General features: G+C 41.0%; 1 protein-coding gene across 3 annotated transcripts; it reads left to right on the forward strand.

The window, feature by feature from the left end:
* The first annotated feature begins 2,769 nt into the window (after positions 1-2,769).
* On the forward strand, positions 2,770-80,196 carry MIB1 (MIB E3 ubiquitin protein ligase 1). 3 transcript variants are annotated; one of them, XM_064705963.1, is made up of 21 exons: positions 2,770-3,236; positions 12,110-12,281; positions 14,747-14,876; positions 16,663-16,767; positions 24,511-24,577; positions 25,379-25,583; positions 27,024-27,207; positions 27,537-27,681; positions 28,810-28,943; positions 29,946-30,053; positions 33,725-33,922; positions 36,306-36,457; positions 54,473-54,605; positions 54,985-55,071; positions 57,783-57,944; positions 62,374-62,555; positions 63,767-63,959; positions 66,174-66,252; positions 67,859-67,972; positions 69,081-69,181; positions 73,826-80,196. In XM_064705963.1, the coding sequence occupies exons 1-21, from the start codon at positions 3,008-3,010 to the stop codon at positions 73,964-73,966; spliced, it is 3,021 nt and encodes a 1,006-aa protein (XP_064562033.1). In that variant the 5' UTR covers positions 2,770-3,007; the 3' UTR covers positions 73,967-80,196. The 3 variants fall into 3 exon arrangements, with proteins under 3 accessions (XP_064562033.1, XP_064562034.1, XP_064562035.1); XM_064705964.1 differs by having other exon boundaries at positions 67,859-67,945; XM_064705965.1 differs by having other exon boundaries at positions 57,783-57,911.
* Positions 80,197-144,179: the final 63,983 nt, after the last annotated feature.

Here is a 144,179-nt window from a genome sequence, read left to right on the forward strand (position 1 = left end):
TACTTTTGCTTGTTTTATTTCTTATCTTAGTTCAGCTTCTTTTCAAAACTCAAAGCTCTCTTCTTCCTCTTGCTATTACATTCTGATTCTTCTGTTTACACCTTTCTGTGAGTCTCCAATAGTCTTCTGGTCCTTACTCAGAATTAACTTCTCTTGCTTATTATTCTAGCACTAATGCTGTTGTATATTCTTGCGACTGATACCAGAAAAATATCAAGATAGAACCACAAACTGTCCAACTTAACTTGAAAATCTTTCCCCAAAGCTATATTCTTTTTCTGTGCCCTGATGTAACTTTTTAAATCTCCATCTGAAAACAGTATTTACTTCTTATTTTGAAGGCTAATTAAAATAAAATAAGAGCTAAATATCTTTTCTTTTCTTTACTAGTTGGTGAAACAGATGCACAGAATATGGAATATAAAGTATGATTCAAAGAGATAGTACAATAAAATATTTGGGATTCTGGAAAACCAATTCATGTAGCCAATGACAATTTTGCACCTTTCACAACTTTGTAGCCATATAGGAGTAGAAATGGCAGGGGATTAGAGTGCAAAAATTAGTCATGTACTTATTGGCATGTGTGAATGCATCAACCCAGTCTATCCAGCCTTTATTTTCTACCACTGAAATAAAAGTAGTACAAGGCTCTGTATTTTGAGCTGGTAAAGAAGTCCCTGTCAGCTATTGAGGGAGCAGTCTCATTCAGTCCAATAGATACTGGGTTACATGTGTGTGTTCCATGATGGAGCATGAGTTGTCAGAAGGATGATTGGGAGAGAAGAAGCTCCAGGATAATATCTACCCACATGCATTGCTGCTGAACTGCAGCAGCAGCAGATCCTCTTAAGGTCTGTAATTTAGGATACAGCCTTTGTGGAAAAATTAATGTAAGGGATGAACTTCTCAGATTCTCTCCAGGAGAACTAATTCTGATCTCAGACTTTATTAGTTATTTCTGGCATACCTTTCCTGATTACAAAAAGCCTTTTTATCTAACTGTACCAGAGAGTAATAGAAAAACATGCTCTGGGTTATCCTTAGGCATGTGTGAAATTTTTACTTGTCCATAACTATCAAAGCATGAAAAAGTAGAATGAAGCAGATGGGCAAATTTTCCCCACAAGAGCCCAGCTAGATCCTTTAAAACATCAAGAAACATCCAGAATTTCTGGAAAATTCTGCCATGTACCAATGTAATAAGCTAGTACAAGCTGTGGGTAGCTTTTGTACAAGTAGAAGCATCTGCCATAAAACCCACACTGCCTGGCAACTGTGTGGTATCTGTTTGGCTTCAAGGTTTCCACTGCACGAGCAGAAATCAGACACTGCTTGGGATTACCTGTTGTCAGGACACAGCATCATGTTTGAGGTAACATTCTTCAGCCTTAGCAGAGTTTAAGAAGGAATAAATTATGCGAGGAATGTGGTGGCCTGGTGGTTACATGTTCATATTATTCCGCTGTGTTATAACTTTTGTAAAATAATGCACAAAAGAAGTCAGGAGCTGATCTCGTAGACTCTTCTAGCTGTGTTAATAACCACAGAGGTGGAAGAAAGCACAGAAACAGTAAAAATACCCTGAACACCAGGTAGCTGGGCTGCCTTTTTTCAGCCATGTCCCTGTTGACTAAGAAACAGTTTTCTTTTGTCTGTTTCAGACTCGTCTGTCCTTTAGGTTAGATGCTTTTAAAAAGGTGACATAATAAAAAAGGAGAGACAAAAGTAATCAAGGACCATTTTTGAAGAGAAGAATTATATTCTATAAAAGATTAGCAAGGTTGTGTGGCATTAAAGGAAATCCTTGAGTGTCATGAGAGTGCTAAAAAAGAGGGTAATTAATAAAGAATTGCATTGCAGGTATAGGCTCAAAGTTTGAGCAGATACATTCCCTGTGAAGGATCCTCCGAGGTGGGAAGGGCAGGTGGAGGTACTGATTCCTCCCTTGGCAGACTGGAGCACCTGAACACCAGCTTAAAATGCTCCTAGGTACCTAAGTATGGCCCCCCCAACCTCACCTCGGTAGCACACAAGCCTCGCATCCACAGTTTGGGATGTGAGGAGACAAAAGTGAATCGAAAATGAGAAAACCAGTACACAAGGTTTAGAATCATAGAATTGTAGATGCATAAAATGTCCCATCATTGGAAATGTTCAAGGTTGCATTGGATGGGGATTTGAGTAACCAGCTCTATTGGAAGGTGTCCCTTCCCATGGCAGGAGTGTTGGAACCAGCTGACCATCAAAGACCTTTTCAATCCAAAGCCATTCAATAATTCTATGGTTTACCCAAGGTAGATGGCTCATGACTTAGTTGATACAATTGAATTGATAATCCCTCTGCCACGGAAGCATAGGCGATAGGAGCACCTTGTGCATGGAGCAGGAGGCGGCCGATTCAGCCACCGCACCATCACCTCAGGGCCGGGCGGGGCGGCGCCACAGCCCTCGGCGGCAGGACGCCGCGATTCCAGAAGGAGTGGCCGGGCTGGGGACCGGGTGAAGCCTCCGGCAGCCCTCCCGGCAGGGATGAGCAGCCCCGGTTGGCTCCTCGGCTCCCGGCCCTTCCCTCGGGCACAGCCCCGGGGCCGGGCCGGGGCAGGGCCAGCGCGGCAGTGCCCGCCGCGGCTCCGCAGGGGGCGCCCGAGCGACGCGCCCGCCGCCGCCGCCCCCTCGCATGCGCAGCACAGCGGGGCGGGGGCGGGCGCGCCGGTCTCCCTGGAGCCGGCGCCGTCGCGGCCGCAGGTCCCGGATGTAGCGGCGGGAGCGGGGCCGGCGGTGGGAGCGGGCGGGGGACGCCGCTGGGGCCGGGGAATGGGCGCGTAGGGAGCGAGGAAGGAAGGGAGGAGGGGATCGAGCGAGCAAGAAGCGAGCAAGCAAGCAAGGAGAAGAGCCGGACGGAGATTCCCGCCCGGCGCCCGAGGTAGCCGCCCCCATCGGGGTCCCCCTCCGCCGCCTGCGGGCTGCGCGCCCCTTCCATCCGCCCCAGGGCTCCGCCGCCGGGATGAGCAGCTCGCGGAACAACCGGGTGATGGTGGAAGGAGTCGGGGCCCGGGTGGTCCGCGGCCCGGACTGGAAGTGGGGGAAGCAGGATGGCGGCGAGGGCCATGTGGGCACCGTGCGCAGCTTCGAGAGCCCCGAGGAGGTGGTCGTGGTGTGGGACAACGGCACCGCCGCCAACTACCGCTGCTCCGGGGCCTACGACCTCCGCATCCTGGACAGCGCGCCCACCGGTGAGCGGCGGGGAATGGAGGCACCTCCGCCCCCAGGGCGCTTGGTCGGGGGGCAGCACCCGGGGTGCTCGGGGTCCCGTCCTGGGGAGCGGATTGCGCCCTGCCTTCTTCCCCTTTTAGAGGTTCGCCTTTGCCTTGGGTTTGGGCGGGGGGGAGTCTGCACCCTCCCCTTCCCCGGGCGTGGGTGTCTGTGTGTGCGCGTCCGTGTGTCTGTGTGTGCGCGTCCGTGTGTCTCTGTGTGTGTGTGTGTACACGGAAACTTGGGACAATCTACAGCGCGGGGCCGCGGGGACAGAAGTTGTCCCGGGACTGCTAAATTGGAAACAAAGCAAAAGTGATCTGCCACAGACAGCAGGCTCCTGTTGGGCTGGGGAGGAGGCGGAGAGAGGGTGATACATCAAGGTTTGGGTTTGCTTTCACGCCCCGATCCCCACTTCTTGAATTTCTATTTCGGAGCAGTTTTGTAAAATACTGGCCAAGTATAGGGATAATTGCAGAAGAGATGTGTACTGCCTTTTTTGTAAAGGTTACACTAAGTGGTTGAAGTACTGTGGATTTGTGCCTGTAATCTGCACGTTGCCTTTTATCTGTATTGCCAGAGCTGCTGTAAAATAGTAAAGGTACTGGGAGGAAAAGAAGTGCATGAGTTGATTCTTTTAATGACTTAGCCGCTTGATATTTATGCTTTAAATCCTGTCATTTTGGACAATGGAATTTGATCTGCACTGACATTATGCGGCAGTGTTAGTGTTGCAAACACTGCAGGGAAATGTTCATTTTAGCACCTGTTTTTACAGTGAAAGCTCACGCAGAAAGATGTAGATATTGTTAAGTTTTATCAGAAATATTGTGAGGTGACTTTTGGGCCGGTCAGGGCCTCAGTAATGAGGTGTTTGCACTGATTTATTGAGGCACTTGAGCTGTACTCTTTTGTAATGTGTCTTTCATTTAGGACGTGATGGAGAGACCATCTTTGTGCCAGCTACGTGTAGTGTTACAGCAAGGAGAATTACAGCAGTACTTAAAGCTAAAATACTTTTGAGGAGACAGAATCATGGAATTCATTCTAACTGATTACAAAAAACCTTGCTAAGGAAAGACCCCAAAGATTGCATGGTTACCCTTTGAGATGGATTTAATTTTTCAGTGACTGGGTATCTTCCTCTCTGCTGGCATGATGATGATGGTTTTTTTGAAAATCCTTTTGCAATGGACTTTAAAACAAGAAAGAGGAGTCTTTCAAGTTGGCAGTCCTTGTCTTGCAGATGTTTATGCTTAGAAACTTTTACCTGTGTTTGATGTCCTGTAGAAACCAGTGGGACAGCTTCTGCTTAGAACTGAAGCATAAGCATAAATGTTGCATATGAGCCTCGAATGCTCATTGTTCTAGCCCTGCCTGACATATTTGCAAGCAGATGGTGTCCTCTTAACTATCTGGAAGCCTAGATTTAATATTCAGTTTTAAAACTGTCATGTTTTTATTTCCGTTTTTTGCTTTATTCCTTCTGATTTTAATTTCTGTTTATATTTTGTATTAGAATTCTAAGTTCTGTTTCAGATAAAACTGTGTATATTGTGTCACACTCATTGCTGTTGTCAGGCTTAGCAAAATGGTATTTCTCTTCCTGAGCTTTCTGGTGAACTTCATCCTCATCCTCATGGAACTGTTGTGTGTGGGTACCCAGGGTTGCTTTTTGCAAGAGGGAGTTACTTTTGAGGGCTTTATTCCCTGGAGATAGGAAGAGTAGAATTCTGTAAAGTAGTTGTAACAAAAGGGCCAAGTTAATAGCGTTAAGGTGCTGTCAGTTTGGACTGAAGTCCTCTGTTTACTGCTGATTCACTTTGTAGTCTTGTCTAAGTCACTTTCCTTCTTCACCTTTTGGTAATGATTTTATTTTTCTCCGTGGTGGTGAATGTCCATTGTTTAGAGTAAGTGACTGACTTTGGATGATATAGTTTGATACTTCTCTAGGGACATTAATGTAAGTGGGATTAGGTAACAGGAATTTCTTGTGGTAGTATTAATGATGATGTTGGGCAAGGAAATGTTATAAAGCACGGGGTGGCTTTTTGTTTGGTGATACTTAGTGGAGGGTGTGTCATGGCTCTTATAGTTTAAAATGAAAAAAAATTCTCTGGTTCATGAATTTACAATTACAATGTAAGTTTATAGGGAAAATAAATATAAAAGTAAAATAGTAAAAATAAAAATCGGTTATTGCTGGGAGTTCTTTCTATTATGTATTCAAAACTAGTCTTGATGGTAAGTTCTTAGAAGTGGTGCTTGCTGCTGGAATTGCTACTTTAAGTTTGAGGCCTGTGCAGCCAAGAACAGTAGGGGTGCATCAGGAACTTAGAGTGTTATAAAAGTAATGTTTGAAGGTCATTCTGTTAAAAAAAAAAAAAGGCAAGTTGAGTTTGATTAATGTTTGTGCATGTATATGCCAGAACTATACTTCACAGACTTAAAAGATAAACTGTTCTTGTCTTTCAGTGGTTGTAGGTTAGAAAACATCTTAGAAAACTTTAATAGCCTTAGTGCTATTAAGATTCTAGGATGGTCTTCTTAAAATAAAAACTCATTTACATGAAGAATGGCTTATAAACTCTTTGCTCCAGATGTAGTCATCTGGGTCATGAGGGACTTGTGATAGAAAGTTCGGGGTTGTTTTGGTTGTGTCTACCAGGCTTGCTGTGTTAGCTGCCCTTTGGTGTGGTCATATTTACATTGCCCACATTGCTTTAAGTGCGACAGAGCACTTGAGAGAGATTGGTAAACCAAGGATTTGAAAAGAATCAAAATTTCACATGGAAGTAACACTTCAGGTAGATCCTGCATAGCTGGCTCCTCAATGGAGAAAGTGGTCAGATGTGATACATCAGCAGTGCAGTGTGCTTGTTCAATTACTTGCAGATAATTCCTGTTTTTTCTATGAAGTAGACTTTTGCCAGGATCTATGAGTCTTGAGTGTCCCCTTTTTTTGACAGTGTTCTGGAAAAGAAACAGGAGTTATTTTCTGAGTTGCTGAAGAGAAGCAAGAAAGTTAAAAATCCAAACTTTTTATTTAGAGAGGAAGGCAGCCTTTTGCCTGAGCTAAAGGCCAGACAAGTACCACGTTTGTAGAGAGCACATTTGGCTATGTTCACATAATAGCCATGAGCAATACAGAAACTTTTTCTGTTTATTCTCCTTCTGAAGATTTGCTTTCTATAGAGCAGAATTCATTTGTCATTCATTTCCTTTTTTTATACAGTTGGTTCAAAGTAACAATATTATTTTCCTGCTGAAAGAATTTACTAAGTTGTGTTTGAATAAGGGGAGGTGGCCGAGGGGCTGGAGTCAGGAAATGGAAACCTTGATACAGAATTATCCCCCAGCTGGAGTGTGCATCAGTGCAATGTGGAAAGCATAATGTGCTGTATTCTGGTAATACTGAAAATCTGGGTGTTATCTGCAGGAGATGAGTGGCTTTCTGTGTTGTATTAATAGGTTTGTATACCTGAAAAGGGGCATAATTGATCATTAAGTCAAAAATGTCAAAGCATTTTAAAAGACAGAGCACCCATGATTTATCCTGTGTGTTTGTTTATTTGTTCTTGCTTTTAGAACATCTAATGTAATTTACAGCAAGTTGTCTTAGTCAAGATTTTTTTAGTGGCTACTTGTAAATATCTACAGGATATTTGTGAAGAAATATCTTCACAAATTAAAAAAATTAATAGCTTCCTGAGTAGTGGTACTTGGGAGACCTGTTTTTTTTTAATAAACGTGTTCTTTGTTCTCCCTGCCCTTCCCCCATGTCTCCTACACGATAATCCTCTCCCTTCCTGTGTATCTTGTGATTCCCTTACCGGATAGGACACATGCTTTAGCAAGTCTGGCATTTTGTATCTGTAATAATAATTGGTCAGCTGGCTACTTCCAGATGGTGTATTTAGTAGAGGAGTTATTTTTGTGGGAACACTCATTGGAGTTTTCATGCAGTTTATCAGAATCTAACTGGTTATCTCTTAAGAATTTTTTGTTTTCAATTTACCTGAAGTCTGGCCCTAATGTAAAACTGGTCTGGGGTGAAGGAATAGGAAGGACAAAACATTGTTGCTGCTTTTTAAATTGGGGTGTATATAAATAATTTTAAAGTTGTTTATGGTATCCCTTACCTGATAGTGGTATTGTTATTATGGTATGAAGGGACTTTAGTTCATTACAGTTCTGTGGAGAGTAATGACTTCATTGGAGACCAGATTTTGTTTCGTCTGAGAAGTGAAATCTCTACTGGTGTCTTCTGTTTAACAGTGAGTGAATGTGGATACCCCTTGTACATCTAACTTTACTGTTAAAATCCTTTTATTGGGCAGCTGTATATTGCCATCTAATTATCTTCAGTACAAAAAACCTATTTGTAACAAACTCAAATAGCAATTTGAGCAAGACTGCTTTTATTTCCTTTCACATCTGTAAGAGTGAGTATGGGCTTCAAAAACTTGTGAAGGGCTGTGAAATTGATGTGTAAATGAGTGGTGACAGAGGAATGGTGGACTAGGTAATCCAGGGAGGATTTGGGAAGAGATGAGAAAAGTGAAATTAAGGTAGGGCATTAAGGTAGAAAACTAACCTGAAATTCAAATAGTAGAAAGCATTGATGACAAGTGGGCATCAGGAATATTGGATTTTATGGTGTACTAAAGGTGAAGGGACATAAGGAAACAGCAGTTATTTGAAAGTAATTAGGCATGGTGAAAGTACCATTCTCATTACCTGGTTTGTTTTGGTTTTTAAAGTGTGTATGACGCAAAACCTGTTTCATTTTGAAATAGAAAATCTTGAAGAATATTTAGAAGGTTAATTGTTTTCATGATCTCAGTTTAGAGAGCTAAAGTGCTCTTGGTGTACAGCTGGTCAGCTGTAGGCTGCTGTTTGAACTTTGAAGTTTTTATGGTGCTTCAATTCATTCTAGTAATGTAATGAAGGCTTTCTTTCCTAATATAAACTTTGTAACATTTGTGTTTCTCAAGCTTTCTTAAACAGCCTTGAAGAGGGGAAGAGTTTATGTGGCAGATTTTGCTTTTGGGTCAGGACTTTAGTTTGGCTCCAGAGCCTACACTTGGTGCAGTCTCCTGGTTGTTCTTATGACTTATGTACTATGCTTTGATTTACGTCATGGATGGTTTGGGAGTGCATAAACTGCTTTGCTTTTTGGTAAAAGTAAATTGAAATTATGTCAGTGCTGATGAGCCTTCAGTCCCCTGGGGTAGAACCAAGCTAGTGTGAAACTGTGGACATAATGTGTCCTTCCTTCCCCCTGAGTATCTGTAGTGGCACTGTCAGATCCTCAGTGCTGAGTTTTGGTGTGTGGATGGTTAGCCAGCCGATGGACACCTCAGGGATGCAGGTTGTCCTCGTGCCGCCCAGGGAGGGCCACAGTGGAGCAGGGACCCTCACTGCAGTACGTGTGGGAGCCCATGCTCAAAGAGTTTTCCTGAAGGAATAAAGCTTGTGGAGGGAACCCGTGATGGGGCAGGGGAAAAGTGTGAGGAGCTGCTATGGACTGACCTCTGTTCCCCATCTGCACCAAAAGGGTTGTGAGGCACTGGAGCAGGCTGCCCAGAGGAGTGGTTGAATAATCATCCCTGCAAGTATTTAGAAGATGTGTAGCTATGGTGCTTAGGGATGTGGTTTGTGGTGATCATGGTGGTGTTAAGTTAATGGCTGGACTTTGTGGTCTTCAGGGCCTTTTCCAACCAAAAGATTATGTAGTTTTAATATACTGGGAAGAAGCAGGGAGATAGAGGCATTTGGAACAAAGGAATGCTGTTGTTTCTGCAAAGACGGTGAAGTATTGGCAGAAGGTGTTTTAGTTTTTGTTTTCCTCACCATCCTCTTTTTTTTTTAATTAGCTATAAATTTTCTCCAAGTGAAATCTCTTTTGCCTGTGTTGGTGATTGGTAAATAGTTTCACTTTTAGCTTGACCTAAGCTGTTTCATTTTGTTTTCACTCTTTGTCCTGTTGAGAAGGGAGAGTGAGAGTGAGAGTGACTGGGGGGACACCTGACAGCCGGGCAAGGTCAGCCTACTACTCTTGTGTACCTATAATATCTAGTTGAACTTAAATACGTGTTAAAGAAGATTGGAAGAATTTTTGATCTAAATAATTTTGTTTGTATTATGACCATGAATAAGAGTTTAGTATCACACTATGTGATCAGTGGTAGCACCTTGTTTTACCCTTTTTTTTAGCAGATGAAGTTCAAGGTCTCTTGAACTTCACACTGTCACCAGAAGCACACAAATCTGCATCTTCCTCCAGATCTTTGGTGCAGTGGTTAGACATTCTGTAGCAGGATTACTTGCCTGCTCCTGCCCTGCAATTCTTTGTTTCTCATGGCAATAGTGTTGTGTAGCACCTCAAAGAATGGGATTGGGAAACCAGTTCAGCTGAATATTTTAACTCCTGGCTGTTTTCCAGCCTGGTGTGTTTCTTGGTGCAGTTTGCATCCCAGCTCTGCAAAAACCTTTTGCTCACATAATGGAAAGAATGGAGCAGCGTGCTCAGGTGAGGCATGTGCTGAAGTGGGTGTTGCTGCTGGAATCATGTGTCAGGGAATGGATGAAGAAAGGCCATATCTATCAGGATGGTGGTTAGGGATCTGTGAGATACAGAAACATCCCTTTGGATCAGATACTTCAAGTACAGACTTGCACTGTTCTTTTTTTAAGTCCCAGACACTGTGGTCAGTAAAATGACTTGAGTCAAATATCTTTGTACGTTTTTTTTTTTTTTATCTTTCCTAAGCAAATTTTGCTGAGTTTTGCATAGCTGCTTTTGCCTCACTGTCAAGAATTGTTTAGTTTTTATTTAAGTTTACAGTGAAATGACCTATTCTATATCACATGATTCCTGATTATACTGCTCTTTTGCTGTTTCTTCCTGCTGTTTGGTCAAGTGGAAGAATCCTACAGCACCCAATTCCTTAGTTCCTTCACATCCAGAAGAAATGTATTTCTTGGCCAAATGCCTTCCCAAAAGTTCAGCAGACATTAAAAAAGAATATAATCAAGAGATGTGTAACTTCTGTTTCTATGTGAAATACAAATTCAGCAATCAGTTAGAAATAACACCAAAACAAATACTACCTCTCAACCCCAAGCACTGTCACTAGTTAGTCTTTTTAAACAAGGTGACAAAAACACGAACAAGATATCTCAGTGCTTTTAGTGCATCCACTCTTGAGGACTTCAGCTTGGAAACCAGAAGAATAGTAAAATGCTTCAGTACAATCTCCAGAGCAAGAGGGACGTGGTCATACTGAGATTCAAGTGAGGCGCTGCAAGTGTGTCGCAAAGAATCTTAAGGGTGTCTGGTACAGGATGAGAATGAGGGATCTGGTGGTGCTTAGTCTGGAGAAGAGGAGGCTCAGGGAGATCTTAAGAGTGTATATAAATGCCTGATGAATGTTGTAAAGAGGATGGAGCCAGGCTCTTTGCAGTGGTGCCACATGACAAGGCAAGAGACAATGGGCACAAATTGCAATACAGGAATTTCCACTGAAACAGAAGAAACAGTTGTTTTCTAGGGATGGTTGCATATGCTGTGTTGTGGAGTATGTTCTTAGTGGTGCTCAAAACCTTGAATGGATATGGTCCTGGGCAGCCAGCTCTAGTTTACCCTGCTTTGAGCAGTATTTATTGGAAAAGACAATTTCCAAATGTTGCTTCCAGCCTCAGCTATTACGTTTTTCTGTGAAATGATCAAATAAGAAGGCATTTCCTTCAGTTTTGCCTTTCCAACTGTTGACTTTTCTTTGCTACAGATGGCTCAGCTGTTGGGCATAAGTGACTAATAGCTTTATAGTGAATTTGGCATTCATTTCTGAAAGCATCCCTCCTGGAGGAGGCAAAATCCATTCTTTTTCCTCACTTAGTTTCAAATTGATCTCGGATTTTTTTAAGGGGAAGTGATTGGGAAAATTCTGTGTTACTCTAGCTTCTTAGTGCTCATTTCTGTCTAGTGCTACAGACTGAATGCTAGTGCTTCTCTCTTCTATTGCTCAATTTTTTCCAAACAGCAGAATTTGATTTTTTTTTTTAATAAACTTGTGGCTGTTCCCTGTATTTAGAATGGGTGGATGGAAATTCTGTGACTGATCATTTTCACTCTGCTGCAGCTTGGCAGAGTTGTAAGGCTAAAGACTTGGGATCAGTTTTTGTGGAAGGCTTGGCAGAGCTCATGCTAGTGGGTTACATCTGGTCTGTCTCTGGCACATTCGTTTTAGAAACAAAACCAGAATAACAGTAAAATGCTTCAAAAATGGTAACAGATTTTCATGAAGCTAATGGCATCTATCCAAGAGAGCTTAATTTTTTTCCTGTATAAAAAAGAATAGAGACAAGCACTTTAATTTTCCAGTGTACAAATGTGTAAGTCAAAGCAGTAATTTTTAGGCTGCCACACACAGTTGAGCACAGTGGCCTTTGTGATATAACGTGTGTTGATAGCTGTACTCCAGAGATAAAATTCTAGATTTCCCTGTGTGCTTTGATAAACCCGTTTCTGACCCTTTGACTTGTAGTTAAAAGATTTCTCATTTTCTTTCTCTCCTTTGTATAGATGGAAGGAAGCAGACATAGCCTTCCCAGCTTTTTAAGCTGAGAGAAGATAGAATATTTCAGGAACAGACTGCTAACTGGAGATACGAGGCAAAGTCTGCTATCTTTTCCCCTCAGTGGTTCAGGCTGATAGAGTATAAGCAGCAGCCTTTCTTTATTGTTAAATTTCTACTATATAGTGTCAGATTATAACGATGTGCAACAGAAGTCTGTAGTGATGCAGCAAAGTTTTTAGGTTTTTTTCTTTTTTCTTTTCCTTCCACAGGTATCAAACATGATGGGACTATGTGTGATACTTGTCGGCAGCAGCCCATCATTGGCATCCGATGGAAATGTGCTGAATGCACAAATTATGACTTGTGCACAGTTTGCTATCATGGGGACAAGCATCACTTGAGGCATCGTTTTTACAGAATTACCACACCGGGAAGTGAAAGGTAAAACCTAACTTTTTCCTCGTGAAATCAAGTAGAAACAGGTATTTGTGGTTAACTTTGAAACTGAACATTTGGTTACTGAAATTTGGATTAGGTATGAGAGTAAGAGGCTTGAGGTTAGATTCTGTTTCTGGGAGACGGATAGCTAGGATAAGTCTTTGGATCTTGGAAAACATGGAAATTTTAGGAAGAACAGAGTACAGAAAAATGTTAGGATGTGATTATTCAGTTTTGCTTGAGGCTTTCCTATTTTTTGTGTTCTCATATAGCAGCTTTAAAACAAAGGCAATTACCTTGATGCTATGCGTAATCACAAAAAGATTTGTCAATGAATTCTGAATGTGAAGGTTTAATTAGGTTCAGTAATGGTGTGGACAGACTGAGGGGAAATACCCTTCTTGAAGGTTATGGGAAACAGGATGATCTGGACTTGGAATTGAACTGCTTAAACTGCTCACTACAGGAAGCAGAGAAAAGATGCTATGAAGGGTTGTTCTGCTCTTGCCTTGGTTTTCATGTTCTTAAGCATCTATTATCATCTCTCAGTGGAGAACTCAGAACAAAATTGCATTTAGTGTGTCCTTTTATAGGTGTTCTTGACTTTCATTAAATCATCAAAATATTTATTTATTTTTTTAGATATGGTACTCATTTGAATGTGACATGTGTAATACAACATTTATATCTTCTTGGAGAAGTTAGATTTACAATTATGCTGTAAACTAGTGGTGTGCTTTAATCAGTTCTTTTACCGTTAAGGGAAGTGGCTGGAGCACACAGCCTGAGGTCTCAAATTATGTCTTACAGGGTTTGTGTTTACATTCTCAAGTGCTTGCTTAAAGGTTTTAACCGTGGCTCAGATGCCCAAGTCAGTGGCTTAATCAAAACAGAACTTTTTGTTGGTTGTTTTTTGGAGGCTCACACCAGTAGCTTTAGGCACCAAATGAATGGGTATCATAAACTTACTCTCAATTGCAATGTTGAATGCAGAACAAGACTTACAAATTGGACTTTGAGATGCTGTCTTAATTTAGTTAAAGGAGAATAGGTGACAAAATACATATGTTTTCTATTTATTTGGTTTTTTTTAAGTCTTCTTGCTTTTGAGAAAGCTTGCCAGACTTTTTTTCTTTCTTAAGCTGAGGTTTCCTTTGTAGTTTTAAGAGGCTGGTTATGGTGAATACAGTACAAGTTTTAGTTTTGAAGATTGTACACTGTGTAAAATATTGCTAGAAATTTTTTGCATCTTGTCACTTTCTTCCTTTCTTTGTTTACTCTCACTGAGCTCTTATCTAGAAAGCAGCTTCTTCTGCCAAGGAGCTGTTTCTATTGGATCAAGCTTAGCTGAGAACAAATGATGGAAGCTAACTATTTTGGGGAGAAGAAAAGGGCAAAACAGTGCTGTTGAATTTGAGGGATGTCTCACAGGAAAAATGGCAAGAGACATGTAAGAATGTTTTGATGAAGGGAGGCATAAGCTCTTACGTTTTATTTTTGGGTCTGGGATATTGTATGGGTGGCATAATGAAGTAATGGATGTAGGTTTTTCTCTCAGTTTTGTAGGTTAAGAAACTTCTCTAAATGAGATTACTTTGTGGTTTTGGTAACTTTTATTTTTCTTAGGAAAAAATGGCCAATATTTTCATGTGCTCTTTGCATTGATTGTAACAGTTGAACTCTTTCCTTGTGTGCCATCTGCTGGATGTTAAAAGTTAGCAGGATGCTGAGAAATTTCCTCAAGTGGTCAGGAAACATTCCCAATGTCAGCTGAAAAATTCTCTTGTCTGGCGACATGTTCCTGGTATAAAGCAAGAAGCCTTGTTACGTGAAAATTGGTGGCTTTTGAGATTATTATTTCTAGTTAAATAATCATGAACCATTCTGTTTAGGCTTGTCTACTTCAGTTCTGCTGAAGTCAGAAGGAATAGAAGAGATTTGCTTTGAAAAAAACACATTATAAGACTGAAGAAATGGATGCTACTATATTGACTTAAATTTGCTAAAAGATGCTATAAAAAACATGTAGAAAAACTGAGAGGAGGGAAAAGACATGCTCTTAGTAGCATAATTCTGAATAAAAGTGACAGAGCAGTTGTGGGACAGAAGTATTGGCTTAGAGTACATCTAAGAGAAAGAGATGTGTTTATATGGCTTTGCACATACTTTAATGATTTCAGTAATGTAAGTACAAATCTATATGCAAGCATTTACAAGATGAATGCTGGTAGTAGGAAGTCTGGAGAAAAAATGTTAGAATTTTAAAAACTAATCATAAACATTCAATGAATTGGATTTTGGAAGTTCATGGGGTTTTATCTTGTGTACTGCTTGTGTGATTCATGCACTGAAATCTGCAGTTGTGGGTTATTTTTGTTTTAAGATGCTCTCCTTCCCATCCCCAAAGATTTGTTTTGGACTTCCTTAATTATTGTGACATTTGTGGGTTCTTCTTTTAATAACTTCAGGGTATTGTTGGAGTCTCGACGTAAATCAAAGAAAATTACAGCAAGAGGAATCTTTGCAGGTGCCAGGGTGGTGCGAGGAGTTGACTGGCAATGGGAAGATCAAGATGGTGGCAATGGGCGTAGAGGAAAGGTAAAAATAAAACTGGTTTAAATAAGAAACTGCACCTCTTTTTGCTCATGTGATGGCCTCAGAGGCCTTTTTAATTGTAGAGCAAAAATACAATCATGAAAGTTCGTATTTTAGTTGTCTGGGCACTTTTTAATCTTTTTTTTTGGTAATATTTAAGCATTTTGGAAGAGGAGGATGTGTACACTGTAGCCAGTTCTTTTACATTTTAATTTGCATTTTTTACAATATCAGCCCAGAATTTTTTTAATTCTTGATTTTTTATCATTGTTGTCTGTTTAAGATTTGTAGCAACATTAAGATCTTGAGCATATTTCAGCGTTACTAGAGAGCTGGTATAAAAACAGAGCTATCAAGAGTAGCCCTTTCTAGTCATCACTGCATCCTGTAATCTTACTGCTTGTGGGCCAGCACATTTGTGTATCTCTTGCTCTTGGTTTTCAGTGCTGACACCCTAGGGTTTTATTTTTCACATAATGATTATAGGGATTTCTCCAGTTTAAAATCAAAAAGCTTTGCAAGTTTTGGGTGTGGCTATTATGTTACCGGCTTAGGACAGTCTTGGAATGCTTTTTATGCATTTGTATTTATTGAAAATTGTATGGAATGATAAGTTACTAATCATAACATTTGCATATTTTACTTTAACAACTTCCATTTACCTTGAGAACTGATGAAGGTTTGGTATAAGTATGAACTTTAAACAGGCAGTGTAAAATACACTATGACTTTTATCACCAAATTTGAGAATTGGATGCCCTTGTATCTTGGTGACCTGGTGTTTTTTTGTTGAATTTATTTTTAATACACTTAAACAGCATTTAAAGGAGAGTGAAAAGTTCCTGACCATGATATTTAGCCTATTTTATATTCTTGTTTAGCTTATTTTATATCCTAAACATTTATGGAAGCCTTAGGACATTTGGGGATTTCATTTTGAATTTTACTGAAAGGAAATAGTAAGTCTAAATCTTTTAAGACAAGAGATATTTAAATGCAGCTTTTTTCACATTGATTATTTACTCCTTCCCATGTCAAAAATACATTGAAATCTCTGAAACTTCGCAAAATAAGAGTCTTATCCTGCACAGTCTGCTTTGTGTACTAAATTTGTATTAGAGAGATTGTTTACCTGTACATCTGAAAAAATATATAAATGCATATAAATGTTTTTAAACGTGGAAAGGTAGGTCGTAGCTAGCAGAAAAATTGTTTAAATAAATATAAGTAAGAGTGAAAGCAAAATCTGTAAACTGACTTTTTTCCTGTTTTTTAAATGATGGAAATGTTTTCAGAATTTGATGCTTGGCCTCCTGATTTCAGAAATGTTGGGGAAAGACATTTTCACTCTCCTTTTGTACTGTTGTTAAACATACTGGCTCTGGAAATAAGACTCTCTCTTAGCATAGTGCACAGCTGCCAGCCTAATGCAAGTTAAACCAGACATATTGAAGCAGTTGGAACAGTTTTCATCCTGTTTCTCTTAGTTAATGATACTTGAGGTAGGAACATATCAGAGCTGTTCAGATTTTGTTCTCTGGTTGTGTAGTTAGATAACCTCCAAATACACAAAAGAAAAATAGGTGTACAAGTATACAATCAGGCTGCTGTCTTAACCACCCAGAAACACCTGCATCAAGCAGAAAACAGCTTCAGAACAAATTTTATCAGGTTTAGTAAAACTACAATATCATTAATTATTTTGAAGAGATGAGTAAATTTTGAAGTTCAAATTGTACTTCTGAGTCTTTGCTCTAGAAACCAGTTTCTTATTTTCACAACTGAATAGGTGACTGAAATCCAAGATTGGAGCGCGTCGAGTCCACATAGCGCAGCATATGTTCTTTGGGACAATGGTGCTAAAAACCTTTACAGAGTTGGATTTGAGGGCATGGTAAGTATAAAGGAACACAAAGGGTAAAATGCATGGTGGGGGAAGGGCAGTAAGAATAACTTGTGCTTTATGGTCGTGCTTTTGTGATATGCTTTGTCAGTTTGCATGCTGGTTGTCAAGTCATTGTGAATCCAGCTGTAAGGGTCATGCATATGTATTAGTTAGGAAGTCCGATCTGGGAATTTACTAAATGTGGATAACTACAAGTTAAGAGCTGCTTTCTGGCACACTAAATATTTGCCTCACACACATTTATCTTTCTGTGCTACTGTTGTGTTTAGATTAAAATTCAGAAAAGAATGAAGGCAAGCATAGTTAAAAACTTTTTTTAAAACCATGTTTTTCAACTCCTGAACTGTTCCGTTGACTTCAAATTTTGGTGTGATTACTGCAAGATTTGCAGTTTTTAAATTACTTCAGTACTTGGAATGCTATTGAGAGCATTTTATTTTTGCAAATGGAAAAGTGTTGAGTTAAATTACAACCTTAATTTGCTTGGCGCTAAATTTTTCTGTTTCCTTTTGAAGCTTCTCCAGCAACTTCTTCAGCTTTAGAAAGAAAATGGGTCAGACTCTAGCCTAAGTGCCTTCTGTTGCTGGGTTTTCTTATCCTAATGTGGGTCAAGGAAAGGTTACTTTGATTATCAGCTGCTTAAAACATCTTAATTAGCATTTTCTCTGCATGATTTTTGTTTGATTGTGAAGGCGAAAACCATGTTAATTTAACATTGAAGTGTCATCTTGTCAGATGTGTAACAGTAATAAAATGTTAAACAATGACCAGTTACTTTTTTGAATGTAAACTATTTGACCTTACAGCCTCAATTACAGCTAATTTTAATACTTAAAATGAAAATAAATGCCACTTTTGCAGTACATACATATTTTAGTGTTACATTTAAAAAGAGTAAAGTAATTTAGTATAGGTCAGCTTTTCTGATGCATTGAGATCCTAGGGGCAAAATATGAGTCAGTATTAAATTATGTGCTTCATGGTGTCCCCCAGTTCTAAAGAAAATTCTTTATATACTGGCAAGAATGAATGTGTGTTGTGTTTTGTAGTATAACATTAAATAAATGTTTGGTGTCTTCTCTTTTGTGATACATGGAAAGGTAATGGTTACAAAATCTAGATAGAATGAGATACAGATCAACTGATTTTTTTGTTGTTGTAGTTGTTATGACTTCAGTTGCTATGTTAAAAAATTTTTGGACTCCATAATAAAAGTACTGTGGAATCATTGAAGATTCCTTCTGGTTTCATGAAAAAAGTACATTTGAGATAAATTACATTCTGCTTTGAAATAGTTATTCCCTTAATTTTAAAAAAAGTTATTATTTTTAAATCAACTATACTGTTTCCCAACTTTTGCCACCTTTGAAAATGTTAAATATTTCTAGAAAACTCCATTAAGTACTGCAGCTGTAAATTCACACAAAACTTGTGTGAATGGTGGCCCTTCACACAAGTTTTGTAGAAATACAAATATTTGAGTAATTAAAAAAAAAGCCTGTTAAACTGTGTGTGAGACTATGTATGTAAATGTTATTTGTAGGATAATAGAGAAAAAAAAATGTACACGTGGATGTACAGAAAGGATAATTGGAGGCTGTGTAAGTAGTGCTTACCTGAATGTAATCCATTCCTACACTAATTGTATCTTTGGTGTTTTCAAAAAATGCAATTTTCACTTCAGATAGAATGGATTCTTGAATATCTGTGAGAGTCATTTGAATGTGATGCTTAATTTTATAGCTGGTTAATAATTTATTAAGTGTACAATTCATTATTATTGTTTACTACTATTTATGTGCAGTTATATAAAGCTGAGACTGTCAGAAAGTTCACATAAAGTTGGGGCAAACTTGTTTTGGTACTTGGAAATTGGTTTAAAACGTCCAGAGAATGTGGAATCAACAATATTCAAGAGTGTGTAGCCATGTAAATACAGCTGGGAAGAGACCCTGACTTGCAAATGGGTAACACTTGACTCATGCTAATGGAGCTGATTAAAGAAACACAGCTCATTATTGTAAGTCAGTGTTCTTGTTCAATAGCTTATAGGCTGCATCTGGTCCTCAAAATTAATCTATGTGGCCTGCCAGCTTTGCAGTGATGAGGTTTGCCTGGTGGGGCAGCAGGTGCTGACTGAAAACATGCATTTATTTCTGGTCAGATACTTGGAGGTTTTATTTGTGTTTGCTGTGTTTACGTATGAAGTGGTTGAGAAGTGCATCTTGCCTCTGTTTTTTGTTTTTGTTTTTGTTTTGTAAAGTCTGACATTTACGTCTGGGAGTTTCTGTTGCCACAGGTCACAAATTCCCGAATTGACCTGTTAGGTCAGATAAAATGTTTGCTACATCCTCAGTAAGAATGAACTACTGTTGGCTTATATGGTTTGTTAAGCTACTCACATTTCTTACCTATATGTATTCAGAGTCCTGAGCCAAAATGAGCTGTCAGCCAAGTAACCTGCTTTGAGCATTTTTTAATTTCCAAAAATGTGTGAACACATCCTTTTGCAAGAAAGAGAGGTCATATGGAATTAAAAAGTTAATGGGAAGATTGTGATTTTGCTTTTGGGACTTGTGGCTGGATTTTATTTCTTCATACCATGTGAGCTGAGGATGGTGACTTCCGTTGGTTTTCACTGGAAAATAGTTCCAGCTACAGGAGTGTCCTAAATCAATTTCATCATTTAAGAGACTGTTTCTTTCAGAATTTCTTTTCTCTGTACCACTTGCCTTTTTTTGCTGCAATTAGCCTCTCCTCGTTTCTCATTTTGGAGGATTGTGCTTTCATCTGTGTAGCCTGTGAAAGAAGTATCTGTAGTTATCATCCATCATTGTCACTGTGATATGTAAGCCATCTGTGCTGGTGTACTTTTTTCCACAAATTCCAAATAGTGAGTGCATAAGGGAAGTTGAGATTGCCTGCCTCTTGGTGATTGATAATTCCAGTCTGTTCATCAACTTTTATTTGGATTACCTGTGAAGTTACTATTTGAAAATGCTCTAGAGGATTTTAAGAATTTCTTGTTACCACTTCCTTTTTTTAAATAAAAGCAAGGTAAATATCTTGGTATACTAGGCGTTGTAAGTGAGTGTTACAAAATATACACCTTCCACTGTAGTTAAAACTGTCAGGTCTGTAATGTCATTCAGATCTCCAGTTCTCTGCTCATTTATCTTGTGCATTTATTTGCATTGGTCAGCAGACTTTGTTTTGCTTCTTTTTGATGTAGTCACATTTCTCCTGTAGCCTCAACCAAGTCAAATTTTTTCATCTTTCTGTGTTGCGAAGAAAAATATTTCCATTAAGGAGAAATGTACTTACTGATCATTTTCCAATTTTATTTATAGTATTAACTGACAGGGAAGCCTGTGCCTTCCTTAAAAAAAATGTTGCACATGCAAAGTTTTTATAAGTGTCTATAATAAATAGTAAGGTTACAAACCATTCACCCAGTACTTGCCTGAGGTTTGGTTTCCTCTTTAAGAAACTGTTATTATTGTTTCTATGCCTCACACCTTTTTGTCATTTCAGCGACTTTCTCTACCATCTATTGGAATATTAATCCCAATATAACCAGTTAGATTGTGCCTGGGTCAGTGTGACCCTCGCTGCTGAGCCAAAGGCGGCTTCTGTGGTGCTTTACCCCAGAGATACCTTGGCTGCTGGAGATTGCAGCGGGGCACTGTGCAAGTCCAGGCTTGTCAGGAACTCCGTTTACCTCAGGAGAGAGAGCTTCTGGCGATGGTGAAGAGAAAAGGAGAGGATTCTGCTGGAGGGTTATATCCAGATGTTTAGTCCATGGTTACAGAGGTCTGAACCGGGGCAACTTCTCCAACAGAATCGAGGCCGCATGGTCTCATTAACCTTTTAAGCTCCGGGACAGGGTAAGGGGAGGGGACAGGTGAGTTACCAACCAGGTGAAAGGGGCAGGGTCTCAAGGGACTAGGGACACCTATCCAATGTCCCCCAGGCCTGAGGGACCAACCACACGACGCCTTGCTGGTATGTTAGCCTGATTGACAGGGCACACTCAGCAAGGGGCGAGGGGGAAGGGAGAAGGTATAGGCACACCTGGGAAGGGACCGGAAGTTTAAAACAGGACATTGCAACACACCGCAACAACCATCTTATAGCTTCTCCATTTATTGCTTCACTTTTCCCAGCTTCTTGAAACTGAGAAAGATTTGATTTCATGAACTTTGAAACACGGCACTTCTTATAAACCTTTAGCTAAAACATACGGATTATTCCAGTCTCTTGTTGCCTTAATCTGGTGACAAAGCAGCACTGAACTTTTTCCATTTGCCTCCAAAGGGCTGGCTTCCTTGCCAAAAGCTGTTGTGAGTTTAAAGACTTAAAGTGACCTTTACTGTGTGTATTCAGTGCTACCTTGAACAACTGCAGCTGTGGCAGTATTCCTGCTGGTGTATCTGTAAGATCAGTATTAATTTCTCCCCTGATATTTGCTGCTGATGTTAGATGCTGCATCAGTGCATCTGGATCAAACATTCCTCGTTTTCTCAGCAGCACAGCTCGTTTTCTTACCAAGTCTGTACATCCTTCCTCCCTGGTATTGATGGATGGCATTCCATATTGATTGGAATAACTTAAAAGTTATTTCTGTAGTCAGCTGCTCCTTCAGCTTTGTTTTCCTCCTCAAGGTCAGGGATAATGGTGCTTTTACACCATCTGGCAGCGCTGCTGACTTTGCTCTACATTTTCTCATTCTCTTAAGTTTTATGAAGATGAAATTGCTGCTGTTTGTTTCCATTGGTATAATTGGATGATATGTCAAAGTGCATTTACTATATTTCCTATTTGACTGGGCAAGTCATGATCTCTGTGTAATAGAATCACATACTGCTGGAATGCAGATTTTAAGCAAGTTAAAGTGTGGGTGCTGGAAAACCAAAGTTCTCCTTTGTAGGCAAAGACTATTATTGCCCATTGCTCATGTGCATCAACTGACCTGCAAGTTGTGCTGTGCAATGTCTGATTTGCATGCTTTTCCTTGAGTTCTGATTGATTGCCTGCTTAACTGGGCTTTTTGTCTCTAATCATACACAAATTCTACAAGATCTTTAGCTTATTTTTCTGTTTCCTGAAAGAATCCTACTTGGGGTTTATCAAATGATTTCTCCATCAAGTCATTGTAGAAAAGCTGATTTGTTCATCTCCACCATGTATTTACATTATACCCAGCCTCACAGTTGTTAGTTCTTTTTCTGGTGGTATCACTGTGAGTCTAAAACTTGTGTTCTAACATCCCTTGTTTTGGTACTTTCCCTTTTACACTTGTACGTATCATCTCCAAACAATCTGCTATTTTGATTGACTTTGAAGTCTCAGGGTGACTCATAACTTTTAGAAATCCCGGTGAGATTCTCTGAAGTGCAAAGTCTGATGCATCTAGGCTCCATCCATGTGTGTTTTTGCTCCATGTGCACTAGGGGGGCCTCTTGCCATGCAGTCTTCCGAGTAGCGTGATGACGAGCTTACCATCATCCCTGATTTTTTACTTAAATTACTTGGGCAGGAGAAAGCTTATTTTCCTTCTCTGAGAAGTATAACAGCTGAGTGCTAGAAGGAAAGCAATTGTAGTTGCTTACCAAGCTTTTGTGGCACTGAAATACAATTAACTACAGTTTTCTGTCTTAAAACTCCAGAATCTTGTTTGAGTTTGGTTATATTTTAAGGTATTTGCAGGCCTTTATCATGTTGATAGTACTTTTCTTAGTAGTGCTGTTTGCCACATTGCCAAAGGCAGTCTGATATATACAGTATATAAATTTGTTTTGTGCTACCTTAGTATCTGTCAGTGTCTTATCTTTCTGTGTGTTTTGGGTCCTCCATTATTTTGTTGAAGGCTTCTGGGAAAGAAGAAAAAAAAAAGCCACGTTCCCTTGCTTTTCTGCTATAGTTAGATCAGACTCTTGTTTTATTCTTTAGCAATGTAACATTGACTACATCATGTAAGAGAAAGAAAGACAGTTGTGAAGCTGAGGTTGGACACCAATCTACCACTTAGTCTTTCAACCAAGCATATCATTATACTCCAGAAATAAACTGTGCAGGTCACAGTGCAGGCAGGGTGAAATTCAAGTGCAGGTTTCTGAGTTTTGGTTTTTTTTTTCTAGAAAATTTAGGATACCATAACAGGCTTCCTAGTAATGTCAGACTGCAAAATAGTAATTAGCCTTTTAGTGAACATTTTGTTTCTACTGCTAGGTTTTAGCCATCAGTCTGCTCAGTGCATTAACACTTGCTGTAACACAAGCAGTCTTTCACCCTGATTTTGCCTGGCAGGGAGGAGAGCCTTTGGACTCTGCTGCGCTCTATTCTTAGTGTTCTGAAGAATGTGACAGCAGCTCTTGCATGTGCACCCCTCCTTGTCTCCTTCACAGACAGCTGCTTGTGCCTGACACGGAGGGCTTGTATTCAAGGGGGGAGACGCAGTGCTCCCGGGCACGTTCAGTCTCGCTGGTTCCGGGCAATGAATGAGCTTTTTGCCATCTGGGCTGGGCCGTGCAGCCCCTTTGTCTGCGGCCGGGCTGAGCCCAGCACCTGCCCACCGGGTGGCAGCATCCTGCCGCAGGCCTGCTGCTGCTGTGCCGAGCGAGCTTTCTCTGCACCCTCGGGGGATTTGAAGAGCGGCTAAAAGCTCATTGTTTTCCTCTGGCTGTCTTCATCGTTTTTCCAAAGTGACGGTGCATTCTTCATAGATCAGGACATACACTGAATTTTGTATTGTTTCTGCTTACCAGTTGCCAAGGGTGGTATTGTGCTCATGAGAGCCTTGATGATTTGGAAGAGTTCAGAGTTTTCGTTTTAATCCTTTTGCAGGAGGACAGTCTGTCAGTAAATCTCAGGCAGGGGTAAAATAATTGTTCAAGTATGTTTAGTTGTGGTTAATTATATCATTACCACCACCTGTCCCCTACTTCCTCCCCCATGCCATAGAATATTCTGACACATTTTGCAGTTTCTGGTCTCCTTCCCAACTTACTTTGCACAGAACAATGTCCTTTGTTTAGTGAGAATTGTTTCATAAGGAACAATGGCAGATGGTAGCTATTTGGAATTAAGCATTACACATTAAGTAAAGGAGAATTATAGAAAATCTGCTGGCTTTATGAGTAGGAGTTGGTTACCACACTTGAAGCTTCTCTTTTTCATAATATGAAACAGTTTTATGAAGGATGAGCTTTAAAACTTTTCTCTTTAAAAAGAACATGTTTAGCTCAGTGTAGTATTTTGTAGGCTTTTTTGAAGTAATACCCTTCCTCATATTCTTAATTAAGAAGTTTTTGTTTTATAGAGTCTGAGTGGCAGGTTTTCTTCCAAGTTAAGCATGAATATGTCTAAGAGTGTTGGGAAGAGTGGGCAGCACTAGCAGACATTGAATGATGTTTCCTTGCTTGTGTTCATAGAATTATTTTTAAAAGGAAAAATAACTGAATAGAACAATGCAAAGGTGCTTTGTGTTAATTCCGGACTTTGAACTAAAAATTTCTCATCCTTTGTAGCCTCTTATATTTTTAAGGTTATTAAAGTCTTATGAATGTCAAGGCTGATAGATTGGAAAGTATTTGAGATTATGTGCATCATGGGACATGTTTTTTGTACACATAATTTTCAGCCTTTCTCAATTAAATATTTCAGTTCTAGTTTCACTGACCTGGAGACTCGGTCACTGAGGACTAAAGTTTTCTCAATCTCTCTCCGTAGTCTGACCTGAAATGTGTTCAAGATGCAAAAGGAGGCTCTTTCTACAGAGACCATTGTCCTGTGTTAGGTAAGCTGAAGTAAATTCATGTTGATTAGTATTAATTATACTCACTCTGGATTTCCCTTTCTTTTCTAAATGTCATCCAAAAGTACTGTCCTGATGCAACAACTAGTGAAGTGTAAATAGTAACATTTCTATGTACCAATGATAAATTGTCATGCTTTTCTAAGTAGTATTTGGTATCAGTGTGCCAAGGGGATGGCAAGGCAGCTTTTAAGTGTTCATTAAGTTATAAATTGTGTTGTGTGTCCTGTGCAGTGTATTTCTAAAAAGCCAAACATAGCTGTTCATTCTTTACAGAACTGGTTTAAATACTAAGAGATGTAATAAATCTAACTCCTTGCACAAAAGCACTGTTGTTTTATTGACACCAGAGCTTTTATGTGTCCAGAAGTCTAACACCACATGATAGGTTTTAAGATCTCAGTTAGCGTCCATAGTGGAACTTGTCACAAGTATTTAGCATTTGCCAGTGTCACTGCTATTTGCCTTGAAAACTCAACAAGAAACACACAGTTCTGTTGCCAGAGGTTCCAAAGTTTTTTTTACCTCTTGGCCACTATGGTTGCAGAGACATTGGTGTGGAGTCACCATCTCTGGAAGTGTGGAAAACATGTTGGTGGGGTACTTGGAACAGGGTTCAATGGTGAACATGGTGGTGGTGCTTGGTTGGTGGTTGGACTTGAAAATCTCAAAGGTTTTTTCCAACCTTGGATTCTGTGAGTCTCAGAAATTAAATTCTGCTCTTTAAGTTGCTTGGAAAATTAGTATGCTGATGTAAACTTTTTTCTTCTTACTCCCTTTCAGGTGAGCAAAATGGTAACAGAAACCCTGGTGGGCTGCAAATAGGTGACCTTGTAAACATTGACCTTGACTTGGAAATTGTGCAGTCTTTGCAGCATGGTCATGGAGGATGGACTGATGGCATGTTTGAGACTTTAACAACAACTGGAACGGTTTGTGGCATCGATGAGGACCATGACATTGTAGTACAATATCCAAGTGGCAACAGGTTTGTTCTGTAGCCTTCATCATTGCTTCTCACAAACTTCCCTTGCCTTCAGTGATTGCTATTACTTGGTGCCAGAAGCTTTCTCTTCTCCTTTTGTGTATGTTAAGATTTCCTTCTAGATGTGTAATGAGGACTTCACTTTGAGGATGCTTTAGTGGGAAAAGGAATTTTGCTGTGCCTCTCACTTGTAAAAATTTATGTTCACAATAAGAAATTGCATTCTAGACTATCTTTTGCAAAATGCAGTGTTTTAAGCAGTAGCTTCCTTTTTAGTTAAGAACTATCTTATCCCATGGTTTCAGGAGGCAAGGTAATAGCAATTCATTGTGGGTTTTCAGGAAAGTAGTTTAAAAGGACAGGTGACGAACTTCAGGGGGGATCTTGTCTAAACTAGAGTCACCTTGGCGTGGCCCATATCTAGCCTTTTATTATTCAAATAAATGTTAGTTTATGTAAATACAGACCAAGAATAGGAGGTATTGGGGAAGTCAAAACTACTCCCTGCAAGCAATTTAGGTTTGAATTTTGCTTAGCTGCGTCCATGTTAATAAGACTCAAAGCCAGCTGTACAGCAGGGTTTGAATCTAATATGGCCACATGGTTTTCTTTTCTCTTGCTCTGAAGTATTGGGCTTATCTTTAAAAAGTAGCAGGTGAATGGAATATCATTTCAGTTGTATATGGAGTTTGACCTGTTCAGTTTGTTCAGAAAGAATTAACAGTGTACTGTTCATTCAGGATACTGTTTGCTAATATTGTAAAGTAATGCAGAACAAAGCTGTTTTCCCAGCTAAAGGGATGCAAGTGGCTTTTCTTCTGGCAGTCATGTCAGCAGAGTCAGTGACAGGAGCTACTTTGTCTTGTGGTCTCCTCCCTGACGAAACAGTGTAATGCCTCTAAATCAGTGCAATTTAAACTACCAGTAGGATAGTTTGATTGAAAATTGAGGTATATCTGGGACATCCATTTAATTGAAAAGTATTATTATAACTTAATGTTGCATCTTTTGACCTGGGGGGAAGGGCCAAAATTCTGTGTTTGTATGTTGTTTCCTGACACTTCAGTCCTTGTGAGACAACTTGGATCTGCTGTTTTTCAACCAGTTATTTCCTATCCCTGTAAAAATAAAGTAACAGTATGGCTACTTTCAGGGCTTCTACGTTGCTGTCAGCTTGCTTCCCCATAGGCAGGCTATTTCTTAATTGCCTTTACAAATGTATATCACTGAAGCTTATCCTTGAAATTAATTAATGAGCCACAATTAATGAATTAATGAGGCAAGTTGATGGACAAAAAATGGATAACAGCAAATATATTATCTATAGTATCCAGTCACAGAAAGTTTGTAGGCATACAAGCAGAAAATTACACAACAGATGATTTTAAAACATATGCTTCACTTTGTGTGTTTAAGATCTTCTTTAAATGTTTATTTGTTTAGGTGGACATTTAATCCAGCTGTTCTCACCAAGGCCAACGTTGTCCGAAGTGGAGATGCTGCTCAAGGTGCAGAGGGAGGAACCTCTCAATTCCAAGTGGGAGACCTTGTGCAAGTGTGTTACGACCTGGAGCGAATCAAGCTTCTCCAGAGAGGTCATGGAGAGTGGGCTGAGGCAATGCTTCCAGTGAGTAACTGTGTGTTTGCATTCACAGAATGGTCAGGCTTGTGTGGTATTTCTAGTAATGTACCTGTGTTATTGTATTGTACCTGGACAGTATTGGTAATGTACCTGGAGGCTGCAGCAGTCTAAAAAGGGATTTTCTTTTAAGTTTTGGTTAAACTCAGTGTAATACTTGATCAGGTGCAGCAATCTGCTTACCTAATGAAACCTATATAAAAGTAGTAGTGATTGTACTGTTAAACAATGGACTTCATACAATTTATATAATATTAAAAATAAAATATTTAGGTATCTGAATGTTTCCCTTATATTTGATGTTTTCCTTAATTCAGACTTTAGGTAAAGTAGGTCGGGTCCAGCAGATTTATTCAGACAGTGACTTAAAGGTAGAAGTTTGTGGGACATCTTGGACCTATAATCCAGCAGCTGTCTCGAAGGTGGCATCAGCAGGATCTGCTATAAGTAATGCATCTGGTGGTAAGTTTGAAGAGTAACTAGTAATATTGCCATATGTATGGCAAGTAATTGTGTTAATTAAAATTTTTTAATAGGTATTAATACACTGTTTGTATGAAAAGATTAATAATAGCCTTGGAGTTGAGTTTTATGTGAGAAAGATAGGAAAAAAGCTTGCAGTCAATATGGAGATGTTGTTATGTTGATCAGGTGCTTCTGTTTGGTCGGAGTGCAGGTGTGTCTTTGGAGGTCCACTCTAAAGACTTCAAAATAGTTGGAAGGTACATCAGATTGAAATAGGGACTGAGGCATGCAGAGAGTGTCACTGGCAGTAACAAGCAGCCTCCTTGTTTAATGGGTGGTTAAGATAGCAGGCACAGGCAAGGGATCTGTTGCAGGTGGTTATTTATTATAGCTCAGGATATTTATTTCCTTAAAATTTCTATCTTAGAATTTAGTCAGACATCCTGTGACTAATTACAGTGGGATTTTTTGGTGTCTATGTAATCACACTTCACTTTTGTTGAACATGCTGTCATTCATATAATAACAAGGCAGAAAAACTGTCCAGCGTGTTTTGTGTTCTGTTGGCACTTTTGAATTGAAACTAGAATTTTTCCTTTTTTTAGTCATAGCTAGTTATTCTTTCCTCTTCACATATTTGCTTTAATGCCAAGAAAACTTTCTACGTAGTTTTCTAGATGTTTTCCTAAGGAGGCATAGATGTCCTGAGTTTTCTCAATAAAGAACCGAGTACAGGGGCCATAAAACTATCTAGAAGAGCAATACAACTTAGTGTTTCAAATCACAGAAGACAGGCTATACCCAATGTTAGAAAGTCTGTAATAGCAATACATAAGATCATGGTTTTACCTTGTCCCACCCTTTTGTGTTTTGCAGGAGAAAAGCTATTTATGGTTCAGCCATCTTTGTTTTGAAGTGTCTAATGTGCAGTCTCCACTGTCTAAAGGGTACTAGGGTGCAGCTCTTATTTCAAACTCAGTCATTTTACAGCTGCTATTTTATGGTAGTCTGTGTATTACTATGTACATGGCCTTAGAAACAAAACAAATGTAGCTGGAGTTTTTTTTCTCTGTTCTTGTGTAATTAGAATTGTAAACTTAGTTGTCATTTGGTTAACAATTACAGAGAGATTGTCCCAGCTATTGAAAAAATTATTTGAAACCCAAGAGTCTGGAGATCTCAATGAAGAATTGGTTAAAGCTGCTGCCAATGGAGACGTTGCTAAAGTGGAAGACTTGCTAAAGAGGCCAGACGTGGATGTGAGTGTTCTGTTTTGGGAATATCTCTTTTGGGGGGCCTCTAGTACTAAAGGAAGGGCAGCTGTTCTGAATACTCCTTGCCAGTAGGTAGTGTGTCTTCTTAGAAATAATACAGCTAGTTCCAGTATCTCTTCTCTCATTTGTTGTCCTGTGAAATGTGTGTGGGCTGTGTGAACACAGAGCTGTACATACTTTCTTGCTGGACAGATTTTGTAGTCTTTTGTCTGCTGTAAATTAAGATACTTTTCAGCCTCTGACTGCCAGGGTTGCTGCAGAGAACCAAACATTCACAATTACTGAAGGATATTCAAATTCTTCTTTTTTTAAGGGGCATAGAAGGAAGGAGGGTAGATTTTTCAAGATATTTTTGCTGTTGTGAGTTTGTTTTGTTTTGTTAAAACTCACAAGGTAGATCATCAAATCTGTTCTCTGTCAGATTTCTTTTACCAACTTGTCTAATACTGAAAAGTCTCAAATAAAATGCTTAGTAATTATAGTATTCCATTTATAGAACATATTTTAAAGTTACAGTCCTCCTCACTACAGTAGTAGTAATGCTTGGAGATAAGAGTCTGAACTTCGGTTCTGAGCACTGATTTTTAACTTAAGATTTGACAAAACATGGCTTTTTGTTCAGACTCTCTCCTGTTGTTGCCATAAATTTGGCAAGGAAGTTGTACCATAGAGCAGAGGGCAAGTATACATCTGAGACTTGTTCTCAAAAATCTTCCCTTTACAGGACTCACCCAAAGATGAATGTTTTTAATTCGAGCATCATTAATGTTTGTTATAAATCCATTTCTTCTTCTTTCCTTCAATCTAGCTAATATAGAAATGAAATAGAGAAGCTCTAGGTGATCTATATATGCTAAGAAGGAATCTTAAAATTGTTCATTTGATTCTGTTATGTATGCTGTTGCTTTGAGTTTTCTACTGCTGAACAGCCTCGCAGGGGTATGTGTGTGTGTGTCTTGAAACTCACTGCAAGTGTTGGCATTCCAGGTGAATGGGCAATGTGCTGGACACACAGCTATGCAAGCTGCAAGCCAGAACGGCCATGTCGACATTTTGAAGTTGCTTCTGAAACAGAACGTGGATGTAGAAGCAGAGGTAACCTAAACATTTCAAAATACGCTTTGTGTGTCCTTAAACTTTGTTACATGCATAACAATTGTACTCAACTTGCCTTCTTTTTAAATGCCAGAGTGAAAATCTGCTTTTATAACTGTTATTGTGACTCCCACTCCTACTAAATGAGACTCCTACTAACAGTATTATGAAGGGTCAATATCTAATTCCTTACCACTTCTTATTAAATGAAATACAACAACTAACATGATAGAGCTATGTAAGCCAGCATGCCCTTGTTTCTTTCTTTTGGTTTCATTTCAACAGTAGAATACAATGGGAACTCTGCCTGTGGCATTGAGGGGAAAAAGATGTTTATAGATGCTGCATCTCCAACTTCTGATGCATGCCATGCTTCTTATATATACAAAGTTCAGTTAGGAGAAATCTTTCAATTCTTAACTAAAATAAGTTTAAGCAGAAGGTAATAGCAGTATCTTTGGGTATAAACTGCCATCTCTGTGACCAGTTTTTCAGTGCCTTTTTTTTAAACCTCACTAAAAATGGAATTTTGAGTTTAAACCTCTTGTTTAGGTTTTTTAGAATAATTGTTCGTGACAATTATCTATCAGCATTCTCTGATATTTGCATTTTGAATTGATTTTTACTCAATTATTTGCACAGAATGCACTCTGATATTGCAACCATTTCTTGTTTTGCACAAGGCAAGAAGCACAAGAAGGATCTGTCAAATTTGATTTATTAATAGTAAAAACTGAAGACTAGTGGGATGCTGAGAAATTAATTGTGCACCCAGTTGTTGTTTGCATAACAAAAAAATAACATCACATGCTTGAGCATCAGGCATTATATTGTGTTTGATATACAGAAGTTAAAGAATATTAAGACATTAATGAGACAATGTAATTCTTGGAATTAAAATTATTTTATTTTTACAGACACACCATTAATTTATAAAGCTTTCATACTGGCTTAAATTGATGCAATACATACTTGCTGTGGTCTGATTTCTGTGAAGTAACTTCATGATAGAAGTAGTGCTTTCACTGCAATATAAAGCAAATACTGGTAAAATTAGGCTAAACTGCTTTTTGTCTGTACTCTGGTGTTCAGAGCTGCCATGTTAATCAAGTGGTGGACTGAAGGGACGGTTAGAAGCGTTAAAGAGATAGGTAGGTAGAAGCACTACTTAAACAGTTTGAAGACAATCCACTTGGTAATCTACTACCACTAGAATTGTGAAGAGTTTCATGTTTGCTCAGGCTATTGAAGCACCATTACACTAGCATAAAAAAATTGTCAGGGATTTTACTTGACTTTTAAAGCCATCTTCACATAACTGTGTTGCTGAAGTGAGGATGGTTTTCCCACTTGATTATATAATTGCCTTGGTTATTATAATAGTAATACTATTCATAATACTATTTGATACATCTTTCAAACTTTTAAAATGTAAGCTGTTTTATCAATGTTTTATACTTATATATAATGTTTATAAACATAATTGTTTACGAAATGCAAAGGTCAGCAGAGCCGTCCCATTAAGCAGAGAGCAAAAATGTCGTCCATTTACTTCACTGTTGTGGTCTGAGGCATGGAAGCAATGGATAAAAATCCTTGCTTTCCTTGCCTTGTAGCTAAGTTGGATATTTTTACACTTATAGTCATTACTTCAGAGTATATCCATTCATGATTACATTTTCTGGGAATATCCTCATTGTTTTCTCCTCTGTTTTTCTCTGATGTCTTAATGTAGACTCCAAGTGGCCTCTGTTTAGTCAGAGAACAGTTGGTTATTGGAGTAGCTCAAAAACCCAATGTAGATATTGCATATTAAGGATATGTAACCTTCTAGGCTGAAGGCATTAATGGTTGTCAGTTATTATATGAAGAGTATTATATTATACTGTTGGCATGTATAGAAATGTAGTGCTTTTAATATTTAGATTTATATCTAAATGTAAACGTAAGTCTTAAGGACAGATGGTTTATTAGCTGCTAGCTTTTTCTAGATGAATTATTGCTGCTGGGTAGGATTTAGTTTCTGAGATGATTCGTTTTGATGCTGAGCTAAAAAAAGGCCCAAATGATACTGGACCTCTGCTTATTAAAGTAGGAGTTCTGTACATTAAGACTTAATAAAATCAGGCGGTTGTGTCTCAGGATTGAAATATGGTAAAACTAAAACAGTCAATAATTATACGGGGTTTCATCCATGAATATCTTGGTGTACTTTTCAGACTGCAAACATGAAGAGACAAATTACCATGCCTCTGTGAAACCAAGTGCTCTGTAAATACAAGTCTTGTAGCAGTTTAGGACTACTGGCACACTCTTGATAAAGATTGCCTCATAATGATCCTTATAACCAGATGAAAAATATAGAGAAGGTCCCCTTTCTGATCCTTTTCCCTTCCAAATGGGCAAACTTCAGCTTTTTTGGACTGTTGGTTCTTACTAGATGAGCCTGAGAAGTAATCCTGCAATCTGAGAAGGCATTTTGGTAGTGTGAGTTGACTTGGTAGGAAACAAAGTATCTTTTCAAAAAGCTGTTGAAGCTGCTATGTAGTGCCCTATCTTGAAAGCCATATCCATGTTTTCAAGAAGATACATTTGATAATTAGGTGATAAGTCTTCTTCCACCATTGTAAATGCTGTAACTAGTCTCATTGTGCAAATAGAGTTTGTGCTAAGAGCTACTAATTTTTGCATAGGTTTACATTGTTTTAGAAATGTGCAATATATAATAAAAAGTACTTAGAAAGATGTTGCTGAAGAAGCAAATTGATGAGAAACCTGAGCTCGCTCAGGAGAGGCAGTGAGCCGTTGATCAGTCATGATTTTATTTTACAATTTTCAGTGTTTCTCTGTTTTCAAAATTGAATCCTACAAATGCATGGTTACATTAAACTGTGCAGAAATACCTAGGTAGAAACTAGCTTATGGAGGTTATTTAATCATGTAAACTTCCATTTTACTTCTATCTTTTCTATTCTGTCATTAATGCTGAAATCACTTGATTGATACTTTAAAATGTTTCATGTTGTACAGTCAACTTCTATGAATGTTAAAATTGCCCAAACTGACAAATTTGACTTTCACATTTTGATTCTCAATTTGTGTGAAACTGAAACAAACTGAATCAGAGTTTTAACACTTTGAATCATCAACACAGAATCAGAACTTCTAGTTAATGTCAGCATCAGTCACAAATTTCCTTTGGAAAAAGTTTTTTTTAAGTGAAAACCAAGACACATAATAAATCCTAATAAATACTAACCTAATTACATGAACAAGAAAATACTCGTGTCTTGCACTATGGTTTGGAATCTGTAACACTTCCCAGATTACAGGAGGAACTACCCTGGGATATTAAGTGTAATACTGTTTGGGCATTGGATTTAATCTGTGGGGTTTTTGGTTCTTTTGTTTTGGATATTTTCTTGACAGTGATTGTTTTGTAGTAGGAACCCAAATGAAACCCATTTGAGTTTGATGAACAAACCACACAGAGATTCAGGGCAATAGCTATATATGCTGTGGATTATCACATGTTTTAGAGCATATGTATTTATATATGAAGTGATTCTTCATCCTCTATTGCTGCAGTTTGAGCAATTATTTAATTGGGTATTTTAATGGTGTCATGGAAGTCTCATTTTTCTTATTACATCAAATTGTTTCCACTTCAGGACAAGGATGGAGACAGGGCTGTCCATCATGCAGCCTTTGGTGACGAGGGTGCTGTGATTGAGGTTTTGCACCGCGGCAGCGCAGATCTCAATGCTCGCAACAAGCGCAGGCAGACTCCACTCCATATTGCTGTCAACAAAGGTCACCTGCAAGTTGTCAAGACTTTACTGGACTTTGGCTGCCACCCCAGTCTCCAGGTAATGTAAATTTTAATGGAGAGTCACTTTTCAGCTACTGAATTGTGTGATTCGCTGCATGTAGGTGATAGAAAAATTATGGTAAATGGCATTGAAAGGAACAGAGATGGTAAAGTTTTCTGTCTCAACCTTTACCCCACCATGTGATCAACTGTAACAAAAATGCTGTTCAGTCTGTTTGTTTTCTTGACAGCTAGATTGACACCTGGTTTATTCTATAGTTGATGCTAATTGCTATTTTCACAGTCTGTAGTTATTTCTGATTGCTAACTTTCCTTCCTGATTAATTACTCCTGTATCAAACCCACAACTCTATGCTCCTTCTGCAAACTACAGTTTAGCAGGCCGATAAGACTGTGGAAAGTTTTGTTAAAAGAAACCTTTAATTTTTTCCCCAAAATAGACTTATCGTTGATAGAACTTTTTTTTTCGAATATTCAGCTTTTTATCTAGAAAGCACTCATGTAGGATCTGAAGTACCATAATTTCATAGAGAATTTCATCTGTAATGAAGGTGATGGAAGCAGTAGCATAAGTGCAATGTCCTGTTTAGCAATGTGCTATCAGATAAGCAGGTATCCCACTGCTGAATGCAGCTGCATGAACTGCATTAGTAAAACAAATGAGAATGGGTAAGTTTGAAGAGATTGGCATCAGAAAAAGCTGTAGTGGCCTGGGCAGATCAAGATATGCAGTAACAAGACATTGCCTCCTTGCTTTGCCGTGTCAATAATCAGATTTTTTTGGGGCTATATATCCACATAAAAGAAGATGAGCAAAAACTTTTTTGAAATTAATGAGCATAGTGATTGTTTATTTATCTCCTTCTATGTGACTCTTAAGGTACTGTCTTGATCTTGCTGAGATTGAGCTGTTCTCTCCATCCAGATCCTGTTTAGTATTTGTTGAACAGTAGGTATAATAAGGAGTTTCATGTGCTGAGACCAGTGAAGGGTGATTGTAACTCACATAGGAACTATGGGTAGCCAGAGTGGATTTACCCAAGTCTAAATTACAGAATTTTGTTTCAGTTGAAAAAGTCAGTGGAATGGTGCAAGGATGCTGCATCTGGAAAATATAATTGGCTATTGAAAAAAATGAACTTTCAGATTCAGCATGTGTGCTGAGGAACTGCGATGTGCAAATGTGAGTAGGTGATTGATTTTGTCAATGAAAACACAGGGGAGTGAGTCTGAGGCATGAAAGTGGCATTTAACTGGCCAGCACTCTACTACTGTGGCCACTCACTCTGTAAACATATATTAATGAAATGCGAGCATTTAAATCAAGTAAAAGCTATGTAATTTGGTTCTGGCAAATCGGTTCACACTGGTTCAAGTGCCATATTCTGGCACTTTTTGTTTGGCAGGTTTTGATTCTCACTGTAGAGATCTGTTTTTGTACTAGTGAATTGCTAAAATGTTCAGTTTCTGTGTTAGCTTGCAGTTGAGTCAGTGTTGGTGGCAAGAGACTTCCTGACTTACATGGTGCAACAATTTTACTGGAAGCATCAATCTGGAGATTTGCCTGTGTGGCTGGAAGTAAGCTTAAATGGATGTGTTTTCTCGCTGTTAGTCTAGGGCATTTCTCTTCAATCCAGCCATTTGTGTCCTTGAATAAGTAATGTACAAAATGCTTCTAGGAGTAACAAGTATTTTTTCCTTATTTGGGATACTTGAAAAATAAAGCATTAAACTACAAGTATAAATTCTTTGCTTGTTCAGTTGTGCTGTCAAGTATTATCATGTGCCTTGTGTAATATAATCTTGCCATAACAAGTTAAAAGCTTAATATTGCATTATGACATTGGCTTTTGCTTCGTGGAAAGTTATATGCTTCAGTTAAAACAACAGATATGCCTACTTTTAGTACCTGGACTGCATTTTATTTTGATTTGCCTATGCTTTAATTTCACACTGTCATTTTGGTATTGTCTTCTACATGGTTAATTGCTGGCTAAACTTAGCATTTATTACTCAAAATTCCATGCCTCCTTTTGCCTGTCTAGTCTTCCCTCTGTCACATTAGTTTTTGTTGCTGTCCTGTTATTTATAAATTGTAATTTGGGCATCCAACTCCATCTGGATGAGCAGCATAGAGAAGTCATTATCTTCCCCAGTGTTTTCAGCACTATGGGGTACAAAGCTTGGTTCTGGCAGTAATGTGTCTGTACAATGGTGGAGCTCAGGGTGGGGCTTCCCACTGAAGCATTTGCAAAACTGGAGCAAGATGAGAGGCAGCTTGCTCTGAACTGTGCAATATAGCAGCACTCAGGTCTGGAAGAGCTGTTTTGTGTTTATGCAGTCAGTTTTCCTAGTGATATTTTAGCATCTTCTTAATGTGGATGCATGCAAAAATTGACATAAACTGTTTCTGGTTTTAGGATTCTGAGGGAGACACTCCACTTCATGATGCAATAAGTAAAAAGCGTGATGATATCCTTGCTGTACTCTTAGAAGCTGGAGCAGATGTTACTATCACCAACAACAATGGGTTTAATGCTCTTCATCATGCTGCACTAAGAGGAAATCCTAGGTACAGATTTCTTTTTAATTATTTTTTATTGTATGTAAAAGGAAAGCAAGTACAGGTGAGGGTAGAACTATGGTATTCTTTCAGAAGATCCTTATATCTGCATGTAGATGTATTTCTTAAATGTTGATGTTGCTTTGCTATCTTTCTAATGTTTGGAAGCCCTTGCTAGGAGGAAGCTAGGAGTCTGCTCAGTTTAATGCCTGTATCCAAATAACTCCGAATTTCTTAGAAATCTCCTGTCATGGCTATAAAATTTTGCCAATAAAAGTTTTGATAAATAAGTTAGTAAGATCTTGAAGATGAAATCGTGATAGAGGATAAAAACAGTAAATACTGCTGTTTCCCTTCTTGAGTATTGGAATTGATAAAGGAATTTGAGGTTTTTAGAAATACTTACTTGTGGATAATTATTAAGTCAACCATACACTTCTAAAGCACTCAGGATTATTGCATTAGATTATATTTGTCAGTATTTGAAACAGTTAATTATATTTTCATAGAAGTATATCTAGAAGGAATTTTGTGTTTCAGCTTTTATATAGCAGCTCAACTGAAAAAAATTCATTTTAAAGCAGAGTTTGTTTTATGCTTACTGTATTCTATATGTCTATATTCAATTTTCAGTTAAGGTAGCTCTTGAAAAATCCTTCATAGATATAACTTTAAAGAAAAGTTGTGTTGCTGGTTCCTTATTACACTGTGAATAAATAGTATTTTTCAAAGCTGTCATGCCAACAAGACTTCAATAATACTTTATCCTCGGGTGGAGTATTTAGTATAGTTTACACAAAAGAAGAAATGTGCATGTTTCCTTACAAAATTTGGCTTTTCAGTTGAGAGGAGTTGGAGAAATAATGCTGTAAATTTGTATAAATTCCACCCATTATTAATATATGGGATTAAAATCTAGGTTAGTCTCTTAGAACACAGCTATCAAGATTGATGGTTAAAAAGTAAACATAATTAATTATCTATGTTTGTGGATAGGAATCATTTCATGAGGTAAAAGTAGTGGCTGGAAGTGTTGATAGGACGAATAAATATTTACCATTTTCTACAGTACTCATAAAAGGTCTTTATGAGAACATGTCAAGGACCAAGTGAAGGGAGCTTATTTTTGGCATTCAAAAGACAATTCTTCCAAGTCTCATTTGGTAATTTGGTAACTTCTTCCTCTAAAGTGAATTCTTCCTACTTATATAACAGCATTAGCTCGGAGCACTGTTTCCTGTCTCAGTTACCCTGGTGGGGTATATTTATTTTTTTTCCTGCAGTGCTTTTCCTCAGCTCTTGTGGTAGTTGGTTTGTGTGACCATAATCTCAAGATGAGATGTAGGGAAAGTGTATGGGGGAAAAAATGTTTTTCATAGGCATGTGCTGGAGATTTTTCTGTGAGTGAATATTTTAAAAGTGACAGACCATTCATTTAATGGAGGGATCCAAGTTGTAGTTCAGACTGGATCAGTTTGATGGTTGGTAGAATGTGAAGTATAGTGCAATTTTAACCAGAATCCTTCCTCCTTTACAAAAGTTTTCATTGGAAATATTGGAAAATGTTTCCAGTATTAGTGATTTGAATGCTGTGTGGGTTCCCTCCATACAAGGGGTTTCACTAGTATCTAAAACAGATATTTAATATTCTTTCTTGGTTGCAGTTCCATCTGAACACTGCTCAAGCATGCGGAAAAAGAATTTTGTCTCCCATCAAGGAAAGAGTAGTTTAATGTAAAATATCTAATGCTCACAGCATTAGATATTTTACCCATCAGCCTGGGAAAAAAAAATTGAAAATGAAACCAAAATAAATCTATTTTGATTTCTCCCCCTGGCCAAAAGTTGTCACAATATTTTCATTCATCTAGGAGTTGAGTTTTATATTCCTCAAGACTTCAGTGATGCTCCTTTGTTTCATTGCTGATTTTGTAGTTCTGCCACTTGCCTGTTTCTGAATGAAACCAAAGTTTTTGTTTTTACCACTTTGTTTTTCTAATCTGATACAGAGCTACGGCTATTACTGATCTGTTAAATGCAGTAAGCACAAGCTATTTAAAACACTGTTAAAAATAACCCCCTCATCTTTAGTTTGTTACTACTGTGGGTCACAGACAATATGTAATAAGTTCTGCTTGAAACCTTACTTTAAGACCTATCTTTCCTCATCCAAGCTTCCCTGCTCCACCTAAACTGAAATTTTTGTGGCTTCAGGATGTGGTGCCTTATATAAATACAATGCATTAAATTCTCCTTATATTCAAATATATAGATATATTATGTAATTTCTGTGTTATTTTATAAAAGTTAAACATGCATTCAAATATATATATAAATGTGTAGGCATTTGTGTGCATAGCTATAATTCTAAAAATTAAAAATGTGCTGTGTATGCAAGAACTAATGAAGTTCACATGCACCGTCCTTGTTGAGGATAATAAAATAAATGCATGTGTTAAGTGCATGAGTATCACAATAAATGGAGGTGGATTTCTATAGTATTTTTTCTGGTTGATGTCAAATAGGTATTTGGAACCAATTTAATTTTCAGAACAAAATTTCTTGTTTCTTGAGTTCTGACCTTTATAAATAATAGGGAGATAAATGTCCCAAGATAAAACCTACAAATTATGCTGAGAAGAACATGCCAAAGTTTTTAATTTTTCATATGAAAGCAAATACATTCTATTTTAAATGTTTGAATATTGGATAAATAATATAAGAAAGATAGCGATTTATGTCAAATACTGCTGACATTTTCTCAGCACTTTAGCTTCCATGGCAGTTTGGCTGTGTTTTCCACAAGTCAAGGTACAGTGTGTTTCAGAGAGCATCCTATTCTTAGAAGAATATTTCTCCTTTTCATGTTTTGCTTCTCTTTGTACCTTGTGAATTGGTACAGAAAGAACTCTCGGTTTTTGTGCTGATATATAATATTGAAATGTAGAATGAATGTTAGTTAATGCTGTAGGTAGCTTTAAACTTGTGCATGGGAGATAGAGCTAAAAAGAAATTTTAAATTAAGTATGGGAAAGTTAAACTTTTATTTAATACATGGTTTCTTGTTCGTGATTTTTAACTGAGTCAGTCATATTAAAAGTGCATTTATTTTGGACTTTTTTCAAAGTACTGTGAGCCTCAAAGCTTGGCAGACTTTGCCTCTTCAGCGTTAATGAGATTTTTTTTCAGACAGAAAAAAGGAGAGTAAAATTTGAAAATACTGTACAGATTGGTTATTTTTGCCACGTTATCATCTCTTGCTTATGTTTGATCTATTCGCATACCTGTGACTTCAGATTTTGAGCTGAAGACATGACTGTGAAGTGTAGGCGTATTTTATATCCGTTGCCCCAGTTAGTTTTGGATTTGCATTGTATCTTGTGAAGAGAGCTTTATTCACTCTTCAGTTAGCATCTTAAATAGAGGCTGCTCTTGGAGCTGACCTGACTTCACACACGTGCATGATTAGTTCTTCAGGGCAATAAATTCTGCTGGACTTTAAATCAAAAAATTAAAGTCCTGGAGTAAGATACAGATCTTAGGTATTGCTCTCCAATAGCAAGAAGTATGTCATCTTTATGTTCCTAAACTGGCAAGCAGGAGATTGTGGTTTAAAATAGAATTGTAACTTTTCCCCATGGTTTTCTTATTATTTAGGAGATCTCAATTTTTTTTTTTAGATTTGCAGATGGTTTGAACGGGTTGGCAGTGAGATTTCTAACTGTAGCAATTTAATTGAGAGGTGGGGTTTCTCACTTCTACGTAGTGTTAATGAGTGTCTTCAGGAAGTGTCTGCAGGACTCACGGGCCATGTTGTCATGGAGGTCTCAGAGAGACAAGTACTGAGGAAATGAGAGTGGTACAATTATTTTCTAAACCAGTCAAAGTGGTTTTTTGCTTTTGTATTTGCAGTTCCTGACAGTAAATGTAGGTTAAGCTCTAAGTGCAAAGAGAGTCTGTTTTTAAAACCTCTTATTAAAGTATTATGTTAGAAAATGCTTTGGAAGAATACTTTTGTTCAAGTTGGTTTGGAGGAAGAGTATAATCTTCATGAGCAGACCTGTTATTAGGTGGCAAATTAGCCTGTAGTTGTTGAGGTCAGTAACAAATTTATTATCTTTAAGTAGTAAATAATGTGCCCGACTGATACAAAATGGCAAATACATTTCCTGCCCTGGGGAGTTTCCTTCCTTGTACAACATAAAAATGGGGAGGGGAATGTCCAGAAAGTAAACCTTCCCTGCCAATACTGTTCATGATTGTTTCTTTCTGGGTTTTGGGCTTTTTTTGGTAAGTTCTGCTAGAAAGGGTGCCAGACTTGAGGAAGAATACAAGAGACAATAAATCATTAGGAAGTGTTTATTTCACTGCTTACCTATCTTCTTTATAAATATTATAAGAGATGTTTTTTACTGCATATGGACAAAATGTTAAACACCAGTAGCTATTTATTTACAAATACAAACTTGAAATTTTGGAATACAGAATTTGCTACACTCCTGGTTACCTTCCATCCTCAGACTGCCTAGAAGTTCAGCTGGACTGAAGAGAGGACTACATAATTGCCCTGAGCAGGTTTCATGTCCAGTTTTAACAACATCAGAAATCCTGTAGTGATCAATGCATAGCTACAGCTGGTTGAAGGGGACCAAATCCATTGAAGAGGTGATTTGGTTCCATTTTACCAGCTTTAGCAAAGCATTGGAGTGCAGGGAGCTTATAATTCACTAACACATTTTAAAGCACATGAGCAGTGCACAAAGAACACGCGGCTTTCTTCTGTGTTACACAATTTATCTCTTGTCAGTGCAAATTTTTAACTCTTTCCTAATTTGGAGATGGTATAATTAAAACTGTACACCAGAAAGGCCTGTACAGATTTGTTCTGTCCTTGTGTATTTCCTTGAGGATATTTGGATGAGTCTTAAATCAAATAATAGTTACAGTTCAAACTTTGTCCTGTCTAGTGTAGTCAGATTTTAGAATAGGTTAGAAACTGTAGTCCTAAAGTTTCTGTCAGAAATAAATAGAGCTCCCTTACTTCTTTATGTTAAATTTTACTGGGGAAGAACGTTTCAGTTTCCTTGTCACCCTCCTCCCCCCCCTTCTCCTCATTCATTTTCTGGCAGGTTCCCTTTTGCAGCTGCTTTTATGCTGTAGTTGGTTAGCACAAATATAAATGCCAAGTGCTTTCAATTCCATTGCTATATCTCTGGTTAGTATTAACTTTTTAGGAATGATTATATAATATAGCAGGATAAATTTAATTTTTTTACCTTGATAACATATAAAAAAATGTTAAATGCCAGAAAAAGACAGCTTTAAAAGATTTATCTGGGGTTGCATTTCTTCTCAACTAAGGTCCTTAATACAAAATTGTGTGAGCTCACATAGCTTTTTTTTAATATCATACTGAATTCTTTCTGAGCTTTGACTGCAGTGGAAATTAGGGGACAACCTTAGTTCAAACCATTCTCTAGTAATGAGTATGTCAAGGATAGTCGATGTGTGTTTGTTGCATAGTCTGGTGATGGTGAGAAGATCTATGTAAATATATTCCCCAACACTATGTATCCTAATAGAAATGTAGCAGGTGTGTCACTTGGACTTAAGCATCAAGATGGCTATAAAATGAGTTTCTATTTTTACCAGTTATAGAGGAACTGTTTTACAGATACAGCTGCTCAAGTGCGCTTTTGGATGGCAATACAGTTTCATGTACTGGCCATATCGGGACAAAAAACGGCTGTGGAAAAAAAGCCGTGTAGCATTTGATAATGTCAGCATCTGTTATCCCTGTCACTCACACAGTTGAAATGTTTGAGTTACAACTGTGTCAGCAGATGCCCAAAGTTCAACGTGTGCTCGGTTAAAATTGAACAGCTGATCTAAGTGATGGATGTGACATTTTAGAGTGACTGGGTATGTATTCTTAGAGATATGCTAACGTGAACTAGCAGGAAGCAATGTCAACATATAATTTTAACTTTTGTATCACTCTGAACTGTCATTTTGTGTCAGAATAACATTGCAATGTTATGCAAGGGAGAACACAGTATAATAAATTGTTACCAAAAACCTCTTGGATAAATTAAAGCCGTTAAAAAAATCTGTCCCATTTTATAGAAACTAAATCAATTGGTGCTGAGCGCAGGAACTCATCAGGAAAAGAGGAAAATGCTTAGCAATTAACCCCTCAGTGAAACTGCTAGTTATACCAAACTGCTTCTGTGAGCACGACTGAGTTTAGTGGCCTTGTTTTATTCAGAAAAGCTACTGCAATTTGATTTGTTTCCCACTATAAACCAGGTTTTAATTTAGATGTTAAGATACTGTAGCCTTCGTGTCAAAATATCTGCTCGTAAGAGAAATTGATTTAAAAAAAGTATTGAAACTTTGCTTTCTTAAGCAGGTAAGGTAATATTTCTGCTTGCATATATATATATTAATATGTAGTCTCAGGTGTTAAAAATATCAGGCTCGGATATTGTTAGCTGTTTGAGAATTATGTATTTAAAAATTAGTTCTCCATCTAAAAATTGTGTGTTGCCTTTGTTTATTTTTCTTGTTTGTTTTGCTTGGAGGTTTTTTCCTCACAGACATTTTAGTAAGCAAAGGGCTACAGTTAGAATCTTTAATCTGGGCCAAATGTGCGTATTTATCATGGACATATCCTATTTAATAACTGCTTTTAGAAGGCTGCTGTCATGAATAGAAATGGCTGAATTGATGAGTGGGGAGTTCTTTCCTCGCGTTTTCCCCTTGTTCCTGGATTTGATGTTGGGTATCTTTACCTAGGGATGGTATGCATCAGTGTATTTTAATTAATATCACTTTTAGAACTTGAAACTATTGTGGAACTATTTCTCATGTAGTTCTTAAAATTTTTTTTATGGCAAATTTTCTTAAATTTGGATTTAAAATAAATTCAGCTAATTTGAAAAGAGTATTTAAGATATCTTACCTTTTAGGCTGTAGTTGTCATTTGTGTTTTCATTTAGGAATCTGTCAATAGCTTTAATCCGCTGACTAGCAACTCTGGCCTAGAAATCTCTGTATTGTCACTTTCTGTGCATAAACCTGACACTGCACTTTGTATCGAAGAGCTCAGTGAGCATAATAAGTGCTGATTTGGAGAAAATGTTAACTTAAGTCTTATTAAATTGCAGAAGTTATACTCAGTTATTTTGGCTGTCATTTTTTGTAGATTACACTGGAATTTCTTAGCTGTTAATACTTGTCTCAGTTGCAACCTGTGGATTTAATGTTCTATGGTAGATGTAAATTTAAATACTACCATCTGAAGTACACAGAACAGACTGTGATTGCTGTAACAGTGGCTTGTTTTTATGAGATGCATTTTGATAACTAGGCTTTTAAGTTTAGTTTAAGATCTATGAAGTGAGGAGTACTGGTAATGATGAATTTTGCAGCTATGCTGCAGTCTTAATTGGTGCATTTCAAGGTTTCATTTCCAGCCCTGCTTTGAATTCTGTTTGCAACTAATATTCTGTTTATCAGCTGTTAACAATTCTTCCTACCCACTTTTATAGTCACTTAATTTAATGTTTTGTGATTTGTTACTAACAAGTATGAGTTATTTTGGCAATACCAGCTGACCCTTAGCAAGCCAATTTGTCACATGAATGTCATTCAAACAAGAGTTTGAACCTGTTTCTTCCAGCAGCTGTTTAGTTTCCTCTTACTGGTCGTTCCTTGCCTGCCAAAAATACATACTTCTTTACATTCCATAGCATTGTATGTTCATATGGGTACATAAAGAAGTATGTGCTCTGAGCAGGTACACACAGAGTTGCTTGACTGCCTGTCAGATGAACCTAAAAAGTATTTTGCTGCGTTTTCTTGCTGTCATTAGGTAAAACTGGCTAACAGTTCTTTGGAAGGACAACAGTTCTGATAAACTGATGGTAGAAAATAAACTTACTATGCTAACTGAACTTTGCAATGCAATTTACCTGCACAGTGTCTTAAAGCTGGGCATAGTTCATTATTTTGGGATGGCACTGATGTTAGAAGTGCTTTTCCATATTTTTGCAGCCTCTTCTCTTCTAAGTGACCGTGTTTAAGTAGAGAGTTGAATCGCTGATAGGTTTGCAATGTCTTTTCTTAGAATTCGTAGTTGTAGTCCACTGTAAAAACTTGAGCTTCCTCCCAGGTCTTTTAGCAAATTTTCATGCTGGGGTACAGTTTGCATCTGGTGTCCTGAAGGGAAGCATAGGCTGATATAAAATAGCAGTTATAAACTTATTTTCTTACCCCAAATCCCACTTCTATGCTTTTTGTATCCCATCCATTATTCTGCAATCTCTTTGCAGCTTTATCCTTATTTACACTGTATTTCAGAGTGATTTAAAAAACAAAACAAAACAAAAAATAAAGCAAAACAAACAAAAAAACCCACAAAAAGCCCAACCCAAACACAAAAGCACATGTCACCAGTGATCGTGCTTATCCTAAAGATGATGACATTGAATTAAGAAAACAACCTCTAACTGCTGTGACAGGATTTGGATTGTTAGGCCGAAGGTCACATGTGAAAACTAATACCTATTCAACACTTCTGCAAGCAGCTTTTCTCGTTTTTTAAAACTGGCACTCACCTGCTTCAGTCAAAGTCTTGTCCACCCTTGAAATATTTATGACAGCTAAAATAATTAACTAAAAAATTAATCCAAACCAAGCAAAAAAGCCTCATAGAAACAAAGCCCAAGTTTAACCCTGTTTTGTAAGATTTTGTGCGACTTGGTTTGGAGCACTGGTTAAATATTTGATGTGCAGTACAGCTTTGACTTCTGAAGGACTGTCAGATATAGCTTATGGTTGCTTAATCTGTATTTCAGGAGTTGGTTTGGGTTACAGTAATGAGTAAGCTTTGTCTGTATAGCATTATAAGGTGAATTTGAAATAAGCTGAACAATTAGTAACTGTAATAGTTGTAAGGAAAGCTGAGGGCAGAGGAAGTAAGAATTTCTGCAGCTCATGACAAAAACCTAGTGCAGCTGATAGAGAGCAAATCAGAGTGTAGCAGTAGCTAGCACAGTAGTACAAGGAGAATCAGCAATGCAGCATTAGAATCACAGCAGTCACATCCTAGTTTTTAAGTAGGCTGTTTTCATGTACGTCTGACATAAAGCACCTTGAAAATTTTGCCGAGACCTATTTGAGAACTCAGCATTGCACTACCACGCTGTTTATTAGGTTGTCTTTTTCAAGTTTGTACATTTTTAGTTGTGCATAGGAAGATAAGAATATATCTCACTGAAATGAACAACCAATTAATGGCATTGCAATTTACTAGTTTATCTTCTTTAAAAAGAATTCTACCTACTAAGCAAGTTGGGATTTGGTTTTTTTTTTGGTTTCTTCCTTTTTTTTTCTTTTTTTTTTTGCTATGAAATTTGGACTAGCAGTTGTTTTCTTTCAACCTGCTCTTTACACTACAAATGCTTGGTACTTTAGCACACTCAAAATTAAGCTGTTCCCAGAGTAGAGGGATTAATACAACAATTTAAAAAACAGTCTAGTAAATAAGATATACATGCAGAAAGTCATAGGCATCCTTTAAACGTGCAGAATAATGCAGGTCTCCTGATGTTCTGTTACCTGTAAGCTTAGTATCATGCAGCATTTGCAGTTGGAAGAGAGGTAATGACCTAGAGACACATCAGCAGCAGCCATCTCATCCTGAGTGCTCTCACTCTATTCGCTGAATCAGCTCTTCGTTACATGGGAGGGGGAGGCAAGGGGGGGCGAATGTCGGTGCATACAGTACCTCACCACCTTAAATAGATAAAACTTAAAAGAAAAAAAAAAAGGCATGAATATGAGTGCCTAATTGGCACCTTTTTCCTTTCTTTTGAATGCTAAAATATGGATGATGTTGTATAGAAATTATACCTTATGTCTGCTGGACTGAGAGTTAAGACTCCAAGGATAGATGCTAGGAAGCCAAGGGAAGGTGAACTTAGCCCACTGTCAGATGAAGATAATCACAGGCAAAAAGAAAAATAAAAACCCAACAAAAGACCAAAACCAAGCCCCCAAAAGTTGGAGTTCCTTCCAAAAAAAAAAAATTAGAAAAAGGCACCAAAAAAATAGCGATCGTCTCCCCCCTCCCCCGGCAAATATTGGTTTCTTCTAGTTCCTTAGATATTGCACTGCATCTTTTCTTGCTTGAGGTTATGTTTCCAGGCTTAACTGTAGGCAGGTCTGTGTTGAAGCTACTTTCCATCTTCAGAGGTCAAGTCTGCTCGCGAGGTCAGGGCTCCCGCACACACACTACAGAAGTCACCAACCGTATTTCCCACTTAGAGGGCACGAGCAAAACTGTTACGGCTTTATAGGCAGCTAAGCATTTGAAACATGCACTCCCAGGCAAACAGGCTCTCTTGTGCCTCTCTCTTCCCTGACCATATTTAGTCAACCATTGCAAAAAATAGTCTCTCAGCTGTCGATTGTCGATCCGGCAGCGAAGGGAGCCTCTATCCGGCTCTCTGCCTATTGATTGTGCAGCCTGCACTTCCACCGCCGCTTAGCCATTTGTCCCCAGGTTTTTTTAGCACTGCCAAATAAAGCTCTCTCTCATGTTTCCAGTTAGATTTCCCAGGTTTTCACTGAGCTTGCGCTGCTACTAGTAAACCCTGATGAGGTTGTCACTATACTTAGAAACGTTTGGGGCGGGAGGGGGGGGAGGAGTGGGAGAGGGAAAAAAAAAGGCAGCCCTGCTAGTAACAAGGCAGGGACTTCACGCAGATATAGAACAATAAATATCCTGCGCTGCCATGGCAGGTTGTGTAACCTGGTTTCTTGATCACTGAAAAATGCCGGGACTAACGTGGCGATTAACCCAAGGTCTGAGCAGCCTCAGTCCAAGTTTTCAATTGCAAATCATACAGTTATTTTATAAATAAGAAGTCAGTGCCCATTTGTAGCCCTGCATTTCCATATTCAAATCAAGTTAGAAATTATTTTTAAAAAGTTTAATTAGTAAATTCATATCATTCCATACCATTACGTTTAATAATGCCATAGTATTTTGTTCCTAATGCTTATCCATAGAATTGCATCTAAAGAAAATAAATGCATGTATAAATTAGGTGCTGCTGTTCTTTAAAAAAACTGAATCATTTTAGAAGAAAAGAAAAAAAGAAGAAATCAAGGGAACAGCTCATTGCATTAATCTTTCATGTTTACAAAATTGGCTCATGGCAAGACTAATAACTGCACATTCAAAATATGAAGAGAGATTTTCATATTCATGGGGAGTATATGCAATGTTTTTATTTTTAAAATGAATAACTGAAATTTAGCATTTAAATACAACAGTTGGGAACGCAAATACTTCAAGACTTTGTATTTTGCAGACAAAATCTTTGCTTGGGAGCAAGAAGGATGAAAAAGGTGAAAATATGTCAATCTAAAATGAAACAAACTTATTAAATTAAGATACCATTCAATTAATATTGATGTAATTAGTAGTTGCAAAGTTCAGTATGGTAGGGTAGAGAGTGAATTGCAAAGTCCTGAGCAGGCCAGCATATTGGATTTATACTTCCCTTGGTGCTGCTTTTTGTGTTAATTTTGTCCTGTGCTTGGTCACTGCTTACCCTGTAACTTCTGTTGCTTTCTGGTTGAAGTCACATTTTTGCTTTTCTCTTTGTTTGCATAATTATAGCTGAAGACAAAGTGTTGTGCAATACATTCTTGTGAATTCCATGTAAATGTATATACCTCATTGTTTCTTTGTTTACATGTATATTGAAACTGATTTTTCAAAAGCAAGAGATGCTTGAATATCTGAGAAGCAAAAAGAAGGAAACAGCCTGCCTTCTTAAACTTTTACTAACTAGACCATTGGTCAGATAGGAATTCTATCTGCAACTCTCAATTCAAGGTACAGTGTGCTCAGTAGTACCAGTCTAAGGTAATAATCTCTTCCTGTTGCTTGTTCCTGAGAGATAGAAACTTCCTTCTTCATCCTTCCAGTGGTTCTCTGTACTGCACAGTGAGTATGCTGTGAATCAGATCAGGGAGCTGATTTGGCTTGGAGTTGTGTGCTGACGTGCACTTACGATCTTATGGTTGCCAAAAATAGTGCTGTCCTGCTCCTGTGTTACTTCTTGCACTATGTTGGTACTTTGGCTTCACAGTGAGCAGGCTTGGAGTACTATTCCAGATGAGAAATAATCCAGCAGAAAGGGATGACCTTTCAGATGCTGTGTTGGGACCCCTTTTTGTGGGAGCTTTTTTAGAGCGGAAGTGGTAGTCAACAGGACAAGAAAGGGATTTAGTAAAATGTGTTTTTTCTTCAGTTATGTTGTAAAATGTCAGACTACTCAGTCTTGAAAGAAAACTTTGCCATGGAAGCTATCTTTAAATCTGAATTGTTCCTTCAACTATTTGAGGCTCTAACAGGAGACAGGTGAATGGGTTCAGCTGAGCCAGGGTTAGGAGTCTGGAGAGGAGTATGTGGAGGTGGTGCATGTGTATGTGGAGAATACTTCAAGTTAGGATTACTGTAAAATACATTATGAAACCATGTCATACTGAGACAGTGAAAACCTAAGTTGAGGGAGGAGAATGGCATGAAAGTAGAAAAACCTGTAATAGAAAGTGCAGTGAATCATTACAACCTCTGGTGATAGGATTGCTGATAAGTTTATGCTGATCTAAGACTTTGCTTCTGGAAAGGGCGGTGTGCCCTCCCTGCAGCTCTGGCTATGTCATTCCCTTACTGCTATTGCTTCTAGTGATCATGAAGTTGCAGGGTAGGTTGGATTATCTCATTGATCTGTCTGAAAGCAAACTTGCCAAATCAGGAGTCTGGCAGGTTGTTTCAGTTGCTAGAAAATGATGTGTCTGTACGGCCAACATAATGCAGGAACTGAAGTGCAGGGAAAAAAGTGGGATTGTAGCAATTTAAGTTAAATGTGCTTATGCAGATTGTGGAGTAGCCTTTCTAATTTTTTCTGCCTAAGTATTTGTTTCTATAAAACCTTAACAAACAAACTCTGAAAGGCTAAACAAACAAATCCACCCTACCACAATCCCACAAGCCTTCAACCTTCTTCATTTGCCTCATTCTGCAGTCAAATTGCAGTTGTTGGCAGAGAATCTTCTCTAGTTTTTGTTCATGTTGTTTTAAAACAGGGTGCAAGGATGTTTTTGCAGTTAAGACTACTAAATCTGGAATTTTTTTTTACAATGAAGCGTTGGCCTCATCTTGTTTACAAGTACTTTTATCTTGTAGATTTTCCAAATAGATGTTATTGTATGTTACATTCTCAGATAGTACTGATGAGCATCTGCAAAAACTCTGTGAGCAAAGTGCTGCATAAAACCCAACATTTTATATGTAGGTTGATAATGAATGATACACCATATGCTAACTTTTCATCATAAGAATAAATTTTTGTGTATGTCTAATGTTGGTAACTGGTGTTGAAACAAGTGCTCTGTGTGGCTGAAAGTTAATTAGTGTATTGTTCAGATCTGTGCCATATCTTATATTGCAAATACACAGTTCATACTGCTGAATTTCCATGGCAAGGGCTGGAATGAGATGATCTGTAAGGTCTCTTCTAATCCAAGTGATTCTGTGGTCCTATATATGTTAAGCTGTGGTTCCAGACTCTCTAAAAACCTGAAACAGAAGAAAAAAAAAGTACTACTTAATGGGGCAAGATCAAATAAAGACGCATGCAACAGCAGCATTTGCTGTAACTCTTCTGCATCTCAAATTAAATGTAGCACCATATTAGTGGATGTTCCTTTGACCAAATCACTTGTAACTATTGGAGTCTGGGCTGTCATTTTATGGGGATGAATTGGGCAGTATAAGGCAGTGTACCTCCAACAGCTGCACCTGGGAGAGCAGCAGATACCTCTGTCTCAGCCCCTTATGCACACATGAGCTTTCTGTGTCCTTTTTGACTGAGCACGTGTTTAGCGCCTAGAGAAGAAGCAATAGTTTGCTTATCCCTATTAAAGCTTTGCAGGTAACTCCCTCAACAATTCTCACTGGAGTTTTTATCTTCTTGTTCCATTAGAAATGTTCAGAAGTTGCAAATGGGCATCCAGGTAAAAAAGGCCCAAAATCTTTTTATGAGCTTCCCACTAAGCTGAAAATACTGCAGACCAATAAATACCAAAGCTTGCCTATTACAAATGTTTTTATTGATGATGCTTTAGTAATAATGTACAAATAGCATAGTGATGGTATAAGTTCAGTGTTTCAATTAAGAGTTTTAAGCATTTCATCAGTAGTCTTTGCAGCTCCTCAGCCAGCCATATAATCTGTTACAGTTGAATACACTGAAGATGATAGTTTGAAAAGTTTTCTTCAGGTGTTTTCATGATCAGGGTTACTAATAGATTATTTCTTGATCTTTGCAGTACAACTACAGTGAAAGCAGTCTGTGGTTTGTTCAATGAATACAAGATAAAAGCCAGTCTTCACATCTATTTGTGGTCTTCAAAACAGAGCAATACAACCCAGCATCTTCTGTAATACTTCATGAGGGAGAGTGAATCATGAATTATGTGTAATTGGCAACATGAATTCTCTAATTTGACTTTTTATGATGCATGCCTGTTCCAGTGAGTGCTGCTCTGAATGGTAGCCACTTAGCTGTCAAAATTTTGGCAGGAGCTCTAGAAAATCCTGTAAAAATTGAAAGAAACTACCTCTCATCTAATGAGGAGGAGGATGCAGCCACTGAGCTGAATTTATCATTGTAGCATATTAATATCTTGCAGAATTTTAAGGTGCATGAAACAGTCCTTCTAGCCTGCTGTCCCATAATATAGCATGGTCTGAAAGAGAGATATAGTCTTTTTCTGAATAAAAAGAAACAACTGAGTAGTGGTTCCTGACCCTTCAGTGATTTGCTGTGAACAGTAAGATAAAAATCTATTCCATGCAGATGCTATTTATTTTGGTGGTCCTTCTGCTTTTCCAGTAAGACCAATGTATCTTAAAAGCATTCAGAAGTGTAGCAGACATCTCATTTCTCTGAAAGCAAGATATCTCCAAGTATTTTTCAGTCAAACTTCAGATAAGAATTTTTCTGGTGTAAGACATCAAACTAAAGATTTGAAAGAGGATCTGGTAAGGATAGCATTCACATACTAAGATGAGTGATTTTTCTTCACAGCACACAAAATGCTGAGTCAGTTGGTTTCTTATTTTTGTTTCAAAGATGAGGTGTATTAAAGAAATGTCAGTAGTATTTCTGAAGTACATTTGCATATTGAGAAATCTGATAAAGTGTGTCAATGGACTTCAAATTTTGTTTATCTATAGAATTGGCAATTTTCTTATTTCCTTACTGAAAAAAAGGATATAAAATATCATTGAGTTGGTTTGGACAGTTTCTTGTTTGGTGACTAGAGCTACTTTGGAGACCTGCTGGCTGTAATTAGTGTTGATGCCCTTCCACAGTGTTCCTCAAGTTGTAGTTGCAATTTTAAGAAAAATTTCTTGTTGGTCTTTTTTGTTTGTTTGTTTTGTTAGGTTATTGTTGCTCCACCTTTTCCTCATTGCTCATAGTCATATTGCTTCTGTCAGTCATAGGGAATTTTCAGGAATTTTTTATTGTGTTTTTAGACTATCCACAGTAAATAAGAACTTTATGGGGTCTTTAGAAGCACTGAGCCTGGCAGGTGAAGATAAAGAGCTTACATGACATGATGCCCTGTGGGAAGCCACTGTAGAAGGCTTGTTGTGCTGTTGGGACTGTGTGCTTTGAATCAGCCCAGCATTCTGAAGAGCTGGTGTGGTGGTGTGCCCAGATACTAAGCAAACCATAGTGCCCCAGGCATGCTCCCCTAAAGCAGCTAAACACAGTTCTGATGGTCCCAAGATTTGTAGATATGGCATCTTTGCATTACAAAATTAGCATCTTTTGCATTACAAAATAGACTATGTTTATCAGTGCAACTTTATACTGGTTTATTTTGCCACATTTCATAAAGCTTTGGTAACTTGAGTTTTATTAAATTATATCACTAATTTTGAAAAATCCTGCGTAAGTGAATCTCCCAAAGAATTAATGTTGCCATTGTTTGGGTTTTTTTTTTCTGAAGTATTCTAGTCTTTTCTTCCTAGCACGTGAGAGAGCTGTAGAAGGTGTTATGAATAGAAACTGAGCAATGGCTCACTATGAGCAATGTACAGTCTGTTAAGTGTTGTTGTCTTGTATTGCTGTGTTATAAGTGGTTTGGACTGTGAGGAAGTGAGAAGCAATCTGCCAGGAAAACAAATAATCCTAAGAGGCTGAGAATGGCTTCTATCCACTCTGAGGAGGACAAACATCCAGAGCTGCCTGGCTATGGGTGCTTCACGTAGCAGTTGGTTTCCTGTGGGTTTGTATGACCTTGTGGCTAGAAACTGCAGTTGGTTACTTGGGATTCCTATAGACACTCTGATTCTGGGGACAAAAAAGTGTCACTTAAAATGCCATTCTGGCAGCTGCAGCATAGGTGTGAAACCAGGGGTTTGTGTTGTGCACTCAGTAGCAGGAGAGCATGGAGATGCTTGTTAATCAGAGTCTTTTATGGGAGCATTTGAGCAGAGAGTAGGAAGGAATGCACTTCCTTACTGTTACTTCACAGACTTCCCTACTTTCAAGGAAGGCCTATTAGGGTGATCTGTGCCCAGACGCAACTTTTGGGGGGTTTTTTATAAGGAGCTCGTTGGCTTGTTCTAAAAGAGAGCTTAGGAGTGAATACTACTTCACCTCAGTGTGGATGTTCAAGGAAACATATGATTGGAATGAACTGGGAGCTCAGTTCTTACTTGATGGGGCAGTCATTCATACCTTATGAGGATATTTTTAAGTAAAAGCGGAGAGGTTCAATTAATGAGGCTTTTTCTGAGGATTATTGAGATCCCACATTTTTGATACCAGAGCACTTGAAGAACTGTAATTTAGATACATTATCTGCCTTGCAATGCGCTGTGTGACTAGTGCTTCCACTTGCATTAGCAAGGATTACTTGGATTTTAAAAATTTGAATTTTGTGCAGAAGCCGTGTTTCTCCTGTAGATATCATATTCCTTCAACAGTAGGGAAACATCAGATGACAGAAGAGGTTTCTTGGCACAGGATTGTAGCAGTTTCTGGTTTTGTGTTTGTCTTTAAGGAACTGTCATAAGGGAGCTGCATATGCTGTTTATAAAGATAAGACAATAAGGGGTTTAAGTTTGGTAACTTATGTATTCCAAAAGCTAAGTGAAGACATGTAAGCTTACGAAAACCATATTTCTCAGAGAATACAAGATTGAGCAATTTGTTTATCTAGCATTGTGTTGTTAATACCCTTAACTGAAGGTTAACTTTGGATTTTATGGATTTTAGTCCGCTTTAATACAAGTCAAGTTGCTTTTCCCCACCCTATTCCCTGACTACCAGACACTGCCATGGTATGTTATAGTCAGCCATTATACGTTAAGAAAATATCCCACTAGTTCTCACTTAACAATTTCAGCACCTATTTTGTCTGTGCTTAAGAGATCTTCCTCCATTTTCTTTCCTAGAAACTGAGTTTTAACTGTTACAGACAATGGCATCAGTTTATAAAGGGATGATTTTAAAGAAATCTAATATAGATTAGTGGAACTTGGTCATTAAATACTGAAGTAAAGGATGCTATAAGGATTTTGAGGAAGAATATTCTTTTCTCTACATTTCAGAGATTGTTTGAATGCTTCTTTAATGTAATTTTTACTGCTGGATAGCATTCTTCTAAAAAACAAACCTGATCCTCACACTGTTCCAGGCATTGTATGGTTTGTTTGTGTGCTTTAATGAGAGGGAAATGAACATGCAGTTATTCTGCTTTGGAATTGTTGGTATAGCTTTTCACCCACTCTCTCTGTTTGAAAAAAGATGAAAATTGTTTTAGCCACTAGTACGTAGTTCTGAGAATTAATGTTGTTCACTGTTGTCACTCAGCATACGTTGTAGGGGTGTTTATGCCATCTCTGCTTATGTTTTTCAGCGCAATGCGTGTGTTGTTGTCCAAGTTACCACGACCATGGATTGTTGATGAGAAAAAAGATGATGGTTACACAGCCTTACATCTGGCAGCTCTTAATAATCATGTGGAAGTGGCTGAACTTTTGGTGCATCAGGTAGGACTTTTCTCAGGAGGATTTAAATGTCATGCTTTGGTTAACCATCTGATGTGAAAATAGTTGGCTGCTTTACGCCTGCAGTCGCAATGCAGAAGCAGTGGAGGAGGGAAGGACGTGTTGAGCTCTAAAGGTCAAATTTGCCTTTGAGATTGTTACAATGGCCTAATGGTGCAGAGGGACTGAAAAATTGGATACCTAGTTTCATTCAACAGATCAACATCTGTACAGTGAATAATTGAAGTTTTCAATCACTTTTGTTCTCAAATCCCCTAACTAGGAATTGTATTCAGGGTCATAGTCAGTGTCCTAATGGACTGCCTTGTCTGTAGATGAGTTGCTGGGGTGATAATGCTCTAATGTTTTGAATATCTTGCAGGGCAATGCTAACCTGGATATCCAGAATGTTAACCAGCAAACTGCTCTTCATCTTGCTGTTGAACGACAGCATACGCAAATTGTTAGGGTAAGTATCTTATTTGCAGTGAGCCATATGGTTAATGGCATTTGGCTAAAGCTGAAGGTGGCTGTTAAAATATGAATACTTCATGAACGTTCAGAAAATTATTTGACAACATATAGTCACTGCATGTTTGTTTGATTGGATTTTGTTTCATTCAGAAGCCTGCCAACTTGCACAGAAGGTCAGTCAGCAATATGAACACTGCTTGAAGCATGCTAAATTTTTGTACATGTACATTATGGTTTCCTCTGTGTGGTTGCCAATTCCAGCATCCCTTCTTGTTTAGTAAGGAAGAATATGTTCAGCTGTTACTTGTGGTGAATCTTGTGGTGCTGTTAGGGGATCTTCAAATAGCATTTCTGATGCCTCCTGCTGTATGAGTAATTGTTCTTGCTCATAGCTTTTGCAAATTATAACACGAAACATCTTTTCGGACCTTAACTCCTTTTCAGTCTCTGAGTGTTTGACATTCTATGCTCTTAGCTTGGGAGACCTATAAGCAGTGAACAGTAGTGCCCTATTGGTGAAAAGAAATCCTGGTTTTTTGCTTGCATGATTGCAAAAGTGAATGCTTCAACTTAACAAAGCTTTGTTGCTAGCACAGGAGGAAGTGCAATGAGTCTGGCATAGCTTGCTGTTTCTGGCCTGTGTGCACAGTCATACAGGACCTGTGTGACTGTTTGCCTTGCTGCTGTGGGATTTTGAGGCTCGGAGAGAGCACTCACTGCTCTCAGAGTGTCAGAGTGAATACATCAACCTGGCCTTGGCCTTTGATGTATTTTTTTTGTTTTTTTATGGAGTCATCTTGTATGGAAAACTGTCTCTTTTTCAGGCCTAGACAGAATTGTTCCCCTATGCAGACCTGCATTCTGTTAAGTGTTATTTAGCCATAAGGTTTCTCCCTCTCTGCGGGCTGATGGGTGTGATCCCGTTACAGTGAAACATGTGATAGGGCCCTATATCTGGAACTGCTTGCTACCAGAAGAATGGTTTCCTAGAGTCAGTGCCACTTGCATCCTGTAAGCTATTTGGCAGCTGTGTTTGGTGAACTCTTGTGCCCTTCTGGAATTTACACGGTACCTGGGAATACAATATTGATGTAGCAGATGAGAGGAAGGTAGGCACGTAGATGAACTAGCATGTGTGTTTCACTGACATGCTTATATCTGAGAATGTTTAAGTGAATGACCCTGTAGAGTATCCGTTTTTCAGAACTGGATTAACTTTTAAGAAGTCCTAAAATAGCTCATGTAGCCATGCAAAGAACATGTTGGCTCCATATTCCAAAACTAATTCCTATTGGATAGCTTCCAGGGCTGGGTTTGTACCCTCAGGCATTTGTGGAATAGTGGTCAAAGGTAGCACAGTTCTTTTAAAAGTCCTACTGCCATGACAAAGGGCAATGGTTTGCTTTTTTTTTTAAAGAATTGTTTTTAAACTTCTGCAAAAACTCTGAAAATCTGTGGTAGTCAAGGATTCCAGGAGAAACTCAAAGCAGTAAAGAGCTAGTGGTAGACACAAGATATGAATATGAGAAAAGAAATTGGTCCAGAGTAAATCCATTTAGAGAGTGTAAGAAGTTGAGACTAGACTGTGTCAGCTATTAGCTGGTATTCTTGATTTCACTTGTGGAGGAGAAGGTTGGGGAAAATTATAAGCTGCAAATAATTGCAGGCAGATACTTCCTTGAAAATTAGGCTTTCAATTCTTTTTAGCCTGTTCTGAAGTTTGAGGTTCTTTGGTTCTGAGAAACTGAAACTCCTTGCAAGCATGTGGCTTCCAAAGAGGGAGATCCCTCTTTGTATATTCTTGGTTCTGGATTATCCCTTTTGTCTCTACTGCTAATCCCAATTTTGCAGAGTAGCAGAAGCTCAAAAACTGAAGTTAAAACCTCAGCTACTGCCTCCAGGCTTCTGAATGGCGACAGTGATGGAGTTTAATTTTTAGGAAAAGTTGGTATTTTTTTGTCAGCATGTGTTGCTTTGTTTTGTTCAACGGTGTATTTAAGAAAGTTCTGGTGGGCTGAATTATGGAAGGGCCGTATGCAAAGGCCATAGGAATAGGAGGGCCTGTGCAGCCTTGTGCTTGTTTTGTGTCATGTGAATAGGAACGGGTGTCTAAAATTAGCTTAGAGACAAGGCTTACAGTTCATTACTTTCCAAAGTGTTCTGAGAGACTGTTTAATAGTGTCATTGGTTTTTATGTCTTCTCCTGAATTAGGGTTAACCAAAGTACATGCTTAACTACTTTGCTAATGTGAGGACACTGTAAATTAAGTTGTAAAGTTTAGTATGGTATGAAAATGATGATTTTTGAGATGATTGAAAACTAATAGTAAAGAATATATACCTATCTACAGTATTGTGCATATTGCTGTAATAAATTACATTGTTTGTAGGTTGTCTTATAAGAATTAAAGTCTAAGGAAGTAGAAAGGATCCTCTTAAATTATGTCTTTTGTAGCATTCAGAGCAGAGGCAAGCATTAGCCTTCTGCTGAAATAAGCTTGATATTTGAGACAGATAAATGTGTTGGTTGAGGGTTGAGCTCCAGGTAAGGAAAATGAACTTAAATTAATTAAACAGTGAATTGTAGCAAGATAGGAGTAGCCCTTTTGAACCGCCTAGAGAATCCTAAACCATAATTTTTTTAGAACTAAATTAGTTCTAAAAGGGAGCTTTTTTTTTTTTTTATTTGGTTCTCTCTCTTTTCAGCTCTTAGTTCGTGCAGGTGCTAAATTGGATATTCAGGATAAAGATGGGGATACTCCCCTGCATGAAGCCCTGAGACACCACACCCTGTCACAGCTCCGGCAACTCCAAGACATGCAAGATGTGGGCAAGGTAGATACTGCTTGGGAGCCATCAAAGAACACAGTAAATAAAACACATTTATTTATTCTTTTTTTCCCCCCCTGTATATTTGTCTCTTGGTCTACTTCTGTACTGTTGGACTGGGTTTTGGCAGCATTAGTTTATGTAGATATTCTGCATTAAACTGCAGTGTAGGCAGAAATCATATTGTTCTATGTGGCTTTCCACATGAAGTCACTACCTTTTTTGAAGAAAGAGGGTTATGTAGCTCAAAAATATTTCTATGAATTTATCTTCTGTAGTGAACATATATGGCTGCCAAAAAATCAAAGTAGCTCTTTTGGAAAGAGAATTCAACAGTGTTACAGTACAGAATAAGACTGAAATAGTTTTCTGTGATTCAGCGTCTTGCATGTCTTTATAACTTTAGTTGCTTAGTTGCTTCTCTAACTTTCTGAAAGTATTTTCTGTTAGAACAAGGCATTCTTAATTTAGTATGTTTATTGAGATGTATATTTTTGACAGACATTAAGAAAAAACAAATACACCAACTTTATGAAAAGTCTTTGTTCAAAACTACAATTCCACTGTACAATTTTTTTTTCAAATTGGTTACTGAATCTCACTGAAATACACTGGAATAAGCCTTGAAAGAGATTTGAAATATGACTAACGTGTAAGAAAATGTGTGTGTCCTTTTAAGTGAGACAAGAAGAGCAGTGAAAGCTCAGTTGTTTCTGTGATCTGAAATGGACTCTATGAGAGCTGTCTAGAATAATTTGTGTTTAACTGTGAAATGAATGAAAGGGAATTTTTTTCTCAGATTTGGCATTTCATAAATTGGTTTCTCTGCTCAGTCTTATTAATGGCTTTCACAATGAAACTAGAGTTGTGCGTTGAGTTTTGAGGATTTTAACCGAAGCGGGGTTTTTTTCCATCACCTTTTAAACTTCTCTTTGTGGGGGGGAGTTTATATTTTAAATTATGAAGTTTTATCTCTAGTTTCATTTGAGAAATATTCTTGGTTTAAAACAAAAGTTTTTAATTTTTTTACATTTCTATTGAAGTAATAAGACAAAGATAAGGCAAAAGATATGAGAAACAAAAAAATTCCCTCATCATTTTGTCTCTGATCACCTAAAAATGTTTTAAAGTTTGAAAAAATCATGATCAGCCAATACCTCCTCTCCTTTATTAGCATGATCAAACTACTGGTCATTTCTTTGCACTTTGTTTAGCTGCAGAGAAAATTTTTGCCAAACTAACAAATTTGGGAGGTTTAAGTGGTGTGGAGAAGATAAGTTCTGGCAGAGAAGAGACAAAAACTTGCTTGTTTTTATTTTATGTGAAATGTAAAAGATGGAGGAAATACATCTGAAAATGCTTTAAGATGATCAACAAATCAAATTATCTTGAAAACATTTTGTGAAAAACAGGAAATGAGAACAATACCTGTACCTATCTACCTTTATTTAAATAACAGTAAGGTAAAAGTTCTATGAACTAGGTTTTACCATTAAACAGTTTTAAATATTAAGCTGCCTTTTCCCCAAAATTGAGTATCAACAAAGACGGAATTGAAGCTTTGAAAATATGTGCAGGCATTTGGACGTTTAAAGCTATCCAAGGACACATTGGTAATTTGTTTTGTGTGGAATTGCAAATACAGGTGATGGATAATAGATGATAAAGAGGATTAATAATTTTGCCTGGGAATCAGTAAGGTTTTCTTTTTGTAAATGTTTTGACTTAAATTGAGGGGTTGTTTTGTGAGATTTTTTTATTCTTCTTCATTAATTCCTTTAAAGGTTGCAAAATGTGTCAGATTTCATTAGGCAATGTGATAGCAACACATCTCTGTAAATATTTAGCTTTTAGAGCTCATTTTTGCTTGGCTAAATTTTAATTAATTTTGCACTGCTGTCTTGGAGATTCCAACCTACTGAGGCCTGTAGGGCGCCTCTTTGTAGCACATACATACTTAATAGAAATAATTACTTCTATTTTTGTTTCAGTTGAATAAACTGAAAGAAAGATCTCACTTGCAGGATTTTAGAGTTTCTTCATACTTGATCAAGTTGGTTAGACAGCAACTCATTGAAATTGTATGATTTGTTACTTTTTACTTTGACCACTGTTAAAAATATGAAACAATACTTTTTACTGATTATCATTCACTTGTTTCGTAAATGGAACTAAAGTGAATGAATTCTTTAACATTGATTTTTTTTTAGTAGTTCCTTCTAAATGCCAACATTATGCCCATTGGAGCGGGCTCCCCAGGGAAGTGGTCACAGCACCAAGCCTGCCAGAGTTCAAGAAGCCTTTGGACAATGATCTCAGGCACCTGGTGCAATTCTTGGGGCTATCCTGTGCAGGGGCAGGAGCTGAACTTAATGATCCTGTGAATTCCTTCCAACTCAGGATATTTTATGTTATACATGAAACAATTTTTGTCAGGTTTCTTCAGCTGATTTTTTGATAATCAAATGATTACATTCATGCACGTAGTGAGCAATCTTGATAGTACACAAAGCCCTACTCATTTTAGGTACCATTCTGAAAAATATTACTGTGCTCAAGTGCTATGAGCAGTGAACCCCGTTTCTTTAAGTAATTTTTAAGTTTTTCATCTAGCATATTGTGGTGACTACAGCTGGGAGGAGGAGAAATTTTCTGAACTATAGTCTCCACCACCACAAAAAAGTCATTTGAATTGCTTTATTACAGATGCACTGTTCTAGCCTAGAGTACTTTTTATCCTAAACAGCTGTATTATTCCCAGGGTCATTTTGTGTCATTTATTTTAATATACAAGTGTCTTTAAGGTGTATTTCTGACTCTTAAAATGCTTTTAAGTGATGCCACTGCCTAAATCCTAACTTAAAAGAAAGAAGCTAATGGAAAGTGTTTACTGCTTCAAAGGTACAATTACTTGGATGATATTTGTACAGTTTTTGTGGATTGCACTGAGACTTCTCCCTCACGGGTGAATTGGCTGGGTTTGCCTGTGTTGATGCATTTCAGGGGTAGCCCCTTCCAGAGGTATACTGCAGCCATACTGGGCACTGAGACAAAATGGAGAGTATTTTGTGCATGGGTTCTTTTGTGGTGTTCTCATTCTTTGTGCCTGAAAAGTTGCAGGCTTCCTGAGAAATGTCATGGGATGCAACATTGTCCTAGTGTTTTCAAGTTGTACAGCATGCAGAGGCATTTTAGCACCTAGGGTTTTTGTGACTAATGTAGATGACTGTTCCACAATGACTCTGCCAACCTTGGGGCAAATCAGTTTCACTGGGTGTTGTGCTGCCTTGGCTGGATTAATAATGCGGTCCAAAGTACCAGGACTGAAGCTGGATCACATCTATGCTTTGCTTCAGCCAGTTCTGCAATTGAAGTGCAGAAAAACAGTCTCAATTGATAAATGAAAATTTTCTGTTATCTGAAAACCACAAAAAAAAAATTTGTTTCCATAACTTACTGATTTTTCTGGTATAAAGCCTTTGGAGCTGTACTGTTCTTACCTAATCATGAGGAAGAATGCAGGAGGAGTATCTGAATTCATAAAGAGACCTTCAAGAGTCTTGTAGCCTCAGTGACATGTATTGATATAAGAACTTCTAATTTAAAAAAATAACAACATATAGACTGAGGTTTAAAAAATGCTTCCCTAAGCAACTGGGTTTCCTTGAGTTGGAGCTGCCCTAGCTTTGCCAAAGTTCTTCCTTTAAATACAGTGTAGTGTAGTTTGCTGAGGGACTCTTAGTGATGTCAGCAGTTCTGGAGTCTATATTATACTTAATGCATTTCATCTGATTGAGCTTTAATACAAAAAGGTGTTGGGAGCCCAGAATGCTTTGGGGAATCCACTCCTTGCTGGGCTGTGGTAGTGAGCCTTCTTAGTGTTTCTAGCTGACCCTGTGAAGCAGTTACACAAGGATACAGTAACAGCTGTGAAAGGGCAGATTGGCATTATGTGATTAGATAGGGACAGTGTGTGGGTTTTAATCCATCCAGGCTGGGAAAGTAACTGAATTTCAGTCTCTCTTGGGCAGCTACTTTTCTGACTAGACTAAAAGTAGATGTGCATTCATTTCTATGCTCAACTGTGATTTCAGTCCAAGTGCAGTGTTTTGTCTGAACTGAGCAATTTGACTATATACTGAAGTGTGTTCTGAATATACCCACTGGAACTTTGCCCTTTACAGTGCTTACATAGAAGGACAGCCACTTCACACGTGAGTATAGGTGTACAGGAGATTGAGTGCTTCAGTAGAACTGTTCCTTGCTGAATTTTAGTTTCTAAAAGAAAGCTGAATATAGCTGACTCAGAATGAAGCAATTGTTTTGATTTTAGTTCTAGAGACGCTTCCTTCGCCTTACACGTTTACGTATATATGTGCATGTGTGCATGTCAAGTAGCTTTCCTTTAGCCAGATGATTCTTAACTGTTTAGAGAGTCTTTCTTGCTTACATTATTGTTTTCTTTCAGTTAATTATGGGACTTGGCACTCAAGGAGCAGAGAAGAAGAGTGCTGCATCTATTGCCTGCTTCCTGGCGGCCAACGGGGCTGACCTCGGCATTCGCAACAAGAAGGGTCAGTCCCCTCTCGACCTCTGCCCTGATCCAAGTCTCTGCAAAGCATTGGCTAAATGTCACAAAGAAAAAGTCAGGTTTGTATCTCCATAAAATACACTGTTTCCAAATGTCTGCTTTCCACAGATTAACTGATTTTCTTAAAATGTTGAAATTAGCAATAGCTAATTAAAACATACAAATTTGGGAGTATGGTGGGGGTTTTTGTGCGTGGCAATTTTTTTTTACTTTTAATTCTTTAGGTTTTTATGGTACACTGAATGCTATTCAGAAATACATTACTTGAAACTTACCCAAGCTTTCATGCATATTAGTATGGGAAAGGTGAAAATGGGAAGGTGACAATCTTCAGGGGAGGAATTGGGAGAACTTCACAAGGCATTCAGGGGGAAGTCCCTGAAAGAATAACTAAGCATTGCAAACAGGCTGGCCTGGAAAGTTGGGAAATCTCTGTCCATACAACTTTTAATGACTGAAATAGGCAAAGCCTTATATAAACTGATATGAATTCACTGTTGTTGCTGCTTTGAGAAGGTCACCTACTGAGTACCTGTTAATCTGAACAACTGTATGATTCTGTGAAAAGAGAACGAGGGAGTAGGTCTGATGTCTCTAGGAATCACAATTTCAGTGAAGTACCATGTTATCAGGTCCATGCAGTATCAGAGGATTCACCTTGTCCTAGTTACGTTCCACCCGTTGCCACAAACGATTCTCATCTGTAATTCCTGTATGGAAAAAAAAACCTGTACTCTTAAAATGTGAAAAAGAGAGGCTGTTTTTATTGGTGTTGCCAGGTAAAGAGTAAGGTGCTTATTTCCTTTCGGAGTCTCTGTGTGTGTGTGTCCGTGCACGTGTCCGTGTGTCCGGCCCCATCCCATGGCGGGAGTTGGGCACGGGCGCCCCCTGCGGGCCAGCGCAGCGCGGAGCTCCGGCCCGGGTCCGGCACTGCCGGGCGTGCGGATGGATGGGCGAGGCTCGGGGGCTGCCCAGCGCAGGGCACGTCTCTGTTAGTAAAGCAAGCTCTTAGCACGAGAGGAAGCGACGTTTTACGCTCACAACACGATATCCTGACGTGTGTGTCCTGTTTCTGTACAATGCCTTATCCGACATTGTAACGTTGCCCTGCAGTGTCAGCTGTACTTCTGGGAAAAACAGTTCAGATCACTGTATGATCATACATTGATGCCCGAGTGCATAGGAGTATAGAAGCAGCCAGTTGATGTGCATTTTAATTTGAGTGAGTTTTTTTAATTATGAAAAGTTTGACTGCAAGGTTTCTTTGTAGTGGCCAGGTTGGTTCCCGAAGTCCATCTATGATCAACAATGATTCTGAAACCTTAGAAGAATGTATGGTGTGTTCAGACATGAAGAGAGACACTCTGTTTGGCCCATGTGGCCACATTGCCACGTGTTCCTTGTGCTCACCACGGGTGAAAAAATGCCTCATCTGTAAAGAACAAGTTCAGTCTAGGACAAAGGTAAAAACCTCTGAAATTTATTAGTTCTCTTACTTTTATAATGGAAATGTAAAAAAAAAAAAAAAAAAAGTAAAAAAGAGGTCAAAGAAATATACATATTTTATGTGGTATTATGCCCTACATGTCTCACTGGATAGAGTTAATTTTGCATCATAATCATATCTTGCTCTTTTCTGTTTGCCTGTCATACCTACCTTTCCCTGCCTTGCAATGTCTTCATTGTTCACGTCCTCAGAGTTCCTGATACAGTCACCTGGGGATGCTTTATTGAAATAGACTATTTTCCCCTACCACAGTATCTTTTCTTCATATTAAGATAAATTGCTGCTTCTTCTGAAATATAATTTTCCTCAGTAATATTGAGTTTTTCTATTCCTTAGGGCTGCTTGAAGGATGATTTGCCTGTAAACTGAGTTAATATGTGCCTGTTTCTGTAGTTAATTATTACTTTCAGCATTCACCTTCTTTTTTTTGGAAACATGAGTTTCATAATGCTGTCTTTTTCCTTCAGAGAATCAATCAGTCATGCCCTATTTTGGAGACCAAGGTTTTTCAAATGGTTATTCACAAGTAGTTTTGACTATATGGATACCTCCCCATTGCTTTTCTGTTTGAGTATTCTTTTATTCCTTGTAATCACCAAGTCTTGTCCTGGTTTTTTTAGCTGCTAAAAAAAAGAAATCATGTTCTGCATTTGGATTTATGTTTGATTTTTAGATTGGCTTTGGGGTTTTTTTTCTTTCTTTGGGGTTTTTTTGGAAACCAAACTGTTTGGTTTTTTTGGGCTGGTTTTTTTTTTTTTGCTTTTTCCAAATATATTTGATTAGTCTGCTTCTGTAGTATGTTGTTTTTTCCTCCATTTCAGAGTAAGTATAAGAATTGTAAATATAGAGTTGCACTGTTTTTGCTACTCATTCTCTTATTCTTCTTATACTATTTGCTGTTCTGCATTGTGTATGATCAAAAGCCAAATGTTAACATAGTGGGAGCTCCTTTTCTCTAAGACTTTCTTTAAAGTCAGTGAAAGGGTCTGCCCCTGGGTGATTTGGAGTAGCAAAGTGAGCCCCTACTCACTGATCTAAAGAAGGTACTCTATGGAAATCAGCTTTCCCAGGTGAAAGCTAAGCTTTATGGATAACCTTCCTTTGATTTTTTTTGCTGAATTAGTTTGAGAGATTGGAATATCTGGTCAATACTTCTCTTATACTTTTCTGTATAAAAACTGCAAGGCCAAGAAATGAATGAATCAGGACAACAGTTCTATGAACTGAAAGAGGTGGTGCAGGCCAGTACAAATGGAATTGTATGTGATGTCTATGATCATAATGCATATGCCCTATCCCTGGCAGTGCTCAAGGCCAGGTTGGATGGGGCCCTGAGAAACCTGATTTAGTAGAAGATGTCCCTGCCCATGGCAGGGGTTGGAACTGGAGTATCTATAAGGTCCTTTCCAACCCAAACCATTTGATGATTCCATGATATATACAGCTCTCACATAAAAGGACATGAGAAAACCTAGCCCAGAATATTAAAACATTTCTGTAGAAATACCTTTTAAGTTAAATTTCATAGAATGTTGGAAGGGACCTTTAAAATCAGTAATGTGACTGACATCTGATACTGTGTGATGAGCTGGAACATCTTCAATGAGATCAGGTTGCTCAGAGCCCTGTCCAGCTTGACCTTCAGTGTTTCCAGGGGTGGATCATCTGCCACCACTCTGGGTAACCTGTTCCAGAGTTTCATGACCCTCATCATAAAAAAAATCTTTCTTATACCAAATTGGCTTTGTTTGAGTCTAAAACTATTATCTCCTGTACTACTGCAACAGGCCCAGCAAAAAAGTTTTTTCCCATCTTTCTTATAAGTCCCCTTTGAGTACAGAAATGCTGTAATAACATCTTCCTGGAGATTCTCTTCTCCAGTCTGATCAACCCTGATTTAAGTATCCTTGATGGAATAAAGAAGAAGAAAAGAAAAATAAATATATGGTGTTCTAAATGCTTCTCTGTGCCTGTCATTGTACTGAATGTGTAAAAATTGCCAGCTAATACCTGTTCTTAGAAGTTAATGTGATAACTTAAGGTGCATTTTGAGATGCTGAATGTGTTAAAAACCCCACTAGATGGAGATTCTTGAGGCCCATGTGCCTTGCAAATTAATGTACAGAGCAGGAGATGCACTTTGCTCACGTGTGTGTGTTGTTCTTTACAGATTGAAGAATGCGTAGTATGTTCAGACAAAAAGGCAGCAGTGCTCTTCCAGCCTTGTGGTCATATGTGTGCCTGTGAGAGTAAGTAACTTTACAAAAATTCTTTTGGAGGAAATTGTGAGACACAATGTTTTTAATCAGATTGCTAAAACCATTAGCAAGTGCGTGTATGTCGTGTGTTGGTCTCAACAGTGACAATTAGTAATCTGATTTCAGGTTCAATTTACTTTGCTAGTCTGGTGTGATCATCAGAATTTTGACATTATTTGTCATGCTGGTAATAATTGGAGGACAAAGTATAGATTTTCAAATATTTAGAAAGTGTGTGCTCTGTCATCTGAATAATTTAACTGTGAGTAGGCTTTCTCACATAATAGAAGCCTACTGCATATCATTAACACTTTGGTAGTAATTAGAATTTATTTTGTTGTTTTGTTGCAGCTTTTTGAAGGCATTCAGATGTGCAAATGGTGTTTTAAAATATATTGTCGATAAATACTTAGTATGCTTCATTATTAATCTACAGATTTGCATAAGGGCTGTATTTTGCCCCAAAAGTCACATCATGTATCTTTGCAAAGAACACCAGTTATGGTTCATTTTGATTTATCTTGTGTAATGGTAAAATAGGTAGGTGAGTTCTAGAAATTTTTTGGTTTTAAGTAGAAGTGGATGAGAATGCAGCTATCACCTTGTCTCCTGGCATTTCAGGGTTTCATTGAAGGGTCATTTCCCTAGGGAATAGCAGTCCTTATTGATGAGGATCTACACAAGAGGGAAGGTAATTGTTCCCATGAGTAACTGCTTACTTGGACTTGCTAAAGAAGTCTGGTGTTTTCCTCTGTTCTGGCTGAGGCAGCTGACATCAAACCACTGGCTATAGTTAGCCTGATCTGGCCTCTTTCACTGTCTGCAGTTGAAAGATGATAAAAGAAGTTTTTTTGAATCGTTTCCCAGGAAAGAAGACAACAAAAAGATTGATGACTGTGGTGAAGGATTTCAGCAGCGCAGCACACATCACCAAGTCTAAGCTGTAACAAGGACAGCAGAAGGTTTAACAGTTGTAGATTATTTCTTTCCAGATTTTTTTCTGGCCATCTTGTTCAAGCAGGATGAGAGAGTCTTCAAGTTTGTGTATTTTGTAGGACCCACTCTCTTGATTCACAGTAATATTTTAGCATTTATAAGACAATAACTTGCCTTTTATAGAAAAATTACAGCCCCCTTTCTAGGATTATATCAAAATATGTAGGTTTACTCTTAAGGGTAAAGAGCTGCAATTCTTTGCCCCTGGAGCATTAGGACAGTTAGTGAGATCCTTTGTTCTAAAGAAAAAGATAGCCAGATAGTCATTACATTCTTGAAAGTTCTGGTCTCAAATGTGTGATTACCTTTTAACATCTGAAGTTCTTGTGGACTAGACATCTATCTGGAGAAAGAGGAACATGTTCACTTGAAATACCTTAAAAGGAGACTGAGAATAGATTTAGTTTCAGCACCAAAAAGGACATTGTTTGGGTGTGATTTGCAGAAAATTATGTGGAGATAAACTCAAGTAGTTCTTCATGTTATAAGCATCTGTTAAGTCATTGCTGTTTGGTTACTCTGAATAAACAAACTCATGTATAGGAAAAAAGAAAAACAAAGTGGGAAGATTCAGAGTTGATTTATTTTTCTGTTCCCTCAGTTTGTGCAAGCTTGATGAAGAAATGTGTACAGTGTCGGGCAGTGGTTGAGCGAAGAGTGCCTTTCATAATGTGCTGCGGAGGGAAAGGTACAGAAGATACCAGTGATGATATTTGTGAGTGACTCCAGAGCCCATACTCTTTCCTGTTCCTCCACCAACCTATTCTCGTTCTCTCAAATGATCTAAATATTTCTCTCCTTTCTGAAGAAAAGTTTAATGAAAACAATGCTAACCCAGGTATCCCATTGCTGTTTGCACTACTTTCTGCATCAGTAGCAGCAAATGTGGTAACACCACCAGTCATTACACTGAAGAGTTGCTTCTGGCATTCGGAGTAGAATCCAAAACATGTGATGACTTGGCCACTTACTAATGCCCTAAGAAGTAAAAGCTGAAGATTTTCTGTGATTGTGCAAATGAGCAAATAATTTTTTTTTTTTAATCTGTTACTCTGAAGTAATGGTGAGTATTTTGTATCTAGGTACAAGCAACTTTCCTGAGAGAATGTCTAGTTTTACATCTCCTCCTTTGACTAGTTTTTAAACTTCTTGTGACTTGAGTAATTTCTATGAATTATTTGTATTTGCTCTGTGTGTGTATATGTGGTACACTGTATTTCTGTTGAGTTTATGAGAATGGGATATCAGTTCATTCTTGTCATAAGAATTCTGATATAGATAAATATAAGAATAGTCATTAAATTCGGATTTTCAGTACTCACTGGAAATTAAAGACTTGACAATTCTTTCTTTCATTGCTTCCCAGATCAGTCAAATAGAGGACTATTAATCTGAGCTTGTTCAAATTTTGAATGAACTGCTTCTAAGACACTTGTGCAATTTTGAACACCAAATAGAATCATCTCTGTAGATAAAAAAGTCATTTCAGTGTGACGGAATTTGGCTTTTTTTTTTCCTTAAACATGCGCAAAAAGTATTCATGTCAGGAACTTCGCTGACAAATAAGAATTCTGAGAACATTAAGGGACTACAAGCATCATTATTATGGAAATACTTGTCAAAGAAGTATTGCTACTAAACTAAAAGAAATTATTTGTTGAGCTGCAGCGAGGGTGTAGTGAATTTAATTAGATTATCAAAGATGGTTGACTAACATTTTTTCAGATAATTGAAAAATTATAGCTGTGACACTGGAAATAATTATTCCTGGTTCATTAGATTGCTGCGTAATGACATATCTTTATTTTCTTTTAATGCTACAGCAAGTGGAAACATTCCAGTTTTGCAGAAGGACAAAGACAACACTAATGTCAATGCAGATGTACAGAAGCTGCAGCAACAGTTGCAAGACATCAAGGAACAGGTAAAAGTGCTGGATAAAAGTTGTAAGACCCATTAAGTGCAAGAACCACTTGATTGAAAAAGGCAATGCATCCTTTATTATTTAAAGCAGAATGTCATGTTGAAGTGCATCAGGTCTTAAACTGTAGTTGGAAGACCAATATTTTTTGTGGGATGTGACTTGTATGTCCTTTATGTATGGGATTAAAAGAAAAAATCAAGTGGCTATGTTTGATAATCCATCTATTAGAGTGTGTGTGTTGATGTGACTGAAAAAGGACACTCTTGCCAGCCAGTACATTCTCTGTTAAGCTGACCTGAATGTGTTGGTACAGAAGAAACTGTTTTCACAGAGCAGTGATAAAAGTAGATCATCTTCATCATTCTGTATCTACCTTAATCTTGACTTGTCTGTTCATTAACTGCCTTGGAACAATAGCTGACAGTTATCTGTCTTATGAAGGGTATAGTGAACACACTCTTCAAAAAACTGTGTGGCTGCAAGGTTAAAACTTTGAAAATATTATACATGTAATTCAAGTATTTGGAATTTAAATGTTAAGGTTAATCTTTGTAATTAGGTGTAGTGTTTGCAGATCTTTCAGCAGTAAGGGATCTGGAGCATTTGACTACTGAATGAGGTTACTCTCTTAGAAACCTGATAATGTGACTTTTTATTTCCATGTGTATAACACAACTGGAAGAAACTTATCATGGATACAGGAAACTGAGGTGTTCTAGCTTGCCTTTTCCTGTAGTAGGCTTACAGCAGTCCATAATACTTCAGTGATGGCAGCATCACATCTAGTCCTGGTAGTTGCTGGATTCAGCTGTTCATGTGCATGAAAGCCTGGGCTAGAACATTTAGATTGCCAGCTTTAGGGCCTGTGTTTCAAAATGCCTTAAATTTGAGAGCTGATATGCTCAACTGAATGTCTGTGAGGAGCTTTTCCTGTCATACGGTGACTGGGCCAGCCCCCCAGTCACAAAATTTCAAAACTCTTTCCTGTGTAGTTTTTATCTATAAAGAACATGCAAGATTGAAAATTGTAATTTGAAAATGCATGTCTGTCTTATCTGGAAACTCCAGATGTTACTGTCATCTCTGATGGCTTGCATCCACTATATAGCTTCTGCTTTACTTTTTAGCATTGAATGGAAAGAATAAGGTTATTCTTTTGCCATTTGAAATGGTGCATGCACAAGATGCCAGATGCATGATTAAATGCAAGTAATCTGTTTTCTTCAGATACGTTTTTTCATGGTACTTTAGGAGTTATAGAAGATCAGGGTTCTGTTTGCCAATGCTGATGTTCTTATGTATAGGCAGGTGAAAAGAAAACTACTTTGTTACAGTTTTTCTTCTTGATTAGATGTGATCTCAGGGGTTTCTTGTCAGTTTTCCTTAGGTGCTATTTTATTCTCTCTGATTTTATCTAATCTTTGGAATTTTGCTAGCCAGCTGCCAGAATTGTTCAGTGCCTCTGACTAGAAAGAGATGGTTCTGGCTATTCCTTGTGTGCCTCTTGGCTTGAGACTTGTGTTTTCAGTGTCTTTTGTGCTTAGTCTTGTGACACAGGGCAAGTTGTATCGTACTTGTGAGTAGCAAGTCAGATTTGATTAAAATTGATCATCTCATCTTTTAAATTTGTGCTTGAAGTTTTGCACAGCATTCAGAATAATTGTCTATTCTTTTGATTTGTGCTGTAATAGTTCAGTTGTCTTGTTCAATTGATATTTTTCTACTTAAAGTTAATTTGTTCTCTTTCAGCAGGTATAAGCCTTTGTTTCAACTCATACCTTCAATGATAATCTAATATGTTAGTGCAGCAAGCTTTTAAAACTATTTCTGGTGCCAAGCAGAAGTGATGCTGATGTCAACAGAATCTCCCACATCTGATGACCACACCATTCGTCAGGGATTCCCTGAATGTGAACCCTTTTGACTGTAATTGCAATACCTTCACTCCATTTCATACCTAATCATCATCATCCATCTAATATCTTATGTATGTTCCTTCACCATACTTATATCACTTTCTTCTTCCTTAAAAAATAAATTTATTTTGTCACTGTGCACCTGTATATTGTTGTAAAAACTGTTTTTAGTAGTGAGGAATTCATACTTCAAGCATTTTAATACACATTGTTAGTGAAAGAAAAATAATTTGAGTTGCAAACCCAGTTATACTTAAGGTGCAATGGGCACTTTCCCAGAGTACTTACCTGAAGAAGTAATTCTCATATAGAACAGGCATAGTGCCTTTTTATACTATTTGTTTTCGTTCAAAAGATGGGAGTCAAATGTTGCAGGCAGATAAAAAATGGGATTTCATGCAGAGGATGCTCTAACAAATAATATAAGACTTACAGATACTTATTTTTCACTCCTTATTTTTTGCTGTTCAAAGGGGGCATAAGGCTTGCCGTGAACTTTCTTTCACTGTACAAGATAGTGGTTAAATAAGGAATTCTCCTTCACATTTGGATAAAATTCAGTTATCTGGGCTTATACCCCACTGGGAAACTGCTGAACCAATTGAGAAAAGCCTGTCAGAATAGAATTGTGTAGCAAACAGGAAGCTTGTTATTCTGCCAGCTGAGTCCTCCTCCTGTGTGAAGTAACTGAAGTGTTAAGATAGTATCATGTTAAGAAATTAAACAGCTAACATGTTTTATATACTATGCTTCTGTACTTAGCAGGAGAAGTAGGGCAATCTTCTAATACTGCATATCTATGAAATCAAAATATGGGGATTTCTGTCCTTGAGTGAATGAAACAGCTTAAAGTAATGGTGTTTCAACAGATTTGATTTTTTTATTATTTCTGTGTTCCTTAATGGATGTTTTCATTTTTTAAATGATGGTGTAGCATTTGGAGAGAAACAGACCCTTGTAACTTCAGTAATTCTGATATTATATTTAGACACAAAAGCAAATAATTAGCCAAAACATACAGTCAATGCTACACATGGGGGATTTTCCCAAAGATAAGATGAGTGTTTGCTTTGTCAGTCCTTTGTGGAAGAGCATCAAACCAGCGCTGCCAGGTTATAGACACGTGTCACACAGCTGTGTATTCATTGCATTGGAAACAGCTGTTTCACTGATACCTGAGGTCTGTGAGTTATTGGAGGAGGAATACTCTAAAGGTCCCATTGATGTGTAGGATGTGAAGGTGGTGACTTCATGTGAATGGAAAAATGAGCAGGACTGATTGACAGACAGTCTTCTGTAAATTCTTAGTTTGACAATGTTTTGGTACAGTATTGTGGAAATTCTGGCAAAGCTGGAGCACATTCCCCTTCAGGGCTTTTTTAAAGTATAAAATGGCTTAAGGTTTTACCTGGAAGTTTTATTTTCCTGCTAGTCCGTTATACTAGTACCCTGAAGATTAAAAAGTGATTTGGCCAGGTTCCATGCCAATTTAAACTCTTAAGCAGAATTTTGGTGAATTCTTTTGGTCTTCAGTTACGCTATCTACCCTAGGAAGTAATACCTATTGATTTCATAGAAAATGTGCTTTAGGATTTTTCTGAACAGGGTACCTTGGTATGGATTTTCTCTCATGCAATGAGCAAATTGAAGTGAAGCCCCAATGATGAATACAGAAGTAAATCACAGGTGCAAGGTTGTGATAAAATGAATTTGTATTTGAAATACAAGCATTGTCAGTATTTCATTTTATGTATGAGATCAACATTTGTAATTGTTAGATATTTGTAGTATGTCTCAGATAAGAGGAATCTTAGATTTGATTTGTTCTATAGAATGGTCTTAAGAATTTTCATCTTTTGTAACATCTATTCATTTACTAACATTTGATAAGCTGTTATAAATGAAATCCTAATATGGGTGCATTATATTTTATGGTGAAGGAACATGCCTTATGAAAACTTCAATTTCTGCACATGACAAAAGGTGAAGGACATTGTTCCTTAGTGGCTTGGTGCAAAATGAATTTTGCTGTTGAAGAACTTTGGGCATTGACCATCACTTCACGTTCAGCAATTAAAACTGATTTTAAAAGTTTGCTGTGCTGCTGTTATGAGTGAAGGTTACAGATTTACTAAACTGCTCTTAATTTGAAACTTGAGGTGTTCTTTTGGTTGAAAATCTGGATAACTTCCACAAAGTACTAAATTTTACATATTATATTGATTATGTAACATTTTTATTCCTGCTGTGGGTGTTGAATGCTTGGTGTTTACAGGTAAGTTTATGAATGGCTAGCTAGCCTGAGAAGAAATTTGCAAATCATTACCCAAGCATTGCATACATCAAGCTGTTGATGTTTTGTTCCCTGGAAGATTATATGATATAAAGTAGAATGTTTCTGAAGAGTGTTTTAATGTTGCAAATCTGCATAATTATATTGAAAATATGATGTCAACCTACTACTGGATTGCCTTAACTAAAGAAATCATATTTAAAAATCTACATGATTGTGTCATGATGGAGTAGGAAAAGCCCAGATATTTTAAGTCCATGTGGAATAAAAATGGGATTTTTAAAAAACACCACAATTTAGCTTAGTGGCTGTGGCAATTATCTGCTATGCTTAGGATGACATATTTGTTGTTGAATTTCAGCAGTTGAGATATTTATGTTATAGTACTGTATAACTGCTACCACTGAGTAGGTAACCTGTCCAAATGTGTTGCAGACGATGTGTCCGGTGTGTTTGGACCGCCTGAAGAACATGATCTTCCTGTGTGGCCACGGGACGTGCCAGCTGTGCGGAGACCGGATGAGCGAGTGCCCCATTTGCCGCAAGGCCATCGAACGGAGGATCCTTTTGTACTGAGCAGGGGCCAGGGTCTTTTTTACTAGGTTGGCAAAGAGTAAGGACATGTTGATGCTTTTAAGCCTCTGTTAGTTTGGAAGGTAGGAAAGGGTTCTGATGAAAACATTTCTAATACTGTAGCACAGGTTTGTTACATAGTAATTGTTTAAAGACTGTGAACACACCAAATAAAAGAAACAGTATTTGAACAGTCAGCTTGTAGCTTTACTCTTAAAAAACATCTAACCCTAATGCTGATTTAAAGCAGTCTTTTTTCAGTTTGTTTCTGTCTTCTTCTTCCCCTTAAAGTTTAAAGGAACAATCTTATTTTGGTTTTGTTCGTGTGTATCATGTATGTATCAGATGTCAAGTGATGTAAGGGAATTTTTTTTATATTGTCTGTTACTACCAAACATAAATATTTAGGATTTTTTTTTTTTTTTTTTGCTTTGAGCTTTCTGGAGAGTGTCAACATTTCCTGTGACAGTTCTGATTCACAATTAATTTCTGTCTTGAAATACACAGTCATGAAAAATCAGTACAAAATATATACACTGTAATAATAGATATACTATTCCCATAAGGTCATGCCTCAGAATGCAATGGTAGGGGTAATTCTGACTTCATCATGCCCTTTGTTCCTGAGGATGGGTTGTGTAGGAAACAATAAAAAGAAAAATCTGTCTTAGAAGCATTATGTTTCCAAAACCGCACTTTGAGCTAACAGGTTCAAGCTAAGTAACTTAAATAGCAAATGTCTTAATTCTGCTAATACTTTGTATGGAATTGCTTTTAGCTTGAGTGGAAAGGAGAACATTTGAGCAGTGGGTCAGTTACCCCTTTTAGATGAGTGAATTTCATCTGTTGTGTAGAAACGCATACATGCAGAGACATTTAGAAATTGTGGGTCTGTGAATTCAGAAAAAAGAGACTTTGCAAAATTTCCTTTCTTTTTAAGTGAGTTTTATTGTCTCCAGGCAAACAGTGTCAACAGCAAAAGAGAATATTTAATATTGATTATTCATCTAAGTGGGGTGTTAACACCAGAACTTATCTGTGAGCATTACTGAATAATACTGCAAATGAAGATATTGCTGACAGAACAGTGAATTTTGTGAGCTGTGCCTAGTTGAGCTGAATTTTGCTGAAGGAGTTTCTTGTCCCTGATATGGTAAAAAGCTGTTCCACCTGACCTCCAAAATGCTACTGTTAGGGACTGCAAACTATTAACATTTTGAAAACAAATATATCCTTTCATCCTTTTTAGTGGTAGAAAATACACTGATTTAAGGACCTCTTGTAGCTAAAAGGAATCTGTGCTTGCTCCTAAGTGATTTGACTGTTTTCTGAGTGCACAGTTCATGTAGCCCATTGCCGTTGTGCAGACTTCATTTGGATGTGCTCTTGCAGAACATGAAAGAAATTCGTGCTGGAGTTACTTAGGTGCCTTACTTGCAGCTAAGATGAATTTATCATTGAATTCTCATTGCATATGTCTAAAATGTGGATAAAAGGATAGTTCAGGGAAAGATCCAAGTAAGGATAATGTTGTAATTGTGGTCTTTGCAGATAAATCAATCTGTCTTCTGAAACTGATGTTGATATACCTGAACTGTGCAAATATTGGCAAATGTCTCAGAAGACTGTTAGTAATAAACTGTAAAGATAGACAAACCTTTAAGCAATAAGATTTAAACACTGAATAAAGTTTTCCAGGAAACAAGTACAGTGATATATTGGAAAAGTGTATGTAGAGGGGCTTTTAACACCATGAAGTGGTGTAATACACAGCCTTACAATAGCCATCTTTAATCCTCCTCCAGCATTCCAAATGTTCCTCATTATTTTCAGCATTCTGTCATTGGACACAATCACAATCTGGAGTCACTGTAGTAGTCTGGTTTATTTTGTATACTAGTAGTCATCTGGTCTCAGATAATTGTATTCTTGACCAAATGAAGCAGGCTTCCCTTTTTTAGCTTATCGATTCCTATTCAAAAATAGCATAATTTCAAGGAGTTTTGGAAAGTTTTTGATGTAAGACCTTTTTTCAGTTCAGCATTTTGGGTATCTCCACTTGAATTTTGTGTGCATCTGAGTGTTCATTGCACTTTTCATTTGCACAACATGCATGTTACTAAGGTTTTTGGGTTTTTTGGTAGTTTCATGGGGTTTTTTGGTAGCATGTTTTACAGCTGAACTTTCTATAGTAGGCTTCCGTTTCTTGTCAGGCTTCCCCTGGAAATACTTCTGTAATAGGATGTGCCATTTGATGATCCATTCTGAGTTTTAGCCTGTCATCCATCAGATTTCTACCTTGATTTCCTTTGTCTCTGGCAGACATATTTTGTCCTCTTCATTCTTTAGGGGAACCTCTGCAAACCTGGCTATGCAGATGCAGGGTGGATCTCTTCTTGATAACAACTCAAAACTGAAACCTCAGTATAGCAGTTCACATTTTCCTGACTCTTAGTTGCTGGAACAGGCCAGAATTACTTGAAAGTATTCCAACTTAGCATCAGCTTAATAATTCAGCTGAGTTAGAACAGATCTGAAGCATCCTGGGTAGGAAACTGGATGTAAGATGTAAGTTACTGCTTAACACCCTCAGTGCTTGAATCACACTCCTATGGAAATGGAGACAATGACTGAAGGTGTTGCTGTAGGAGCAGCTTTAGTATCCTATACTGCGCTCAAGGCAGATGGATGTGACTGCATAGGAGTTTGTGATTGGACTCATTCAGCAGTGTTATGTGCTGGTTGAGACTGATCTGTGTCAGCTTGATGGTGACACAGAAAAACGACTATTTTAGTGCCAAGAAAAACAACTGAATTATAAAAACTAGGAAAGCTAACCAAGATGCTTGATTTATTTATATAGGTCTCTTATTGACAGGAGGAAGAGCTGTATCACGTCTGGAGATGGCGATACAGTTTGCCTTTCAAAAAAACTTAAAGAGGAAAACTGCTTGCAAATCCAATATCATTTATGGAAATAAATATTTATATTCAGACTCTCTCTTTTCATTCAGGTGCAGAAGGTGAGCCAGTGTTGTTGAGGATCCCAGTAAGCTCATTTGCTTTATTTTGTGGTTATCTGTGCACAGAGTGTGAATGTTTCATTGGATAGCACATATTTGAAGGATGAGAAGTTCACTTGAAGGCCAAAGGGGATCATAACAAGTAGTAGAGTTAAGGAAATACCACTGTGCTTCTGTCTTCAACAAAAGATTAAAGTCTAAATTTCACCTGATCAAAGTGAAAATTAGAAAAATCAGTTAGGCATTTATCTCTTAATTTATTGTAAAGTCGTAGAATGTAAGGGTTGTAAGGTTTGTTATGTCTATTCCCCAGCATTTAATAACAATTTTGAAATGAAATGGAATGAAATATCTCCATTTGTTTCTTGAAACAAGTAACAAGACACATAAAAATATGTATTGTTCAGTGTGAGGTATGCTCAGATATTTAAGTAAAATACTTTCTTTTCCATTCATTAAGGGACATAGGCAGTCACATCACTATGCAGTGATTTAAAATGTAAAGACAACCTAGGAGGTTAACAGAATAAACGAAATAGTTGTAGATTGTTAACTTTTGTATAACTACCTTTGACTTTTTTTCCCCTCAAAACTTGTATCATCACTTATTGTGGCCAAGGCTTATATGGCACTTCTCAAAATCTGGGCTGCTATTGCCTACTTTCCATTTGTTGGATTACTGTGTATTTGTACGTTGGGGTTTGGAGAAATCCCTTTTTCCTGAAGTGGATAATAAAAACTAGACTGGTGAGATAGCAAACAAGTTCCTTTCTAAATGTGGAGGTTTGATTAGAAGGTGATATTCTTAACTTGGACTGGGTGAGAATATAGCAGATTTGCACAAGTACTTGTGCCTTTTTAGCATAATCCTATAATTGGTATTTTAGCTTCTTTTGAAGACCTGAAGTGGTCTTTTAAAAATAATTGAGTACTTATTGTGTAGATATTTTCTAGAGATGAAGGTTTATGTACGTGTAATTATCTTTAGCAGTATTAATTACAGTTAGTATAAACACTAAATTGTTTGAAGAAGCTGCTTTCAGCTAGTGATCTGAGCTTCCTCTACAAAACTAATTGTGAGAAATTTAATTTTACTCTTCCAGTAGCAGCTGGTGAACCGAAGAGCCTATCCTGTTCTTTGTGCTGCATGGGTCAAGTTTTCACTTTAAAAAACCAAACCCCAACAACACTACAGTCTAACCTTTAGCAGTGCTACCTCCTTTCTGTCAAAGTGCTGAATTCTTCTCTAGCTGTTCGTTGTCTTTGGGAAGGGGTGGGGAATGCATCAGTTTTCTTTTGCTTCATCAGTTTTGATGTCTGAATACATTGCAGAGGTTTTTTTACTTTAGAAAATTACTGTGTAAATTGCGTACAATAGCAGTGTGTGATTTGGCACAAAGTACATTGTATACAGTGCATAAGTTCCTGGAATTCATACTGTTGTCTTTCTGTGCATTTCATACTTTGTTTGTGTTGACAAAGCTAAACTGTTGTCTGCAGAAGCTTTAGTGTGTGCCATTTTTATAGCTCAGCCTGTGGTAAATACGCAAGTTCTGACTCAGGGCTTTTTAACAACTTAAACACATTCACAATATTCTTCAGCACATCTTGGAGAATACTAGAGATTTAATGACTGTACAGTGCCTTGATAGAACTATTGAATGGGCAGCAGCCATAGGGTCTTCACAAGAATGCAAGTATCTTTTCAATCCAGTTAGTGAGTTGATGTTAATATAGTTGTAATGCCCTCGCCATGGATTTATAAACTTGTATATATTTTCTGTAAAGGAAAATTGGCAAATTTAGATATTGTTAAGCTTTCTGAAAGCTGTTTAATTGTTGCACTGGTCATGAGGATCTGAAGGGCATAATATTCAAATTTAAAGAAGCAGCTTTTGTGTCAAAGACGGCTGAGAAAATTTTCTGTATGTGACATTTTTAGTGTGAGGAAGAGGTAATTGTATAACATATAAAAGTACCTGCTTCACTATGATCTGGTAAATCTTCTGTAAGCAAGAGAGAAATAACCAATAACAAATCAGTATGTTTGCATGCAGTTTCATAGTTAGAAAGCTTTGTGTCATTTTGAGCTTCTAGAAATACTTAATTTGTCCCAGCCTTAGTGTCTGTATGAATGCAAACTGTTCATGTTAGCAAACAGTTTTTACTGAATCACAAGAAGCGTTTTTGCTTTTGTTAAAACTAACTTTGTATTTTCTGTAAACTGTAGATTTTGACATGACTGTTTATTGGAGAAATTTAAGGTTGCCTGTGTGAATGTAGTGTAATTCTGTATGCAGATAGCATTATATAATTGCTTACTTTAAAACTGCTTAGCAAGGTCTAAGCTTTTCAAAGGAAATGCTGATGTACTGTATGGTTAGTAAAACTTGTCATATAAGATGTATACTGACTTTTTGAAGAGCTTTGATTTAAAAGTATAGTTGGGCTGAATTAATACTCATATTTTGCACACAACATTGGAAAGGGGGTGGTGGCTCAAATGTCTTCCTCCTGAGTTGTAATGATGTTAGATGTCACCATGGAATTTGAAAATTGGATACCGAAAAGGTATTTGCAAACTTGGTTACTTGTTGGCATACAATGTTTAAAAGAGCACCAGACTTTATTGAGAAATTTTGCAGTCCAAAGTTCTTTAAAAAACTGTTTCTTTTATAATATGTTCCTGAAGAATGAGTTTGTGGAAGCATCAGAAGTGCTATGTGCCTTTGAATCTCCAAGGTACTCAAACATTGTTAAAGCAGCACAGTAGAAGTTCAAAGGGTGGATTAAGTTGTAACAACAGAAAGGTTGATTTAAAATTATCTCTGGATTATGTGCAAATTTTTCTGTAAATATGCAGTTCATAGTACTGTTCTACTGACCCAAGTTGCTGTTAAGTGTTTGTTAGACTCTGTGTTTACTTGTAATTGAATGGCCTTTACAGATCTGGCTACGTGAATGTGATCATTTAAACATCTCCTGCCAGATACAGTAACTTCCATATTCTGAGACAACGGATGCTGCATCATGGTTTGTACTTTTAGGATTCAATTTAATGGATGCATTTGTAAAAAAAAAAAAAAAAAGCCTATGTAATCAAAGGCAACAAAACCAACCAGACTTATATGGCTTAGTGTTTTTATTTGTCCTAGTGTACAGGTGAAAAAAGGAACTGACAGAATAAAAAGTTTGTTGCTCTCTTTCTCAGTTTCTTTTCATTTTTCAAGTTTCTTCAGCCTTGGTTTATATGACAGGTCTGTATGAAAAAAGTGGTGTCAAATACTTTTGAAAAAACTTTATTTTAAAATAATTTATGCAAATTGTTGAAGTACATTTGAAGTAGCCTCTTGTTCTTTGCTTTGGGATTTATGAGCTGTTCACATATTTCTCCTTATGTGTTCATTGAATGTGATGGGAGCAGGGCTGGCATTGGTTGAAGACTTCATCTCTGTGGTCTCAAGGGTTTCAGCCCCTGCTGTTGATTGCAGTGGAAGCTGCAGGTTTTAATAGTGTTTGGTATTGATGGTTTTAGATTTTGAGAAGGCTGTTTCCTACTGTACTATATAAATAATAATTTTATAATATAAGTGCTGTGTAATGCAGTAATTTCTGTATAGTGCACTTGGCTGTTCTAAGTTATTCCAGCTATATCCCATGTACAGTCTGTTTTTTATGGGAGTGGTTAAAGTGCATGGAGATTTCCTTTGGATTTGGCATTAATCAAACGCAGAGTTCTTCATGGGTATACTCTGTTTCCTTTGGGGAGTAAAGATTAGTGGTAGTATTGGAATAAAAAAACATTAGCCTTCCTTTTCAGACTTAGTTTTCCACCGTGAGGAAAGGAAATATAAGTTGTCAGAAATAAAATTGTTGAAGTTCTTGTGCTTTGTGCAGCCCTGCTCATGATGATGACATGCATTGGAAAACTTTTGCTTTCAAGAATGAATCATGCCAACTTTTCTTGATACTTAAAAGAAGGTTTTGGTTGAAAAAAACTTCAGTATTTTAAATGGTTTGTTTCCTTTTCAGCAGAGTAGTATGTCCTTGCTTTCCAGGAGATAGTAAGGTAGGGGTTTTTTGCAGTCTTTAGAGGTGATGCTATGATGAATTAAAATAGTTTATTTTAATAACTGAGAACTGTGCCACCTGGCAATGTATACATTTTAGTCTTCGACAATGCAAGACTTTTAGTTATGGGAAAGTCATTGCAGTATCTACTACAATTAGGATTTATTGATGCTTATGTGACTGCCCTAGAGAAGCTAATAAACCTAAGTTCTAAAATTTTTTAAATACACTTGTGACACTATAGTGACTTCTTGCAAAACTAACACCGTTTCACTGAATTTTCCTTAGAAATAAATCTGTGGGAGGTAAGGGGACAAACTTAATTCTGAGCCAATTTCCCCATTGATGTCTGCATCCTAAAATGTGTGAGTATTTCTCCCACAAGGGGTCAGTAGCACCCTCCATTTGGCACCACTTTTTATTACAATATAAGCAGAAAGCAAACATGGGATAAGGATGCTGATGATTGCATTAATATGTGGGTGGACCAGACCTAACTTGTCTCCTTCTTCAAGCAGGCTAAGTATAATTAGGTTATTTGCTGACTTCAGTAAGCACTATATTCTATCCTCTGACTCTCATGTGACATGAACATTGCTACTATTGATTAGGGCAAAGTTCCAGTGGAGTGTTTGCCTTTAGCTCTAGTTGAAAGTATTCATTTAGTCAAGCTTTTTTTCAAAAGCATGCAGTTGGAGCAGATAAACTATATGAAAGAGCTTGTCCAGCACGCAGGGGAAAAGAATTCTTGTAAGAGTGTTCCACATATTCTTAATGATAACCACAGTCTCCCTAGATGGCTAGAGCTGATTAATATTTTCCACTCTATAGTAACACAACTTACAGTTAAACATGCTTTGAAGCCTATCAGGCTGCTCAGTGGAAGGAATGTCCAGCTTCTCAAGGCTTCCCTGAGTATGCAAGTTACTTGAAGGCCAGAAGTTTGAAGTTGAAGTAACTCATAATCTTTCTCCCAAGAGGCTGAACAGACCAGAGAGCTGTTCCTTCAACAAAAATTTCCATCCCCTGTAGCAAAGTCATGTTTCACAAATAGGAATCTTGAGATGCTCGGTGTCATTCAGGCACAGGTTCTTATGTGTGTTGAATTTAACAAGGGGCCTTCCTTACCTCCATGTTTGCAACTCTTGTTATTCTCTCTGTCACAACTGTTGTGGGCTTTGTATTTCATGTCCTTGGTGCTTCTGTCCCCACTACTGAAATCCTCCATTTCAATTCATTCTTTGTCTGTATTTTTGGTAGTAGAACCGTGTCCTTTCCTTCTTGGTGTGTCCCTTCTGAATGTCCTCCTGTGTTCTTTTACACTTGAGGTTGGCATAAGCATAGTGAAGCCTTGTCCTTGTGTCCCTAACTCCACTGTGAATTTCTGTACTGGCAGGAGGAATTCCTGAATTTGGTCTTGGCATAATTTCACAGTAGTTTATTGACATCCCTTATTTCTCCCCATTGGTGGCATAAGAAAAAGTTTTTGTCTACCCCTGAGGAAAGGATAGGGCCACTTCTGATCTCAACCATATGAGGAAATGCAGAAACAAGTAAGTGTTTCAAGGTTGTTTGGCTTTGGTGATGTCTTTTTGTCCTATAGGCCACCTGTAATTTTCATTCTTACTGTATCCTGGATTTGGTTTTTGGTAGCAGCCTAAGGGTTACTTCTCAGAGAAACTCACAAGCAACTAGAAGAGAGAAGCTTCCATCTAGAGTGTCTTGTGCACTTACGTTGCCTGGAGGAAGTTCAGGTAGGATTGCTTGCAAAGAGAAGGGGTCTGGTTTTTGACTTCTTGCTGACTCCATAAAGAATTAGGAAAATAATTCCATCTCTTTGAATAAAGTAAAACTTTATAACCCCTACTGTGTATATACTCTACAGTTGTAAGGTAGCGTGAGATTCTGTATGAAAGCTATATAAACTAAATGCCAGTTATATAACATCTATTTCCCAATGGCCACAGATTGTTGGCTTTGAAATACAATACTATTATTCTTCCTCTTTTCTTCTTCTGTGATGAGACCTGTAAAAGATAAAGATCACTTCAGGTCTATCCAGATAAGGTGGCTTTTCCTAACGCAGAGCCCTAGTTAAGCTGTTTATGGTACAGCCATACAACATATTGAAATTTTTTGTCTGTTTTTCTGATTTATAGCACATGACACTTAAGGCACCTAATTTATATTGATATTGGGTTTTGTTCAGGTGATTCTGATTCTGTGTAAGCCTGAGGAAATCTTGATATTGTTGTTCGCTGAAACTGCATTCTCCCACCATTTCATGTAGAGAACATAGAGTTTGGAAGCACCATACTATTTTGTTGAGATAGAAAAGTGGGCTAGAGTAAGGGAATAGGGAAACTTAAAGCTAAAATACAGTCATAGACCTAGTTCTTGTGGCATTTATGAGCTGAGAAACTCAGATGGCAAATTTAACAGAGAGAAGAGTGGTTTACTAAAACTGAGTTTTAAATTCCTCTGTACCCTCTTTGGGGAGCCTGTAACATGGATACATTGAGTCCTGCTGGAACTCTGGCATGTCCTGCATGTCCCACCACCCTGGATAGGTCCCTCCACACCGAATCTCCCTGGAGGAATACATCTTATAATTATACTGAAAACTATTTCACCCATGGAGAAGGAAGGCATGAGAGTTACGAGCCAGTCCCTGGTGCAAAAGTTGTGGATTTGCTGTTTTACTTAACACAGCTTTCTTCCCATGGCACACACTGAGGATGTAAAGTGATGTTGACTTGGATTTTCTGTGTGCTGTGGCTGTCTGCACCCAGGCAGCAGCATAAAGGAGCTGCTGCAAATCAACTGCTCAGTAATGAGCTGTGTGAGGTGCTTGCCCTGCAGCAAGCAGAAGCTGGGAGCCACTTAAGCTTTTAAAGTGCTGCAGCCAAGTAGGGTTGAGTGGGCCAAGCCCTCTGGGCATCTACTTATCCTGAGCTGACATTGCTTTATTGGTAAGTGGCATGGAAATGAAATAGATTTGAAAAGCATATCTTCATTAACAAGATTGGGATACCAGACATTTAATTTTAGGCTTTATCTGCTGTGCTGAATCTAGCAGTGACGCCAACATTTGGCAAGCGGTTGTTGAGCACTCCAGGAAAGGTTGCTCATGGGCTTCTGTAGGAGTTTCTCAACTTTGAGGACGTAGTCAAATAGTCCTCAGGAAAGCAAAAAACCAACTAGCTAGCAAGAGTGTTTCAGAAGAAAGTTGGGGTTTTTTTGGTTGGTTGGCCTTTGGTTTGTTTTGGTATTTTTGTTCTCACCCTCTACTGGATGGCAACTGTGCCTGGTTTTTCATTTCTCTTGCCAATTTTCATTTAGCCAGAAATGGTGCCATATCTGCCACTTGACATCTGGGTTTGCCAAAATCAAACGTATGTCCTATATGTCTGTTCTAGCTATTCCTGACCATCATACTACCTCTCCCCAGAACATCCTTCCAAGGGTGTGTGTGTGTGCTTGTGGAGTTATAGGAGAGCTAGTGTTATCCTCTGTAACTTTCCCGGACAAGGAAAGGAATTTAATGTTGATTTGGTCTGATCTTTTCTTTCTGGCCATCTTCAATTATCAAATGTTGAGATGCCTTTGTTTTCATGTGGCATTTAATTTTGAGAGGAAGTCAATGGGAGCATCCTTGTTGTGTCTGGAGTTCTTTGGTTTGGCCTGCCCTTTCCTACAAAAATTAGACCTGTTGGCCTAAGAGTGGTTGTTTTATGAGGTACAGGTATTTAAACACTAAGCTAGCCAGCACTGCTCATAGGAATATTAATAGAGATGGCCTGGAGCTGGCAGGTTTTTCTGGGGAAGATAAGGAAGGGCTTAGCACATCCTAGGTTAAGCTCCTCCCTGTCACAGCAGAGTGCTAAATGCTGTGTGCCCTGCAGTGTCTGAAGGGTAGATAAAGGCATCTTCATGGCACAGTGCTGTGTCCATAGGAACTAGCAGTGAGGGAAGGGCACTGCATCCATGAAAACATAATATTTTTCATGAGTTGGTACATCTGGCTTTTCTGGAAGGGTAGGTGTCCTGAGATGAGCTCAGTAGGTACCCTAGGGAACCTGGAGATAGAGCGCTGAGTCGTGCTTGGTGCTTGTAGCCCAAAACTCTAGAACAAGTTTGCTTGTGTATCTGGATTGGCTGTCAGTGAATTAGAAACAAGAGGATCTATAAGGCACCAGCTTTCCATATTTGCATGAAAAGTGTCCTTCCCTGTGCTTTATTAATTTGGTTCCTCCTGATATGGAAAGAACACAGGAAGCTAACAAGCCTAGCTTGTTTTGCTGTGAACTGTGTATATGCAGCATTGAACATCTCCTTAGATAGCTCTGAATGTGGACAGGCAAAGGAAAAAAAAGGGAGAGGGGGGAGGACAGAGAGGTCTTTAATGATGTGTTACATTATTGATGGAATTTCTAACCCAGAGAACTGCCTGCCTGAGAGCTGTGGGCAGTGTTACCCACAGTTACTGCTTGCTTGTGCATAGTTCATTTTTGTTTTATTGTTCAGGGAAGATAAAGTGGTGTCTCTGCTAAGCGTGGTGACTGGCTGGGAAGAGCAGCCTGGTTCTGCTGAGCACAGCTGCCAAAACTGGAGCAAGCCAAGGGAGTGCTGTTCTTTTGTCAGGGACAGAAATGTGGTCTGACACAGCTTTCTTATCAAAGGGAAGGATTTTTCACTTCAGGAGGAAGTTTGGCTGGGAAGGCATTGGATAACCTTTTTTTTCAGCTCTGCGGGAAGTCCTGTATAAATGTGTTTTCCATGAATGTAATAGTTCTGCTTCTGACTCTCTGGAGAGAACATTAGTGCCGTGTGCGCGGGAAATAACACAAGGGTGACTAAAATATTTTTAATCTGAGTAAGTCAGCAAACATACCTTGTGTGCTCACAGCCAGGAGCCATTTGCTCTTGGCTTATGCCATGGAGCAGGCAAAAAATAGGTCTCTTTTTTTTCTTATTTTTTATTCTAAGTATTTCTGAAATTTCCCTTGATCCGTTCCAAGCCATCATGTTGTAGTTAAATTAAAACTCAGCCTTTTCTTCTGGTAAATACCTTGTGTAACAGGAGTGATTTGTTTGTGTTTCAGCTTAAACTTGGATAATTTTGTTTAAACATTAAGAGCCTATGTGTATATAATATAAAGAAGTTTCTCTAGTACAGTTGAAGAAACAAGTTATCCTCTAACTGAGGCCATTAGATTGTGATTTGTTACATTTGGTTTCCGTGGTTTTCCTGTGGGTCTTTACGCGAGTCACTTAGCTTTGTGTTTCCTCTCTTTCTTAAGTGTGAAATGAGAAACTACTGCTTGGGGGTACAGAAAGAAATCTGCTGGTGTATGCAGGGACTCCTACAACAGCTGTAATGAGTTCCTGAGTAGATAAGATGCCTCCCCTGCCAGCCAGTCACACTGTGGTATACCAGCTCAGTTTGGTGTTTTCCTGATGAAAAACTGAAACCAGGTACTAGTGCTACTTCAATCTTGCCACAGAGCAAATAGGCATAAAATGAACTGATACCTTCCACCACCCAAGCAATGGGAGTTATTAATTAACTAGTAATTATATACCAATGTGTATTTTATTATACTTAACTAGTAACTGTTGATCATTATTTCCTTATTAAATCTGTTAATGAGAAAGGGCTGTATTCAATCCAGATATTGAGTTATAACTAAGTGAGCTGACAAAATGCCAACTTCTGGGTGGTAACATTTCTCTGAGGTTCTGTCTCTGTGATCTGGTCAGTGCACTGAAGCATTTTAATAAGTGCTCTCTGCAACTCCACCTCCCACAGCCAGTGGGTGTCACTGCAAGCATTGCAGTGAGGGAAGAACGATTTTGGGGAGAAAGAATAAAAGTTCAAGTGTATGCTGTATTTTTTTAAAGTTAGAAATAATTGCAGAACAACAAATTAAATCCTAAGTTACTAACCTAGCAATTTGAATAGATGTTTCTTGGAGATGCTTAAAGATCTGAAATACTTATTAAAAAAGAAAAAAAATTAAGTATCCTAGATGGCCAAGGCCAATCTTCTGATAGAAGTCATGCCACTAGCCACTTCCACAGCCATGCTGGCCCCAAATGCTGCCTTGCTTCCTAGTGCTGAATGCTATGTGCCTCAGAGACGATGGTGGTTTAAAAAAACCCCAACAGCAAAACAGCCAAAAACAAACACCAAAGAACCCTCAAAAGCCTTTCCTTTAGAGCAACTTATATGGAATTCTTGCTGTTTGCAGATCTGAGTGCTAAAGGTCACTCTGACTCAAAGCACCCATCTTCCCCGGAGAACTGGCCATCCCCAAAGCCAGATGAGCTGACTCGGATGCGCTTCCAAGCTGCTGCTGGAAGACGGCATGGTTGTACCATGCCAGGCCTCTGCCCCAGCGTGGCACAGCCCAGGCAGCCGTGCAGGCTGGGCACTGCTCAGAGCACGGGCATTGCCCAGCAGCGGGAAGGAAGGGGGGCCCCTTCGGCAGGGGCCTCCCTCGCACAGGTCGTTGCTAAGGCCCGCGTTGTCTCTGCCTGTGTTATCGTGAGGATGACAGTTTAAACAGGCCTTATCACTGTGTATTCAATCAAGGTTTATGAGGGCTGATAAAGATGTCACCTAGTTGCTTTGTGTGTTCATTAAAACCCTATTCCCCAGTAGGACTTTGCTGTGTTATGTTTTTCTTTTTTTTATTTCTTCACTGAATTTTAGGTGTCTTTGAATAAAGAGGTCCGTGTTGGAAGGAAAGGAATAATGCTTACCTGAATGCCCCTAATATTTCTGTGGGAAAGCCCAAAGCCCGAATTTAGTAGCTTGGTTGATACTACTCTATCTGTATTTAATATCTTATATTGTCACCATTGCTTATTTAATAGTTCAGTAAAATTTCCTAAATATAGCCTATGCAGGGCAGTAAAGTGACTTGTGTGCACTTCCCTGCTCTGTGGTGCTGGTGCTGAAGGTGGCTTGGGAGGGGCTTGGTGTTACTCAGTTATGACACAGGATGTTGTAGGTTGAGTTCCCATTGAGACTTTTCCTGATGGATGGAGACTGCATATTTCCAACACAGAAATCTAAGCCTTGTTCACTTCTTGTTCTGGTTGTATGTCAGAGCTGAGGAAATGGTTGCAATAAATAGGTAGTCATATAAAATGCATCTGTAATTTTCAAGTCATCTGTCTGTGAACAGTAATACAAAATAGGCAAAAATTAAGTCTGTCTTGTCCTTCATCTCAAGGTGGTTTTTTTCCCCTCAACCCATGTCCCCCTTGCTAAAATTTAAAACAAATACATTGTCTTAATTGTATCTGATGTCATGTCCAATTCTGCCAGTCTTCAGAAAAATTTCTACAGTAAGAAGTTGCTCAGTTGCATTTTTGTTGGTTAAGTAAAATTTGTTTTAAAACAAAACATATACAAAACCATAATGAAATATGATTAGTTGCAGCTGCTTGCTTTGTTATAAAAGAGAAAAATGTTAGGAGAGTCTGTTGGCTAAAAAGATTTGAAAATATGTGACAGACTCAAGACCTTAGTTCAGGCACAAATCAATTGAGATTAAGCATGTATGTTCAGGCTCTTTTAAAAAAGGGGAAGAAAGTGAATACTCAATTTATTCCATAGATCCCCAGGTTATAGTAAATTCCTGTTATTTACACTTAGCATATTTGCTCTCTGCATCCTCCAAACTTTGTGAATACTAATGGCTGTTGGCATTTCAGAAATGATTCTTTCACTTTGTTTACAGTTTTGCTGCTGCTGGCAAGCATTGGACTATCAAAGGCTTTAATGCTGTGCATGTGCATTTCATAATAGAATGTTATTCTATGAGGATAATAACACTTACTAGAGATCAGTAATAAAATGAAAAACAGCCTCTCCAGCATCACTTGTTAACACTTCTAATGATTGTTTGCCTATTAACACTAATTGGTTATATGCTTCCATTTTAGCCCTGTGCAGACTGGCATAAGCATGAGGCACTCATGTATGTACAGTACTTATGAATAGCTGTGCTGGCCTACTGATCTCTGCAATAAAAGTTACTGTACCATGATCTGGGTCTGCTTTTTTTAAAATGTTTTATATCAGAACCACTTGTTGACCTCTGCCTTATCAATTCACTCTATCTGTTTGCCTTTAAACAGTAGTCACAATATTCTGTAGAATATTTGCCTGGTACAGTGGTGTCCATTTAGCCTTGACCATGGAATACTCTGTGGTCATCCAGTAGTACAGTATTTTTTGAAGCTTGCCTTAAAACTAGAATGTGTTGTTAAACCTTTGTTTGACTTCAAACAGTTGACTGTGGGCAGTCTAAAATAGTAATTTATTTGCCTTCTGATGTTCCTGGAGCTAAGGTAGAAAGTGTTGGGATTGCAGCCAGTCGCTGGGTTCAGGAAACCACCTTCACTCAGTGAGCACTTTTGTCAGGGTGAGGAAGGGGAATCTGGAGCATGGCAATGAAAGGTACCTTTGGAAGCTGAAGTCTCACCCCAGACACGTGTGCTAACATTCTAAATTGCCAGAACATGGTTGCCATCCAAAAGCTTGTCTGGCTTCATATGTATATTGATTTCTGTTTCCTCATTTAAATCCAGAAGGCTCATAACAACAGCATATTAGGCTGAAAACCTGAGGATAATTTGGTATAGAAAAATAAAGTGGTTCAAATATTAACAATACCAAGAGATCCCTGGTCTGTTTCTAGCCAGCTGAATGGGAAAGCGCTCTCAGTACAGAGTAATTGGCTTTTCCCTTCCAGTCTTGTTTGGATGAGGCAATATATTCAATTGTATCCACACAGGGGTTGTTTCAGCCTGTGGCAGTTCACCTGTACTATCCAACCTTAAACATTGAGCTGAACAAAAACTACACTTGAGTACAGTTCTTGGCATCAGCAGTTTTCTTCACAGATCTTCGGCTGCTATGACCAGCCTTTGGAGTAGGGTCAAGAAGTACCAGAGTCACAGTCACTTCTCTGCTTCCATACTGAGAGGGGAATTGTGGTAAATCAGGAGCAGGAGAGGGCCCTGCTATGGGAAGAGCCATGAATAATGGTGTTTGCCAGTGCCACCCCTCCCCAGAGCACGCTGCTGCCTCGTGAAGGGCGGCAGAGCGTGCGGCGCCGATAAAGGGCGGCGGTGGTGCCAGCGGTGCCATGGCCTTGCTGCTGTGTGTTGTGCCGTAGCCATGGCACCTGGGGAGTGATGGATGTCTCTGGGCTGGTGCTGTGCTGAGCTGTGATTAGATATTTATTGCTAACAGGCACGCTAGTCCAGTCTAAGAGATGACTTGAGGCCTCTGCAGGTCTGTTGAGAAAACTTGCTCTCAAGGTGAGGCATCTGTATGTAGATGGACACCCCAGTGCTCACCAGCAGTCAGCCTGGTTAATCCAGCTTCTATGGAGAGGTCAGTAGTTCCATGTGCTGGGAGATTGCTAGCCCCTGTTCATGAGGATGTGGTAATTGATTTTCTCAGTTGAGTAAAAAGAGCAAGAAATCCTCTCCATGTGTCATTCTGGAGCAATTGCTTACAATATCACCTGATTTGTTCTTTTGTGTCCACCAGCATTACTCGGGGACATACAGCAAATGTAAGTTTAGGAAATAGGCTTGTTTCTTCTTGAGGTACATTTCATTTATCTTCAAAGCAGACCTCAAAGGCAAATGATTTAAAAACATTTACCCAGAGAGTGGAATGGCTAAATCCAATCAAAGAGTGTATCCCACAGATATTTGTGTACCTCCCTCAAATCAGTCAATAGGACTGATTTATTAACTAGAAACTTCATTTTTTCTAATTAGTGAAATTACAATTCAGGCCAGCCACCAAGTTTTGTTGTTGTAACCCTCACCCACTTTCCCTGCAATGATGCTGCTTCTTGTACTAATCTAAATGTAAATTGTAAACCCTGTGGGACAGAGTCTGTCCCTTACATTCTCTCCCTTCCTTTTCTGTGCATTTAATTTAATTTAATTTTATTTTATTTTATTTTATTTTATTTTATGTATGCACATGATCCTCTGGGCAGAGTAGCTGTTGCTTGCCTTACGTGCTCCTTGATGATTCCTAAATTCATGTCTTTAATCGAGTCCACTCATGGCCTCTCTTTTCCACCATGAATCAGAGTATCTGCAATAAGCCAGCAGCACAGCGCATATTTTAAGATCTTAACAGCTCCCACTGGAGCCTCCTAACTTCCCCCATGACCAGGAAAAATGAATTGCCTGTGTGAGATGCTTGATCAACAAACTAGAATTGTTTGGGAAAAGAAAAAGAAATGGATGTGAGGAAGGAGTTACAAAAAGCCAGAGAACACCCTGCGGTTTCTTCTCTGTCTCTCACAGATGGGGATCCTGCTCCTGCACAGCTGTGGTGGTGGAGCCCGGGCTGGGAGAAGGCTTTGGGATGTGAATGCCCCCAGCCACAGAAGGGGTTTGTGGGTCAAAATCAATACCTGTATGTTAGTCCATATAAATAAATCATAGGCCTGTAAAATACATGCTGTAGCTTGCTGCTGGGTCCTGCGGGAGCAGGAAAATAATTTAGCACAGCTGGATGCTTGTTTGTCTTCCAAACTGTTTTTATGGTCTGAAAGAATAGCTTCCTAAATCGCTGTCTCATGGAAAAGCAGAGTGTGGGGCTGCACTAGAGCACAAAGGTGTCATTTAATTAAAAATTCTACTCTCTCACTCACCTTCCAGAGCACCCCTGTTCCCTCTGACCAAGGAATTTTTACCTAATCCGAGCGAGCAGCTGCTGCCTGCTAAACGGCCAGGGCCAGCCCGTGCTGCTGATGGAGCTGGCTGGGTGGGCAGCGGTCCCGCTCTCCCCGCTGTGAAGGGCTCGGTGTGAAACCTCTTCCCTGAGCTTGAACTCCAGCGAGGAGTCCCTGCGGCACCTGGAGACCGAACCAGCCCTTGCAGCAATAAAGGCTTCCGAAGACCCTGTAGGCGCCCAACACCACTGAAGTTGAGGGCCCATTGGAGATGTTGGGATGCCAAGAAATGATGTTTGATGCTAGCCTCTGTGCTTAATGGACCGAGTAATTTCTTCACTACCCTTGTCAGTAAAAAACCAGGGTTTTATAAACCCAGTGGAAGCTATGGGAATTATTTGAGGAGCCTTGAAGACCACAAGTGTGGAATCACCTCTACGGAAGAGCTTCATTGCTTTGGTGCCTGCAATGAGTGTGAGGGAAGAACCTGGCACAGGTTTTCATGTCCTTAGAAACTGTGGTGAATGGGCCGTAAATATCTTAGCATTCAGCTCAGGTCTCTGAGGAAAAGTGGGAAGCCAGTTCTGGTGTTTGATCTGCGTGGCTGGCAGCACCCAGCAGTTGCTCTCAGCTGAAAGATGGAGGGATGCCTGCTGGCCCAACAAAATGCTGTGTGAGCAGCAGCACTGCCAAAGTTTTGGTTTCTCCTCGATTTCTGGTCTATAAAATGCTCTGGTAAGTTCTGTCAATGGGGAGTTGGGAGGAAATGGTGTGGCCTGGGGTACATGGAGAACGTGGGCCCTCATCAGATATATTCCCCCTTTTAAAAATGCAAATTGATAAATAAACACTGAAACAATAGGGCTGTGCTAATCCTTTTACAAAGGGTAAATTGCTAATCTAACTGCCCAGCCAGGATGGCTGCTTCACCTTAACAATAGCTGCATTTATACCTTATGTTTTACTTGTAAACTGACATGTAGTGAATTGGAAAGGGTTTCAGCTCACCTGCTTGCTGGGGGAGGGCGGCTAATCCTTTCATGCCCTTCACACTCGGTGAGCAATGCTGCCATTTGATCACGCTGAAGCAAAAAGGCCAGCCAAATTTTCAGCCAGTTTAGACTTGGTTGTGCTTGTGCTCTAACAATGCTGCCAGTGTCTGCAGTGAGGGCAGAGAGAAAGGTCTATTCATGTCTTGATGCTGTGAGTACCCGAGGGCCTGATCTTCAAAGGCACTGGGCACCCCCAAGAAAGGATGCTGAGCTTGCTGACGTTCAGTGACCCCAGTTTTCCTCAATTTTCAAGCATGTTGGGTCCTTGTTAATGGATAGTGGCATCAGGGAGTGTGTGTGCCATCTCCAGGGGCCTGCTCCTGGCTGATGAGGCCATCATGGAAAACCAGCTGGAAGGGAGAAGGGCCTGAGCACCTTGGTCCCTCACATTGCTGTGATGGGGGACTGGGAGCTGGAAACAGGGGAGGGTGGTGTGGTGGGTTACCAGGGAGGGGGAGTGGTGCCAATGAGTTGATTGAGAGGTTGTGTGTCATGTCTGGCATTGATGCAGATTTTATAAGTTTGACAGAATTACTTGTGGCCATGTTGGATAAGCCCTGCCTTGGACTTTTGTCCTCAGCTGCTGCAGCTTCTTGTCCTCTCCCACCACTTAGGCTTTTGTTTGGTTTTTTCCCCCTTCTATAATAGTCTCCAGTATAATGTCTGATCCAAAGAGATGGAAATAAGTCTTTTTCTTGCTGTATTTGTTCACTAAGGTTCTACAAACCGATGAGCCTGTTTGGGAATGAGGGAAACATGGACATTTCATAGCTGTAGAGTCACAAATTCAGGGCAATTTGATTCAGAATGAGTATTGAACAAAGTATTGTGGTAGATGAGACCTATGGAGTTCTGTATTCCATGTAACCAGATTTATATGAGCACAGAAGAGGAAAATCAGGATGATTTCTATTTTTTTATCCCTGGAGGAAATATAATCTCCCAATGTCTTGTGAGATTAACATCAACATGCATTTTTCCTGAGAGAAATCATATCAGGCATCTGGCAAAGCAATTCATGTCACTTGTATTTAAGGGATTCTTTAGAGAGGGAGGCAGAAGCAGTCATGGACCAAACATGCCAGAAAAGTTCTGTGGAATACTTGGAGAATCTTGGTTTGACTTTGCTGGCCTGAGGTTTCTCATGCCAGGAGAGGAATGTTAATGCAACACCAGCTCCAAGGAGAACCTAGCCAAGTAAGAGATGCTGCAGCAGATTAAATTAAAGACTGTGGGAAATGGAGAATTGGAACTTAAAACACACGAGTTCATGAAGACCTAAAAGTTTCATTATTTTTTAAATATGAACTTTTACCACACTTAGCTTGAATTAAGAGTGCTCATTCCTTTTGCTTTGGTTAAGAAGGGAGAGCTAGCCCAAGTAACACCAATGGAAGAGTTACAGGAAAAGCTTTTTCATCTCCATTTCTGTCTCACAAAGCTAAGTAAAATTCACATGTGAAATTATCGGTCATGATTTTTATTTGAACTCTGACTCAAACTATTGCCATATATGAATTCAATGTGTGGTTAGCACAAAACAAATTGAAGTGATTTACCTGTTAAAAATATATAATAGATTTGAGGGAGTTTTCTTGGCATAGTTTCATAAAATTAAATTTGGCTACTAAGTTGCATTAATATTTTCACCAAGTGTCAGTGTAGGATTATGCTGATGACCTGGACTTGTGAAGCATTTTACATAAAGAGTGGAATTTAGATTTCCACAAGGAGAAGGGAATAATCACATAGCAGAAGAGGTGTGAAATTTAATGCTGCAGGAGATAAGATCTCATAGTATTTAGGGAAAAATAATAAACATTTTGGCAATGAGCTGGAGCCGGAGGGTTCAGAGAAGGTGAAAACCAGGGTGCTGTAGTGAGTGACAGGAAGTGTAAGTTGGATGCAGTGCCAGTGCACGTCTTTCCAGGGAAGGGGGGAGCCTTGTAGCTCTACTGCTAAGCCAGGCGCTGAGGAGGGACCTCGTGTGAAACGCTGCCAATGGCTCTGGGCAGCTGCCTTTGTAGGAAGAACTGGAAAAAAGAAACAGACCTTGCTAAAAGTATGGGGCTGGCAGATCAACCAGGAGGCTGGAAACCTTTGTCTTGTGAGAGGGCAAACCAGCTTCACTCACAAGCTACAGAATGGGAAAGGTGCAAAGAAGAGGAACTGGAACTGAAGGACAGTGGTATAAAGAGTCATAAGAGTCATGAGTTTTACGTGAGTAAAAAATAGTAGAGAGAAGAGTTGAGTGTAGATTTAAGAATATAGGCTGCAGGTTTAAGAGGAGATTCCCACAGTTTGAGCTGTGAGATTCTGGATGAGCCTTCTAAGATGGGCAGCTTAGAAAACCTGGTGAGTGTGTAAGTGTTCAGTATGGGCATTATTAGATTGGCAAAGACAGATGATCAAGCCAGCAGCAGGGAGAGCAATATTCATTATAATACTGGCCTAGTGTGAGGGATCTGTAGGAAAGAAAGGGCAGGGACAGACCTCAGCCAAGCAAACCATGCTGGAAAGACAGAAAAGTTGCAGAGGCTTTAGATCAAATGACATTGTCCTAGGTCTTGTCTTCTCTGCCAATACAATGGTATTAGGCATCTCAGGATAAATGTCTTCAATTTTGGTAGATGGTAACTTCTTAACCTAGTGGTGGAGAAGAGGCTCATTCTGGTGGATGTGGGAAGGGATGAAGGAGGACAATGGACTTTCTTTCTATATTCTTTCCATATTATTTTATCCACACACATGTGCACAGACATATATGTAGTTTCCATGAAAAGCCTCAAAGGAGGGTATTCCTGCTTCAGTATGCTGCCTTAAATTTCTTGCAGCCATCCTTGCTTGCGGTAGGCAGGGGCAGGAATGGGCTCTTTGAGTTAATGAGAGCAGCAGCCCCTGAACACTCTGTTGGGAGGTGTAAATCTCTGTGTGGAGTAAGGTGACCAAGCAGTGTTTGAGCCTGAGCTTCCAGCTCTGGGACTTCCAATCTGCCCAGCTAAGTCCCCTTTCAGACTGGAAGCACAACTGTGTTGAAACCTGCTGTGAGACCCTCAAGACTCTTGTTTAAAAAGCAACTGGACAAAGGTCAAACCCGGAAAGGGAGAAAAAAATTCCCCAAAACGAGAAAGTAAAACCTGTGGGAACAATCATGGAAGGAGAGGAAGGAAGAATGTTTCCTGGAAAATAAAGAACCTCACTGAACTTTAAATCTAGCCCAGACACCCAGAGTCGGCCCAGTTATGTTGGAAAAGCTTAATCCAGCAGAAACAGGGAAGGAAAAGAAAAGAAGCTAAAATGCTGGATGATAACAAGCTACCCTTGTGTCATGGTCCTTCATATCCTGGCTGTACTGCACACCACAGAAGGATGTTTTGTGCATCCCTGTGCTCAGGCTGCTTTGTTAGTATATAGAGGAGAGAGGGGAAATGGGGGCAGGGAGAGAGTGTTGTGTTCTGGATCATCCAGAAGAGGAGGAATGTCACTCTGGACACGCAGTTCAAACCAACCTACAAAATGCTGCACAGGAGAACCCCAGCTCTGCAGCCCTAAGCATGCGCTGCACAAAAGTTAAAAGCAATCACCAGAGAATTTTAATGCCATATTAAATGTTGATTCATGTGTGGCTGGAGCCACAGTGACCTAGAGGGCTGGTGCTTGATCCAGCTCCAAAGTGATAAATTGATCTGTGATTGATGCCAGTTTCCGTGCGTGGCAAAAGTCACTGATAGGGAGCAGTGGTGCAGGGTGTGGGCTGGAGCTGGAGCCAGGAGCTGTATCCTCCTGCAGTGGGTGTGCACCTGGCAGGCTGAGTCACCAGCTGCCTTTGGGGACAGCCCTCTGCACAGGAATGCTGCCGTCACCTGCCCTGCCTGACTCAGACCCCAGCAGCACCTCTGGTCCCTCACTGCCCACATTCACCGTGCTCAGTCTCTTCCGCTTGAGAAAGGAGCAGCTGAAGGGTTTTAGCCAGGAATTGCTCCCAATCTGGCCCACACCAATGGTAAACAGCTTCTCCCCTGATCACAAATGGCATCCAAAAAAGACTACCCTATTGCCTTTTTTACCGTTATCGTTTGGTTTTGATCACTCAAAATAAAAAAGGGCTATTTTTTAGGAAATAGATGGAATTTCAAATATATATCAGATGTTTAGGCCAGATGCTTATTAAGTCAATGAATCATTCACAATTGAGAAATATTTGCTGTCTCCACATGTTACTGACATGAGGAGTGTTTTTTTACAGAGCATATGGAGGAACAAGTCTCTGTCTGATTAAGGGGGTGACCTGAATCAGATTTTCATCAGCTTTCACTGGAGCAGATTCTCTGAGCTCCGGCTGTGAGCCATGCTGTTTTCTCTGGGTGTCTCTCTCTCTCCCCTTCCCTCCCACTTGTTCTTCCCTTATGCAGTTGTCTATTTTTCTCAGGCTTTGTTGAAGTTCAGTTTGTGAAATTTGGTTTGCCCAAGGTTTGGTTCTATAAGATGCTGAGCTAAATGCAAACTGGTTTAAATCTGGCAGCCAGTTTGTGATCACTTAGACAAATAAAGGGAGTTGTCTTGAAGTGTGTGAAAATTAATGAAAATTGGGAAATCTGCGTCATCTTCATACCAGCAACAGTTCTTGTGAGTATCCAATAATCATTGTCTGCCTTGTTTTCCCATAACTCTGAATCAAGGACAGCATCTACAGAAACTGCTGTACTGTAAAATACCTTCAGGCAGAAGTTGTATTTAATGAGTGTGTTGTTATTGTTCTAGCCAGGGCTGCAGAGAAAAGGAACAACTTTGGAAAGATGCAGATAGTGGTATTTGCCACAAATAAACGTTGGGTATTGAAAAGGTAAAGAGTCTTAAAGCAGCACTTGTGGAAATTAATGGGCTGTCCACATGGGTTTGAAATGCCATCATTTCTATGAGAAACAAATAGACTTATGTGCTACATCCTGGATGAAATATTGTTATAGTTTATTTCTAATGAACCTATTGATTGGTACTGTGTGTATATAGGTAGGTAGGTAGGTAGGTAGGTAGATAGATAGATAGATAGATAGATAGATAGATAGATAGATAGATAGATAGATAGATAGAGTGTGTATGTGTGTATATATATATATATATATATATATGGTTGTATATTGATGGACTTTGGAAGTCATTAGGCCCTGCTCTATTGTGTCACCTACCTAATTGATATTAGCTATAAAGTTTTGGCCAAAATAGGTGTTTGGATTATCAAGAATCCAACAGCCTTTAGGATTCTGGCAGGGAAGAGAGGAACAAGTGCCACATTTATCTAAGCTTGCTTTTTTATTTCTGCGCATAATTCCTTGGGCAGTAGGTCACATAACTGTTTCCCCAGAGCTATCTGTCCAACAGGAAACCATGAAAGAATTAGACATGTGCCAGCTGAAATTCCCCTTGCTCAAACACTGTAGGTTTTGCTATATTTCTGCAGTAGGTACTTTTTCTCTGAGCTCATGCATGAACAAACCTCCCAGACTGGAGCTGAACCAGAAAGGAGAAGCCAGACAATGTGGCAAAGTTGACGTTTTGAAACTATTTCCACTTATTTAAACAAATCTATTACCTGCTTGAATACCTGGAAGTACTCCAGGACTTCAACAGTTTATAATTTTCTCTTGTCTAGTTCCCCTGGTTTGTTTTCCCAGGCCTAGTAGCTGCTGTCTCAAAATGTTCTCACTGAGGAGGCAGAGAGGTCCCTGTTTTCACTCTGTCTTCAGAGTGAAAGTTGCAGGGCTTGGTATTACAGTGCTGCTGCATTGAGCCTCCACCCCAAAAGTCTCATCATGTCCAGGATTCAGATCTGCAGGGCAGTACCAAAGGCTCTGGGCTGGTGCTGAGCAGTGGTAATTTTCCTTGCCTTGAGGAAAGGCTTTCAACTCTGACTACAGTGGGTGGCTATCAGCACAAGGGACTGCAGGAGCCCGGCTGCCTTTCCTGGGACATGGGAATAAGGAGCTGTTTGAGGGGTCTCACTCCTGGCTTTCAGAATGGATAAAACCCAAGGCTTTTCTTAAGCAGTGGCTGGGCAGACTCAGGTTTTGGTCACAGGGGGAAATTGCCAAGGCCTGTGGTGCTTAGAAGGAGTTAAAAGCAGCTCAATCTAATCACACAAGTGCTCTGTGGCAAAAACAGCAGTATTGGTCTAATGTGTTTAAAAAAAATCACAAACCACTGCAGGGTTGACAGCTCCCCTTCCTTCAGGCTATAAACCAATTTCTTGTTGTACTTTTAATTCCTCTCCTCTCTCAATAAAAAGTGATCTTGTTGGCCAGGTGCAGTGTCAGAAAGTAGTCCCTGTCAAGCAAAGGCATTGGCCAGTTTCCTTGGGACTTTATTAAATAATGGAGTACCACAGCAAAATATGACAGAAGTCCAGCATTACTGACCACAAATAAATAAAACACCAGTCTTTGACCATGGGGAAAAACTCAGCTTATTTTGCACACAAATCTCTGGCACTTGAAGAGGCTGGGGGAAGGGAAATTTAGTTTCTTTCATAATTTCAACCAGACCTGCTTCCTAGTCAGAGCTGAGCTTGCCATTTTCTCTGTTTGGAGCACTTTTCCTGAAAGTGGGAAGTAGGAATTCAGCTGCATGGGTCTAATTTGCAATGGAGCAGGTCAGGAAACACTTTCACTCTTCGGTATATAAAGTTTGCTCAGTTTTCCCCTTTGCTCATTTGCTGCCTATACCTGTCATACCTTCAGAGCAAAGCTCAGCATCAGAATCCTGCACCATCTTTCCCAGTCTGTTTGGATGAATAAAATTACTTTTGCAGGCTTTGCTGCTCAAGTCACTTTACTAGTGATGTCTCTCATATCTTCTACCAGGTGAGAATGGCTTTGTCAATTTTAGTTTCCTTGGCTTTTTAGGATTTTTGGTTTTCAAAGAAGGAACCGTGTGTGTGGGCAGATGTTTCCAAAGAAGCCAGTGGACTGGAGTAGATCTTTACTAAGAGACCAGGGCAGGGATTTTGCAACAGACTATTCAGCTGCATACATGGTGGGGGCAGAGATGCTTCAATGGGGTCTGGTGAAATTAAGAACCTGAATCACCACCTACTTTTGAATGAAGACTGTAGGAGAATGGCTGAATTATACTGTTGGATGTCCTAATTCCCACTCTGCCTTCACCTCCATCTCAGACTGATTGCTGGTGCTTTTTGCACCTACATATATTCTATAATTTGTAAGTTTACACCTTTCAGTGACAGTGGGAGACCAATATGTGCTTCAGGGACACTTTCTAATTATGTCTTAGCTTGTCATTCCTCATCTCAGCATGCTCTTTTGTCTAGTTTCTGTGTATGAGGAGACACATTCCTGCGGAGGAACATTTTCCTCTGCAGATTGGGCCATGCCTGTGAGATGGACACCCATCACCCATCACTCAGTGTGAACACAGCTTCACTCAGGTGATATTGGCAGACCAATATAGCTATTTTCTTTCCATTGATCACAGCTGGATCCCACGCTATGATGCTACAATCCCAATCTCATTCATGCTTCTGATGTGCTTGCCTGCCCCACTTTGCTAGTCCCTGACTTCATAGTCCTTGAAGAATGGCAGTCACCATTTGTCACCGTAAATGTAGCCCCTGTGGATGCATATTCCTGATGTCCATTCTTGCTCTTTATTTAGGATAAAATGTGCTTTATCATATGCCCTTAACCACAGCAGGGGCTTGATGCATGAGATGTGTGAAAGGAGTTAACTGCTTGCAAAATACATGGAGACCTTCCACCATAAGCAAAAAATAGTTATTGGCAATCAGAGTTTGATTTTCCTGCTGAGAACTCCATTCCCTTTCCTTCCTAAGCCACTTGGCTATGGATCTTGACCTTCTCTTCCTGACCAGTCACTGTAGAACTCATAAAGATTTGTAGAGGCCACTCTGGAGAAGAAGTCATGTTCTGTTTGAAAACCACTTTTGTTTACATTTTCTTTTGAATGGTATGTAGAAAATGAGTCAGTCATGTGTGAGCAGAAAAGCTGACATCCCTGGCAACCAAGCGGTTGAATGCTCTGTACACCTAGGCAAGCAGGCTGCAGAAGCTGCAATTAACCACCTCTGACTGTACAGTAACTTCAATTTTCAGCTTTGATGGCCACTCATTGGTGTTTGCAGAGCATTCCTATGGCATATGGTAACCTTTAGCCCAGCACAGACCTTCAGGAGTAAGTGCAAAACCTCTGTCATTCCTGTGTGGGGCATATGGTTAATATTAGAGAATGGCTTAGCTCTTGTTTGTTTGTTTGTTTTTGCTTTGAGTACATCTGAGTCCATCAGCTTCCATTCAATATCACCTCAAGGGCTGCTTGAAAGACTCCATCGATGCTGAAATACAAAGCATCTCATTTGCAAGAGAGGCACGAAGCAATCCCGAGGTGACTCCAGTGACACGACACAGCTGACGGCAGATGAGACCAGGAACAGGACCCACAAGTCCTCGGCTGTGCTGCCCCTCTCACCCACTCTGTTCCCAGGGTGGATTGGTATTTGACAGATGTTTGGGAAACATCTGCATGCATGAAGGAACAAATCACAAACCAGTTGTAGTTCTCTGCTTTTCTTTTCTGTCAGAAACATTGTTTTAGAACCAAGGAAGAGAGACAGAAAGATTTGTTAAGCAACATCCCACAAGAAATATAAATCTCCTGAGAAAATAATGCAGCTTCTTCATTCTATCTGATTCTGAAAGGCTTTCTTCCCTTGTAGGGCACTGTATGCCTGGTGTCCCAACATATTCCCGAGGAGAAATGCTGTGCTGGGCAGGCGGCGGAGCCCAGCTGGGATTCTGGCAGAGCATGAGAGCGGGGGTGAATGACAGTGGGTGTCCAAGCTGGCTTTCTAGAGTTTTGGACACTGGCACTTCTTGTTCTGCAGCTCAAAAGAGAAAAGAGCAGCTCTAGGAGAAGTTAAGGTTCTCTCTCACGTCCTTAGCCTTGAAGGGATGTGCTGCCGTGGCTGCGCCTCCCCATTTGCATTGCTGGCAAGCAGCAGCGATGGCAGCCGGCGGTGTGTGCCCCACTCTCCTCACCCAGGGGCAGAGGCTGGGCTGTATCCCGGTCAGAGCAGCTCATAGACCGCTGTATCGGAGCTGCCTCCTTTTGTCAGCAGCGGGGATGCTCTGGGCCGGGAGAGCTCTTGTTCTGCTGCTGCTGTCCTGCTGCAGGAACCCAGCAAACTCCGGGACAGGGGAGGCGGCAGCAGCAGATGATTGTCCTCGGAAATGCAATTTATCTGCTCAGATACTCGGACGGGACCTTCTGCCTGCAGGTCTCCCGGATCCTTGGAAGCACTCGTGACCTTATGCCCGTGGAATTCCCACAGACCTGACACAAGTGGGAGCTCTGGACACCTCAGAGAGCCGAGGCCACACACTTTCAAAATTATGTTCCCAAATGGCAAACGACCCAGGTTTAAAAGCCTCTTTTGAAAAACCTCAATTCTAACAACACTCCCCACAGTTAGAGAGAGCCAGTGGGAGAGTCGCCCTGCCCAGTGGTGCCTGAAAACAAGTGGGTGCATCAGCAGAGGAAAAGTCAATCCCTTCAATCCATGATAACTTAAGCATTGAAAAATTTACTGTTTTTGAAAATACATGTCCAAAAATGTTTCATGCAGGGATGCCAGCTTTTTGAGTGCAAATTGAAGAACTGTTGGGAGAGGAACTACAAAAATCAGGTCACCCTCTTTCCCTCTGCTCCCCTCCAGCGTCTGTTTAGGTTAGGATAAAAGCTGGGTCCGCATTACCTTTTCTGGGACATTTTTCTGTGAAGACATAGATATGAGAGAAGGGTAAAAAACGGAAAAGTACATCATTTGAGAGATTGCTGAAGGGGCTGAGGTGTGGGGACATGAAGGAAGACAAACTGACACTGACTGGTGGAATTTTTGTAGTTTCTAAGTAATGGAGAACACAAATGCTTTCCTGATTGTGACTGCACTAATTTAAAACATTAAAATGAATGGTTAAAAAATTGGTGCCTGAAACTAAAACCCTTCAAATGCATAGTTAAGCATTTAAGTAGAGAGGCTTCTGGATTCTGTGGCAGAAAAGCCATTTGCTGCAGTGCAGTTGGTGGAATTTTGTGGACTTTTGCAAAAGTTCTGAACATCCAGCAGCTACTGCTGAAGTCCCACATAAAATATATTTCCATTTCCTTAAAGTGCTGAATTATGGACTTTAAAACCTGACTCCAGGCACCATTTTTCTCTATGTGAATGATCTGGTTACAAGTATAATATAATAAATTGTAATAAAATAGATTTATGGCTTTTTTTCCTTTTTTGCTAGTGAATAGATGGAAAAAATCAGATTTTTTTTTTCAATGTTTTTCAGTCACTAGGGATTGTACTGGGAATTGTGCTAGGAGTTCTTGGCTCCCAAGCTATTCTCTAAACAAGGCTGCTTAGCCTCAGCTGGCTGGGCTGGTGGGCCCACTCAAGCATGGGCACTTCTGGCTCCGAGCATGCACCAGGCTGCACAGGAGCCTGGTGCTCTGTGCAAGTAGGAAATGGTACCGAGCCACCCCAGCCCTCTGAGATGAAGGACAAGTTGAAATCTCCCTCCTCACATCCTCTTCTTTGCAGTTTCCAATGTTTCCCATCTGAACTGTGCCTGGAGTGCCTCAGCTTTGCCCGCAATGAATACCACTTGAGGAACAAAAAAAAAGGACAAAATGCAGAAAAAAAATCCCATGGCCGTGGCAGATCTGTGAAATCTTAAGGCAAGTTTTCTGACAGCAAAACTTCTGCAACTTCAGCAAGCAACTCTGGTCCCTCTGGCTGGAGAGCCACGTTGTGCTATTTCTAATTAATAGCAAGCCGAGGGGCGAATCATCCAGTAGGTACCAAAGTGCTCCTTCTCCTCTCCCGCCTGCCACTTTGTCCCACCTTTTGTCACCATCTGTACATGGTTAGCTGGAGAATGTTTATTATATAATTTAGTTAACTTTCGAGCTGCGAGCCTGCCCGTTTGATGTGCCCTCCTGTTAATGCAAAGCACACCATTACTAGTTAATGATCATGAACTGTCATCACAGTCACTTTGAAAAGGTGACAGTGATGAATGGAGCCGGTGGCTCCCAGGGAGGTTGATCACTGAATGGACAGTAAAGTTTATTTAAGCCCTGGCCTGATAATGGCTCTGCATATTTCAGATGGGTTGTTTCCACTCACTTCTGGGATAGCAGACATTCCCGAAATGATGCGTGCCGCTGCCGCCCCTGCCCCCTGCATTCTGCTCTCTGATGGGGAGAGAAAATCTCCCCCTGCTTTTGCATCTGCTGCCCTGACTGCTTCCCGGTCCGCACTGCAAAAGAGAGGAAACCCTTGGGCAAAATTTCCTCCAAGTTTGATGAAAGGATAAGCCCCTCTAGGAGCTGTTTCCTGAGTGGATGCCCACAGCTGCTCCACAGGCCGGGGAAGGGCCTCACACTCCAGCTTGGCTTGCCAGGGCTTTTCTAGCACGAGCGCGGCCACTCGCCTGGCCTGAGCCTGGGGGATGGGACTGAAAATGAAACCTGCCTCTCATGGGGGCTGGCAGCCAGCGCTGGCAGGCCTTGGAGCTGGGAGTCACCCCGGTGCTCTCAGGTTGGGAGGTTCGAGGTCCCAGGATAAACAAATCTTCTGGTGAGAGTGACCAGCGTTAGGTCAGGCTAAGGGTCGCCCGAGGGTCACACCGCCCCGCAGCTTGGATATTTTGGTTGTGTATTTACCTTCCCCAAATGCATGTGCGCTGGAAGGCTGCTGCTCCGGGCCTTGGAGCTGGGATCAATCTGCCAGGGACATCCCTGGCATGAGCAGGGCCCTGGTGGTGTGATGGAGAGAGGGCCTCTGGAGGGCCACAGGGCTTGGGCTAGGAAAAGTCTCTGTGAGCAGGCAGAAGGTGCACGGGTGATTTATAGCACAGCTCTCATTTTAACATGTGCTGCGTGGGAAACACTGGTGGTAAAAACCAGACACTGTTTTGTCAAGCTGTGTAAAACCTGGATCTTCATCACCTGGCAGGCTGGCAGATTGCACTGCCAGAGACTCACACGAGCACAGTCAGGTCTGGCTTGAGGAGCTGGAAACTCTTGTAAGCCTGAAGAGACAGAAAAACCCAAGACACTCTTCATTTTTCTCTTTCTGGCTTTTGAATCTTTGGAAGACCCATCTGTCAAGGTTTACTGTGCAGACAGAAACGCTAGAAATGTCTTTTTTATTTTTCCTAAGGCAAGAAAGTAGACTTATTTGTTTAAAAGACTCTGATAAAAGTTTCAGGAAAGGTCACAATTCAGGACATTTTCCTTATCAGAAGGATGAGAAGGAACCTGTCATCTAACTTCTAGATGACCTGCTGATACATAGGATTTCTATGGCATTATCAAAACCAGGAGGTGTCTCAGCTGCACGAGAAAATCATATCAATTTACATAAGTAATGGTTTGTCTACAGTTCAAGCCCTATCAAGCTTTATTGTCAAAGCAAAATTAGGACACTGCCACAAGGGAGTCACTTACCCAGCCTGTTTATAAACTGACATGGCTTTTCCTGGTAGACAAGTCTATAAGCCATTTGCTGGTATCTCAAATGGCAAGTTTTCATGCACATTTAGGGGATAACAATGGGCTTTTAGGAAAAATAAATCACCGGGTGGAATTAATAATCGCTTTCATTGTCGAAATAAATGTTTTACGTGAGCCGCAGAAAGGGAGGCGAACCCTTCTCACGAAGTTCTGGGGTTTGGGGGCACTGCCAGGGAGCTGCTGGTGGCGGGGGGCTATGGAGCAGAGCTGGGAGCAGCGCCACGTCCTTCGGGGAAAGGGCTCCCTGCCGGCGCAGGCCCGGGCAGGGCGGGAGGCCTAGATTCCCGCCTGGAGACGCCTTCCCTCGGCCTTCCCAGCGCAGGGGCGGGGATGAAGGAAAGCCATCCTCGTCTCCCCGCTGCCTCTCCCGCCCCACGCACTGTCCTTATAAATTTGGGTTGAGACATTTTACCCGAGCGTCTGCAAACATTTAGACACAGAGCTGTTGCTGCTGACTGCCAGCCCATTGTCTGCCGGTGACACTTTTCTCTGAAAGTCACTTACCAGGGGGCGAATGTTGATTGAGCAAATGAGCACAAAGCGCTGAAGCCGCTGGCTGCGAATTGCGCTGCTGTTAGTTTAAACAACTGGGACAGAAATGCCATTATCCGGGCGAGATGAGGGAGCCGGGTGGAATATTCACAGCGAGAAAATTTGCCGGCAGTGACTGGCACAGCGAGATGGATGGAGTGCTGGGCCTTGAGTGACATGTCACCCTGGCTCCAGCTCATCGTACCCACCACACTCCACTCCTCCAGAGGGATGGAATCTGAGGCTTCTCTCTCACTCTGTGCCTCCAGCAGAATTGAACCTGTGCTCCCTGGCGCTGGCACAGCCCAGCCAAACCACGCACAGCCAGCGGATCTGCGCCAGTGCCAGCCTGCGCATTCCCAGCCCTCCATGTGCTGCCTGTTTATTCCCCTCTCTGTTCTGTGGCTTGGTTTGTACCTTCTGTGGTTGGTTTGTACCTTCTGTGGTTGGTGTGCAGCCCAGCACAGCCGCCTGGTCAGAGGAGCTTGCTGGGCTCTTGCAGAGCTGGAGCTCCAGCCCAAATGTGGCTGGAGGAGGGCACTGCCTTTCTGGTGTGTTAACACCAAAAAATTGCCTTTGAGCTGGGGATCAAAGCATCTCTCCTCCAAGCAGAGCACTCAATGAATGCCTCTGGCTGATGGAAGGGCCTTGGGAATGCCACAGCTTGGCTCTGACATGGCTCAGAGGACAGGTAAGGGAAGTAAGAGAAGTCCCCGAGGTCTGACTCACTATGCCATTAACATTACAGACCTCACCTAAGAGCAGCTCCACCTTGGGTGTGTTTGCCACATCCTTTTCCCAAGGCCTTTTCCAGCCTCTGCCACCACACTCCCTGCCATGTGTGCAGCATCATCCTTGGGCACAGAAATCTGTCCCTATGAGGGGTACAGACATGACTCAGACATGACTGGCTGTGCCTGACTGGGAGAGCTCTTTCGCTGGCAAAGAGGAAGGGAGGAATGAAAGCCCTGAGCATTCCAAAGGATGGGGAAACAGCGAACTGAATGAAAGATGTGGATGTTGTCTGATCCAACAACAGAGAAATGAACATTTAAGAGAGATGAAACACCTGATAAATTAACATTTGTGTTAAATGGGATCTGCTCTGATTACCAGGACTGGGTAACCTGTGAGTGTGAGGCGTTGCAGCTGTAGATTGAGGTGAGTAGGACACATTATTCAGATGATTTTCTCACTTGAGTTTGCTCAGGAGTCGGGGGATCTTCCTGCTTTGCAGCCTCAGGGAACAGCAGTGTTGGGTGCCTGGTGTCTGAGCTTCACAGGGAGCAGGATATTTGATTACTAGAGGCAGACACTGGTAGCTGGTGGTGTTAGTGCTCTTCTCCCAAGTTGGTGTGAATGCAGTAAAGCAAATACAGTCTAAAAGTGAAAGTCTTCAGTCCTTCCCAGCTGGAGGGCACATCAGTTGGCTTGCTGTGAGAGGAATGTACCATCCCACCATCTGTAGATCCATACCAGCAGTAACAGGGACTGCTGGGCTCCTTGTGCAGGCAAGAAGTGAATTGTACCTCATGCAAAGTAAGGCCTAGCCACCAAGACCCTCAAGCCCTGGTTTAATTAATTTTTCCCACCACATTCTTTGCTCTGCCATCCACAGACCCACACCAAAGCCAGATTTTCAGTGAGCAGTCAGAGTACTGGAGTAAGGGAGCCAGTAATTTATTTGTCTTTCTCTTCATGGGTGCTGTTGTGCAGCTTTACCCTCCATGCAGAGCAGCTCTGCTCGCCAGGTGGGGTGGGGAGAAGGAATTCTCCATTCTGGGATAACAGATGTCACCAGGGACACCTCGTGAGCCCCCTGGGGTGCTCAGGGAGACTGCCATTTGTCCCAGCAGCACAGCTTAGCCGCAGGGCACAGCCTGCTGAGGCTCCCTTCGAGCCCAGGTAACACACTGCTGCCCTCTAACACCTCCCTGCCAAGTGTCAGCACCAGCCCTGGAACCAGGGGGTTGCCTTTCTTCAAGGGTGTGTGCTGCCCCTCTGCTGGCTCTGAGCCCAATTCCTCCCTCAGCATGTCCCAATGCCCTGCTGATGGGAGGGACTGACCCTCTGCCTTGCACCAAAGCAGTTTGCCAGATCTTTCCAACACCTTGTCTCCTATGGCTGCTGCAGAAATGGATCAGGGCAGCAGAGCCTGTGTGAGTGGGAGTGAAGGTCTGGGTGCTTTGGCTGGTGACTCGGGACATAGAAAGCATCAGTACAGGGCAGCTCAGGGAGCCTCCAGTCTGGGCTGTTGCCCACACACAAAGAATCAAAAGGGAAAGAGGATTCCAAGCCATCGGCCACACCTATGTCAATAAATTAAATTAGTCCAGGATGTAGCTGTTCTGTATCACTGAATTGTTAGCACAAGTACCTGCATGAGCTTGGACCATGCCAGTTACCACCACCCTGAGATCTGGTTGCTAAGTCACTCCCCATCATCCTTGAAAAATCATGGGAGGTGCCCAGTGATTACAGAAAAGCCAATGTTACTCCCATCTTCAAAGAGGGGGAGAAGGAGGATGCATGAAACTACTGGAGAGTTAGCCTCAGATCCATCCCTGGAAAGGTGACAGAACAGATCATTCTGGAGGTCATCGCCAAGCATGTAGAAGTAAAGTTAATCAGGAGTAATCAGCATGGAATTTAGAAGGGAAAATCATGCTTGATCATTCTGAGGATTGGTCATCCCAAATATGATGGTGTGACAGGGTGGGACAATAAGAGGAGAGCAGTAGATGTCTACCTCAGCTTCAGCAAGGCTTTTGACATGTCTCCCAGAACCTCCTTGTAGGTGACAAGCTCAGGAAATGTGGGTTGGATGAATGCACAGTGAGGTGGATCAAGAACTGGCTGAACGGCAGAGCCCAGAGGGCTGAGATCAGTGGAGCTGAAGCTGGAGGCCCTGTGGTCAGTGGCATTCCCCAGGGATCAAGACTCAGTCTTATTTAACTTGTTAATTGCTTGTTTATAATTCTTTACCTAGATGAAAGTAAATAATTATGGACTGGACTGTACCCTCAGCAAGGTTGCTGAAGACACAAAACTGGGGGCAGTGGCTGATACAGCTGAAGGCTCTGCTGCCATTCCTTGACAGGCTGGAGGGTTGGGTGGAAAGAAACCTGATGAGGTTCAACAAGGGCAAGGGCAGGGTCCTGCATCTGGGGAGGAATAACCCCAAATACCAACACAGGCTGGGGCTGACCTGCTGGAGAGCAGATCTGTAGAGGAGGACCTGGGAGTCTCAGTGCATGGCAAGTTGACCATGAGCTGGCAGTGCCTTGTGCCCAGGAGGGCCAGTGATATGCTGAGGTGCTTTGGGAACAGTGTGACCAGCCCTAACAATTCTGTGATTCTGTGACTGGAGTGTTTCAGGTGTTTGTGACTACCGAGCACTTTAGTTGTGACAAGTCTGTTTTTAGAGATGTGTTAACTGGCCATATGTGTGTGAGCTGCACTGGGCTATCAGGCTGTGAGACCAGGGGGCATCCCTGCAGGATTTTATTCATTTAGAGAGATGTAACTACACTTCCCTGCTGCAACTTGCATTTGGCACTTGCACAACTTGGTCCCTGGGGTGATCCTGCAGCAGGTAGGCTGGAAGGGAGCTCTGGCTTCAGGAAAACTCTTTGGGGCTCCACATCCTTTGGTTTTGTACAGTGCTGTGCATGGCCCCTTTGCTGCTCCATTGCTTTCCAGAGCGGCGCAGAGCTCTGTGCTGCCCACCTCCTGGAAGCTGGTGCTAACCCTTCCAGCGCCTGTGCTCCCCTCTCCTGCATCCCGCACTTCATCCTTCTCCCGACTGACTGTCCGCACCTACTCTTGTATCACCTCTTTATGAAAACACATCCCCTGCACTTCTTTTCTACCCGTGAGAGCCACACACAGAGTCATGTCTTCACATGCATTGGCTGGCACCACCACACCGGCTCCTGGGGCAGGGGACACACGCTGTCACGGAGGTGTCACCCTTCGCCACCCACACTGGCACCGAGATGGACAATGCAAAGTGAACTTAGTGCTGTTTTCCTAGCGAGGTCTTCATTTACACCTCAGCCGGTATAAATGACGCCGGATTTTAGCAGTCAATTTAATCCTTTTACTTCTGGTGTGAAGGAATGTGTGCTGGATGGCTGCGACTGCCGCACATAGACCCATCCTCAGCCTCCTCCTTTTCCCCCGGAGGTAAAAAGTTCAGCTGGACGCAGTGCAGAAAGGTTTTCAGCACGGCCAGCTCTCCAGGGCAGGGATCAGGGTGCGGCAGAGCATCCTTGGGCACCGGGATGCGCCTGCCCCGGTGTGCAAGGCTGTGCACAGCTCACACAAAGGGAGCCTGTGAGGCTGCTGCGATTTGCGGTTATCAGCGGCCGGGGCAGGAAACGTCCCACAGCACAATAACCTCAACTCCACCTTATGTCAGCAAGCCCTACAAACAGAGGGAGCCGGCCGCGGGCTCCTGCTCAGGCTGGTACTGTACACCGGGGCTGGCTTCCACGGGGAACGGACGGAAAAACAACACGGCTGGGCTGTTCTGATGGCCGGCAGATAAAGCCTCGCTCCGCTCAGACGGGCATTGTTTCCTTGCCACAGGCCTCCTCGCTGCCACCGCCGAGCACACGATAAAGCCCTGGCTTTTTATAGGGCTTCTGTTTGAGTTTGTGCCGATTTCAATGCAGTCATTCAAAGTGAACATGCTAGGTGAATTGTTAATTCAAGTGTCCTAGAACACAGCAGTTAGGAAAAAACGGAAGGGTTGTTATTAACCAGTTAATTCTGGACAAAAATTCCCTACCTCTACTTGTGCTAGAGTTAGACCTTCTTCAGCTTTACATAGCACTTGACTTTGGAGCCAGGGCTGGCAAGGAGAGGAGGAAATATGTGCATATGTCAAGAGCTGTGTCACAATTTTGGTCAAACTCTGCCAATATTGCTGTTTCCTTGTCTGCCACCTGAGGTGGCTGGAGGCATTGCCTGGATTCCAGCAGAAATAAAGCCAGATGTTCATATAGGCTCTGTCAGGTACCAGCATCATCCCAGCACACCCACACATGGCTAGGGACAGGAAAGACCTGTGGGGCCTTTTAGACCTGCATCCTCGTGTTTCTTGTTCTGGAAAGTACTGACCATGAATTCAGATAGTCTGTCGGATACTTGATGAGTTACATCAGCACCTTGGGATCCCTGTCCTGGGCCACCTGCTGATCTTCTTTCCCCATGCTGCAGCACCCAGCTGGCAGCCACACTCCCAGGCACACTCAGGCAGGCAGGGAAGGTGGGAAAACACCCAGGGCACTTGGGCAGAAGTTTAGGTTTTTAACTGGATGGTTTAACACAGCAACCTTTGGGAGCAAACCCAGTGGAGGTACTCTAGCTGCTGACAGCCCATCTCCTGGCACTGCAGGAGTGTGGGCATTTGCCTCAGTTGGTGCTTCCTACACTATTTTAAGGCTGAATGCTCTTTCAGGAAAAATAAATGGATAACAGGCCCTTTGCAACACAAGCATGTATTATTAAATGCTCCTCTCACATATGCAGCTCATCCACAGCCATTTCCCTTGCTATGTCCTCCATGGCCTTTCCCCTCACACACTAGAAAACATTGTCTTCATTTAAATATTTCTTGAGAAGATTGACTTCTGTCTCTGCTGTGATAAGTGGTGCTTAGCAGCCACTACCAACTGGCTGTATGCACCTAGAAGGATGTGGCTCTCTAATTCTTCAGACTGGTTTGGGTTTTCTTCTTTAGTGTACTGCACTGAGTATTTCATCTTTTTCTGTTTCATCTTTTTTTTTCCAGCTCAGGTAGCTCTCTACAGCTGGCCCATGTTTTTGGGGGTTTTTATGTTGTAATGGACTATCTGCAGCAGTTTTTTGTTTCCTCTGTGAATTGATTTGTTTCTTCTCTATTCGTCCTTGCCGCATCCACCACACTCACTGTAATCCTGCCTGCACTGAATCTTCATCTCCCATGAAGAGGTTAATTTTACTTGACTGGAATATGCAATGGGACCATGGGAGAATCTCCCATATCCTTGCAAGTCATGTGTTTCTCCTCTTTTCCAAAGCCAAACAATACAACACAATTGGAAAAGGCTCACCAGCCTGGGCTCTGATGAGGTACAAAGACTTTGGTGGCTGCTGCTGCTCCTGCTGCCGCTGCTTGGAGTGGGAGGAACAACCAGACAACTTAACTGCCCTGGGAATGTGCAAAACCCCAGGGAGAAGCAGTCCCTGGCCTGAGAAACTTGCAGTCCTGTTAGACAGGACAGTGGCAGGGAGAGGAGGCATGGGGAGATGGGTGCTGGAACAAGGAGCAATGAAACCAGGTTCCTGCTCAGGAAGGGCTCCTCAGGGCTCCAAGTCACCCACTGAATTTTACAGCCCCTTTTACTTGATCAGTGAATATTCTGTTCTTTATGACTTTTATATTGTTCTGTGTGTTTCTGGTAAATTGGGGGTTTTTGTTTTGGGATTTGACATTTGTTTCTTTTTGCTTTTTCTTTTTCTTTTTTCTTCTCTTTTTTTTTAATGCAACATTAACTCAATAAGCAGGTAATTTCAAGCTGATCTGATGTCTCCTGTTGTAAGGTCATTCTTTGGACACGCTGTGATCCTCCTGAGGGATGGCTTTTGCCTGGTGTCATCTGCAGCTCTCAGGCTGGCATATGCAGCTTGTGAAAGATGCCTACAGTCTTTTTCTCAAGAGACTAATAAAATTAAACACTGTGGCAATTTCTGTGGTCAGGGCAACATCTGCTTCCTCTGACATATCGCAAGTGTGGAAGATGCCAGGCCAGAAGGGACAGAACTGGGAGAGAAAAGCATCTTGAAAAATGAAAAATGAAAAAGAAACTACCCTTCAGCAGCTACAGGGCGTCAGTGCCGTGTCCTGGCACTGAGGCTGGCCCAGGCTGGCACTGAGCCTCCCAGAAGCCACATGGGATCTTTTGGACCCAGCTGCTGCCTTGTGTCCTTACCCTGTGCAGGGTGTCCCCAGGCTGGTGGGGCAGAAGAAACCCTGGCCAAGGAGGGGATTCCTGTCCCTAGGGTCCTCCACTGCCACATGAACCCCATGGATGTGTGTGGCAGGACCTGAAGCACAGGGCTGTGACCAGCAACCAAAAACCCTGGGATTATGTTTGTTATGGCCAAATGGACAAATAAATATGGATAAAAGTGCATGCAGGCTCCAGTCTCTGATTGGATTAATTCCTCACAGTAAGGTTGTGCCCTCTGGATATTTCTGTATCTCCTGCACTTTTGTTTCCCGCCACAGGAGGCACACAGTGATTCCAATCCTCGTGCATCTCCAATCCTTCCCCATGCCACAGGAAAAAAAACATTTGGAAAGGTTTTCAGTCAGATCCTCCTCCTCCTCGTTAAATTTAGCACAAGCCTGTAAAGCGCCACCAGGAACAGCAATTAGGGAGCTGCACATTTTGGTTCATGGTTATCTGCAAGGTCAGAGAGAAGTACAGGCTGTGTTAGTGAAGGTTTGTCAGTTCTCAAACAGTTTAAACACAGACGTAAATGTTAAAAAAAAAAAAGAAGAAAAGCAAAATGGGTTAGTCAGTCCTAACTCTCAAAAATCTAAGCCCCTTCCTTACTGCTCCCCCATGCAACCGCATTTGCAACATTGATAAAACACAATCAGCTATATTTAATCAAAGCCAGCTTTGTTGGAGGCCAGGAAAGTCAATGAACTACTGGTCACTGTGCAGGGCTCCCAAAATAGGGATCTGCCCAAGGATCTTCTAGCTAATGGCATCCAGCTTGACAGAGAATGAGGCCAGAGGATCCTCATGCTAAGAGTGCTTTATCATCCCTTGTTCTTTTTAAACTCTTTTTAATTTTTATGTTTTCCTCTCCCTTTCTCCTCTCATCCACCCAGCACCACCCACTCTTTGCTTTTAGCCCTTCCCCACACTCTGTATCCTCTTCTCACCCAACTTCTTTCTTTCCTTTCTCTCCTTTTCCACACCAGACTGCCTTAATCCCGGCTGCCTAGGCTCCCTTTGGTCTCTTGGGCTCCCTCCTTCACTCTCACCCCGGTCCCTCTCTCCCTAATGCCGCGTCCCTGCCTACTCTGAGCACTGCTGGGGGACATCCCAGTGGGTGCTCCCTCTTTTCCTGTGCATCACAGGAAGCTCGACAGGGACAAACATTTTCTGCAGTGGGATGGGACACCAGTGATGTCACTCAGCCCCCCCAGGGATGACCAATTCCTCCTTCAGGCTCAACCTGGCTTTAACTTGCCGTGGGCAGCACTCCAGCCTTTTCCCTGTCTCCCCTTCCCTTTCTCTTCCCCTGACTCATTCCGCGTCATTTCCATTCCAACCAGAACACGCTCGCTCTTTCTTTTCTCCAATGAGCCCGGTCTGAAATGTGTCTGAGGGGTATTTTTAGTGAAAGCTTGGCAGCCTGGCAGTCCTGGGCGTTTTGCCACCTTGAGCGAAAAATGTGCCTCAGGCCGATAAGGATAACAATGGTGCGCTGGGGCTGCGGGCGGGGCCGGCCTGGGGCTGCCTACCTGCTCCGTGGGGCTGCCCCAGCCCACCCTGCCCTGCCTGCACCCCACACCGGCCTCTAAATATGTCCAGAGGTACAAAAGGGAGGGTTGCTGGGAGAGCTATGGGAGATAAGTGGAAGATAGCCATTGTACAGCTGGAATTTTATATTTTCTGGTCGCTGTGTTTCTGCAGGTGATACGCACACATCTTGTCCCAAAAAGTTGCCTTGAGATTGTAGCAGCCACATAATGGTGGGCACAGGCACAGCTTCCAGCATCATAGCCTTAGGGTTGCTGCTTTTCTTCTGCTTTGTCCCTTTGGGAATGCCATGGCTCAGGGCGAGGTGCTGGCCCCCTCTCAGGCACAGGGTGAGCTCTGGGAGCAGGCACTGTTTGTCCCAGGGCTGTGGCTGGCACAGCTTGCTGGGAGCTGTTGTTCCCTGACGTGTCAGGCCAAGCATTTGCAAGTGGGAATGGCCTGCCGGATTGACTTCCAGCTGCAATCAATAAAGAACTGTGCTGTGGGTTTTTAATTTGAGAAATAAATATCATGTCCAGCTAATATTTTTTAATATTTAGTTTCCCCCTCACAGTTCAAGGGTCTAGATCTTACATAGAGAAATGACAACAATGTGATTAAATGTCTCCTGTAATGTATGCAAAAATGCCACTTTTTGCAAGCAGGACATTTTGGGGAAGGGGGAGATCATATAAACTGAGGCACCAAGTTTGCTTATCTAGCCTCCTGATCGTCTTAGCTACCTCTATAGCTGAGGAGGGGAGAGAAATTCCCTCAGGAAGTATTTTCAGGGGTAACACAGATGCTCTAAATACTCTTCAAACAGGCCTATCTTTCCTTTTGACGCCCCAGGGAAGAGCTGGCTGGTCAGGCAGGGACCCTCAGCTGTGACAAACTCTTCCAATCCACACCACTCTGGCCACACCTGCATGGACTGGCCGAGGCAAGGGTGATCTCCAGCTCCAGACAAATGTCTCCACAGTCCTGTGCCAAGTGGAATAATTTCAAAGGGAACTGTGCCTCGAGGCTGGTGGTGAGGATGTTTATTGGTCCTGGATATGTATGGATGGCTGCCCACCTGCAAGTGAGGGATCCCATGCCTGGAGCACAGAAATGGATGGAGGGATTGGAAGGGGTCTCCAAAAGTGTGTCTCTGCCCAAGAAGAGACCAACTATACATGCACTGTGTTGTGAAAGGTGTTACATAATTCTTAAGGATCCCCTTACCATTAGAAAGGTTCTTCCCCCTGTTCACTAAGAACAGGGGAGCAGACATTTCCCTTCATCTCTGAGCTGTTTTATGTAGCTGAGGATTATTACTGCATCCCCCTCAGCTGTTTGTTTTTGTTTGTTTTTGACCTAAGCCATCCAGTTCTTTCAGCTCTCCTCTGCAGGATGCATTTCCCTGACTTCTGGTGTTCCTAGATTGTCCCTAAAAGGCCAACATCTTTCCTGAAATGCATTGCACAAAACTGGCCACCCCATAAGTGCAATAGCATAGCTCATCCACAATGAACAAAAGGGCCATTTGTACAGGCAGTACTGCTTGTTATTCTTTCCAACATGACATTTGCTTTGTTGGTTTTGGTTTTTGGTTTTGGTAATTGTGTGATTTAGAGTATTTTCCACAGAACTGCTTCTTAACCAGCCATTTCTGTGCGGTTATTTCTGCCTGACTGTAGTTCTTCGCACTCCGCACTGCTGAATTTTGTCATGCACCTTCTCTAAATTGTCAAAACAATGTCTCTTTCCCCCATTTTTCCTCATTTTTAAGATTTTAAATTCTGATCCTCTCTGCCAGGTTTGCCATCACAGTCTGTGTTCCCTTGTGCTCTGACAGATGATGCCAGGCAGAGCTGGGTACAAGCCTCCTCTACCCACCCCTCTGTGTCTCTCCCCTTTTTGACAACAACCACCACCAGCTGCTCCTTGGGCTGTATTATCCAACCAGTTTTGCATTGAAGCTGTGTTTTCCTAGTTTACCTGAAGGCACAGCACCAAACCCATGCTCAGGCAGTGCCCAGAAGAGAGGATGCTGCTGGCAAGACAGCTGGGAGGACACCCTGGCACAGACACCTGTGGGGTTTAGGTGTTTTGCTGCTCAGCCTGGCCATGCTTTTAGAAGCCAGGTACATCCCAGAGGTCTGAAGGCGCCTGAGCAGAGAAGTTTAGCACCAAACCTTTGTACTCAGTGCCTCTGGGACCACTGAGGTTTGGTTTAGGCACCTCTGCCTGTTTGCTGGCTCCAGCTCTCTCAGTGCATCTCCCCGGGAGGCCAAAGGGCACAAACGCACGTCAAACTGAAATCTTTCACTCAGTCCTGGTTGTATGTTTGGAGATGGTGTTCTGGCTGAAAAAGTGTTCTCTCAGTGTTCATTAACTGGTATTTTTCTTTTGGAAAACTTCTCTGTCTGGGAAAATACTGAATACTAAGAACTTCTATCCCAACTTACCAAGGAGAAGAAATCTCCAGGTGCTACAGCCTACCAGACCACAGCTTGCAAGCAGCTGCTGGGTTTTGGTTGTCACTTGTTCCTTGTATTAAAAACCAGGGGTTGCTCCATGAAACAGGGGTTTGAGGTACAGTGAAACCTGCATTCTGCCTTCCCCTCACCCCTTCCTGGCATTAAAACCTTGAAGAGCTGCAGCACACACAACAAAGGAGAAAGCAATACGAGAGCAGCAAGGTCACACATCTGCTGCTTTCCACACTTTCTTATCTCTGACATCACGGGCCTCAAGGTCTTTCTTCTCATTAAAACAGCTGAATAATTGCAAACTGTACACAAACTGACTAAACCTGTGGCCTTCTGCCTTAGCCATAATATGGGATGTCTGGCTAGGGAGGATGTTTCTTGGCCAGGGAGGGTGGAGGGACTGAAGGAACGAGCAGCTCTGTGCAGACTCAAGGGGAAGCTGCTGCCGCTGCCCCTTGGGCTGACAAGCTGCAGGTCATCCAGCCAGGTGAGTCTGGTGTCATCGATGGTGGTACTGAAAGCACCGGGATGTGACCCCTCCCCACCCTCAGGAAATGCAGGGCCAGCCCCAAAATGACTTTGTGAAGGGCTGATTTGCAATGATCCCACCAGTGCTGCCTCTGCTTGAGGCTTACTTTGTTAGCAGAGGAGCGAGAAATAATAGGCCAGGGGTGGGAAGGGGAACCAGCTATGTGGAAAATCAAAGGACAAGACATGTTGTGGATGCAGAGGCATTAAAAAATGACAGCAGAAAAAGCAAAAAAAAAGTACCTAAATCATCAAGTTTTTTGTACATCCTGGATTTGTTCAAGCAATACCAGCCTAAGTTGACCTCAGGCCCCTCTGTCTCTTACATCTCTTCACATCTCCATGGTTTGGACAGTCACTTCTCAGGTCTGACCATTGCATTCACTCCTGCTGATGCCTCTGTGGCTGCTGCACCTCGAACAGCTGCCACTGGGATTTCTGAAAACCACACCTGCATCCCCCACCCTGCTAGTCCCAATGAAATTCATTAATGGCAAGTCATTTGTCATGACCTAACGTGGGATGTTAAAGATCTATTTCTGGTGGTTACACACGCCTCCCTGCGTGGTGATTAGCGTTTAGCATCTGGGAGTGCAACAATCTGGGAAAGCTAAGGCATTAGCAAGTGGATGGGGGTGGTCTGCTCTGGGAAAAATTATATGTGTACTGAAGTAAGTGGATAAAGATGCTTTCGAGGTGCCAAACTTTTTCCTACAGGAATAGAAATGATTGTGAAAGATGAAAATCAGGAAACATTGTGTAACAGGTGGCTACTGACATCAGCAGCTAAACACAAGTGTTTTAGTCCTTCCAGTGTTATTTGTGAAGGTTTGAGGGTGCCAGAGTGAAGCTCTGGGGGTCTCCTGCATAACACTGGCCGCAGAGTTCCTCCCTGCATTTTGTCCCCCTGGTGAGCCCAGCAGCTTGCTGGCATTCTGCTCATGCTTCACTGTAAAGAATGCAGTTGTAAGTTCTCACATCAGTTTTTGGTTTTGTTTGGTTTTTTTTTTTTTTTTTTTTTTTTTTTTTTTTTTTTTTATCTGGCTTCAAATTCTGCTTCTTTGTATTGTGTCTTTCCCCAGCAAAAGTAAGCGGGAGTTTGCTATGTGACGCAGTTTCCTTCTCAATGGATTTGTACTACCAGCAAATAAAAGCTGGACACTGACTGAGAGATGCTGCCTCTGATCTGTATTTTCCTGCACATTCTCTGCTTTTTTGGTGGTTTTTGGGAGTCTTGACCCCAGAACAAGAGTCACAGTCCACTAGTGCTGTCTTCACTTCCCTGAGACTTGGTGAGACCCCATTACAACCTTCTCATCCTACAGAAGCAGTAGGGGCAGAGGCAGAGATCTCTCCTGTAACAAGAATGCACAATTCTACAGCTGCATTATGAGTTTATTTTTACAATCTTTTTTTTCTTTAAACACTGGGTCTTGATTGCTGCTGGAAGGAAAATTTCAAACAGATGGAGTTTTCCTTGGAAATGAGCTGTCCAGTAAATTTTCTCTTTGTGACAGGTTCTTAGATCAACAAGCTGCTTATCTGATAAAACTCTTATCAGAGACAATTTGTGGCATGTTGCCCCAGTACCATGGCACAGTCCTTTTAGCTTTACTCAACTGTGTGAAGACAATAGAAGATGACACTGCAAATAGTAAAGAGCAAATGCTCCCTGTGTGTAGGTATCTTCAGACTATCATTCCATAGTTTGAACAAACAGTCAAATATCTACAGACAAACAAGCAAAAGTTTGCAGGAATTAATGGTCCTCTGGAATAACAATGTGCTGTGGGAGTACTGTTAAGCATCCTGAGTTGGACAACTGTGGCAAAATTTATGGTTTCTCCTACAAGAAATAGTTTATTCATGGATTACTGACTCTTTTAAATTATCTTCCTCTGGCCCCTGCCTCTTGGCTAATGCCCACAGGCAAAGTACAAAGAGAATAAAAAATACGCAAACTAGGAACAGTGATGCTTGCTATAACTGCAGGATATATTAAAGCCTGAGTAGAACAGTTATTCCTTTTGTAATTTCTAAACATTTCATACAAAAAGAATTCCAGTTCTGATGGGACCAAAAATATTGAAACAAGTCACTAATTCTTCTGTATTTCATGTAGAGGATGAAATTAAAATCTGTTATTTCAACATTTTACTCTAAGTAAATTATTCAACTAATGAATCATCATCTTTGGCAAAGTGAACTTTCCTAGAATTATCCAAACAAAGTCTTCCTGAATATCAATTTTGTAATTTAAAATTAGGTAGCAATTCAGGTTAATACTTTGGTGTCAAAATGGCAAAAAATTTTGTAATGGTAAAATAATCTGTAGAATAGAAATTATCATTCCTAACCACTACTAATGAGAAAGAAAAATAATTCAAGTTGACGAGCTGTTGCACACAGAATATCCTTTATATAGCCCTATGGCTAAAGTATATCTGCTGATAGGGGTACAGACACATCTCTCTTACATATGTATAGCTTCAAACCCATGCAGGAAAAGCCACTCAAGAGCTAGAAAAATACAGCCAGATCAAGCATGATAATGTCAGGGATAAAGAACATTAGGAAGTACAAACTTACTGGTAGGTCTTCCCTAATGATCAAGGTGGGACTTCCACAAAACTTTGAAAGATATCCCCATGCTCAGGCCATTCATGTTTGACAGCACTTCCTCAGCATCTGGCCTGAAGCACTCAGCCTGAATGCACTGCCCTCCCACCCCCAGACACTTGTCCTCCACTAACAAAAAATGATCAGCACTTACTACAATGTTGTCCATAGTAGATTTCAGCTGCTGGTGTCCTGGGGAAGCAGGGCTCCATGGTGTCTTGCTCCTCCCCTTGTCAGGATCATTCATGTTGCTGCAGTACCTTGGGATCTGGGGATCTGTTGGTCTTGCCCTTGTGCACACACACACACAAAAGAAGGCAACATCATGACCACTAAGATACTTAGATAAGTATTATCTTAGTAGATACCATAGCACAGAGGCAAGTGAGCTCGTGTGAAGTCCACATGGCAAGTTGGATGTAGAGGTGAGCGATGGAACCAGAGTTTGCACTATCCCATGCCAGTGTTCTGAGTCACTGGGACCAGCATTTCCATCCTTAGTGCCTTCCTAACACCCTTCCTCCAAGACCAGAACTCTTGGTTGCTTCCTCCTCTGAAAGTGGCATTCAGATCTTCCTGTCTTAGAAGACTGAGATATTTGTAACTGGGCTCACATTTCAGGTGCCATCAAACACTGCCTGAAACAGATATTGTGCTCACCCTCTGCCCCAGTGTCAGCCCTTCTCATCTCTCCCTCAACAGTGTGTGCAACTTTTCAACAACAGTGGCTGAAAAAGGGGCCCAGTGCAAAAGGACCTGGGGGTGCTGGTTGGCAGCCAGCTGAACAAGGGTCAGTGTGTGCCCCGGTGGCCAAGAAGACCAATGGCATCCTGGCCTGGATCAGGAATAGTGTGGTCAGCAGGACCAGGGCAGGGATTGTTCCCTTGCTCTCAGCACTGGCAGGCCACACCTCGAGTGTTGTGTCCTGCTCTGGGCCCCTCAATTCAGGAAGGACATTGAGGGGCTGGAGCGTGTCCAGAGAAGGGCAACAAAGCTGGGGAAAGGTCTAGAGAGTAAATCCCATGAGAAGCAGCTGAAGAAGCTGAGGTTGTTTGGCCTTGAGAAAAGGAGGCTCATGGGTGACCTTATCACTCTCTATACTCTCACGCCTGAAAGGAGACTGTAGCCAGCTGGGGACTGATCCCTTCCCCCAGGCAACAAGTGGCAGGATAAGGGAACATGGCCACAAGCTGCACCTGGGGAGGTTCAAGCTGGACATGAGGGCGAATTTCCCCACAGAAAGGGTTGTTAAACATCGAAACAGGCTGCCCAGGGAGGTGGTGGAGTCACCATACCTAGAGGCATTCAGGAAATGTCTGGATATGGCACTTGGTGCCATGGTCTAGTTGACAAAAATTGTGTTTCATCAAAGGTTAGACTCGATGATCTCAGAGGTCTTTTCCAAACTACTTGAATTTGCAATTTTGTGATACATTCCTGATCCTAGAGTTCATCTATGGGGTCTCAGGACATCAACTGGTGCAGTATTTACACTCTTCCAAAGAGAACTGGACCCTAAACTGGAACTCTAAGCAGCTGTGACTTGGTTCTAATTTAACTGCAGCAGTTAAACATTATGCTGCATTTTATACTGATTTAAACTGAGAAAGTAGCTGAGTACATCTGGACCATGTTACTAACCCAGTCCAGGGCTAGGCATCTTTAGCAGGGGTTGTCACCTTAGACCCAAAGTGGCTTGAATTCCTCCTGCAGCCAAGTGGTTATTATCAGCCAGCTGTGGAATTTCTGCTCTGCAGTCTCCTGTGCCTTGGGTCTTAGTCGGGAAGTTTCTACATCTAGGATGTAAAATCACCTGTGTCTAAGAAGTTTAAATACAGGCTATGTTGAGGCCTTTCAATGCAGGAGAGTTTTTCAGAGCAAAATATTCCTGATGAACTCATCAGCTTCCAGAACAGAAGGTCCTTTGATAAATTAATGTAATCTGCTTTAGAGCTGACCCAGAGATTTCCTGCATACAGTGCCTCATCTTCAAGAATGACTGCAGAGAAGCCTTAATTAGGTGTGTCTTTAATTATTTATTTATTCAGAGCACACATTCATTCACATTGTATTCACCAATCTTTGGTCAAATCCCGAGTCATTGTCTGCCTGCGCATGAGTATTTACCCAAAGGTATGGGTTTAACCTGATTAACTCACACTGGAGCAAACTCCTGTGTAGGCACTGATATTGGCTTAATACCTCACTCAGAAGTACTCTGAAGTTGGCTGAGGTCTTGTACAGATCCTCTTCTTTGAGAGTAAAGTGTTTGCACAGGGGCAGGACTCGGCTTTACTGGGTTGTACAATGGCTGGGCTGAGCTGATACCAGGCTGACAGGGGTGCCTGGAAGCAGCATGTCTGGAGTCAGGCTGCTGGAGATCAGGAGATGGAGCACTTCAACTGCATTCCTGGTGGTGGAGACTGACTTTGTTCTTTCAGAGTTTCCAGCAAGATAATGCTATTTTAGATCAAGGTGGGTGAAGGCTGCCTGCTCCTTCCCCTAGTATGATGTGTCCTTGCCCTGTCCCGCAGCAAACTCATTTGCTTTGCAAAGTGCTCACAGATGCCTGGGAGTGGAAAGGGGTACAAACCCACCCCTTCTGACCCAGCTCCAGTGCTGATGAACCACACACACATTTTCTGCCACTGAGGTTGCCTTCTCACTCTGGTGCTGCCTCCTGACTAGTTTAATCCTCCTCACGCAGGAGAGAGACCAGAGCAGCAGAAGCAGCACCTGGATTTATCAGCCCCATTTCTTCCTTCAGCTTATCAAAAATGAGATCCCAGTTGGCTTTGTTTGACTTCTAGGGTTTATTGGATTTGTTGCTTCCCTTCTTCATTTTCATATTAAAGGGTAAGGTTGGGCTGTGATCCTGCTGCTGTAGCCTCCAGCTCCTGAGCTGATCCTACCAGCTCTAATTGCTCAGCTGCCTGATGTAATCACCAGAAGGTATATTGTGTGTGTGGCTACAGGCACTTCATATTTTCTACCCAGCCAGATGAAAAAAAAAAATAAAAAAGAAGAAAAAAAAGTCAATTGGCTCTAGGTCTGTCAATAGTGACTAATCAGGTGCTGTACAATTAATTATGAAGGGGTGTCATTTTAAAACAATTCTGAGGTGGGAAAGAACAGGCCTGGGCCCTTTACCTGCTGGCACTGTTTGTGTTGCTAAGCCAATCCAGGCTGCGTCCTCTATTTCATTTACCTTTTAAACTATTGCCCCCGCATAAGTAAACACTTTCTATAAAGTGTGTGTGTGTGTGCATGCATGTGTGTAAATGGGTGGAGGGTGATCTGGGAAGCTCTCCACCCTAGAAAAGAAATTAATGATGGGGAGGGAAAAAAGAGAGAGCAGCATAATTTGGCAGTAATTTCTCAAGAACGGCAGGAGATAATAGCAGGTGGATGAAGCAGGAAAAGGATGAAACAGTCTGGGCCTGAATCCCAGTAATCAAAACTGCTGTGAGATACAGAGATGGAGGTGAGAGGTGTCCCTGCAATGCAAAGGGCCCTGAGCATGGAGCCTGGGCTCCCCAGCAGCCACCTGCCAGCATGTGTCAAGGGGGTAAATCCCTATCCCACCTATACCGGCTCTCCCAGGCTCTGCTCCCAGCAGTGGCCAACACCTCCCACCCACTCCCCTGGGGATGTGGCTGCAGAGAGCAGGATGGTGTTCCTGCTCTTCACCCTGCTGGCGAAACAGAATTGTCCCTTGCAAAGCAAAACTCATTTTTCAAGGAGGGTGGCAAGGGAGCTGCTACTGTCCAGAGCCAGGCTTAGGGCACTGACTGGGGAAATTGTGTGTGTGGATGGGAAAGAAGGGCAGTCAAGGAAATGACAGAACAAAGTGACCATGCCAAATGGCTGAGCTTCATGGCGGGAGCTGTCAGTCATTGAGCCTATGATGACGCTGTGTCTGTTGCTTGGAGTGGTAGAAGATGGGCTGGAAATTTAGAATCGAGGATGTTGGGGGAAAGCCTCTGCTGGGACCACCTCCCTGAAGATGCTGACTTCAAGAGATCTTCTGGAACATGGCAAGGGGAAAGTGCCATGGTGTCTAGTAGAAAAAATTAGAAATACCCTCTCCAACCATTTAGCTTGCTGATATGAAAACTCCGAATGGCCCTTTGGTCAAAAATTCTGCCTGCAGCACTTGAAATTCTGTTCCATGGGCAAAAAAAAGGTAAATTCCTGTGTGTGAGATAGTGTATAATTGCTAACATTTCTTTTTGCTACAATAATTGTGGAATTAGATGGATTGTTCTGGATAACAATTTATTAGCAAATGTGTTTTAGGAAGAAAATGCTAAGGCACAAGAAGACTTGTTTTGAACTTTTCAAAATCAGGCACGACTTTGTTCCCCAAAAATTAATTTTCTTAATTTTTATGGTTAATATTTTAAATGGAAACAAGCATTAAAGATAGAGCAAAATATTTGATCAAAATGCATGTTTATTTAATCTAATTGGAAGACTTCTAAAACCTTACTCAAAGCTAGTTTCAGGGCTTTGTGTGTATTTCAGTATCATTCCTGGCAGAGCCCCCCTTTCTCCAAAAAAACACTTTAGATTGGCTTTGTTAACAGTGAAATATTTAGTACCCTTAACCTCTGTTTCTGTCAGCATTTTAATGACAGCAGCTACTGGATCCCAGCCACAGCATTTCCTTGCCCTGTGTCAGAGGACTTTGAAATACGACGTGAGGAGGCTCAGTTTGTTGGGGCTGTTCAAGGCAGGGATTGCCAGCCTGGTTTGGGTCAGAAGTCTGGTCAATCTTTGGTCCTGGTTTTGAAGCCTCAGCAAGTCTTACACCAAGAGCATGGAAATGCACTGCCCAGAGAAAGAGCTTTACCCTGAATCATCCCAGAGCCAGGTCAGTGCCTGCAGAATGGCACCGTGGCACTGAGCAGTGGCTAACCCGGGGTTACACAGCAAGGCAAAATCAACGGATGTAAAACTGGAGGTTACAACATACACATGTGCTCAGATACTGGTGTAGCGAACATAGTATAAATATTTAGATGTATTCCTACATCTAATTCTTATACTCATCATTCTTACGTCAAACGGTTTACAGAAGGCAAAACTACAGTTCAGTTACAGGCACAGCTTCATAATTCTTCAAGTTAATTAAGGCATCTAAATGTGCTTCATGTCTGCTGCCTCTGCCTTGTAAATGGCACATACCTGTAGATAATTAAATGCTTTTCATAACAGTAATGGCAGTTTAGGTGTCCAGCCTCAGGGAACAGCAGCAGCTCTAAGTGTCATTTGTACATCTCCAATAAGCAGATTGTTGCTTGGATGGTGTGGGCAGACATCATGTAGGGAAAGAATTATTTGTGGTTTGGGATCTCTTTATACTGAGTGTCCTGGTGCTGGTGTTGGTGCTGAGAGGTGCCACACAGATGGGTTGTTGTGCTGATGGGTGCCCAGGGGCACAGGGACACCTCTGCCAGCCCTGGTGTCAGAGCAAGGGGCCTGTGGGTGCCACCTGCCCAATATCACTGCAGTAGTGTGCAGCTCATATTGGTCCAGAGCTCCTCTCATTGCTCTGTTTCTTTCTTTATGCCTTTATGCATAAACCATAGCTGGCTGCACAGGCAAGAGAGGAGAGGGGTGGCCTGTCTCCAGCTGGGGTGTCCCCTTGCAAAGGAGACAGGGGGAGCAGGAGACAGGGTGCCACCCCCAGCAGAGATCTCCCCAGGGGCTGAGGGTGGGCTGCCTGTGGTGGTCCCAGAGCCTCACTGGCAACTGAGATCTGCTTGGTGCCAGCTGGGGAATCTCCCTTTGCCAGGGGAATCCCTACCCGGCCACTTCACAGTGTTTTTAAGGACAGCAAGGAGCCTTATCACATTTCCACATCTGCTCCAGATGCTTTGCATTCCAGCAATGCTCCACAAAGGTGCTGAACCCTACAGCATGTCTCCAAAGAGGACTCACTCGCTGCCACCTCGGCAGCTGTCAGCTTCCTGCATGCTCCGAGGGGAAGGGAGGGCCGTGCTCCCAAGGATGTCCCCGCAGGGCTGGCAGCAGGTGACACAGCCCTGCCCCTCAGCCGTGTCAGCAGGACCGTGGGTGGCAGCGGGAGCTGTGTGTGCAGGAAGGCTGCCCTGCCTGCAGCCAAAGTTCAGGCAAACAGAGGAGAGCAGGAGCGGTTTCCGACCCAGCGGCACCAAGGCCGCCTTGGCCGCTTTTGGGTTTCACCTTGAAGCGCAGCCAGAGCACGAGGTGCTGCTGGCCCTGGTGTCTGTGCAGGGGGGCATGGCTCTCAGGGAGTGCTCTGCTCCCGGAACAGGGAATAACTAAGAAATGCCTCCCACAACATTTTCCAAAGGGCTAATAGATATCAGTCCCTGGCTGAGCCCCAGTGCTCTGCCATCTCACTGCTGTGTGGGGTATCAGCATCCCCCGTCCTCCACCTCTCTCTCTCTATCTCCCACGTCTGTGCTGTTCCAGGGCTTCTTTCTCTTTAAGAGGAAACTCGGCGGAAGCAGAGCTATTCAATATTGTTTCATATTATTTGGTTGTGAAACAATTAAATTTGTTTATGGCTCTAAAGGTCAGATTTGACTATTGCCCAAATTTCTAAAGAATAAAGAATGCATCAGGGACTGAATGGGACTTCGTGGCATGATCAACTGGAGAAAAAGAAGAGGGCTAGTGAGAATATTTAACTGGAACAGCAAGACAAACTTACCTTCAGCTCAGGTTTAAAAGCCTAGTCAATCATTACACATTTTTTATTATTTACCTGGTACAAAATCCCCCTGGGTGAAGAAGTAGAAAAACTCACAGGCCACACTCTTTCAAATTTTTGGTAGCTTGCTCAGCATTTTTCTTCCTCTGTCTCAGGACAGTTGAAATGGTATGGGCTGTGATGGTGCCTGTGGATAGATAAGAAACAAAGTGGAAGCACATTGTGGTGGTAGCTCCAAGTAGGGGTGTTTGTATCGGTAAGAGCAGGGCCAGCCAGGGACTTTGAGAAGCAAGGTAATTCTCACACAGTCATCAGAAGACAAAGGTTGCATTTACACCTGGCCAGAAGGTTTAATCATCTACTATTTCCAAACATTGCAGGCTCACAATCTGTTGTGTCTGAGATCATAAAACATAATCACAAACTGGAGACAAGAGACATGGGGCTTGATTGACCAGAGCTTATCTTTTATTTTCCTTCGTTCTTATTTTTCACTCAATTTTCTGCCTTTTTTGAAGGGAAAGAAAAAAAAAAGATGCTTTGGAAAGAACTTGCTTTGGTCAGAAAATTCTTGATGCAAAAAAAGTCTGAAAACCAAGGATTAATGGGCAAATTTCATTCTTCCTTGTCTCATTTGTGTCAAGAGCACTTGGGAGACAGATTACCTGTTTGCTAAGGTCTGCCTCCCAGGCTTTCAGGGAACAGAAATTGTGGTGAAGGGACCAAAGAGAGAGAAGTACTCAAAGAGAACCAGGTACAAACCTCTCATAGCTTAGTTTTCCAGGTCCTACCACAAAAACAACTAACATTCAACCACCTGAAACACTGGGTGTAGGTGGCTTTCATCTGTCTTTGGGGGAAGGGTAAAATTATGGTAACATTGAAACATAATCTGGTGGTGATGGGAGGGTTTCTGGGTAATGTTAGCCACATTTTTGCAGTTTGAGACTGAAATTGGTTTCCTCTATACCTGTGAGGTTGGTGAGGAGGTTTATCAAGCATGATCAGGGTCTCCAACAGCATGGAAAATTTGGGGCAGCAATGCTTCTGCTTGCCCCACCCGGTCACCTCTGCAGGGTCATCGCTCCTTGCCGCCTGCCCATGGCAGGCCTGCAGAGAGGAGCCAGGTGCTTCTCACCTGACATTCCTGACTTTTATAGGAGAAAGGGTGGAAGGGCCGTGTCCCGGCCCCGGCTCCAGCCTGGCTCCAAAGCCTTGTGTCGGCATCAGGGAGGGACCCTGGAAGAGGGGATGTGGCTTTACACCTCGTTTGGGTGTTACAGCGCGGGTTCATCAAAGCGCTCGGTGCCGGGAGGAAGGGCCGGCCCTGTTGAGATGAAGGGCTGCCCTTGCTGACTTCAAAGGGGGCTGAATTTAACCCTTTCACTTCAGTGGGGCTTGAGCTCCTGGCTGGAGTTAAGCACGTGCTGTTTCTGGATTGGGACCTTCCTCTCCTTGTTCGAAAGGGGAAATAAATAATCCAGTTGATTTGCAGTAAATCATCGTCTAACTGCAGATGCCTCTGTGTGTTTTATGACTGCCAGCTCTGTAACTTCCCTGCCTCAAAAAAAAAAAAAAAAAAAAAAAAAAAAAAAAAAAAAAAAAAAAGAATGGGAGCAATAAGAGCTTCCCAAGAAGTTCATTAAACCAGGCAGGCTGGAGAGCCATCTGCCACTGCCCGGTGCCTTTGCAGTGTCCCTCCCCTGGCTGGGGCTGCCTGCCACCTGATGAGAGTGGCATCTTTGATGTCGTCTAGGGCAGCAGCCATGCCCAATTGCATAATCAAGGTCACTGGAAAAATACACAAAACTTTGCCCGGGTCTATTGGAAAAAAAAAAAAAAAAAAAAAAAAAAAGTGAAGCAAAAAAACCCCAATCCCCAACCCTCCCAACTTCTGCTCATGCCACCAACTTGTTACTCTGTGTGAATACACATACAGAGCCAAGCTGCCCTCTTACACTGCCATGCAAGCATTGACAGAAAAATTATACTATCCACATTAAGGCAATTGCAAATTTTCCCTGGTAGCCGGCATGAGTTCATCCCTGTGGTTTTCCCTGTCTTTCTTTCAGCTACAGTTTCGAGTAGATAATAATGATGTGCAAATGCAAGAAGTAATAATCTCAGGCTTTGCATTGCTGAATGTTGACCTTCTGAGGATTTTAAGAATCAGGGTGGTGAGTTTGGTTTCACATGTCCTTAGGAGCTATCAAGTCTTTCCAAGGCTTGATAGAGAAAACTGTCAGCTTGAAAATCTGTAAATGAAAATAAAAGAAGAAAAAATTTCAGAATTTATCTCCAGAAAAAGAGAATTCTTAGAGAATTTTCTGTTATTCCTCCAACATTTTTCCACTCCAATTTGTGAAGAAAAGAAAGTCATGGACGTGGCACAAAGAGGAAGAATTTGTAGCTCGAAAGAAACCAGGGCTAAAAAATGGAGCCAGAAAAAAGTACAGAAAAATTGAAGGATTTTCTTTTTTCCTGCCAAAAAAAACCCAGGAAAAAAAAAGTCTCTGCATACCTTGCTGGGCAGGTGCTCTGTGTCGGGGAGGGTGCAGATCCAGCCATGTTTGCCCAGCTGAACTAGCAAGGGCCATGTTTCCCAGTTCCTGCCTGCTGTCCATTCAGTGGGCAAGTCCTGCTGTGTCCTCCAAAATGTGTCACAAAGGTCCAGGTGGTGCTGGGCAAGGCACTGTGATGGCCCTCTGAAAATCTTACACCTTTAACTCTGAATTTACATTTCTGAGTAGCCTCCTCTTGCAGCCAAGTAATTTCTGGGTAATTTGAGTTTGTCTCCTTCCAATTTCTGTCCTGTAAAAGTTCTTCTTCTTCAGGCCTTTCCCAGTTTCCTGAGGAAGGTTGGATGACTGTCAGTATTTCTGGCCATAAGAATATTGTGGCAGAACTTTTAAGCTTCTCTTTCCACAGACTCAGGTAAATGAGTGATGTGAAATATCTGTGGTTTCCTAACTTCTGGAGTTCAGGGCTGCTAGAAACAAAGCCATCTTTCCACCCCACAGCAGAAGGGCCTCTGTCTTTCTGTTCTTCACATCATACATGGAACAATCATTTGAGTCTGTCATCTTTAAAAGTTTGAAAGTTTAATAAACTCTTTATCCTATTTTCATTTGTAAGGAAGATGTCAGTAAATATTCCCATGGCTTTCCAAGCTAATATCACATCCTCTAAAAGAGAAATCAACCTCCTTCATCACATCCTTAAGCCAGAGGACTTGCAGTATAGGAGTTGAAGGGAGGGCACAGTCCATCCTACTGAGTTTCCCTTGTGCTCTTGTTTTGGTTTTTAAATTGACACGATGGTAAAAGATACTCAGGACACTGACATTTGTAGGGTTGTACATCTTATATTATCTCTGATGGGCACTTTGTTATGCCTTAAGTAGTTTTAAATTTCCATAATCTAATTTCATGGTGGAGAAAGAAAGAAAAAATATATATATCCATCCTGGAGAGCTCCTAAATGCCTGTGGGCACCTTCCCACAAATGGCTGGTGTGCACCCAGGCATTCCACTTGATGTCAGCTTCCAGGTCCTCTGTCATCATGACAGAGTCACCTTCCAGTTTCTTAAGGAATGAGAACTGACAAAGCATGTAGTAGGTCAGTCTCTCCAAGAACTTTTGGTTCCTTGCTCAGGAATGAGATGAAAGTTAATTGCTGGGGTTGGAAAGCAAAGACAGGAGCTAGCACATGGAGATCTTGTTCTCCCTTTATTAAGAGAAACTGCAGCAGGCCCAAGGAAGTGCCTTGTTCAGCATTTGTTTCCTCCAAGGGCTGTGACTCATGGTTCAGCCCTTGAAGGCTTCCCTCTGCCCAGGAATCACCCTGCCCCCATGAACAGAGGTGGTTTTGGGGCTGGGTGGTTGGGAATCACACAGAGCCAGCGGTGTCTGCACGTGCCTGTTTCAGCTACAGGGTGGAAACTTGGTGGGAATTCACAGGAATCCAGCTAAACCCATGCCTGGCCTGCTGGAGTAGCGGGATGGCTCTGGGGCCATGGGCAGGGCAGGGCCCTGGAAAGCCAATAAATCCAGGAACTCTGCTTGCTTGGCTGCTTTGTGCAGAGATGTAACAGTACCAGCTGGGACATAGCCCTCTCGCACATACCTCGAGCCTTTACTGTCACCCTCAGAACATTTCCTGGATTAGCAGAGCAGCTCTTCAGCTATAATTTTTGTTGAAATATCTTGCTTTAAACCTAGAGAGCACCAGTGAAGGCCTCAAATCTGTAAATCAGCTGCACTTTGGAAAACAAATCATTGCAGTGGAGTTTTGCCAAGTCAATTTTCTGTGCTCATTCATTATGTAGTTTTCATTTTATGAGCTGATTTAAACCCAACTGTACCAGCTGCATCCAAGATAGGAGCCTGATTTACACTTTGAAAATGTTAACTGTTCCATGCTTGCATTTCCAGGAGGAAGAAATGCTACAAAGAGGTCATTTGGCAGCACCCATTGGCCTTATAGACAAGAGATTGCAGGTTGCCTCTGCTAGCCTGCTTGAGCTGCTGAGGTGTTATTAGTGAAGAGAAAGCTGTGATATTTCCATGAGCTGCAGAAAGAGGGATGTCTTCCAGGGAAAAAATGACAAAACAGCTCCAACTGTGATTGCCCAGTGGGAAAATAGAAGATAAGAAGGTAGAGTGGAAGAAGCATGTATGAAAGTAAAGGGGCACCTGGAAAAGGGGATGGCAGAGGAGAGACAGTGGAGATGTGGCATTAACATCTGCAGTCTGTGAAATGGACAGGAAGCATCCGTGGCCTGTGAGAAGAATGGTAAGAAAATAATGGAAAATTTTATACTTATTTAAGTGGCCACATAAAACTCAGCTCAACAAAACTGTGCCTTCACCCAGGACGTCTGCAGGGGCACTGTGAGATTGTGTGTCTTCAACAGCACTGTAACAGCCAGTAGGAAGGATGGAGAGCCATGGTTTTTCTTCTTGGCTTTGAAAGTTTCTGTAATTCTAAGGTTTCCCACGGTAAAGTGAGAAAATTTGGTAAAAAATTGCTTGATTCAAACACTTAACCAGCACTGCTAATAAATGTTAACAGAAGCTATTTATTTTTTGGAAGTTAACCTGTTAGAAAAACCTTCTCTCCCATTTTCAGCCTTCCCAACATTTTTTTCCCCTGGTGTCCCTGTGAGATCAGAATTTTTTGATTGCTGTAGTGGGACTGAGCTTCACCTACAGTAACTTTGTTCCAGTTACAGGCAAGACAAATATAAAAGTGGAGTTGCTGCCATACATTGCATTTCCCACACCATTTTTACAGTTCCTGTAGGTCTGTGTAATTACACAGACTTTGAGATGAACCCCACATATTCCTTTCTTGCTCATGGAAAAGCCTTTCAGGCTTGTTTAAGGGTCATTATAATAGTTCTATATTGGCATGCTAAGAAATACCCATAATTTCTAAGAACACAGAATTTTTTACATTTATCATAAAGCTTATTTTTAAAGAAGAACTTTTTTTTCAAAGGAAAAATGGGCTGCCTTGTTATTATTAATATCACAGCATCCTTGTTTTCTTATCTTGGTGAGTAAAATATATCAATGTACAGGGCATAGGCTTATATACAGAAATATGAAATCCAGCACTGGTACATGTGCATGACTGAAAAAAAAAGAAGCTGGGTCTGTAAAATTCTCTGGTTTCACATTTGTCCACTCATAGGATTAAGGACATTTAAAACAGTTGAACAGATTCACATAAGAACAATTGTTATAGCCTCTATAAAAACAGCACTATTGATATCCTCTTTAAAATGCTTTATACTGCCAGAAGCAGAATGAAGAAGCCTTTGTGTAAAATCCCACTGAGTCACCTGTGCTAAGACTGTAAAGTGCTTGGAAAGGCAGCGGTTGGAGATGCTGGAACTCTGTGCTTTCCAGCTTCTGTGAAGTTCCAGGTACATTTCTCCTAATCATGAATAACAGGAATAGGTCCCCTTGACAAGCTCTTTCATGTGGATAGCAGTTAGGAATGGCAATTGCCATACTTGTTAATATGAGTAACATTTACATTGGCCCATCTCTGATGTTCCTCCTGGTACTGCAATTCCCTTTCATGTCGTCAGAGGTATGTATCCCATCATCATCTTTCTAGGGAGGTGATCACAATCCCTCACTTTGTGTATGTCCTTCCTTCAGGTGGATCCCTTAAGAGATAGTTATCTACATTTCAATGCCTTCTTCCCCCCTGCAGCTGTAAGCATCTTGAGCCACATCTTCTTAGCATCTTCCTTGCTTTTAGTATTTCCAAGAAGTCATCCTGGTGGGATATCGAGGAACTGACTGTGGTGCCAGGGGTGTTGAGCATTCCCCAATAAGAAGGCCGACTGCATTTTACAAGAGAACGGTTGTGCAAGGATGGGCAGGAGAGATGGCTGAACCTGCAGAACGAGTTTCAGCCATAAATGCTCTGAACACCGTAAACGTTTTTTTCTTTTTGAAAGCTGAAATATATTTGGGAAGTACTTGTTCAAACTACAGACTCGGTCAAATATTAACAAGTGGAAACTGAGCGGGGGGGAAAAAAGATACTTTGAAGGGCTCAAGCATGTGTGGGTTCTTGCTGTATTTGCCTAACTATAATCACCGGGGCCACACTTGCGACAGGCTGAAATGTTGCTGTGAATAGAAAGTATACACTAAGGGTTCTCAAATATGAAAGTGGGGCTGGAACAAAGAGCAGGCACCAGACAGACTTCCCCTGTTAACGATTGCTGGCCTGTCACCCTGGTGCCAGCAGTCTCAAATCCCGTCGGGAGCGGGCGGCACTATCTCGCCCAGTGTGAAGGGGCTGCTTTGAAACCCTGCCCACAGCCTCGCTACTCCTCGCTACCGCCTCGTCCCGGGGGAATGAACATTATCTCCCTGCTTTCAAGAGTGTTTGCTTTAAAGATGATTTACCACACTTGACAATTACCGAATTTCCTAAATTCAGCCCGAGGTATTGTTGTTGTTGTGTATCTTGCGCCGTGCGAAGCAGCGCCTCGGCCACAGCACGCAAAAGGTCGCCGAGGCCCAGTGTGCAGCAGGTTGCTCTCCACATAGGCCCAAGGTCCTGCAAGGCTGTTTCCCTCCTCAGTCCCATGGCTCAGGATGTCGGTGGAGACATGGAAACCTTCTGACTGAAGGGCAGAAGAAAACAAAGCTGTAACCCAGTCCTGCAGGGACATCAGCGTACCACTGAGTAAGGACTCCTCTTGCTGGTGTAGCAGGGACAAACACACAGCTGAAGATGCTCCATAAAGAGTTTTTCCATAAAGAGTTTTCAACCTTTTTTTTTTTATTCTTGCCTTTTTTTTTTTTTTTTTTTTGAAACCATATTCTGATCCTGGTAATCAATGGGGTAGCATCTCCATAACAATACCTACGGATCAGTAATGAATGTGATCCATTTGGTGCTAATGTGATTTTCTTCATGTTGTTGCTGACTCAAGTGCTACAGGAATGCTCTTCCTCCACTCAAATGTGAAGCAATATAAGGAGTTATTGTTTCATTTGTATTTTGTTGGGAAAACCACCAAAACCTTTATGTTTGAATATTTGACTATAGTGTTAACAACATTTCCCTGGACTGCTGCTTAATATATTTTTAATATTTGTTCTCCATATGTTGGTTCTTTTAATCTGTTCTTATTAAAGTCTTCCATGATTCAGTAATTTTGTCCCTGTGTTTCTTTTGAAGAAGGCAAGTGTGTGTACTGAAAGATTAGATTATCCTGTTAAAAAAAAAAGAGAGAAAAGGGAGAAATGTCTTCAGAATGAAGCACATCAAAAGTAAAAGTAGGCGACAAATGTTAATATTTGCAAAGTGCTTCTGCTTTGATCCTGCATTTCTATTTTTTTAAGAGCTTGACAAATGTGTCCTGTGGTTTGGCTCAAACCTCTTTGCCTAGTGCTTTACTTGACCCACAATCCATTTGATCTTCCACTTGTTTTTCCTTCTGTCCAGGAGGCCTCTGGACTTGATAAAGTCTGGTTCTTATCTTCCACTTGCTGCTGTTCAGGGAAATAATTTTTAATTTTTGGTTGGATTAGGTTGTTGTGTTAATCTATTTACTTAGGCAGTTTCTAAAGAGATATTCACTTTGCTGTTATTTGGGATGGTTCCCTTCCCATTTCCATGCCAGTAACAGCTATATTGGATCAGCATCTGGTTTGGCTGATTGACTCTGGCACCAGATGTGAGGAAGACATGGATGCTGGAGTGCCTGACTCAGATGGCAGGCCGCCACTTCGTTTCTACAGCACAGTTTCCAGGTGTGCTGCATCCAGTATCTGAGCCTACAAGTATTTAATATACCTGGCACTTTCAGGGGCTCTGGACTGGCTACAGCTGAGTGAAATGCATGTGCTTCTGCAGCCCCCAAACACCCATCCCAGTCTACCTGCTGGGATCCCAACCCCAGTGTTGTCTGCAGGGTGCCTGATCTTCTTCCACAGTGCTGCTTGTTCAATCCCAATATTGCCCAGCTCAGTAAGAGCCATCCTACAGCCCGGCAGCCTGAGCAATCTGAAAGATGCTTCTACAAGTATGAATGCTGGCCATAAAAGCTGACATGTGATTTATAGCCTGTTTTATGGCATCAGCTCCCTTATTTCCCCTCAGGAGCCCTTCCTCCTAAGAAACCATAAGCCACAAACCACAACTGAGGGAAGTCTGGAGTTTTGAGCTGCCATTTCAGCCAAGTAGGCCAGGAGGTGCAGCATCTTCCACCATCCTCCCTGCAGACCACTCCGCCAGCTCCAGGCACAAGGGCAGCTTCCATGTCTCTTCCTCAGGAGCTTTCTCTGTCTTTAAACCAACGGAGAAAAAAACATAAATTGAAAGGGAAGATGCCTGCTTATGTGTCACCCTACAACCAAGTGTACCCCCATGGCAGTGCTGTCCCAGGGCCCTGGGTACTGACAGTGAGGTTGGTGTTGTTTTTGATGCTCCCAGGTTTCAGGACACAGTACATCTGTCAGGGCTCCCATGTGCTGTGCATTTGCTTTCAGGAGACACGTTTAAGAGATCATTTGCATTGCAGATGTGTGGCTCCATTGCACTCAGCTTCTGTCCCCATAAAAAGCTATTGACAGAGTGAGATCAAGTCCACTGCCATTGCAAGAGACATGTATGTTTTGAGCAAGTGTGAATGTGAGGGATGAAGGGAAGCCCTATTTTGGGAGCAGCAATTACAATCCCTTGCTTAATTAGGGTGGTTAGGCAGGATGTTATAACAGTTGAAAACCTTTGCAGACACATTTCTTATCGTTAATGGCAGTGTGACACCTGCCAGCTCTCCGGCTGTTTCCCTCTCCTGCAGAATGCATGCCTTCAAGTGAATAAAGAAGAGAAGGTATGCAGCAGAGTAGAGCAAGGTTCAGATTTTCACAGCTACAATTGTCTGTCAATTTAAAAACATCAACCAAACAAAGAACATAAAAATTCAGAGAATGAGGAAAACTGTGATGATGGCACTCAGAGATTCAGAAAGAGCCTCTCTAGGTAAACACTTCAACACCATAGTGACCTTCTTTGTGTTTGTCTATCCCTTTCCATTCACTCATTTTTCATGCAGACTTATTTCCTTTTGCACTTAAAATTATGTGTCTCCTTTGCCTGTCAGCTTTGTATCTTCTTATACTTTATCCATAAAAGGCCCTCTGCCTTTCCTGGGGTGGCAGAATACTTCTCTTCTGATGAGAACTATTTTCTTTTCTTTTAAAAAAACCAACCAAAACAACAAAATAATTACTCAAAAAATGGCACAAGGATTTTGCACCTTTCTTATTTCAGGGAATATCTGCAGCCAGATCAGCTATTACTTTCCAAAACTGTTTTCACAGGCATTTCCTGAAGACAGACTATCAGATAAAATGCTGACTTTAGCCTTTTCTTTATCCTCTGCCTGGGATATTATTTTATTTGCTCTTGTTTTTGCAGCTTCTGGATTTTGCTGAAAGCACTTTTGCCAGTACATGCTCTCTTGCCAGTACAGGAGTTCTGGTGCCACTGTCAAAGAAACTGTGCACATCTCTGCTGGATAGACGCCTGAAATTGCTTTATGAATTATAGCCAAACTAAGTTAAACCGCTAATTGCAATTAAGGAATAAATTTGTTGGGTTTTTTGCTGGATTTTTCTTGGTGGTTTTTTGCTTGTTTGGTTGGTTGGTTGGTTGGTTGGTTGGTTTTTTAAGACAGTCTTTGCAAGGATTCCTCTGCTTGGACGGTGTCTCTGATGGACAAAGGCTGCTGTGATGTCTCTTATTCCACCTTCCAGTCTGCAGTAATGCAAGTGGAGAGTGGAAATCACTAATTCTTGCTGCTGTGCTGAGGTCCCGTCCACCAGCTTGCAAGCCTTGGAATGTCAGAAATATTCTCACTCTACCTCTGAGCAGGTCAAGTCAATATTTAACTCTTTGGTTGCTTCTGAGGCTGCAGGTCTGCAGCTTTTCCACAATGGTTGGCATCAACTGAATGCAAGAGGATGTACAAAATTACTCCTTAAACACAGTGCTGCTTGGTGTGGAGTAAAACACCCAACAAAATGGCCCAAACCATGTGAAAGGGAGTATGTACAATAATATATTATAATATTAAATATTTTAGAAACAGTACAGTTTCTTGCCTCCCCAGTAGCCTTCTCTTGTGCTTTCTCCACACATAGTTAGGTTGATAAGCAAATTTTTTTGCATTTCCTGAGGAGAAGACCAAGCATAATCCTTGTACTGGGCTACTGGTTCAGCCAGCAATAATTGCTTGATTTGCATGAAGATAAAACATTGCTAAAGGGAAGGGTGTACAGAAGGTTGACAATCCCAAAATGCAGCCTCTCCAAGGAGCTCCTCTTTTCCTTGGACAAATGACTGCTGCATTGTGTCTCTGAGCTACAAGCTAACAGAAAATGTGTCATGTGGGAAATGAGAACTTTTGAACAACATCTGAGCATCTGGATCCCAAGGGAGGGAATTCATTCCATTTGCTCGAAATCTAGATGTTTCATTTCAGCTAACTGTCCTAATTAATTGATGGCCACAGAGATTTAATAGCAAGGAGTGATTTAAACTAGTTTAGCCTGGACACTTATAAGAGGCAGAAAAGGACAGTGAGGAATGCAGTGAGAGGAAGAGTATCAGGCATCTCTCTGAAGATCACCCTCTGAGGTGCTTGTGCTCTGCATGTGTGCATTACTGCTTCTACCTAGCACTGGCATTTGTTACCTCCTCCACAATCAAACTGGCATCCCCACACTTCAAACTCAGTCCTGATTTCCTAGCTCTGGCTATGATGTTGCTTGTGTAAGTTATGTAAGTGCCCGTGCGTGTTGACCTCTCCACAGAGAAGGGCTAACTGGTTGGTGTGTGAGAAGAATTCCTGTGCCTCTGTGTGGTTATTTTTCTCCTCTGGGTCTTCTTTTTCAGCCCAAGCACAGCCCTGCTTGGTGGGCAGATTCCCAGCACCATGCCCCAGACAGAGCCTAGCCCAGGGGACAATGCCAGCTGGGGCCATCACAGAGGACCTTTGAGGCTGGGCTCGCGTTCACTGGCTCTTCTAGACACTGTGCAAGATGGGGAAAGTCTGTTTTTGGCTTTTGTACTTGCAGAAGTGTGAGTGGCTTTTTGCCTTGGCACAAGCAGAGCCAGGAAGCCTCCAGGGAGGATGGAGTAGCACGAAGAAAAGTCTGCGCAGCAGTTTGTAGAATGGTAAGTTTTATAAGTTGAGGTGGTTCAGTGTTGTTATAGCACCTGTCAAGGGTAGGAAGCAATACCTTGACCCTTCCCTAGTGCAGCTCAGTCAGGTGCTGATACAGCGATGGATGTTACTTACACAGGGATAAGGGGGAGGAAGGACCAGGGGCTCATTCTTTCGAGAGAAACATGTTACAAAAAAGGGGCAGATTTAGCAGGTCTGGAAATGCTGGGCAAGAGAAGGAAAAGATAAGCATGTTAAGAGGACAAAAATGAGTACAGAGCAAAAATAAGCACATAAGCAAAGTTAATCTAAAAGCCCAGACTTGAACCAAGATTCAGTTTGTTTGTTTTTGTTCTTTTTTTTGTAAACTTGAAGTTAGATTGTGCATAGATATCTTACATAAAATATTTTCCATTTTAAGGAAGGAGGCCATTGCTGGATCTGACCAGAACTGGCTTGCAAGGTGTAGCACTGTGAAATGTTCAGGCAGGATTGGTAGCCTGCCTTGAGATGGGAAGTGTTGGAAATCCCATGAGAATTTGTGATTTTTAGTTCCATTTGGTTCCATTTTGGAGATGCAAGAAATTTTATCTTGATCCAGCAACACAAGTAGCTGTGTCTGACTTTTACATGTGTGAGTAGCTGTTTTATTTTTTATGCAACTAATGCAGAGTTACAATAAGTGTTACACAGGTGGAGAGATACCCCACAAAATCCTTCCTTTGTGAGACCCTATTAGGTACCCAGGTGTTTGTGAAACATCCAGAGTGAGGTGAATGCCACTATCTTGTGAAGTCTGTTCTCACCTCACACTGCCTGGGTTCAACCTTTTGCCCAATAAGTTGTCACTAATATAAGTTATGCAGGTAAAACAAATAGTTTTAATTTAACACCAACCTCTCATGTAAAGCCTGTTATTGCCTTCATGCAATTACCTGGTAAACATCAGGGCTATCTGAACCTCATGCATTATTTGAGGTACCTGCATATTAGCATTAATTATACACTGCTCAAGACAAATCTTTAAAGGGATGGGGAAAGATGTAATCTTCTGCCTGTCCCTTCTGATATTAAGAGTTTATCTTTCTGCTTGATGTCAAAAGACAGGAGGCTTGCTACACATTTTTTTCTCCCGCAGATGACTGACATAGGCAGTGTCCATCATCAGCACAGCCATCTATTATGCTCTTGCCCTTCCTGAAATTTGCCAAAGTGGTGGCATGCAGGGGAGAAGTCAGCTGTTGCGCTCACAAAGTGGAGTCATGGTGCTGTGCTCACAGAAGGGAGTCATGCTGTGCCCTGCCATTTCTCTTTGCTCCTTCATCTTCCATTTGCTGCTTTCTGTTGCATTTGGAGCCAAGCAACTCAAATCACCTTCATTTGCCCAATCTGAGTTTTAAAACTTACCTCTTCCAGTTGACTGCCTCCTCAGAAATAAGGAAACCAGTTATGCCAAAGAGCCAGTGGTGGAGGCCCTAAGTGGAGATCCTAGGTAATCTGTGGCTTTTATTCAAGTCTCCTATAACCTCATCAGGAAAATGGTCATCATGGCTTTTCTTTTGGTCATTAGTGTGGCCAGAGCCAAAATCCAGTTTGCCACAGATGTTTGTGCTTTGGGCATGAGCTCTGGGAGCCTGGTATTCTGCCTTGCTTGGCTCTCCTGTCCTCTTAAACAACAACATCACATTTCAAGAAAAAAACTGAGGGTTTTTTCTTTTTTTTCCCCCAGAATAAATGGCCTTCCATGGAACGCATCTGAAAATTTCCAGGAGGCCCTGTTGCTTTTAACGCATCACACCCTATAGACCCAGAGTTTTTCTACTGAGAGTAGCTGCAGAGGTTTTCTGTCTGCTTTGCTTCTCTCCTGCCTTCCCCCACATCCTCCATTTTCCCTCTTGTATTATTACTTTAAACAATGCCTTTTTGGAAAGCATAACCTTTTGAGAGGTGCTTTGTTAAAAAGCAAAACAAAAACACAAACCCAACAGCAAATAACAAACTTCCCCGAAATTCCCACAGAAACAAATAAGACAGCTTTGAAATTGTAAAGCACTGGCACATGGTGGGTGCCACTGAGCCCAGATGTTACAGCCCTGGCAAACCACAGTTGCCCTCCAGTTGCCCTCCTGATTTATTTTTCAACTTCCATTTGATGCTCTTCCATTGAGCCCCAAGGTTTCCAGGCTCAAGTACCAACATCCACAGAGACCCGAGCGTGTACAGAAATAATGTTCCCTCTGCTTCCTCCTTCCATGTGTTGGCATCTGTCCAGGTTTAGAGCAAATTTGGGGAAGAATCCCCCAAAGGAGCTTCGGTGGGAAAAGCAGATCCAATTGACCCCTCCCCCCAACTGGTCCGGGAGAAAAAAAAATACCTCCTTGGAGAAAGGTGGAAAAAACCTGTTTATTAAACAATAAAACCAAAACAATACCAAACAATGAGACCCCTTGCCACTCTAAAAGAGATGACAAACTGAGAAAACCCCAGGTTGCAGCTCAGCTCACTCAGTCTCTGATCAGTCTCTCCGGTGCTGGAGAATTGTCGCAGGCCAGGCCCGGCCTGGTGGGCCACAGCTGCAGCTGCTGGTGCTCTCCTGGGTGTTCAGTCCAGAGCAGGTTTCAAGGGGTCCAAAGAAAAGGGAAAAAACACAGTCCAGGGAACTTCTTTGCCTCAGCTAGCTAACACTAACTAAAAAGCAAAAGAAGAGCTCTGTCCTGCTGTCTGTCCGCAGACAACAACAGTCCAGGAGGACGAATGTGGAGGAGTGGAGTACAGTGTCTGAAAACAAACTGCGTGCTTCTTCTCTCCCCCCTTCACTCTCTGGAACACTCTTGAAGGTGCAAAACTTATTATTCAGCATAAACAGAATGTGACGATTGGGGATAAAAGCATCATATAGTCAACCCAGGACAGCGTCCAAAAGGGTTCCTGAGGGATGTGGCTACAACGGGAAAGGTGCATTAGGCATTATGCGCTCCTAAGTGTGGGGACGCAGGAAAGCTCAGAAAGGCCCTGCTGAGTTGGAGCAGCTGGCACATATGGGGACTGAAGGATTTTTTTCTGTGAACCAAGAGCTGCTGTTCTTCCTCCCTCAACCCTCACGACCTTCCTGGGAAGAAACAGAGTAGGTGAACCACTTGCATAGTGCCACATGCCCTTAGCTAACCCTGAAACCTTTTTGCAGGTAGAGAAAAGCTGAGCTCTTCCATTCCAGGCAGGAACCTGGAACTCCCTCTCTCCCTGTGTCTTGACTACCAGACAAGTATTTGGTAGTGGATGCATCAAAATATCCACACCAGGAAAAAGTGTCCTCTTTGCACTGCTCAGTGTTCATGAAGAGCAGAGAGATGAGGGGCAGGGGAAAAACAACCTCCATGTAGTCGTTCCTAATTTTCTTTTAAAACTGTTCATGACCCTTAATGTTACAACCTCACCAATTGTTTGGAGACTGTGCTTGTAATCTAACTTTTGGAAGGACCTTAGGACTACTGGATTAATTACATCACTGCTTCTAGAGAAATTTCTGTATTTTAAGCTATCCTCTGGGCCCAGGGCTGTATAAAGTGTTCACACACTTTCAATGTGTTCAGTTAGTACAAATATGTTTTGGAGTTTTTTTGCCTCCTGTCACATCTGTGGTGTTGATATCACAGGACTGATTTCTCCTGCCAGATACTCCTGGGTAGATCAGCTTGTGTGAGTATCTTGCAGCACATGCAATTCATGTGGAGGGAGTTGTATGTGACCTGCTTTGCATTGTCCTACTAATGACCCCTTCTGTAATCAGGCAGAAATCTTGCTCCTGAAGAGTGGGAGGTATGACTGCTTCCATGCTGGTCTGTTCCTGGGCCCCCTCTGCACAGACATTGCCAACAGTAACAAATTGCTCTGAGTTATGTGCAGAGCTTTAGTGATGTGGACCAGTTATTTATTAGAGAGGGAGCTGAGACATCAGCAAAGGGCAAAAGAGTGAATTAAAGAAAAATCCCCAATCAAATGAAATGAAGCTGCCTTGTCAGGCAGGCTTCTTGCAAAACTGCTCTCTCTTCTGGATCACACCTTCTTTATCTAATGGGGGGATCACATGCTGAGTTTTGAAAGTAAACCCCTTAAAATAAAGGAATATCCCCAAAGGCTGCGGATAAAGGTGACAGAATTGGACCAAACTGCATTTCCAGAGGTGGCAAATCAGTGATTTATTGCTTCATTAGTCACAGTTTCCTAAGCACAAACCTGTCTGTGATACTGATTGCCTTGCTTAGAGGCACCTTTTGAAGATATATGATAAAGATAAGGGACCTCCTCCCATGCACTTGGAAAGAAAAGGCAGCTCCAAAAGAGTGAGGGCCCTGTCTGGTAAAAGCCAGACCAATGGAGATCACTGAAGCAGCATTCATTGCCAAGAAAGACCTGTGTTTGTTTTGACTGGGAAAAGAAACTTCCAAGTTTAACACCATGGGTCTATAATGTGGGCATTCCAAAAATGGGAGGAGAGGTCTTTATGGTGATTCTTTATGGCTTGGTATTCCAACAATTCTTTAATGTTGATGTGCAAAAGTGATGCCATCAGACTACTAGTCTGCAAACATAATAAAGTTTCACCCTCATTGACTGAATTCAGTTTGCCCAGCATAGGTTTCTTGCTCTTTTTCTTCCCTTCAGTTACTTCATGGTCAGCCATACAAATACTCAGTACACATTCCTGGTGCAGAGTCCTGAAGGACTGGAGGTGCTCTGGAGAGGACACTGTCAGCTTCTGGGAAGCAAAGGACTTCAGGGTCAGAATGGGATGTGGCAGCAACCTGACCCAGACCTGGAAAGATCTGGAGCAGAAGAATTGGTGGGAAGAGATGATGGTGCAACCTCCAGTGCAAAAGGCAGGCTAGGCTGAATAAGGGCTCTCACTTCCTGGGCTTCTGACTCCTCACCAGAGAGGTTTGTGCTTGTCTGATGCACTAGAGAAGTTAAATGTAGTTTTCAGCAAGTGTGGCACAGGTCCCTGGGAGCAGAGGTCCAAGAAACTGGTGCTCTTTGCTAAAGTTATCCCTCCAAAATCCCACAGCACATTGGGGAAGTGACTTTCCCCAGACTTTTTCCATGAAGAGACAGAACTAAAGCAGACTGTTACATTTATAAATAGATGGTGGTCTGTAAATTCTACTGGGGAAAAAATAAATCTGACTTTAATGATGGCTACGATCCAGATTTGGGTCTACCTAATCACTGAATTTTATCTTCAGGATAATGGTTTGAAATAAAAAAGAAGATTGGCTTGGTTCAGGTTGGATCAGCTCCTTCCCAAAAAAAGCATTGTGACAACACCCTGTGAATTAGTGAGGCTCTCAGTTTTGAGCTTCAGAGGGGCTGAGGGCTGTACCTGCAGGGATTTGCTGCTGAGACTGCAAAGCCATGCATGAGCAATGTCACCTGTTGGCCACCTGTATGCAAGGCAGGGGCTGTGCATGCCTTCCATGGGGACGGCCACTAGCAGACCTCTTATTTGTGAAATTGTTCATTCTGTAAAAATAGAAATACATTTTTTAAAATTTGTTATTGCAAAGTTATGGACTTCTTAAATACTGGATTGACTTTTATTTCCTCTTTCTCTCCTTTTTTTCCCCGTTATCTTTTTTGTTGAGT

The sequence above is a fragment of the Zonotrichia leucophrys genome, chromosome 2 (assembly GCF_028769735.1).
Source record: "Zonotrichia leucophrys gambelii isolate GWCS_2022_RI chromosome 2, RI_Zleu_2.0, whole genome shotgun sequence".
NCBI lineage: Eukaryota > Metazoa > Chordata > Aves > Passeriformes > Passerellidae > Zonotrichia > Zonotrichia leucophrys.

Excerpts from the sequence above, each read along its gene's own strand:
- MIB1 (XM_064705963.1), top strand. The coding sequence starts at position 3,008 with ATGAGCAGCTCGCGGAACAACCGGGTGATGGTGGAAGGAGTCGGGGCC. Across the intron at positions 27,682-28,809 it reads TATAAGTAATGCATCTGGTG|AGAGATTGTCCCAGCTATTG; the intron begins GTAAGTTTGAAG and ends TAACAATTACAG. Across the intron at positions 57,945-62,373 it reads GGGAGCCATCAAAGAACACA|TTAATTATGGGACTTGGCAC; the intron begins GTAAATAAAACA and ends GTTTTCTTTCAG.